At 43.6% G+C, this 144,179-nt stretch overlaps 2 protein-coding genes across 3 annotated transcripts; both read right to left on the minus strand.

The window, feature by feature from the left end:
* Positions 1–4,802: 4,802 nt before the first annotated feature.
* Positions 4,803–114,897, minus strand: KLHL3 (kelch like family member 3). 2 transcript variants are annotated; one of them, XM_060143664.1, is made up of 15 exons: positions 114,891–114,897; positions 103,091–103,210; positions 86,909–87,015; positions 74,855–74,976; positions 65,834–65,996; positions 51,852–51,961; positions 39,725–39,841; positions 35,891–36,040; positions 23,119–23,236; positions 22,509–22,706; positions 20,913–21,014; positions 17,560–17,688; positions 14,107–14,247; positions 11,861–12,004; positions 4,803–6,909 (listed from the first exon to the last, which is right to left on the minus strand). In XM_060143664.1, the coding sequence occupies exons 2-15, from the start codon at positions 103,126–103,128 to the stop codon at positions 6,881–6,883; spliced, it is 1,668 nt and encodes a 555-aa protein (XP_059999647.1). In that variant the 5' UTR covers positions 103,129–103,210; positions 114,891–114,897; the 3' UTR covers positions 4,803–6,880. The 2 variants fall into 2 exon arrangements, with proteins under 2 accessions (XP_059999647.1, XP_059999648.1); XM_060143665.1 differs by lacking the exon at positions 4,803–6,909 and adding an exon at positions 10,144–10,684.
* A 20,958-nt stretch (positions 114,898–135,855) lies between these two features.
* On the minus strand, positions 135,856–137,583 carry HNRNPA0 (heterogeneous nuclear ribonucleoprotein A0). The gene has a single exon (XM_060143667.1). The coding sequence runs from the start codon at positions 137,279–137,281 to the stop codon at positions 136,373–136,375; it is 909 nt and encodes a 302-aa protein (XP_059999650.1). The 5' UTR covers positions 137,282–137,583; the 3' UTR covers positions 135,856–136,372.
* Positions 137,584–144,179: the final 6,596 nt, after the last annotated feature.

Here is a 144,179-nt window from a genome sequence, read left to right on the forward strand (position 1 = left end):
TGCTCCCACGGATACAAGAGCCCTGTTTACAGATGAGGAACAGAAGCCCTGTTTACAGATGAGGAACAGAGCTCCAGAGAGGGGGAGGGGTTCCCTGCAGGCCACACAGCTGTGAACAAGGCCTCCTCCCACCTAAGGCCGGGGGAGGACTCAGACACCTGAGGAGGAGTTGGGCCCTCCATCCACCTGGGAGTTTGGAGCAGCCCTCGAAGCTGGAGTGACCACAGGACAGGAGTCTCAGAAAGACCAGGCCCACCGCAACAGGACCACCTCTCCTCTGTCCACCCCAGAAAGGGTGGTGGCTCTCAAGCTTGCGGTCACTCCCTTTCCTCAGCCCCAGCACAACCTCAGGTTCAGGCAGGCAGACACGGGCCCTAGAGCCTCCGCTGGCCTCCTGGGGGACCCGGCTCTGCCACAGGTGCCCTGGCCTGTCTGCAGCTCCAAGCCCCAGTCCCCAATTCTGCAAACACAGGCGCTGGAGTGGACGATGTCGAGGGTCCCAGCCAGGTGCCCCACCCCCTGGGCCCTGATATAGAGCATTACAGGGAAAGCCACCTGGGCAGAAAGGAATGGCCAGTGGGGGATGCAGACTGCTCATAGAAAACCTCACGAGGCAGGCAGAACAACAGATTTCGTATCAAAATAGACGAGCTAGGTAGGGTCGAAAGACCCTATTTGTAAACTGTAGAAGGATAAGTTGGTAGAAAAACCACCAAATATGATTTCACTCTGAACTTCTGGGTAAGGTAAGGGGAAACCAGGCCAAAGGGTCAAGGAGAGGGAAAGGTGTGTGTGCTCGGACAAGCACTCCTTTGCTCATCTGTCCCTCTCCAGGGCCCTCTCAGCGGGGGTGACAAGGGCCCAAGTGGGTGGGCCCACGGCAGGGTGGCGGCGGAGCAGGTCGCTGACCTGGCGCTGGGCTCTGCCTCACTGCCTGCCCTGGAGGGCCAGACACTGGCAACCTCCTCACTCTAGAATGTGCCCACGAGGTACAGTCCCTCTGGGATCGGGCGTGCCACAGTTCAACAATCAGCCTCGGCAGAAGGATGGGGACTGCATCGTTTCTCAAGGTTATGTATGACGTTGAGCCAGTTAATTAGGCCTTGCGATCCTGCGAATTGGGCACCATCTGCCTCTATGAGGTGTTGTGGGCATTAAAGCACAGGGCCTGGCGCATGGTAAATGCACAATAAACGCTAGCCAGTGTGATGATGGAAACAAGCGCATCCTAAGCCCTCTTCTCAGGCTGATTCTCAAACTCAGTCGTGAGCCAAAAGAGCTAGGAGTTTCCATCTGGGTCTGCTCCGCTGCTCACTTATAACACACCCTCAGACAAACGGATTCACCTCTCTGGGCCTCCTCTGTCCCAGTACGGATGCAATGAATAGTGGTTACTGCTACTATCACCACGGTAACAAATGTGATTATTTGCCAATAGTGTAAGATTGGGACATTGTTGGTCAAACTGGCCTGAAAACTTGGGCTTCAGTATTCTTCTTGAGCCAAGTTTGCACTTCCCAGCAACCCTTAGGGCCTCCCTCTCCTTGGTGCTTCTCAGCATGCCCTGCTCCCTCACTGCTGGAGTGAGGAGGCTAAGGACACAGACTCTGGAGTGCACCCAATATCCTGCAGCACTGCAGCACATAGGCAAGTTGCTTAACCCCTGTGCATCTCGTATCTTCATCTGTAAAACAAAGATAATAATAGTAACTCAGAAGACCATGATAAGGATTAAATGTATTGATATAAGTAAAGCACTTAGAAGAGTGCTGGCACATAGTAAACACTCGATAAATGTTAGCTATTATTATTATTTCATATGTGTTGATATTTTAGAAGTCAGCATATTTAATAGTTGTATATATTTAATAAATGTAATTAATATTTGCATTTTTAATGGTTCAAACATAACAACATATCTATAAAAATCTCTAGGTATTGTAACAAACATTTAAAAATCAATGTTTATTTACAGCCAAATCTCTACCTCCTCCTCCCGTGCCGGTACCATCTCACCCACCTCACGGTGATCACCAGGCAGTTGTCCACACAACCGAACACCCACTGGAGAGACTGGCCTCTCTGGGCCTCACTGAAGATCTTTGTGAGTCTGGCACTGTGTCAGATAATAGAGACCAAAGGAACCCAGACGCTGTCCAGCAGATCCTGAAGAGAAAATCTTTTGAATCTGAAGACATGCAGGAGTTAAGTCTGCCCTTGTCATGTCTGAGACCGAGTAAAGAGACTGGACTACAGAAATGAAATACTGAGAAAGGTTCTCACAGTTCAGCTTTTATTAAAGTTAAAGGAACATAAAGTATGGGAACCTAGAACACAATTCCTGTTAAAAGAATACATGTGAGGAACTGTTTCTTCAGCTAGCACTGTAACTGATGGAGCATGTGACAAGTCTTCTTTTACAAACTCTGTGCTCCCTACCGTCCAAGCAGAGACCACCAGATCAAGGACCCGACCTACGCAGTGTGGTGTACAGGGTGTCAGGGATCAAGTCTGCCTGCCTACGGACAACCACATGGACATGGCACCCACACAGACACACAAATTCAGTGTCTTGAATCTTCTTTCAAAGAAAGTATTTTACACATCACATACGAATTAAACAAGAAGTCCAACAAGGGTCCTTATTGCCACTAAAAAGGGGGGAAAATAATTTGAAATCTCATAACCAAAGGCAAGAACACCGCACTTGGGCACTTTGTTGCTCCAAATGCCACTGTCCCATGCATTACTGCCTTGGCAGATGCTGTAGCTACAAGTCACTGAGCCCCATGATGGAGGCTGCACAGGGGCTCTGAGGTTGTGATTATCCACTACAGAAGAGGCCTCAGGCACTCCCAAATGTCAGAAGCGCTGCCGGCTCTCCTGCTTGGTCAGTAGATACACAGCACAGCTGAATATGAGGGGCTTAGGACTCTAAATAGTGCAAACACTTAAAAAAAAAAAAGCACATTCCAACCTCCTCGCTTCTCCAGGCAAACAGAGAACCTCCAGCTAACTGGATTATGAATTTGCTCAACTTCCCAATTTGATCTGTCAAGGTGCAAATGGGGAGCAAGCGTGGAGGCAATTCAAATGGCACCTGTCCCAATAATAATAAAAATAAAGATTTTTTAAAATGAGACTACTTGGCAGATAAATACACAAAACAGAGCCTGGAGTGTAGACACAGCTCAAGAAACAAGTAAGCTGTAAGTGTAGCATGAACATCTGCAAAGCACGTGCTGATCACATTCTTAGTGGGGAGCATGAGGAATGAGGCCTCTTTTAAAGTTCATCGACAAGATGCTTCCAGAAGGGACATCATCCAGCAGCAAAAGCCTTCAGCCTGAAGCTCCAAAGAATAAGGAGACAGAAAAGAATGAAGACTAGTCAGCTCGATTCAGGAAAACTCCCGGGACCATGCGCTGAAGGGCAGGCCTTTCCCTGGGCTTCTCCATGCCACAGCATGCCAGGCTCCGTGCCAGGCTGTGAGAGATGCCAGGAGATGGGCCAACCAGAGTCCCCCCCTGCCTCACCCTGCCAAAAACAGACTCCAAGAAAAGCAGATCGGCAACACAGATGTGTAAGTGCTGAGTCAGGCTTAATGTTAGTCCCTAAACAATTCAGTAAACACCAGTGATTGTGTTTTTTCAGCAATCTCCCTTGAATGTGGTGTAAGAAAGAAGCTTCCAAGTCAACCTGGAGCTACTGAAGTTTGGGGAGGGTGAGAAACAAAGGGAAGATAGCTACAGGCATGAACGATGTTTGAGAGTGAATGATGCATAGAACATAACATTTCATTATCATGGACAATAAAAAGCAATTCAAATATCGTGAAAAATTACTTTATAAAAATATCTACATTAAAATTTTAGCCTGAAAGCTGTAGCTTCAGTTTTATAAAAAGGCAATCTTTGAAAGGATCTGGCTCAGGAATATACAAACATTATACAACAGATATCAAAGTAAGACAGCTCAAAAAGCATCTTAGGGGATATTGCAACTGGTCTGTCATGAAATAGAATTAAGTATTCTTATTGCATAGCAGAAAATGAGGTCACTTTCATTTGCATAATACTGCAACTTATTAGATGGAGAGATGCCATTGGGTACTTATGAGAAAGAACTTTGGAATTCAGAGTCTGACTTCTCTGTTGTCCAAATCAGAATCCAAGTGGTGTCTAAGCTGCTTCTAACCTTGGGCTGCAATTCCATTTCATCGCTGTGATCAGACTTCAGATATCCCACAGGCAAAGCTGCATTCACAAGCAGGTGTGGCCACCAGAAGAGGGGATGCAGGGGGGTTCACCTACCACATGACCAGCACAGACGTGAAAATAAGTCTGTTGTGCCCACTGTGGAGAGAGAATTGTACCTGGTGATAAAGGGACAGCAGGTTTTGGATGGCATCTGTGGGCAGCTAGAGCAGATTGGCTATTTGGTGATGACGTACCAGTGTTCTAGTCCCCGTGAGAAAGGACACATGAGGATAAAACGAACATGGCCTCAGCAGCACTACCAGCAGGGGCAGTGCTTCCTGGGAAAGGGGACATGAGGTGGGGGTCAATAGCAAAAATCCAAAAGCAGGAAACACAGCTGGCTAGCTCTCAGGGAGGGGATCCTTTCTGGGAAGATGACACACAAACAATAGCCTCCCCCCACATAAGCATGATAAGCCTGGAAGTTCAGCTTCCAGGTGTTGGGGGGGAACTTCACCTTTCGTCTGAAATCAGGAGCTGTGTGATGGCACACATCAGACCCCAATCTCATCCCCCACCCCCACCCCCCCACACACACCCTGAAACAAAGTCCCAAACCTTCCTCGGAGAGGGAGGAAGAACATTTGGAACAGAAAGCGCATTCCATCAGCTTCCGATCCAGAGGCAGGCAGAGCTTTGAGACCACAGTCACCTCCATGCCAGGTAAGAGCAGAACAAACCAGCTAACAGCATGTCTTGATCCCTTTGGAGCTGTTCTTCCAGGTCCACCAAAGCTGGATATTTCAGCCTCTGCCCAAGGTTACTAAAAATTCTGGGTACCTTGGTATTCTCCAAATGTCTCACTGAAATAACATCTGCTCAACATCAGAAGATGTTTCCCCCTCGGGGGAGTTGAGTGGTTCACGCACAATAAATATACAGTAAATACACAAAGTGTCCAACTCACTGGGGAAAGTCCTGGGTTTATAACTTCAGGGCGAAGTGGGGAGAATGACAGTCTCCTATAAAACCTGCTTGGAAGTTGCCCAGTTGTATGAGAAGTCCACCATCAGAGTTCATAAAGCCCCTTGGCTCCCTAAAGGTGGACCTTGACATCAGGAAGGGTCAATTCCAACCCCCAAGTTGTGAGACTCTTCTCCAGACACAAGACTTCCCCTCCTTATGCTGGAAATTCCAATATAAGCAACTTGCTAGTTCAGGAACAGTACAGCTTTAAGGTTCTTTTTTTTTTTTTTTAATGCAAATGACTCCCTGAGCCCTCAAATACCCTCCTCTGGATGCCTGAAGATCTGTCATTAATCATTTTTACCTGTGAATTAGCAAAGCTTTCTTCAAGCTCCTCTCTCAAAATGCAAGTACTCCTGAGAGAGATCACACATTCAGGGCCCACCACCATGTCCTCCCTCATGGGGGAAGCTAGGAGGGGGAAGTTCTGAGGATTGGCGAGAGGGTACAGGCCTGGAATGGGGGAAGAGCACAAGGAAAGGAAGACAAGGATGTGAGACAGACTGGACCGACTGCCGAGGGCCAGGCCCAGGGTGCCAAGTATACACTGCTTTGAATTCATCCATGTCCATGTAAATCACATGTGACCCCATCCAGTGCAGGGACAAACCTATCTTTGGGTTTGGAGGTATGGTGATCTTTTACTTAGCCTCCAAACCAGAACACTTTTGAGAGTAAAACGGGATGCTCTGAAAAATTAAACCTGGATAATAAGTATAAACAGGGACTGTCCTATCCCAGGAAAACCCAGAAGTAGGATCCTCTCTGGGACCACTATGGACAAGGACTGAAGCCTTACCACTTTGTTTTCTTGTGTTTTTGTTTTTCATGTATTTTTTTCCTCCAGTGTGTTACTCAGTGCTTCTCTGAAGAGCTAGTTTTCCCAGATGAAGAGACACGAAATCTCCCAAACCTGGAATCCTTGACCTCAAAGACCAGTAGCCCAGAGACTGGGCAGTTCTGATAAGAAGTTCCAGGAGAAGAGCCCAAGGAAGAGCACCCAGCTGAGGGGCTAGAGAACCTGTGGTCCTAGTTCTAGCACACAGAGGACACGGGGCAGCTTCGAGAACACCCCACTCTTCTGCAGACAATGCCAGTAGTCTAGGCCAGTACATGGGCCTGGTCATTTCTGGACATTCCCGGTATGTCCAACTGCACTTCCAGTAGACAACAGCTCTAGTAGTCTCAAGGTCCCCATGGGGCAAATCCATAAGAGAGGTTTCTGTGATTTGATTTTTAGCATAGCGGAAGGATCAGTAGTATAGAAATGGAGCAGACCATCACCACCCCCCAATTTAGTGAATCACCACGTTCTGCACACACACACACACACACACACACACACACACACACACACACACACACACAGGTTCCAGGTTCTCTGATGTCCCTGTAGAAACACACAAAAGAACGTTCAAAGGTGCAGCCGGAGCTATCAGGAGCCCACTGCTCAGGGCAGAGGACGAAACACCTTGCGGGAGCAGGAGGTGGGTCACTGTCTTCCCACCCTGACGACACTGCCAAGTTGGAGGAGGGTGGTCCCCGCTCCTCTGCAGACTCCGGCAGCGAGTGGCACCCAGCCAGCGTGGTCCCACTGTGCCAAGTCACAGGCAGCACCCCTCCCTTCCTCCACCTCCTGGCAGCGGGAGTTGGGGTCACAAGGGCTTGTGAATCACAGCAACACCTAAGACGAAAGGGGGAGAAAGTTACCATCTTAGCTTCTCCGAACTTATTCAGTTCACAAGGAGTTCATGACCCACAACACCCCAAGCCACAGCCAAGGGAAATGGGCACGATTTGTACCCAAACACTGAAGGGTCCGTGGACTCAGGCTGCCAGCAGCCGGCTGCTTCCCGCTCTAACAGCCACATCTCCACACGACGGTTAAACACAGAGCACAGTCCCTCAACACCACAGGGGAGTGATCTCACACCGACTCACATCATATCGTAGTGACTCCCCTTCCCAACCCCAGCACTCACTGTAATGACACTCGGCACCCGCACTGGAAACCTCACAGCTCTAGATCTGTATCACTTTAAGGGAAGTGATGAGTGATACATGTCTCCTTTTAGAAGACACTGAAATGAAGTAGAAAGAACAATAGACTGACTTCATGGTAGCAAGAACAACTGAATTCCCATCCTACCTCTGCCATCAGTCAAACTGCATTGTGGCTTCAGGCAAGTCCATGTACCTCTTCAGGCTCCATTCCCATATAGTCAATATTTTCTAACTGAAAGACCCCTCCAATGCTAAATTCTATACTTGGATAAACAGTCTAGACATGTCTGTATGTGTTACTGTTTTGGCCAGGTTGAACCATACTCAACAGCTAACTTATGAGCCTAAAATCTTGCTTGTAAGGGGTTACAGTTATGCAGCAGATACTATAGGCTGATTCATCCAACATCCCTTCTACTTGCTGTCCTCTGCTATAGAGACCAGCAAGTTATGAGGTCAGCTTCCCAGACTACCTTGCAGCTGGAGGTGCTATGTGACCCAATCGTGGCCCATGAGATTGTAACTACAAGTCTGCCAGTGCTGCAACTTTGGTTTTCTTCCTCGTCCTGCCTGAAAGAAGCTCACGCAAGGTGCAAGGGGCAGCAGCAGCAGCTATTCATAAAGCTGGCAGAACAGAAGACACAAGAGAAACCTGATTCTTCGATGACACTCTGAGGCACCAGGCCAGCCCTGGGCTCCTTTCTGCCTGGGACAAATACATACATACAAAAAAAGATACTTCCTTATCTAAGCAAGTATCTGCCAGTTTTTCTGGTACCTGCAGCTGAACCAAATTCTAACTTATAGTTAAGGTGTAACTAGGAGCCTTATTTTAACATATTACCACCACTATCAAATCTTCTGGTTGAAAATGAGATTGACAGAACGTTGCTAAAAGAAAGCCCAGGACACTCCAATGGTGACATTCTGCTAAGACATGCATTTCATGTTAATTCCTGGATAAAGCCACAGACATAAAAGATTAGAAGTGGGGAGAACCCAAGTCCTCAGACCCAGATGTGTGCTGCCTGACCTTGAGAACATCTTGCCTGCACCTGAGGCTCCTCTTTCTCAAGGGAGCATGTCTTTAAAAAGCAGGCTCCTGTATTGCTTCTTATATAAACTTTCTCTTCTGATTCTAAAAATAAAATATTCTCATTATGGAAATTTTGGAAAACACAGAAGAACACCAAGAAAAAGAACTTTAATCCCTACATACAAAGAGTCACCGTTAGCTCTTTTGGAATATTTCCTGGCTTTACTAATAATAACCACAATCATTGACTGAGTGGTTTCTACCTGCCAGGCAGGCACTGTGCTAAGCGCTTTCCACGTATTATCACGTTTCATTCTCACTACAGCCCTAAGAGACTTGATATGATTTTATTCTCATTTTACAAATGAGAAAACAGAGGTTCGGTCAGACTGACTACCTTGCCCAGAGTTCCAGGGCTAGTGGCAGAGCTGGGACTCAAATTCAGATGTGACTCCACTATCCATTTCTGTAAGCAGGAGCTACTCTAACCCCCATGACCCAGGACTGCTCGACTGAGTTCACGCGGTACATACATTTTGCATCATCCTTTTCTCAACCAGTCTGTCACAAACATCTTCTCATATTAAAAACACGTCCACTGTATAAATATTCCACAACTTATTTAGCTATTTCCCTCATGTCAGATATTAAGTAATTCTCAGTTTTTTGCTCCAATAAATAACTTTGTCCATAAATCTTTGCATTTTAGGCCATATCCATAGATTCTAAGAAAAGAGATTCACTCAGTCAATGGGTTTGAACACAAATCGCACCTCTGCTCATCTCCTTCCCACCTACTTATGGGGTGGGCAAACAGTAAAGAAATGGACATGAAATATTCAGCACTTACACAAAATTCTAACTACTCACACCTGCACCTTCCCCTCTCATTAAGGCTCAAGTGGAGGCAAGGTGGGATCGCTCACTGGCCTCGCTGCCTCATACAGGAAAATGCCCTGTACTTCCCACTTCAGCTTTGGAGAGAAAATGACAGTGCTAGTTTTTAATAATTAACCATGAGAACAGAATCACTCTAGGACCAAAATGCCTCTAAAATCTTTTCTATTTAATTGAGAAAAATCCTAAATGAGAAAAAAAATTTAAATAAGTTCATTAATTGAAGCCTTGCACAGACAGAATGCGATACAAACCCCTTTGAGCCTGCATGGCATAATCTTCCTTTGCACTGAAATCCAAACAAGATGGAAAACGGAATAAGAGTACCACTGGAGTTATGACGGAGATTATACATGATAATGGTCATAAATACTTAGGATGATGCCTGACACATTGTCCATGCTCAATAAATAAACGTTAGCTCTAATTCTTCCAGTTTCTGGAGAACCAAATACAAGGAGCTGAGTTCTTGGGTTGGCCAAAGAGTTCCTTCAGTTTCTAAGTACAAATAAAAGACACATTTTTCATTTTTACCAAGAACTTTATTAAACAACGTATTCACCGTTTTGTTCCACTACCTTCTGACATTTTTCAGGCAACCGCATAATTCCACCTTCCCAAAACCTTGTATCTTTTGAGCAAAGAACTGCTCCAGGTGCCTTCTACAGTCTTCCAGGGAATTGAATTTTTTTCCATTAAGAGAATTTTGTAAAGACCTAAATAAATGGAAATCCGAAGGTGCAATGTCTGGTGAATATAGTGGATGAATTGGAATTTCCCAGCCAAGCTGTAACAGTTTTTACTTGGTCACCAAAGAAACATGCGGTCTTGCGTTATCCTGATGGAAGATTATGCATTTTGTGTTGACTAATTCCGGACGCTTTTCATCGAGTGCTGCTTTCAGTTGGTCTAATTGGGAGCAGTACTTGTTAGAATTAATTGTTTGGTTTTCCAGAAAGAGCTCATAATAGAGGACTCCCTTCCAATCCCACCATATACACAACATCACCTTCTTTGGATGAAGACCGGCCTTTGGTGTGGTTGGTGGTATTCATTTCGCTTGCCCCATGATCTCTTCCGTTCCACATTATTGTAAGTATCCACTTTTCATAGCCCATCACTATTTGTTTTAAAAACAGAATGTTTTCGTTATGTTTAAGTAGAGAATCGCACGCGGAAATACGGTCAAGAAGGGTTTTTTTTCCCCGCTTAATTTATGTGGAACCCAAACATCAAAGCGATTTACATAACCAAGCTGGTGCAAATGATTTTTAGCGCTTGATTTGGGTATTTTGAGTATGTCAGCTCTCTCCCACGTGATATAACATTGCTTGTTCTCAGTTAATGTCTCGATTTGATTGCTATCAGCTTCAACTCATCTATCCGGCCAGGGAGCATCGTCCAGCGAGAAATCTCCAGCACAAAACTTCGCAAACCACTTTTGACACGTTCGATGAGTCACAGCACCTTCTCCATACACTGCACACATCTTTTTTTGCGTTTCAGTTGTGTTTTTTCCTTTCTTGAAATAATAAAGCATAACATGCCAAAAATGTTGCTTTTTTTCTTCCATTAATATTATAAAATGGCTACACAAAAATTCCCCAGTTTTGATGTTTTTTAAAAACTACACGCTGATATGACAGCTGTCACAATACAATCTAACAAAATTGTTTCAAATGATATTAAAGACAACTAACTGCTACTAGAGCCATCTTATGGGAAAAAACGAATAAACTTTTTGGCCAAACCAATACCTCATAGATATCTATGTTTGCTTGTCTCCCTATAGACCCTCAACCTCAGCCCCACTGGCTCTGATCCTGTCCCCCACACCTCATCAAAACCATCACACACCCCACCAGGAATAAGCCTCTATAGCCACCTCATTCCTCCTTCTTCCCTCCAGCCTCTTGCTTAGAATGCTTTTTCCCCCAACCCTGAGCTAGAGTAGCACAAAAGGCATGGGCTTGGGACTCAGACCTGGGTTTCACTTCTGACCCTGACATTTTTTTAGCCACATGGTCTTGGGCAGATTACTTAAACATTCCAAACCTCCGTTTCATCATCTATAAAATGGAATGGAGTCTCATTCAACCACAGGGTTGTTGAAAAGATAAGAGTGTATGTATACACTGTACCTAACAGACTGCTTTGGGGCCCAGGGAGTGGGCAGCTGGCAAAGGGCAGCTACCTCTATGACTGTGACCCACCCTCAAAGTTTAATCAGGCTCCACCTCTTCCAGGAAGTGTTCCCTGACATGTCATGTCCTAAAGCCTGTGCAGTACATTTCATTTAGAACTTACATGTACATCATCTTGTATTTTTGTAGGTAGGTCTTATCTTTCCGATTTAATTTCTGGAAAGCAAGAACTGTATCTTATTCCACCTAGGGGCCCAGCACAAAACAAATCAGGAAGGGCAATGAAATTTTAAAACCTCTTACAACAATTCAGATCAGGAAGTGGCTCCCTGGAACACTGTGTCAAGAAGAATTCTATGGCTACATTCAGCTTCGCTGGGGAAACGAGTGCTAATTATGGGTATCTGCCGTGGGCGCAGAATGAAGGAGTGGTGACATGTGACAATCATCTGCCATGCCTGAAGGAGGCACTCAGCCCCAAGTTAAGCAAGCTAACCTAGCCCCCACCTGCCCCACCCCACCTGGGCCCCAGGATGGGGGTGGAGCACACTGACCTGCGTAGCTCCGCCCTGTGCTCATGTTGCTTGGCAGCAGCGTCCACTTGTCAGTGACGGGATTGTAGTACTCCACCGAAGCCAGGTTACAGGATCCATCATCCCCTCCAACCACATACAGGAGCCCATTCACTGCACAGACCCCTGGGGATCAAACAGAGGCCAGAGAAGGCATGACAGCAGGAGCAGCAAGGGGATGGACCAGAGACAAGTCTGGATGGCCCTGGAGGCGCTCTTCCTCCCCTTCCTGCTAGAATAACAGACAATTGGCTCCTAGGGTTTAAGTTTGCTCAACGGAGGAACACACAACAGCCACTGGGATCTAAGGATCCCCCTTCCTAACAAGGTCACGTCTCTGACGAGGGAGCTTTCACGACGACATAGCCCCACAGGTGTTCCCTGCCCTTGACCCTAAGAATAGGCAGAGCACTGTAGGTACAGACCCCATTCTACTGCAGCATTGCCCACTGGTGCATGCAGGCCTCCCACGCCCAGTCTGAGCTACGTGTGGAAGGAGACAACTCAGGGGATTTCATGTACACTACTACTCTGCTTGTTAGCTGTTCCCTGATAAACCATTTTATCCACACTGTGGGGCACTAATGGTTGTGTCTGTGATCCCTTTACACAATTGGGGTCTGAATCCACATACAGTTCCCAGGGAAAAGACTTCCTACCCACCCTGATCTCAGAGTGAGCTGGTTTGGAGGCACGGTCTCATGTAGCAGGGACTCAAGAGTAGGAAAATGTAAGTACTGCTCATCAAGATTTAAAAGGCTGTAGTCCAAATACCGTGTATTTTTTCAAAATTAGACTCAGGGATTAACGATGCTCAAAAAGTAGTAATTATCAGTGTTGGTGAACATACTCTCAAATACTGGTGAGTATAAAATGCATCACCTTCCTGGGTGGTGTCAAAAGTACATATACTCCCTCTGATTCAAAAGTTTCACTTCTGGCCTTTTATTCTAAAGAAATAATTTTAAATGTGTGCATTAATTAGCTATAAAGACTATTTATAATAACCAAAGCATTACTTAGAGAAAAGATGGAAATGACCTAAAAGTCCAATAGTAGCTTGGTTATTTAAATTATGTTATAGCCATTGAGAATAATATTATGTAAATATGTTTAGTGTTATAATAAGATATTCATAAAAGATTGTAAAGTGGATTAAAAAAGCAGGTTATAAACCAGTATTACAGTATGATTCCATTTTTGTTATAAAAAATAGAAATATCTATATGTGAATGTGTGTATACACATGCATTTACATCTAAACCTACTTCTTGAATTAGCTGCTTGAAGGTTCTGTAATTCCTCACTCGTGTGTCTCAAGGCCAAATGCCAGGTTATATCACAACAGGCTTAGACAATGAGCAAATTAATAAACTCCCCTCTTTTTCTTGTTTACGCTTTCAACAAGTCAGCTGCAAATGGGTTTAGCAAGCAGGTAATTTGAGTATAAAGGAAATAAGTCTGCCTGAAAGTCACCTGCTTGTATTTCCAGCCTGGGAAATTGGGCTAAGCCAACACTATGATAGAGTAAGAAGGCATAAAGCAAGATATACCAACATAGGACACAACCCATAGGGCAAAGTTCTAAAAGGAAATGGTTTAATAGGGGTGTCAGGCTCCAGGCATAAAAAACCTAAACACTCTAAAGAAAATCATTCCTACAGGAAGGAAAAGGGGAAGGGAAGGGAAAGGAAGGAGAGACAGAAAATACAAAGAAGGGAATAAGGAAAGTGGTCCTATCGGAGAATGGATCACGAATCCTTTCATGGATACCCTTGAAAGGAGGGAAATTGATTTCTGGTGGGAGGTGAGAGGTTCTCATAGCCAGACACTGGCAAGGAAAAGATAGAACCAAGTATGATTGTCTGACACTGTCCACACAGCCCTATGCTTAGCTACCCAACAAAGCCACTGGGCTGGGGGCACAGATGGCAACCAGAGGCTCTTCTGGGTCTGTGTCCATCTATGTGCAGTGAAAGTCATCATCCTTCACTGGGAGGGAAGGAACCCTCTGCATCTAAGAGGGGGCCCTGTGAGGCACCCCATGGCTAGCTTTGTGGGTTCCAAGCTCTCCCCTGCCTAGCAAATGGACACTCCCTACTCAGGGTACAAGCTCAGCCCCAGGCCATGGGAGCCTCTCCCCTCTGCCTCTCTTTTAGAGCTAGTGTTTGCAGGGAGAAAACACCCACAACCTCCCCCGGAAGGAGAGGAGGGAGCAGTCATATTACCTGCATTGCGCCGGCACATGTTCATGTCTGCCACCTGCTTCCAGGTGTTTGTTCCAGGATCGTAAACCTCGACACTCTTCCTCACCAAGGGCCCGTCATGCCCACCTGTGGCATACAGCTGCCCGCTGAGGACCCCAACGCCTGAAAGGCAGAGCACAGAGTCCCAGCCTCAGGCTGGCTGCAGCGACCAGAAACCAGGAGGCCTGGAGTCCAGTCGTGGGCAGCCATCACCGGCAGGGTGACAGGGGGAGTGCTGTTCTGTCTCCCTGGAACTCAGGGTCCTCGTCTATAAAACAAATATAATGACACCTACCTGCCTTATAAAATCAACTTGAAAACCGCCAAATATAAAGCAAACATAACCTCATTTCTATTCAGACACATAAAAATAAATATATATATAATATATATAGGTGTGTGTTTGTGTGTGTGTGTAGTAAAGAGGTGAAATGGAAACTACACAGCAGGTGTGCTGAGATCATTATTGCTGAGGCCTCCCTGCTTGTCTTGAAGCAGAAGCTGTTCTTTCTGCCCCCGTGCTCTCCTCCTTAGATGGCAGAGGGGCACTGAATCACTCACGATGGTGGTAAGCCTGAGCTGAGGGCCAGGACCGCATCATTTACAGGTTTTTACCATAACCTTTTAACATCCTCTAATACAAGTCAAGGAAATAAAATCCAGAAAGCCCGAGTGCCTAAAAAGAGCAGCTGATGTGGTGGCCAGGACACCTGGGTTCTGGACCTGTGTCTCTAACCTGCCCACCAGGTGGTGCTTCCCTTTCGGGGCCTCAGTATTCCAACTGCATAGTGAGGGAGCTGGACTAGATCGGTAGTTCCAGTGGACCACAGACTACTCCACTGCGTGGACAGCTCAATTAGCTGGGGAATTTTTGAAAACACAGATTCCACAACCTCACTCCCAGAGACACTGGTCAGGAATCAGAAAAGGTACCTCAGGTGATTGGAATGTGCAGCCAGGTTTCAGACCCAAGGACTAGATTTCCAGAATATAAACTTCATATGGACAAGAACCATGTTTGTCTTATCATGACTGTTTCCCTGTGCGTGACGGTACGTAGTAGGTTCTCAACAAATACTGTCTGAATGACAAGATGTGTAAAATCCCACCAGCAATTATGCAGGTGTGCAAATGGCTCCTCGCAGTTGCCCTAAACTAACAGCAGATGGTGGTGGTGTATCGACAGTGGCTATCTTACGGACCTGAGTTAAATGAAATTCAGTGTGTTCCCAAGCTGCCTCACCTTCCTCACCTCCATGTGCAGGAGGAACTAACACATGCTGGGACCCAGAAATGGCCTCTTTTCCTCACAGCCATCTGCTAGCACTGCCCACACCCTGCTGAGAAAGCAAGCAGCCTTCCAGGCATTCAGGGGCACCAGTGCCCTTCTGCAGCCTCCTCTGCCAATGCCCACACGGAGCTTTCCTGGACCTAGAGCCACAGGAGCCCCTGCTGCCAGGGTCTCTGGGCCTTTAGCCACCAAAGAACACCTACCAGGACGAGTATGTGGGTTCCCAACTCCAGATGTGAGGCTTCTCCAAATCTTAGGGATGTGAAGCACTAAAGAAAGGCTGCCCTGGGAGCCTGAGGCCAGAGCACTGACAGTGACCTGAGGAAAGAAGCCACCTCCGGGAGAGATACCACCCCTTAAATCAAGGTCACTGTGCCTCGTGAGAGGCTTGAGCGGCCCCAGTGATCTCCGCTCAGCAATAACCCCTGGGCAGCCTGACAGAGACAGAGCAGCAAGGCCTCCAAAGGCAGCTCCGTCCACAAGATGAGCCTGAACTTTCTAAGGTGGGTCTGTGCTTGTGGCTCTGTCCGGAGCTGGCCCTCCACACTTTCTGCTTGAGGCACTCCTAGAAACAGCCACAGACCTCAGTGTGCTGCTCCACTCCTGCTGAGCTGTCCCTGCCTCCTTGGGCTTTGAACACTTTCTTGCACACCTCAAGTCACACACAGGATTTCCAGGAAATACAAAGAAGATTCTACCAGTACCGTAAACCAAAACTACTAAAAGAGCCCTATGATGGCAGGAGAACCAGAGGATCTGTGAATTGAACTGGGCCCTAGGGAACACCTATTGCAACCCATTCATTTCACATCTGAGGAATCAGAGGCCAAGACCACAGGGACATTCGAGCAGACCCAGAACCAAGATCCAGCCCTCCTGACTTCCATGCATTTGCTGCACGTTCAGGAAGGGCCAACCTGTTTGGATCAGCAGAGACGAGCTCCCTAAAAATAGCCTTCCAAACACAAATGTTTCTTAAATGGAATCATACAGCATTTTCTTTTCTAACCAGTGGGCATACAGTGGTTCTTGAAAAATATTAAAATAGCATAATTTTTAAGGAATACTAAGGAAGTGGTCATGTGTTTGGTTGTATAAAATGAGATCACAACACAATCTTCAAAAATACAAAAAGAAAGGTAAAGTAATAACATGGTGGGGAAAAGCTCCCAGTTGTGGCTTCCCTTCCCAGAAGTCACATGGCCTTCCTGCCAGCCAGGTTGGTCATCAGTCACCACTCCCACAGGAACCGGGAGCAGAGAGCCAATGCCCGGCCTCCAGCGCCTCCCTCTGCCCTCCCAGACCCTTTCCTCTGGGCCCCTAGATGATGGGGCAGACAAAGCAGGGAAGAAGGGGCTGTTGCTCCACTTCCTGGAAAATCCCAAAGGACCACACAGCTCCTGGCCTTCCCACAGGAGGCGGAAGTGGGCCCCATGTGGGGATTTATTCTCCTCCCATGCGGGGGAGGGGGCTGAAGTGAAGAAAAGTTGGGGGGAGACATAAGTTTATCTCCAGATATTAACACTAATAGCTTGGCTTTCAGCCCCCAAGACAGAGACAGGCAAGTTTAGCTTTTCCAAGGAAGACTGGGACAGCCATGCTTGTCACACTACTTCAAGAGAATGAGACTCTGATAATCTGGGGTCCAAAAAATCTAACTTCAAAATGTAACAGACCTGAGTAGGAATCCCAACTTTGCCAGTGACTAATGATATGACCTTGGGCTAATTACTCAACCCCTGGTTGACTTACTTTCTAAATCTGTTAAGTGGAGTTATGTCGAGTCTACCCTGCAGGGCTGTGAAGAGGATTAAATAAAATGAGGCAGAGAAAGTGCTTATTAGGACAGCACCTGGCACATAGCAAGCTTCACTTTTCAAGAGATGCAGACACCTCCAAAGAAATGGAAGAGATGACGATGAAGGGAATATGATCTCATCTGTTCTCTACCAAAGGGATCCCCCTGAGAAGGGTTAACTCCTAAGTGCTTGTGTCAGCTGCAAAGATGCAAGTGGGATTATATACACTGAAAGGAGAGAAGAGGGAGGGAAAATAAGGTAGAATGTTAAGCTCTTGGCCTCCAGACCCACCTGTGAGATCAGACACAGCCTGCCCCCTAACCTTGCCCCCCCCACACACCGTACCTGCGCCGCTGCGACGAGTGCTCATGTCTGCCACGTATGTCCACTCATTGGTTGCTGGGTTGTATTGCTCCACGGTGCTCAGGCACTGGCGGGAAGCCCCATCATAACCCCCAACGGCATACAGCTTCCCTGGAACAGACAAAGTGGCTGAGGGTGGTGCTTCAGACTCGCATAGAACTGGAGTGTGGCGGAAACTCCACTTGTAACCCACTGGGGCACCCTCACCTCCATCAGGGTTCAGGACCGCCTCCCCCAGGAAGACCATGACTCCCTCCCCAACCAGGGTAAGCATGCTTCACGACTCTGTCTCCTACTTCCTCTTAAGCCCTGAGTTCCTCCTCAAAGCAGTACTGACTGAACCTCTTTCTCAAAAAGCACACCCCAAACAGCCAGTGCAAAGCGATGGCCTGCTGTCACTGGAGCTCAACATATTCTTCCTAGTGAACTCATTAGATCTTCTCCAGAACAAGGCACCAGAGAGACGGAAAGCTTGAGGGCCCCAGGTGCAGCCAGGCAGGCAGACTTTCTGGGTAAAGGCTCACAACAGCAGACAGAACAAATAAGGAAAAATATTCTCCAACAAGAACCCAAACATTGTCTCCTCCATGTTTTGTACTCTGTCCACAACCCGGGCAGGCAGAACGTGTGAATGGAGTGCTCTGTGTGCACTGTGGGATGGGTTGGCTGGAATTTATCTGCAGACCCCCTTGCAATCTCTGAGCCATGCACAAGACCCCTGAAGCACCATCACCTATTTTAAAAATAAAATACCATAAACGGCTATCAAAGTGCAACAGTTTGTTCTGGGGATGGTGGTGAGGTTGGGCAAGGGGGAAGGAAATTGGTATTTGAATGATCTCAGAGAGAGATTCAAACATTTGGGTTTAACATGTAGTCTTAGAATACAGTGGGAAGGTCTCGTGTGTGTGTGTGGGGTGTGTGTGTGTGTGTGTGTGTGTGTGTGTGTGTGTGTGTGTGTGTGTGTGTGTGTGTGTGTGTGTGTGTGTGTGTGTGTGGGTGTGGGTGTCCTACCTCACCTGGGGTCTCAGTCCTATGGGGACCCTGGAATTATAATAAGAATCTTAAACACTAGCTACAGACTAAATAAACACCACCAGATGCAAATCTACTTAACAGGGTTACTCAATCAAAAGATTTTTTTGGTCACTATGTGCTTTCTTAATGGAGAGGTACCAAGAGTACAACCAAGTATGTGAAAAATCTACAATCATTTTGAGTTAGAAAGAGATTCTCAGGCTCAGAACTATGTTGTACCATCAGGACGTTTGCTGCATCAGATGTAAAATTGAGCCTGGGTTTGTGTTCTGCCCCCACAGCCCTCTCAACCAGCCCTTCTAGAAGAAAAGGACACCTCCTCCTGACTCTGCCCTCGCCTAAGCCGGAGGGCAAAATCCTGACTCAGAGCTCCCCCAGGACCCAGGCTACTCTCGTGGTGTGTGCTGGCTCAGAGGTAACCACCTGCCCAGCCAGCTGTCCATCACTAGGGAGGAGACAGGCCTGGGGCGTGGAGGAGAAGAGAAGCTCCTGAGGGCAACCCCAGGCTCTGTAACACACGACCTCCGCTCTGCAGGGAGCTTCTGCCTAATCTCCCAGCCTCACTGTCCCTCTTCCTACGTAGAGATTCTTCAAGGCAGCCAGTAGCAGATGATCCTGATTTTCTTTCTTTTTTCCCCAGTGTTATTTAGGCTATGTAGCCATGGTAAGGAGACGATGAGAGGGAGGCGGGTTCTGTGCAGACAGCGTGGGGAGCTGTATCTTCAGGGCCACAGGGAAGGAGCCTCCACTTAAGACCCTCCCTGGACATTCTCACCAAAGCTGTCCATTGGACTCTGCTGCCCCAGGGTGACTCCCAGCCGAAAGAGCTTCAGATTCAGGTTGGACAAGATCAGTAAATCCCCAGTCTGTCCTCCGGGTCAACAGGGCGTGCTACCACACAGCACTTCTGCCACACAGAACATGCTCGCAGAAGGCTCTGTCAAGGGGAGTATTTCAGATGAGTACCAGGAAGGTATCTCCCCTAACCCCCATCCACCATTCCAACTCTGCGTCAGCTGAAAAAATACCCACTCAGTGTTTCTCCTTTCAGGGATACGCTATTTTTAACCCCAACTCTATTGTTTGATATTCCTGGCTAAGGAAAAAGGGGGGAAATGGGAAGGTGGCTAGACAAAGCACTTGCATTTGGCAGACAAATCAACTTCTGTTCCAACGAGAGGATGAGATTGCAAGAAACAATTTTATCTCGGTAGGAGGACAAAAATCCTTGCACTCACTAAGATGACTCATTCAGTATGTTAGAACAATATACTTTTAAATTAAAATTTAAACTACATAATACTGGTATGGACCAAGAAATGCAGCGAGAGAAAAGAATCCTTATATTAATGTCTAACTCACCGCACATTACACTCTCCCCGAAGCATGCGTATGTGTTGTGTGTGCACGTGACATAGAAAATGCCTGTATACATGTGTGAATGCACAGATTTCCAGCTAAATTCCCACTTCAGGACAGGCTAATGAATCAGTGTTGTCCTGCAAAGTATAGCATTTTAGTCCAAATAATACTCTATGCTTTAATACGTTGAATTCATACATATTTCTAAAATGTCTCCCATTAGCATTTGCTAATGGTCTGAGTTGGGAGTTAGAAGACCTGGGTTCAAGGAGTGGCTGTGCTATTTACTAGCACAGGGCACATTGATTACCCCTCTGGGACCAGTTTCCCTTTCTGGAGAACAGAGAAAATCTAAGTCCTGCCCATCTCCTTCAGGAGAGTTTTAGGAACAAAATGAGAAATTGGAGATGAAAACCGTTTAAAAACTACAGTGCACTGTCTAAACAGGCCCCAGACCTCACCATTCGCTCCTGTCTCACCGCACACACCTTTCCTGACTAGAGCAGGACCCACCAACCTGTCCTGTAGTGACTAATCAGAACTGGGGAAAGGTGCCCACCTCACTCGGGGCTCTGTTAATAATGCTTAACATGTGAACATGAGGACAAAATTAAACAAACAATTGACTCTCACCCCCTCCACATTATACTCCTGGGTTATATCTTGACTCTGGATTCTCCAACTCGTAATAGAGACAAGTGGCCAAAGCAACAGGCCAGCATCTCCCCTCTAGGCTCCTCCCACGCCCCCCAACCCAGCTCACCCACTTTCTAGCCTTGGGCCAGTAGCTTCACCTTTCTGAGTCTCAATTCTTCTCATCTGCTCATCAGGATACTAGTACCAGACTCAGCAGTAATGGGAGGAATAGTCAGGACACCAGGAGAAGGCCCAGGGGCCAGGGCAGGAACAGGCCACCACCCACTGCCGCTCCTTACCCTCTACGACACCCACACCCACACTGCTCCGCCGTGTGTTCATTGGGGCCACGAAGAACCACTCGTTGGTCTTGTAGCTATAGGCTTCCACTGACGCCAGGCCTGGGAGACAAGAGACTCATGAGGTTTCTATGGCGCCAAGCCTCACGCTGCTGTGCGAACAGTGAGGATGGGGGAACAGTGCAGACCTGGGGGCTGGAAACCTGGGTGTATGACTCAGCACTACCTCTGCCTCACTGTGCAGCCCGTGGCACCTCCCTAAACACAGCTGCACTGTGTCTGCCTGAGGGGACCCCTAAGACCTGACCTAGAGGGTGGGCTGTGAGAGGCCCAGGGGTATAACGTAAACCACAAAACCGACAGAATGGAATAAATACCTGAGGTTGCCTCGCTGAACACCTATTCTATCCCTCTTTTCCCTTGTCTTCCTCTATTTTAGAGGCTGGAAGTCTGAAAACTTACCTTTCCAGAATCCCTTGGAGCTGTGGGTGACCAAGTCAATGCAATCTAAGCAGGATCTCTGAAAGAGCCTTTGCTTTTCTGATAAGCCCCCACCCCCTTCCTGCTTCTTGCTACCTGGAACACAAATGTGTTGGCTGGATGTAACAGCCACCTTGTGACCATGAGGATAAGTCCAAAAGACTCTTCAGGAACTTGGCCCCAGTATCCTTGAGCAACTGGACGAAGGTGGCAACTGCCAACCTCTGAATTTCTTGTTTCATGAACAAAGCAAAAGCTCTCATTTGTTTAAGCCACAGTTTAATCAGGTTTTCTACTGGCAGCCAAAAGCAATGCCTAAAAGAAACAATGCCCCACTATCCTTTGTTCTCTTTATTCCCAGTTCCCACTCACTAGAAGCAGCCTCTGGAGGGGCTACAGATCTTGGCATTAATGAAACAGGCAAAGAGAAGGCTGAAAAAGGTTACCAATTGGTGAAGACACAAATGAAATTTCAGGGAGGTAAAAGATATTGTTTTTCATGTTACTGGGGGCCAAAAGATATCACTTTAGTTTAACAGAGTTGCTGTCAACAGAGACATCCACCTGGAGATAATCTCTCCAAGTCCATGTCCACTAGTAGTTTCTAATGCTTATTTTGGAGCTAGATGAAAGCCAGGAGCAAGGGGACGCTTCTGCAGTGGTACAACCTTGCACAGCTTTGGTGGGGCAGTAGAAAGGGCAATGGGCAAAGACTGTGTGACCTAAGCCACGTCTCTTCACATAGCTGAACCTTAGCTCCCTCATCTGTTCAGAGCAGGGTTCAGACCACTGTTCTGAGACACCATCCAGCTGAGCTTGCTCTAAGCCTCATCTCCAGAATAAATGGGTTAACAGACACTGGAAAGGAGAAAAGGGCCTCTTCTGAGGGTGGGGTCCTTCCTAGAGCCCTAAAAATGACAGCACGTGGGCAGTTACATATTCTGTGTGTAGGAAGGTGTGCCTCTGACACGCAAGCTGGGAGAGGAGGAAGGATGGGTATGTTCTCGGGGCAGTAGCTACAGAGGGACCAGCGGTTGGCCCAAGAAATGGCTGACCAAACCAGGGTTGCATGGAAGGTGTGTCCTAGGCTGGATGGGGACTGAGTCCGGGACCTACCAGTACTGCCATCAAAGCCCCCGACGGCGTAGAGCAGGTCGTTGAGCACAGCTGCTCCCAGTGTGCTCCGGCGCTCCTGCATGCTGGCGATGGACGTCCACTGGTCCTTCACCCCGTCATACACGTCCACTGTCCGCACACGCAGTGAACCATTGAACCCGCCCACAGCGTACACGTGGCCAGCCATGAACACCACACCTGAGGCACAGGAAACCAAGGCATCAAGGTCATCTCAGACAGCTGATGACTCACGTTAATGAGTGACAATGGGGGAACGAGGCAGGCATGTAAATAATTCACCACAGAAGGTGATCTCCAACTTTAGATATTTGGGACTCTCTGGATTTCTTCTCACATTTGCATTTCTAGTTTTGTTTGATTCAAGCAAGTACTTGGATTAGCCTGAAGTCCCTAAGCACATGAGAACTGACCCCAGAAGGTGCAGCTAGAAACTGTGCAGGTGGGGAAGGGAAAGGAAGGGAGTGTGGAATGCACAGATGCTTTTGGAAACAAGGAGCAGGACTGTGGCACCCAGTAGAGACCTGCGGTGGCGGCAGGGATGGGGCGGAGTGGAAAGGCAGCCTGCACACCGGGAGGCAGTGCGGCTCACCTGCTCTGCATCTCCTGGAGGGGAGCTCAGCAATCTGATCCCACCGGTCCTCCTCAAAATCATAGCACTCCACACTGCGGATGGCCTTGGGTGCCTGGCCGCCAACCACGATCATGACCTCCAGAAAGACAAGTGGACATTAGCTGGGTCTCCCCAACATCCAGATTCATGGGTCATCAATCCCTGTTACGTCCACATGCTCACTGCCCAGGGTCCGTGGATGATCTGAGATGCCAGTTTACAGAGCTACGTATGTGAGGGTGCTGCCCCTAATCACCAACAGGTCTGAACATTCAAGAAAAGTCTAACGAGCATCTTCCCACAGAAACACAACCATAAAGTCTACGCTTCCCAAGTGCCCCTGCTCAGGGCTGTGTTGGGGGTATAGCCACTTGGGGCATCTTCTGCAATCTGAGTGTCCTTAAGCATTGGGGGCAAGGGGACTAAATTTTAAATCAAAATAAAATATTCCCATATATATATCAAAATATGCATATATTTTGGAATAGAGTACAGAATTTGGATGCATTTTAAGATAAAATTTATTCAAAAATATTTCTGAATGCATAGATTATAGGGAGCACTTATTCACTGCAGTATGGGAAAAAATTTGTAAAACACCGCTTTGTGGTGGTCACCACAAAAATGCATGTAACTGATGATGTTCTGAAAACACAGTGCTATAGTGTTATTTCCACAAGTAAGGTAGTAGCTACCACTGCCTGTCATCTTGTGAAGTATGTTGTCATTTGTTTGTCACCACAACTCTGCAAGTTAGATATTATCGTCCACATTGACAGGTCAGGAAAGTAAAGCTCAGAGAACATAGGTAAATTGCCCAAGGTCACACAGCTAAGCGCAGCAGAAGAGAGACTGAGAGCCAAGTGCACCTAACACAGGAGTGAATGCAGCCCCACCTCTCTCCTGCTCCAGAGACAGGGTCTATGCCAGGACAGCTCACTACACCGTGTTTTTCAAACTGCAGGTCACATTTCATTGGTGGGTCACTAGATCAATTTAACGGGTTTCAACCAGCATACTTTTTAATAGAACAGCACAGAAAATATAGTACGGATATTATTTCATGAAATATTTGTTCTGGTTATACACACATGTATGTATCTCCTAGAGAGCAATTTAAACATATTTCTTAGCGTAGGATGTAGTATTTTAAAAAACAATGAAAGCCACTGTTCTGCCTGCAGCAACAGAACTTCAGCAGTTCACTGTGGTATCCCCATTGCTGTGACTTTTGTCATGTGTTATTAATAAATAAAAATTAAAGCACCAAAGTTAACAATAGTTTACATATGTCAGTAAGTCTACAAATTCATGGCTGTCGCCACAATGACTTCACTCTCACTCACTCATTCCAAATTGCCTTCTTAAGTGGAGAGAAAGGGATAAAGTCACAGGCAGACAATCAACATAAGTCACAGGATCTTCTCATTATCTGTGGCTTGTCTTATTTACCACAATGGTTCTCAAACTTCAATGTGCATCAGAATCCCCTTGAGGGCTGGCTGAGACACAAATTGCTGGGCCCTACCCCACAGAGTTTCTGATTCAGTAGGTCTGAAGCGGGACTGAAAATATGCATTTCTAACAAGTTCCCAGTTGATGCTGATGCTGCATTTCCAAGAGTCATACTTCGACAACCCCTGTTTTAACCCACAAACATAGAGATTTCCTGATGATGTACCATCAAGCATTTCTGCCGTTATAATTATCACAGTGATCTCTGCTTCCCTGCAAAGCATTTCTGGGGAGAAAAGTGATCATCAAAATCTGTGAGTGCAGCTGAACATTATCCACCATATAGGGAGACAGGTATAGGGCTGACAATCATTGCTCAAGATCAATTATTTATGACCCAAGATTCTAGATTCAGGCTCACCTACTGCCCATGTGGGTGGTCACTGGTCATCAGAGTTAGTCTATAGCGCTTCTGTGACCGAATGTAAGTGACCAATGTTCAAAAACTCAGAATTCCGTTCTGACTTCTGGAACATGCCAAAGGAACCCAGGACACATAGTCCAGACTTAGAGCTGTTGGTGCCTCCATAAATAAATGTTTTGCATTTGACTTTCCTCTGCTCAGAAGGTCCACTGCCCTGTGTCAAGAGCAGCCCTTTTCAGAGAGATGCAGAATTCTACATTCCTTCCCATCTGTAATTCTTTGCTTAGATAGGCATCCATGAACAGTTCAAGGGGGATGTTAATGAACACAGCCTCTTGGCAAACTTCAGACAATGCCCAACTTATTCCTCCAGGGCTGAATGACCCGCATTCAAAAACATACCTAGAACTTGTACTGTCTTTCCGGTTTTGAGTTGGTAAAGTTGAAATGAAGTCAAACCATTACAAGGATTTTCTTTGAAATCTGATTTTGGGGCTAACTGGGAATAAAACTAGTTTTTAGTTTTCTTTCTGCAGTGACATCAAGTACCCAACACCCTCTCCTTGAAACACTCTTCCCCCATCTGATCCCCCCCAACAACTGCTTATCTTTCAGGTCTCAGTTTACATGTCACTTCCTCCAAGAGGACCTCTCTGACCTCCAAAGCTGAGTTACAGGTCCTTCTCTGAGAACACATATGCCCTGGGTTCTCCCACTAAAAGTGCCCCACGTTGTGCTGTAACTGTCCAGTAACCTTGTCTCCCTTCTAGACAGTGAGCCCTGCCAGCGCAGAAAAATGTACCTGCCTCAATCACCAAGATAACCCTAGGGCCCTAGGGTACCAGGTAAAAGTGATGACTCAAATATTTATTTGGAATAAAGAATAAATGAATAGTAAAGACCACATGCAAAGAGTTAAATGAAAAAATACATAGTTACAGGGCTTCCCTGGTGACACAGTGGTTAAAAATCTGCCTGCCAACGCAGGGGACTCGGGTTCAAGCCCTGGTCCAGGAAGATCCCACATGCCGTGAAGCAACTAAGCCCGTGCGCCACAACCACTGAGCCTGCGCTCTAGAGCCCATGAGCCACAACTACTGAACCCACGTGCCACAACTACTGAAGCCCGCGTGCCTAGAGCCCGTGCTCCGCAACAAGAGAAGCCACTGCAATGAGAAGCCTGCACACCTCAACGAAGAGTGGCCCCCACTCGCTGCAACTAGAGAAAGCCCGCACGCAGCAACAAAGACCCAACACAGCCAAAAATAAATTAATTAAATAATTTTTTTAATTAAAAAAAATACACAGTTAAATAAAAAAAAAAAACACACAAGCTAGAATGTCTCTTTCTTGGGTTAAAACATGTTAGATACCAGATTACAATTCTGGGGACAGAATTTGAGGAAAACAAACAAAAAGAGAAAGAGAGCTTTTCCCATCTTTTGACTCAACCACCAGAAGGCTGTTTATTCTTTGCATAAGCTATCAAGACCTCTTCTATAAACAAAAAAGGCAAAGCTTCAGGCGACTTAACCATGTCCCAGAAACCATCTTCCGCCAGGGTAGGGAGGTACATTCATACTGGAGAAAATCCAGCACTCATCTCTGAGAATTTTCATAGTAACACAGAAGCGATATTATAGAAATGCAAAAAATTTAATGTTATAGTAAAACCTGCATAGAAAGACAAAAAAGATACAGAACAAGGTTTTCAAAATAAACTTGCCTTTGAGCTTATAAAACCACTGGTGAGAGACGACTTTTAAAATTCCAAACTTGTACAATAATCTGGGAAGAGCAATTATGAGGTTTCGTGGGGGTAGGACCATTGGTTTCTGAAAATGTAGAGGTAGCTCAAGGCAGAGGGAGGAGTAGGTATACTTTCTCCTTCTCTCGTAGACATGAGAAGTCCAATTTCTATGGCAGGTCTTACAAAAAGCCATCATACAAGGAGCACTACGGTCATCACTGTGTAATTGTACAGCATAAAAAGAATACATTTCCTATCTTGACTACTAACAGATGGTTGTTTCCATAGATACCTGATTTTAGCAACCAATTAGACAAAAACGAGTATTCCCCAAAGTCTACATGTATTACATCTCTGAAACTGTAAACCTCCAGATACTCAAGTCTCTTCTTATCAGGGCAAGAAGAGACTTGAACCATTCTTTCTTGCAAGCCCACATTTGACATTTCCAGAAAAACTCAGGCCCAAAGACTTCAATAGGCATATTTCTTTCTTCCCCTGACACCCCTAAGTCCCACTTTACTAAAGATGTGTAATGTCTTTAATAGAAATTACTGAGTCAAATCAGCTTATTAAATGATCACTATGTTTAACATTTATCCTTCAAGGTAACTCTGAGTAAGAACTACCGGTGGTCATATGGGAATCATAAAATACTAAAGAACTAGTTTCAGGCTAACAATTATGCTAGACCAAACATAACCTCATCACACTCAAGGACAGCAATGTACTTGGGAGCCCTGCAGGGCACCCAGGGTCCTGACCCCAGTCTCAGTCATCACTGTGTTAAAGGCTGCAGACCTCTTGGTGAGTGGAGAGTTCTGGGTGACACAACACTGGTGAGCCAGACTCAACTGTGTGGGACATGGCTAGTGGACCACTCCCAAGGAAAACACTCTCATTTTAGAAAGTCAAATGGCCATTTACTTTAGGGACATTAGTGAGACCATGTAAAGACTACCTGAGTCCTTGGGAAGGAAATTTCACTCCCAGCATAACAAGATGTTTTTTAAAAAAACATTTAACACTGTTTCTTTCACTTGGATGAGTCTGAACTCCACCAGCGTGACTGTGTCAGTGCAGGCATGTTGGTCCCTCCTCACAACATGACAACTGCTCTGTGTCTGAGAGCCATCAGGTAGCAGAGACTAGCCAGGGGGAGGGCAGGAAGTGAACAGCGCAGAGCTTTCCAGCCCATTTGTGCATCAGGACCCTAACCCTAAGTCATTAGACTCGGCACTCAGGGGAGTGGAATGACCCAGGCTCTGCACACCTTGTTCATCAGGCAAGAGTAGAGTGTGTGTCCAAACTCTCTTCCATGACCGGTGAACTGGGCAGAAGGCAGGCCCAGCCAGTCGGTCCCTCGGGCCAGGGCAGGAAGCAAGAGTCTCTCTTACCCTGGTGCGTGGGGCCGCAGGGCTAACACCAAAAATTCATCCGAAGGAGCATGTCGAGGTCGAGGCAGAAGACTTGTCCCAGCAGGTTCTGAGCAACAGGTGCTCCAGGCAAGGACAGACAGCCAAGGTGCATGGACCACGAGAGGTGAAGAAGCAGCAGCACGGGAGCAAGACCCACGGAGGAGAGCAGGAGTGGGAAACGGACTTTGGAGTCAGACACACCTGCGCTTAAATACCAGCCCCCCCCCCCCCGTCACTAACTAGCTGTGTGAATCTGGGCAGGCACTTAACCTTGCCAAGCTCGCTTCCATCACCTAAAATATCAGGATAATAGGATGTTTCTCCCATGGGTGTCAGGAGGCTTAAATGATATAAAGCATTTAGCACAGCGTTCGGTAAACAGCACACACTAAATGTTAACTTCTATTATTAGATCAACACCAGCATCATTACTACCATTTAAAGCAGCTGCTAAAACAGATTCCCAACAAATGGTAGAAAAGGACGCTTATGATCTGTGAACGGGAAAGTGAGCGCCAGTAATTCCAGGGATAATGACGGGGGGTTTTCAGGACCCCAGGGTGTTTCTCAGGGTCTTGCCTGGGTCCATTTAAAGGACCGAGATGCGGGAGGAGCAGTGTCCATCCGTGGGCCTGGCCCAGGTGAGAAGTCATCCTACCCACCCTGCCAACAGCCTTGTTTCCAACACTGTCTTCTGAAGGCAGGACAGACCAACTCAGGAGGAAGCCACCCACTTCCAGCCCAAATGGCTTAATGGCTTTTTGGTGTCATTTTAAAGAGTTGAATAAAGATGTCAACTGCACTGAAATGACAGTGAAAAGTGCCAGATTCAGTACATCTCCAAAGGGTTTATTTGCATCTTCCTGGAACCTCATTTCTCTGCTGCCATCTGCAGCACAAGGTAATGGAGGAGTATCGTGAGTGGCTGGGAGTCAGCCCCTGGTTGTCCATGGCAACCCAGCCTCAGGGAAAGTGCTGGGTGGTGAACGTGTGGGAGCCCAGATGATGCTATTAGCTGTTCTGGCTTGAATATGTCAGTATGATCAATGCATATATGGCACAAGAAAAAAACACCCTTCTTAGCCTCTGCAGCTATCTCAAGGCAGAATCTTGTTTCTTTCAGGGAGGAGGTTTGGCTGGCAAACAGGTTCTCTGCTGAGAATTGCTGAGAACAATGTGCAAATCTCTCTCCACCCCTTTGTTTCCCAAAGTCAGCTCTGTCAGAAAGCCAACTTGGACTGAATTCATGAAAGCACAAGCCAGCTGGCCCTTGGAATTCCTGTGGCCACTCCTCCAAGTAGCCCCATTGTCTCTCAACGTCTCTTCTTCCTCCTTTTATTTGGCCACTTGTATATTTCTACCTTACTTTCTCAGAGGGACTTCTTAAAAGTCCTCAGAGGGTAGGAATCAGGTTTCTTTCTACCCAGTACTCAGCTAAAATGCTTTTGTGAAATGTGGAGGCAAGGTCTGAAGTCAGTCACCCTGGACTTAAATCTCAGCTTAGCTATTTACTAGCTGTGCTTCCAGATACATCGCAAATTCTTTGATATTCCTCCACTCAAGACATGGAACTTAATCACCACCCCCTCCCTTGAGTGTGGGGTAGACTTGCTGACTCGTACCCAGGAAATAAAATACAGCAGATGTGATGGGACATCACTTTGAGAGAAGGTTATTTAAAGACTACAGCTTCTGTCATGGGCGTGCGCTCTCATTCTTTTGCTGTAGAATCACTCACTCTCGGGAAGCCAGCTGCCATGTCATGAGGACACCCGAGCAGCTTATGGAGAGGCCTGTGGGGTGGGGAACTGATACCTACAAGCAACCACAAGCGTAAGCTTAGAATCAGATCCTCCCCAAACAAGCCTGGGGGTGACTGCTGTCCCAACCAGCAGCTCAACTACAACCCCACGAGAGGCCCTGGGCCAGGATGACCCAGCTAAGCCTTTCCAGGATCCCTGCCCATAGAAACTAAGATAACAAACGTTTGCTGTGTCAAGCCACCAAGGTTAGGGTAATCTGAAATGCAGCGAGTAGGTGACATAACCCGAGATCCAACTTCCCCATGTGTAAAAGGGGGATAACGACAATTTTGAAAATCTTATTAGATAATAAATGTAAATCACTCAGCTCAGCGCTTGGCACGTGCTCAGCAATTAGACCTGCTACTATCATTTTTGTGGGGTTAGTATCATGTGATGGTCAAAAGCAAAGACTTTGAGTTGGCCAGACCTATAAAGAACTCTTACAACTCAATAAGTAGAAAATAATTTTTTAAATGGGGAAAGATTTGAACAAAGACTTCACCAAAGAAGACAAACAAATGGCAAATAAGCACATGAAAAGATGCTCAACATCATTAATCATTAGAGAAATGCACATTAAAACCACAGTGAGATACGACCACATACCTACTAGAATGGCCGAATTTTTTTTAAATAGGTAATACAAGGAGTGGTGAGACAGTTGAGTAACAAGAACTCTCATACGTTGCTGATGGGAAAGCACAATGGCACAGTCATCTTGAAAGACAGTTTAGCAACTTCTTAAAAAGTTAAACTTACAGTTACCATTCAGCCCAACAATCCTACTCCCAAGAGAATTTAAAGTATTTACCCAAGAGAAATTAAAATACTTGTCCACACAAAAATCTGTTAGTGAATGTTCAAAGCAGCTTTATTTGTAATAGCCAAAAACTGAACACCCAAATGTCCATCAGCCAGTAGATGGATAAACAAATTACAGTCCATCCATACAATGGAATATTCCTTAGCAATATAAAGGAATTAACTCTTAATACATGAAACAACATGGATGAATCTCAAAAACATGATGCAAAGAGAAATAAGGCAAGATCAAAAGGCTACATATGGCATAATTACAATACATTTATGACATTCTAGAAAAGAGAAGACTGTAAGGACAGAAATCAGATCAGTAGCTGTCAGGAGCTGGGGGTGGGAGAAGGCGCTTGACTACAAAGCAGCACAAGGGAAATTTTTGGAGTGATTAAAATATTCTATATTTTGATGAGAATGGTGGCTATATGACTGCGTGCATTTGTCAAAATTCATCAAACTGCATCCCTTTTTAAAAAGAGCAAATTTTACTGTGAATAAATTATTGTACCTCAATAAATAGGAATTTTTAAAAATATGGGATGTTGATAATGAGGAAAGCTATGCATGTGTGGGGGCAGAAGATATATGGGGAATCTCTGTACCTTCCCCTCAATTTTTAAAAAAATAGTTATTGGGGCTTCCCTGGTGGCGCAGTGGTTGAGAGTCCACCTGTCGATGCAGGGGACACAGGTTCGTGCCCCAGTCTGGGAAGATCCCACATGCTGCGGAGCGGCTAGGCCCGTGAGCCATGGCCGCTGAGCCTGCGCGTCCGGAGCCTGTGCTCCACAACGGGAGAGGCCACAACAGTGAGAGGCCCGTGTACCAGAAAAAAAAAAAAAAATTATTTATTTATTTGGCTGCGCCACATCTTAGTTGCAGCCCACAGGATCTTTGTTGCTGCATGCAGGATCTTCATTGTGGCACAGGAGATCTTTAGTTGCAGCATGCAGGATCTTAGTCCCTGACCAGGGATTGAACCCAGGCTCCCTGCACTGGGAGCGTAGAGTCTTAACCACTGGACCACCAGGGAAGTCCCCCCCTCAATTTTGCTATGAATCTAAAACTGCTCTAGAAATATAAAGTACTAACTTAAAAAAAAAGAAGTAAATGTATTAGAAATGCATCTCAATGAGATGAATGAGATATGATAGAGCTTTAATTAAAGAATATTTTGATGCGAAAGAAAAAAAAGAAAGATGAAGAGAAGGAAGGAAGGGAGGGAGGGAGGGAGGAAGGAAGGAAAAATAGGGAGAGGGAAGTGACAAGAAAGAAAAGAGAAAAGAAAAGGAAGAGAAAGAAAAGAATCTTTTTTTATCTGCCACCAAAACGTGAAAACCTGTCCCTGAAGGCAGTTTGGTACAAGACTTTGGAGTGGAACAGACCTTGTTCAAACCCCAGCTCTGCACTTACTAGCTGTATTACTAGGCAAGTTACTTAACCTCTCTGATTAAACTCTGTAAAGTAAGGATATGACTAGCACTGACCTATTATTATCATGATTTAAAGAGATAAGGCACAGTCCATAATCCTCAAAGTGACAGCTCCCCTCAGCACACCCCACTCCTCAAACCCACAGTGGAGATCTTGTTAATTCAAGTGCCCACACAATGGTGACAGGAGTAGAGGCTGAGAAGCAGCATGGACAATATAACCTTAAATCATTTAAGGATTAAAGCTGGGGGAACAATGAGGCAAAGAGCAGCAACGCCTTTTTTTAAATTCCTTCAACAGATTCAAAGGAAGTCAGTCGCCTGCAGAAGGCCATGTGCTCAGAAACCTAAACATTTTCATTTGGAAAATAAATGGTTCCTAAGGAGTAGAGGCGACAGGGGGACAACTTTGGCCTCCTGAAACAGGGGGTGGACTCTTCTCAATTATAGATTCAATATCTGGGAAGGGACACAAGGTATGTTGCAGAGGTGGGGAGCGGGGGGTGGGGGGAGGGTTGTCTCAAGCATGCTTAGTCCAGGCTCAGATACAAACTTGGCTTTGATTTTCAAAACTGTCTTTTCATGGGTGTGTGCTGTAAAAGCCAGACATGGAGCCTAGAAAAGGAGAGGCCACTGGGTAGGGTCACCACACAAAGAAAATGGGCCAGCTCTGCACCATTTCCTTAGCTCCAGAATACACTCCCCAGGAAAAGACGTCATTAACCTGATATTAGATAGGATGAGAACCTCAGTTTTCAAAGAGAAAAGTCACAGACAAGCAATAAGGCCAGCTGAAAACCCGGGATATAAAAAAACCGCCTGCACACAAAACAACAGTGCACCTTAGAATCAATATTCTCCAGACACAAAGCTGGTAGAAATTTAGATCATAATGAGGGTGATATTCAAGTCCATGGGAGAGAGAGATTATTTAATAAGATAACTTTGAGGCAACAGCCTCATGATCTGCAATACAAATAAACCTGAATTCCTACCCTCACTCTTTACACCAAAACAAATTCTAAGTGCATCAAAGATTCAAACATAAAACAGAAATCATAAAAGTACTTGAAGAAAACACAGAGTATTTTTTTTTTAAATCTCAGAGCAGGGAAAACATTTCTAAGCAAAACCTAAGCTATAAAGCAGAAGATAGATTAATTTGACTACTTATTATTTTTCGGGATTCAAAATGTTACAAACAAGTTTAGAGACAAACTACAAACTAAGAAAAAAATATGTAAAACACATACAAGGGCCTAAACTCTTTAAAAAGAGCATGTAAAAACCATTAATTAAAAAAATACAGTCTAACAGAAAAATGGACAAAGGACATGAACAGGGAATTTCCACACCTCCCAAATATACAAATGCCAATAATCCTTTGAAACCAAGATTAATCTTACTCACAATTAAAGAAATGCAAACCAAAACAAGATGCCATCTTTTAAAGGATATTTGACACATATATGCTTAGATATTTTAAAAAATGGAAATTATTGCAAGGCCCATCAATAGATGACAGTTACATAAATAATAGCACATAAATATAATTAAATGCCATGCACCTATTACAATTTAAATGCTGTTTTTACCCATAGTGATAACATTGAATGCAGTCTGTAGCATCTGGTTGAGTAAGAGAAAAAGATTTCAATCTGTGTAGCAAGAGTCCATTTATCTAAAAGTGTACAGTTTGACCTATTTGTGAATAAGTGCACAGAGATACGTCTGGAAGAAAATTCATCAAAATGATAGCAGTGACTGTCCCCGGGTGGAAGGATTTCAGGTGATTTTTACTTTATTTTGAAATCCTTTTAATAATCTACAATGAGCATACATTTCTATAATCAAAGAAAGCTAAGTTATTTTCATTTTGAAAAAGATGAAGTTTTGATGCAATGTTCCAACAAAACAAAACGCATCAACATGCAATAAGGCAAATGGTCCCAAGGCTGAGACCCATGCCCTGTGGCTGCCCCTCCTACCTGGCACTGTGCAACAGGAGGCAGACAGGTAGGTAAAAATCAGGTTTACAAAGGTGGAGCAGGTACAGGATGGTAAGGGTTCAAGAACAGGTTTGGAGCGGGAGAAAGACTCAATTCAAAACCTGATTCCAGGGGGCTTCCCTGGTAGCACAGCGGGTAAGAATCCGCCTGCCAATGTAAGGGACAGGGGTTCGAGCCCTGGTCTGGGAAGATCCCACATGCCGCGGAGCAACTAAGCCCATGTGCCACAACTACTGAGCCCGCGTGCCACAACTACTGAAGCACGTGCACCTAGAGCCCGTGCTCTGCAACCAGAGAAGCCATCGCAATGAGAAGCTCACGCACCACAACAGAGTAGCCCCCGCTCACCGCAACTAGAGAAAGCCCACGCGCAGCAATGAAGACACAACGCAGCCAAAAATAAATAAATAAATTTATTAAAACAAAACCAAAAAACCCTGGTTCCACCACATTAGCTGTGTTTACTTTGGGCAAGTCAGTTAATCTCTCTGATCCTCAGTTTCCTCCTTCCTGAACTAGGATAACTGCCTGTACTTTCTATACGATATCTTCAGCTCACTGCTTGGCACACAGTAAGTACTCAATAAATGTCAGCTGCTTATATTATTATCTGGGACATTTTAACCTTTGTTCACATTGCAACCACTATGTTCTCCATGATCTGGGGTCACAGAGCAGAGTGGAGAGAAGCAAACCTTGGAAAATCCAAATATCTGGTCTTGGACAACATGCTTCTCTAGCCCCGTGAAACCCTTCCTGGAAGCAGCAGGTGGGAGTAAGGCAGCCAACCGCAAAGAGGAAGAGAAGGACAAGGCAAGGAATCCCTGGGTGCTGCCTAATTGTAGTGGATGAGCCAACACGACTCATTCCTCTCCTCTACCCTTCCTCCTGGGTTGGCTGGGACCTCCCCCTAGACTTCATGTTAGGATCCTGGAAAGACGACTCGAATGCCAAGGTAGAAAGGCCTTGAGAGACCATCTAGTGCAGCATCCTTCATTCTACATGTGAGGAACCTGAGGACCACGGAGGGGAGGGGACTTGCAGGGAACCAGAGAGCCAGTACCCAGCACAGACCTTCCATCATGGTGTCCCCTCCTACGCTCATCCTTCCCTCCCACTGCCTGCCCCCTCACACGCTCTCATTTCCCCCATTCTTTCCCCCACTTCCTTACCTGTAGGACTCCTTAAGGGCCCCTTTCTCCTCTGGCAGCCCTAATTGTCCTTTATGGCTCTGTGATGAGGGGAGAAACCAGACTAGGACTGTTCTGACTCAAAGAATGGCCTAGAAAGAGGACTGCTGTGGCCATCACTAGGTCAAGACCCACCCAGCTACTCCTCTGCTTCCAAAAGAAACAGAGCCCAAACCATGGTGTAAAACAGGAAGGGAAGAAGAAAGAGACCTGAGTTATTCACAATCCTTCCTGGTGACAGTGAAGGTTACCTTGAAACCCTTAGGAAAGGAAGACCCCGGAAGAGAGAGGTACCAGCAGATTCACGAGGAACCAGCAGACTCCATCTCCTAGGTGGTAAATACAACCGAGATGCAGGGCAGCCATGGGTGAGGAGAGACTTGGAGACAGGAGTACAAGGCCATTTTCCCAGATCACAGTTCCAACTCTTGGCAGTGACTGGGCTGGGGCTTACCTTGGGCAGGCTAACTGGAGTCCTGGGCTTCGTCCTTGGGTTTTTAATCAAGAGCCTCTGATCCAGAGGGAGAAGATGATATTTCATGGCCTCGATGAGGAAGTCCTTACAGGTGTTGTTATTCTTTATCAAAGCTTCTTCTTCAACTGTCTAGAGGTAATAACCCATAGGTGATCCTGGTGCAGAACTCGGCCCCATTTCCCAAGCCATCTCCCTGGGCTGAGTCATTCCTGTACTCTCACACTCATTCGTTCCCATACCACACCATCTCAGACCCTAAGACAAAGGTCCACAGAGTTACAGCTTAGTGCCCACCTCCTGCATCTCAAGAGAACAATGGAGTAGGTGATTAAGCTCTGGCATCAAGCAGGCAGGGATACAAATCCCAGCTCTACCACTTAACTCCTCTGATCCTCAGTTTCCTCATCTGTAAGATGTAAGATGGGCATATTAAAGTCCCCCACAACCTCATAGGTTGTGTTTGTTTGTTTGTTTATAGGCTTAACGAGATTATGCAAAACAAAGACAACTGATTGTCCCTAAAGCTTCTTTCCACATGCCTTCTGGTTAGAATGTATTATAATGTTTAAGGCAAATGGCCAGATATTTGAGAGAAGGAGAGGGAGGGAAAGAGGAAAACGGTGGGATGCATCGGCCAACCTTTGGAGGCACTGGGTATAATAAGGTGATATTCAAGAAGAAGAATTCATATTCATTATCTTACAGTGCAAGCCTCAGGGAGAAGTGTCCAGTGCGGCACTCTCCAACAAAGCAGTGGTATCAGAGCAGAAAGAATGTCCTGCACAAAAGTCCCACCAACTGACCTCCACTTGGACTGCATCTAAGCTGGGGCTGTGGCTTCTTCATGCCTTATTCTAGAGCCAAGGACTTAAGCAGGTGCTCAGCAAGTGTGGGCCTAAATATTTCACAAGCAAAGCTAAGGATGAACCATGCTGGTACTCTGACTCTCAAATCTCCACCCTTGGGCACAGGTCAGATTGCTACGTGGCATATCTGTAAGGGGTAGTGTGGTCTTCAGAGGCTACTTCATGTCTTCTTTGCTGGAGTGTTTGGGAGCTGTTGGCAAGGTCAATTCCATTCAGCAGCTAACAGTGATTGAATGTCTCCTGGTTGGGCAGCTCAGTACTGGACCCCGGGGAGAAAATGATGCACAAGACAAGGGTTCTGACCCAGAGGCCCTCAGGTCCAGTCAGAGAATGAGAAGGGCCTCCCCACCTCAATTATCTCAGTCCTTGAGCTGTCATGCACAGGCCTGGCTGAGCCGCTCCTGGGTCCCCCACCTGTAACTAGGAACGGGAATGCGGCCAGGGCCATCACCTGCTGGGTAGTGTTGGAGATGGCAGGAAAAGAAGGATCAGTGAGGGCGCCTCTGTTATCTCTGGACACCTCCTTCCCCACAGACTATCCCCAGGGACACTCCATTTTCTTGGAAGGTTTTTTTTCCCCTCCTACTGAGGGATTGAGGCAGGTAGGGACAAATCATAAACGTTTGGGGTCAGTTAAAAATGAAAAAGGGTGGGAGAGGATCTCTTTAAAAGCTTGGGAAGAAGGAAAAATGCATGAGTAGCTACTTCTCCCAAAGAACTCATTCGGCTTGAATGAAAAGCTCCCTGAGAGGGTTAGTACTTCATGGGTACAGAGTTTCAATCTGGGATGATGAAAAAGTTTTAGAAATGGGTATGGTTGTACAGCACAGTGAATGCAATTAATGCCACTGAACTGTACACTTAAAATGGTTACCATGATGAAGTTTATAGTGTACATATTTTATCACAAGGACAAATTTTTAAATAAGATATGGCATGTTATACACTTGGCACAATATTTGTAAATATTTAATAAAAGCCTAATAAAGGTTAGCTATTAAAAGAAAACAACAACAAAACAACTCCCCCAGAAGTCAGGGTTGGTACAGGTCTTCCCAGAGCTTTCCTTCCTCTCAGCCTCCTCCTCTACCATCAGCTGTCCCCAGTGGTTAGACTAGTTTGACGTTTCAAGGTCAAATGAATGGTTTTTTGGGGGGAGGGGGTTGTTGTTGTTTTTTAACATCTTTATTGGAGAAAATGAGTGTTAATGAAACATCTCCTTCCAGAGGTGTTCTGGAAAAAAAAAAAAAATGTCCCACACAACAGTTCTCATGCACATTGTCTCTGAGCTCCTCCTTCTCCAGATCTAAACCTGACCTTGCTCTAATAACCCAGAAACTATTTCCTAAAGTCTTCATTAAATTTCCATTGTGGGTACCTGACGGAGGTTGTGCGCAGGGGTATCTAAAGCCCCTTTAGCTTTCTCCGGAACCAAAGTCCACAAGCCGCCCTTCCTCCTTGTGAAAGTGAGACTGTGCTGGAGGCCAGGTGTCCGCCTTCACCAGTGGTCAGGCCCCACTCAGGATAGTGGGAGGTTTGGCTCTGACACAGGGAGCTCAGGTGGGTTCGGTGCCTCTGCTGAGGGGGCCTCTCCTACACGAAGGATGTGCGGCCACCAGGTGGCAGTGGTACCATCCAAAGTGTAAAACGCAGGGCATGTATGAAGGCTTGAGAATACACGCCCCGGCCCCTGAGAAGAGGGCTGAGGTTCAGAGATTCAGAGACCATTCCACTGACTCCTGAGGCCTGTGATCAACAGCACCACAAGATGAAGACTTTATAAGTGCTGGTAAGGATACTCTCTCCCGCTACTACCAACGGTCGTGAAGACCATAGAGATATCACTGAACACAGGGTTGTAGGCTTTACATGGTTTATCTCATTCTAACCCCAAACGACCCTATAAGGGTAGGGGCTATTTTCACCAGATGAGAAGACAGAGGCTTAGCAAGGCTGAGGATTCGCCCAGTGTCTTACGGTCAAGAAGTGACGGAGCTCAGCTGCTGGGCTGCTGAACCTACTCTTATCCCGGCTTCACATCTGCCATTCCTCCCAGGGACTTCTTGAGGATGGCTGAGGGCTGGCCTACTGCCTTGGCACTTGTTATTTGTCTATTTAAGTTTTATCCTCTGCCTGCCTGGAAAACATCTAATGCCACTGACACTACAAAGTTAAGTCATGTAAAATATACAAACAGAAGAGAGAGTATTAAATGTGGCGCCTGCTTAGGGAAGGTGGGTGGTCTAGAGCCAGACAGACTTGGATTTGAATCCTAACCCTGCCACTTACTAGCTGGTGACTCCAGATAAATCCCAACCTCCGTAAGCCTCAAAAGCCCACATTCGTAAAAAGGGGATTTTAACCTCTGCTCACAGGGTTGTTACAAGGATTAAATGAGAAAATATGTGGCACCATGTTTTAGAGGAAGCAGACGCAGTATGTATTCCAGGCACTTGCGAAGAGCTGGTTTTTACAGTCCTGAATTGGGCCCCAAGTTGCCTAACACGAAGGCAAGAAGGGAACATAGAAACATGATGGAAATGACCCTTCTTGCTTCAGTTCTGTACAACAAAAACAGCTAATAACTTCTGTTGAACATGTGTCATCCCCAGCTCCATGCTAACACCTGAACCGCATCCTTACAGCTCCTTTGGTCCTCACAACAACACTGCTGGGCTCTAGTATAATTTCCCTTCTAGAGAAAAAGAAACTGAGGCTTAAAGCTAAGAAGTAGAAGAGGAGGAACTAAACCTTAGTGTCTCATTCTCAAACCTATGCTCTTAAACCTTACACTACCATGCCTCACACTGAACCCAGTGGGTTGGTGCCCTCACTCCACAGAAAGGACCCAGGAAACTCACCACTCCATACAACCGGGGTTGCCCACTGCTACTCCTAGGAGGCCTGGGCGAGCAGGGAAGCGCTTGGTTCTTCACATAGCACTCACCTGGACAAGGTAATCCCTCGGTAAGAGAGGGAGACGGACGTGTTCCATCAGCTTTGCCATGTGCTCTAAACGGGTTTCTTTCTCGTAATTGATCCATGAAATCACAGCTTCAAATACCTGTAAGGAAAATCAACATAGGTAACTTTTGCAAAGAGGCATTAACTTTAAACAGCTTTCAAACAACTTCTTCAACCTGAAAAAAGAAAGAAAAGTTACAAGTCATCCACAAAGGTGTTTAGGCTAATGTAAACACCTTTAAATTTAATACTTAAAATAAAACAAAAACACAAAGTCTCTACTATCTGACGTCAGAGAGTGCTCTCTCTCTCTCATACACACACACAGGTACGCTAAGAAAAACCTGCTACCCCAAACACAGCATCATCAAGGTTCATCGCAAAACAAAAATCAATTCCAATAGTTACCTCAGGGTAGAAATACAGAGCAGTAACTGAACCAAATTTTACAAAGACTGTCCAAGAGGACCAGAAGCCCTGGGGGCAATATCATCATCCCCATCACACACCCCCGTCTCTTCATCTATCTCCCATGTTCATTTAATGCAGAATAAAAACAATAAAGATATCCTCTGCAAAAGCTGGCTGTAATGGTGAATGTGACACTGAATGACAGAAAATGGCAAAAATTTCTCCTTGGGTCAAACCTCTCCTTTGAGGAGAGATTTCATTTCTATACAAATCAAAATGGGGCTTCGAAGCAAAAAGGGGAATCTATGGTTTGGATGTTTGCCTTACTCAAGGTTAAGTTCAAATTCAAACTCTGCACCACCATATACACAGAGACACATAAACTTCAGTGTTGGTAAGACAGCGAGGAAACCACCACTGTTAATGGAAACTTAACTAACGCGGCTTAAGAAGGGAAGGAAGAATTTGGCAATATCAATCAAAAATTCAAATGTGCATATCTTTGACCTAGAAATATCAATTCTAGAGCGCTAGTCAACAAAAACATTCACAAAAGTGGTGCAAGAATATGTGTTCCAAGATGTTTGCTGCAGCGTTTTTGTAACAGGATAAAAAAGGAAACAATCCAAAATCCACTAGTGGAGAAATTATTAAACTAGTATCGATAGCATGGGATATTTTCAGCTCTTAAAAAACAATAATAACAATAACAAGTAGTAATAAGACAAAACACTTTCTTGCGCCAGAAAGCAAGAAAGTGCTCAAAGATTAAGGGAGACACGACGAACAGACACAGAGCGAGCTAGATGGCGCTTTTTCATTGCCGACGTCTGGGACAATTTAAACATCAAAAAGAAGAATGAAGAAATCAGTTCTGCACTGACTGGGAAGGGGCCAAAGGAAACTTCTTCTGGTAATGGATATGTTCTTTATCTTGATAGGGCAGGAGCTATGTAAGCATAGGCATTTGTCAAAATGACTCTAATTTTACACTTAATATCTATACATTTCACTGGGTGTAAATCGTACCTCAATTTAAAATACTTTTAGTTAAAAGAAAAGGATAGTAATGAATCATAACCCAAAAAATAAAAAAGGAGTCCATGAGTCCGTAAGGACACTTTAAAAAGTGTGGGAAGGGCTGCTCTTCCCAGAAAAATGTCTTCTAATAAGGTAAAAGGGATGACAGAATAAGAAAAACATTGTTTTGCAACCACCAATGTAATAACTGATTCAGCAAAGATCGTCCATAGATGCTGAAATCATTGGGTGAAAAGTTGTTGGGAAAAAAGATATTCACGGTTCTCAAAGTGTCACCTGACAGATTACTTATTCATTACATGGGGAGAGTGGGGGTGCTTCAAACGGGTATATCTGACAGATACCACCTTTAACAAGTGGTCAAAGTCAGCACCACTAATAAATAGGACAAATTTATATTATTGTATTAGCCAAAAAGTGCTTTTAAGTAAAAATAGAAGACACATTTTTCATTTTCACCAATAACTTCATTGAACAACATATTCACCGTTTTGTTCCACTACCTTCTGACATTTTTCAGGCAGCTTCATAATTGCATCTTCCCAAAACTTTGTATCTTTTTGAGCAAAGAACTGTCCCAGGTGCCTTTCACAGTCTTCCAGGAAATTGAATTTTTTTCCATTAAGAGAATTTTGTAAAGACCTAAATAAATGGAAATCCGAAGGCGCACTGTCTGGTGAATATGTCTGATGAATCAGAACTTGCCAGCCAAGCTGTAACAGTTTCTGCCTTGTCATCAAAGAAACATGTGGTCTTGCGTTATCCTGATGGAAGATTATGCATTTTCTATTGACTGATTCTGGAGGCTTTTCGTTGAATGCTGCTTTCAGTTGGTCTAATTGGGAGCAGTACTTGTGAGAATTAATTGTTTGGTTTTCCGGAAGGAGCTCATAATAGAGGACTCCCTTCCAATCCCACCATATACACAACATCACCTTCTTTGGATGAAGACCGGCCTTTGGTGTGGTTGGTGATGGCTCATTTCGCTTGCCCCACGATCATTTCCATTCCACATTATTGTACAGTATCCACTTTTTATTGCCCATCACAATTTGCTTTAAAAACAGAACATTTTCATTACATTGGAGTGGAGAATCACATGCAGAAATGTGGTCAAGAAGGTTTTTTTCGCTTAATTTATGTGGAACCCAAACATCAAAGCGATGAACACAACCAAGCTCATGCAAATGATTTTCAACACTTGATTTGGGTATTTGAATAAGTCAGCTCTCTCCCACGTAATACAACGTTGATTGTTCTCAATTAATGTCTCAATTTGATCGCTATCAACTTCAACTGGTCTACCCAACCGTGGAGCATCATCCAGTGAGAAATCTCCAGCACAAAACTTCACAAACCACTTTTGACATGTTCGATCAGTCATAGCACCTTCTCCATGCGCTGCACAAACCTTCTTTTTGCGTTTCAGTTGGTTTTTACCTTCCTTGAAATAAGAAAGCATAATATGCTGAAAATGTTGCTTTTCTCCTTCCATCTTCAATATTAAAATGGCTACACAAAAATTCACCAATTTTGATGTCTTCTTTTTTTTAATGCATGCAAATATGACAGCTGTCACAATACAATCTAACAAAATTGTTTCAAATGAAGTTAAAGACAACTAAGTGGGACTTCCCTGGTGGTCCAGTGGTAAAGAATCCGCCTTCCAATGCAGGGAATGTGGGTTCGATCCCTGGTCAGGGAACTAAGATTCCACATGCTGCAGGGCAACTAAGCCTGTGTGTCACAACTACTGAGTTTGTGCGCCTCAACTGGAGAGCCTGCGTGCCTCAAACTACAGAGCCCACATGCTCTGGAGCCCGAACGCTACAACTACAGAGCCCACGCACCTTGGAGCCCGTGTGCCACAACTAAAGAGAGAGAAAAAAAACCCACATGCCACAACTAGAGAGAAGCCCACGCGCCGCAGCAAAGAGCCCACATGCTGCAATGAAAGATCCCGCATGCCTCAACAAACATGCCATGTGCCACAACCAAGACCCGATGCAGCCAAAAATAAATTTTAAAAATAAATAAATAATAAATCTTAAGAAAAACAAAAAACTAAGTGCTACTAGAGCCATCTTATGGAAAAAACCGAACGACCCTTTTGGCCAACCCAATACATTCCTGAATGTGATTTAATGAGAGGGAAACAGCATCCCCTAGGTAGTATTCTTTCTAAAATGTTTAACCCGAATCCTATAGTGAGGAAACAATCAGACAACTCCATGTGTGGGACACTCTACAACACAGGTGTCCTGGATTCTTCGAAACTGTTAGCATTATGAAAACCACTTAAAAAAAAAAAAAAGGCAGGGAGATAGTTCTAGATTAAGGGGATTTAGAGACATGAGAACTAAATGGGAGGCATGATCCTTGTTTGAATCATGGATTAAAAAGAAACAACCATGAAAGACTTTTTCTGAGACTGTTAGGAAATTTGAATGCTGACTAGATATTTCTTTGGTATGATAATGGTTTATGGCTAGAAAAGGGAATTTCCTTGTTCTTAGGAGGTGCAAGCTAAAATACTTACGGGTAAAGTGTCATGATGTCTGCAATTTACTGTCAAATGGTTCAGCAAAATAAAAGATTAAGTAGAGAGAGAGAGAAAGAGAAAGCAAGTGAAGCACAACGTTAACAAATGGTGAATCTAGGTAAAGAGTATATGAATGTTCATTCTTTCCAACTTTAGTATAGGTTTGGAATTTTTCAAAATAAAAAGTGGAAGGGAGAAGAAAAGGACACAACCAAACTGGTGTAAATGATTTTCAGTGCTTGATTTGGATATTTTGAGCTATGTCAGCTATCTCCTGCGTGGTATAACGTTGATTGTTCTCAATTAATTTCTCGATTTGACCTCAATCCTACAACAAAATTTACAATTTCAAAATTCAAAGTTGAAAGCTATATCTCCCGGGGTGGGTAAAAAACCTCCAATTTTTCTCACCCTAACTATATTTTTGTGTGTATTGATATGTTAATAATGCTTTGGCCCTATTTCCTAAACATATACTTAAGTCAGGCTAAGCATACTCAGATTGAACAAGATATCAGGAAGGAATCCGTCAGAAAGGGAAGGGAAGGGAAGAGAGATGAATGGAATGGAACAGAAGGGAAGGAGCAGTATGTATGTATAGTTTGCTACCATTTCTATATAAAATAACCTATATGTGTACAAACATAGACACACACACACACCATGGAAATTCTCCTTGTCTAGTTCATTTTTTTTTAATTATTAACTGTAACAGAGCTATGTGTCTCACCCTTATCACATTATTTTGTAAACAGTTGTGTGTTTCTTCAAGTAGCCCTGAAGATCCCTGAAACAGGGACCTTGTCTTACTTGCTGGCGCATAACACACACTCAAATATGTTTTAATGAATGAATGGACAAATGAGTTCAGAATAAGCATGGAAGCAGGCTGGAACAGACAGCAGGACTGGGGAAGCAGAGGCTGGTATCTTGGTGGGGAGGGCAGAGCCAGGCCACAGACCAAAGGATGCTGGAGACTCCTTGCTTTTGCTGCGTTAGGAGGTGAGCAGCCATGGTTCTGTTCTGCCCTGCACTGTGGTTACCCACACTTCCTTCCACTTCCCTTTACTGGACTGTAACTCTTGCAGGGTGAGAAGTATACCAGCTCTGTCTCTGCACTTCCTGCCGCTGAGCACAATGCCAGGTGACTGGTTGAGAAAGCTTTCATGAAGAATGAACTGCAAGGCCTTGAGTAGGTAGGATTTACCGATCACGCCCTTCCCTGTCAACCAGCTTAGTCTTTGCTATAAAAGCTGCAAAGCAGGCTGAGTCTAATGACGTTGATATTTAACCTTATCTTTATTTTTGGCTTGACTTGTCTAACTGGTTCCACTCAGTTGCACTGTTTACCTACTCAGCTGTGAAAGCCACAGCACTCGGCAGCAACGGTGACCTTCTCAGCAGCTAGAGAAGGCCGCATATTTTCTTCATTTAGACGTCATGCTTGGAAAATAAGCAAATAAACTTCCAACTAGCCTATGTGCCTAAAATCGCTCCCAACGGCCCCTGCCATCAAAGGACTGGCCAAGGCAAAGGGGCAACAGGTAGCAGCAGCAGCAGTTCATGTCCATGCTGTGTCAGGCCCTGAGCCACACTCCCCAGAGACACTGTAACCATGGACTCTCATGACGGCCACTGAGTAGACACTCCTGCCCCTTATTGACTGACTCATCCAAGTCCAGAGGCAGAAAGCAGCAGGGCTGGGCCCACACAAGCCCATCTCCAGGGCTCAGGCTCTTACCCGTTATTCTCAGCAGCTACCCAGCTGGCAAACCTCAGCCAACAGGCCACATGCACCTGTTTTTGTAAATAAAATTTCCCTGGAACACAGCCACACTCACTCATGACAAATCATCTATGGCGGCTTTCACACTTCAACAGCAGAGCTGAACTGAGACTCTGTGGCCCACAAAAGCCTAAAATATTTACTGTCTGGCCCTTTAAAGGAAAACTGTGTCAACCCCTGGTCTGTAAAATCTAAGCAGAGACCCTGTGGCCTCAATCATGAGACAGGGTGATGTCTACTCAGATGAAAATACTTTTCATGGGCCCCACGATGAAATAATTGGCTGCCCACACGGCACGCTTAGGGTTTCACTTTTAGACAAAGAAATAGCATCATTTCCTCACCGCTTCATGTTCCAGAACCAATTTCTTGAGTGCTACGAGGTTGCTATGTGGAAAGGAGATGGAGGAAATTGGATTTCAACGTCCTCGGGTCACACCTCCAACATAAGCACAAGCCTTGGCCAGAAAATACCAGATGAACCTGATCCTTCTACCCCACCCCCTAAGTCACTGAGACAGCCAAGCCAGATGTTCCCGCACACTGAGTAAAGGGGGGAGCCCTTCACTGGCAAGGAGAAAGGTCCAACAGCTCACGGGATCCCAACCAGGGATTCAACCCGGGCCGTGGCAGTGAAAGCCCAGAGTCCTAACCACTAGGCCACCAGGGAACTCCCAACAAGCTCTTGAACAGTAATGAGTAAGGGTCTCCCCATCGGGGTGGGGGTTCATTAATAAAGACCAGGGGCCTGGGTGGCAGACACAGTCAGCTTCAAATCACAGAGCTGTCTATTGTCAATAAGCCTTAGTCTCCTCCTCTCCAAATGGCCTTGAGAGCCGTTGTATGCATTAGAAATGATATGCAAAACAGTATGCTGGGTAAAGGAAGTCAGGCACAAAAGCATGCACACACCAGGATTCCATTTATACAGAGTTCAAAAACTGGCAAAACTGATCTACTGAGAAGTCAGAATAGTAGCTTGGCGTCTCGGGATGGGGGGCAGTGACTGGGAGGAAAGGCCTGGAGCTCTGTTCCTTGATCTGGGTGCTGGCTTTGTGGGTGTTGCACTTTGTACAAAGTTGAACCGTGCACTTTGCATTTGCTCATGTCTCTGAGCTTACTCCAAGCTCACTTACTCCGAGCTTTTTTTCAACGATGTGTGAAATAGTCACAGTGAGCAGCCAAGATAGAGTTTTGGTCCTAGCGTGGTGGTACTCCCGCCCGTCATAGGCACTTACTGAACTGTGCTCTCCAAAGGAGAGCAGTAAGAAGGGTAACACTGACTCAGGGGCCCAGGCCACATCATTGTCTGCAGCTGAGGATTTGGCAACTCGAATGCTGACCTCAGAGTGTGGCAGGGCTGCCAACAGCTCGGCCTAAGCACAGGATGTACTTCTTTGGGCGCTGAATGATGCCTCAGCAGCAAGCACTGAAGCCCAGCCTACCGGCTGAGGAGCTCCTGCCCACACCCCAGACCGACCACCGGTGCTGGCGGGAGAGGCTAGGCATTCAGACAGGAGAGCCTGCAACACTAATGATCCCAGGAGACAAGGTCCAATCCCTTCCAGGAGATAAAATATCAGAATTTGTCCCCTGATGAGAGTTTTAGGAGATAAAAGTACATAAAAATGTGATCATGCAGAGAGAAACTAACCTGTTCTTCTCATTATAACACATACTTGGCACTAATTTAATTTTTTGAAGAAACTCAACCAATTCCTTCCTGACCTGTATCTAACATGTGGCCATTTCCCCGTTAGTTCTTACTCTGAGAAGCCTCAATAGTGTTTCATAAGAAGGCACGGAATTCTTGAGAAGTAGAAAGATATTTACCAGCTAGGAAAGCAAAGATTCCGAAAAGTCCAATAACCAGCAACTCGGTGGCAAAACTGCAGTAGAACGCAGGAGTCATATCTCTTCTCCTTGCAGTGTGTTTGTCCTGGAAGGTTGCTTATCCTGCCCCTGGGTCAATGAGGCTGCCCATGGTGACAGCTGAACTTCGTGTCTCAAAGCGTATGCAAAAAACAGGCTTTCTGCTCACAGGGTTAGCTCTAACCCTGCGACACCTCCCATAGGAAAGAATCGGGTGCCTGGGAGGGGCTTGCTTCTCTGTGTTTTCCCTCTCACTGGGCAGGGGTAAGCAGGGGAGAGGGGAGGAAAGTCCTAACCAAAGAACTAGTGATTTTGTGATTCCTACCACATCCACTTGTCCTCTCTCAAACAACAGGAATTTTAAAACAAAAACCACACGGAGGAAAAACAGGAGAGAAAATGGCAAAGATCCATGCCTCCCTCCGACCTCTAGTTCCCACATTTCTCCTTATTCTCTGGAAAAATATTAAAATTATCCCCATAATATCAGCTGGCTCAGGGCAGAGCCCAGCCCCAGTCTGCCTCTTCACTCCCTCAGGGAACGTCTGCTGAGCACCTCCTAGTGCCTCCCAGGGCTCTGTGTCAGGACTGTGCGTGACACAGAGATGGCTAAGGTACCCTCACAGCCCTCAAGGAGCTTGAGCGTAGTGAAGGGGATGAGTCGTGGGCAAAAGCAAGTGCTCTTGGAGGAAGAACAGCACCTGAGCCCTCAGAGAGGCCCAGATGGTGCTGGGGGTGCTGGCGACCCAGAGACAGCTACCACCTCAGCTCCTGCCTGGCACAGAGCCGCAGGTCACGCCGACCACCCAGACCAATATGGGACCCGGGAAGAGCTTCCCCTTGAGAAAGGCCCCAGTCAATGGTTACATGTATCACCTCATTTCATCCTCAGAAGAGCTCTATAAGATAGATGCTACACTGTCATTACCCGCCTTCACAGATGAGAAAACTGAGACTTAGGTTCTTTTATTCACTCCTTCAACAAATATTTTTTGGTATCTACCATGGACCTGACACCACTCTAGAAGCAAGCATAAGATAGTCAAAATTCCTGACTATACATGGTGTATACATTCTGGTAGGAGATGAATAACTGGCCCAAGATCACTCAGCTTGTTAAAGTAGTGGAGCCAGGATTGAATTCAGTTATTCTGGCCGCAGAACCCATACTTTCAAACTTCCAACAAGCAAGCTGCCTGGGCCCAGCCACAGACACTTAAAGTCATCATAATAGTAAGATACTACATTTCCTCTATTTTAAGATGCATAGTTTTAAGATACATCTGAAACCTGGCTGCATTTTATAATATACATTGAAAGAAACCTGTGGGCTGCTGGTAGAGAAGTAAGTCGTAATATAACTGATACTGTGGTTCAAGTGTAAATTTCGCTGAACACAGGTCATTTGACTGCCGACGCAACTGAATTTTCTGCAAATGTTAACATTAAATCAGTTGGATTTTAACTTAAATGAAGATCCCTGATACTACTTCAAATACACTCAAAATTTTTCACTATATTGCAAGAAAAAGCTATTATGCATGCAAGCGATTATGCCTATCACACGCAATGTAATTAAAGGGAGTAGAAATCACCAAACCTCTTGGAACAGATCACAGAATTTTCAAAGCCTTAAGGGCTAGCGTTCAAATGACAAACAACTAATTGTCAAAAGCTTCCAGCTATTTAACTTCCAGCAATATGTGAGCAATTAAGGGGAAAAAAATATATGGGTTTTGCCAAAGAGAAAATGCAGGCCAAACCCTACTATTCATTAATAAGACTCAAAATTACATAGCTAACCTTAAACATACCAAAGGGTTCAAGATCATGAGTAATATACTTTCTGAAAAGCATCACATAACTCTGAAGTTACACATAACTTCTGAGAACCAAATATGATACACAACATCAATAATGTGAAAAATACCTACACTCCAAACTGATTCTACAGGAAGAGGAACCCATATGTAAGCATATGAATAAATGAAAGTCACTATAGACAAGTTTTAAGAGTGTACATCTATTGTCATGTTTCTTTGTCTCTGGAAAGATGCAATTAACACCATGCTTTGTTTCACCACTACCAATGGCAAATCAATACAATTACCATTATCACTGGTACCTCCAAAGAGAGAACTGTGATCATTACAATGATAGCTGCCATTTATTGAGCACCTATCAAACACCATATTTGATGTTTTTTCACCCATTATCTCTAATCCTTGTGACAACTCTGTAAGGGAGGCACTCTTTTTCAGTTTTACATGTAAGTAAATTATGGTTCAAAGAAACCAGTGACTTCTCAAGGTCATACGGTCAGTAAGCTGAGTGTGGAACCAGTCCTGCCCAAGTCCAAAACCCAAGTGGTTTCCAGGGCACTATACTGCCCCTCCCTACTAACAACCCACCTCCACCCCTGTCCTGGCATAGCACACATAGATAAGCCCTCACCTAAAACTTACTATGATCTCAGGGAAGGATGGGCCAGGATGAATTTAAGATCGAAGGGTCTCCCTCTCAATCCAACACACTAAGTTGATTCAAATCCTGCTACTTATGTGCCTGCTTCCATTTTCTCAAACTACACTTGAGGACATGATCAAGCAGACCCTAAACTGGCCAACAGCCCAACATTCACAGAGCCAAATGACTGGTTCATTCCGTCAAATTGTGCCAATTTGGTAGCACAGTCCAGAGAAGAAAGTACACAAGCTTAGCAAGAAGTGAGGAAAGCCTGTCCATTTCTGAGGCTGGGGCGGGAAGGGGCCTGTGGCCTGGCCAGAAGCATCCTTTCCCCTGGAGGTGCTGTTTCACATCAGCTAATGGAAGCAGAGACCTCCCTAAGCCTACGGGAGAGTCCAGCTTGTGCCAGTCACCTTCTGGGGATCCCCCTGAAGTCTCAGGACAGCCCATAGTTCCAACTGGCAACTGCTTTTCTTCTTGATCAGACTTTTGCAGGACAACAGGCAGGGGCTTGTGAATTTCACACCCATTCTCTGGACATGTACCTTTGGATGCAGTTCTCATCTCCAACATAAAATCCTTCTCAAGGGCTTTTCCTTGAATATTCCCTCAGGAAAGGGCCTCAAGCTTGGATGCTGAGATTGGACTAGGACAATTCAAGAAACTTTTATTGAGTATCTCTGAGGCTGCAGAGGTGAGTAAGGTGTGGTCCCTACCATCAGGGAACCCACAAGTGAGTGGAGGAGGTAAGACCAGCTCAGAACTAACTACAATATAAAGCAGAACAAGGTTAAGTGTTATCCCAGAGGAAAAAGGGATTAATTCCAGATGCACAGTCAATAATCAATTCAGCTAACACTGACTAGGCACCCACTAGGCAGCAGGTACTATACTAGGCATTTTATATACCTTATCCCATTCAATCCCCACAACCACCCTGTGGAACATGTTCTATTACTACCCACACTTCACAAAATGAGGAAGTAGATGGAGAAGCAAAATATCTTGCCCAAGGTCACATAACTGATTTGTAAATACTAGAGATGAGATTTGGACCCCAGTGGCCAACATGGAAGCGTATGTTATTTCCAGTATAGTAGACTGAATCTCCTGGAGTAAAGAAATTCTTCCTGGTAGAAGAAAAATCTGAACTGTTTGGGAATTCAACCAGGTGAAGAGGGAAGTAGAGAATATTCCTAGCATAGGGTCAGAGATGAGGAAGGCTGGGAAGTAGGATAGATCAGCAGTCACAGATCAGCTACAGCAGGGGCAGAAGTTAAGCTTCTAGCACAGAGGAAGAGGTGTGTGGTCAGTGAGTCAGGGGACTGGGGTCAGGAGACCTGGGTTCTAGTCCTGGCTTGGCCACCGAAAAACTGTGTGTGACCTTCAGCAGTTTCTATCCCCTCTCTGGGGCTCGGTTTCCTCATCAGTAAAAATTCCAATTCCCTATCGGAGTAGATGTTCCCCAAAGGTATGCTCTGGCTTAAATGCTCAGTGATACTCACAAGAGGCTGTGTGGGACTATGGTTAAGACCAGGTGACATGCAAACCAGCTGAGTGACCTTGAACAAGCTAATTAAATCCTCTGAGTCTGTTTCCTCGTCTGTAATGTGAGGACAACAGCGATGCCTGCTTCACCTCACAGGCTGAGGTGAAGGCTGAGTGAACTGAAGAACATCAAGCACTTAGCACAGGGCTTGGCAAACTATAAACGCTTAAGAAAGGGAGGCAAAAAAAAAAAAAAAGGGAGGCAGCTTTGCCGCCATCATCATCGTCATCATCACCATTACTCCTTCTTTAAAGGGTCCATAAAGTGAATGTAGCAGTCGTGGGCCAGAAAGCCTCTTTTTTTTTAAAAAAAAAAAAAAAAGGACAAAAAAATAAGATCTTTTTTTTTATTTGAAAAAGAGAAAAGGTCTCATTGAACCACAAGTCCTTCCCATGACCACCTCACGAGAGAGGCTCCTGTTTCAAAGAAGGGCCATGTCATACCTTCTCTTCTGAAGAAACGGTCAGCTTGTCACTGGATATCAAGCTGCACACCTGGTCCAGACTTAGGCTAAGAAATTCTTCCCCCAGCATCACCTCTGGAAAGTGCTGCTCTGTTCCAAAAAAAGCAGAAGTTCAGAAAACAAAGTTATAACACACTCCTGCCCTTCCATGAACCAAGGCCATGACAATCTGTGGGATTCAGAGCAGAGTCCTGGGAGCTCTGGGGGAGGCAGGAGGCAGAGAGAAAGGCAGACATCCTGGCTGGAGGGAAACCAGCCTCTTAATTCAGCAGCAAAGGCATCCCCCTGTGTGACCCTCTGTCCTGAACATCATCACAGAGGAAAATGGGGCAGAGAGATGCGAGGTTATATTTTTTCCATGCTCCATGAGATTAATAATGGTGTTGCAGAGAAGCCTCACAGGGGCCTGCCTACTTAATTGAGCTCATTTCCCCTCAAGGCACAGGCTGGCAGAGTTGCAGACGGTGCCACCTGCAGCTCAGCCAAACAAAAGTGGGTCAGAACTGCTGTGTGGCTCAAAGTCTCTGAGGGTTCTGGTAGGAAGTCAACATTAGAAGGCTGGCAGAAGGGTTCATCCCATCTTGCCCAAGTCAAGCCTGCTATAGTGAGAATCTGGTTCACAAGGAGGCTCAACTAAGCTTTTGTCCAGGTGTGGCACCAACACGGCTGGCACCACCACCACTGGGAACAGTCCACAGCGGCTGAGCCTATAGAGGCCATAAGATGGAGGGGAGTTCGGGGACAACTAGAACAAGATAAAACTCACAGGCCCGAGGACCACACAAGGGAAATGCCAAGGACAATTCCTACCCTGACATTCGCCCAGGCCGCCATCCTGCTATTACAGAGGCATTTGCCAGTGAAAGAGCATGCACTTCAGAAAGAAGGACCTAGATTCAAGTCCCGGCTTTGTCATTTATGAGTTGTGTCTTTGAGCCAATGGCATCTCTTCCCTGGGTCTCATTATCCCCATCTGTACAATGGAGGTAAAAACCACGTCTCGTCTCACTCCCTCCCATGCTCTGATGAGAGAGGAATTGAGAACGTGTTTTGCAAGTTCCTTCAAAGTGAACCAGCCCAATGGCTGACAATTCCTGGTGTAGCAGACTCTGGAGGTCACAGCGTCCTTTGTCATTTGCCCCATACCTTGCTCCTTCCTCGGTTCTCACAACCCTGCACCATCACTCCAGGAGCATCTGTGCTCCTTGCCCTCCAGGCCTCTCCCCTTCCTTCTGTGGTGGCCCCGCTCTGCCCTGAGAGCTTCTTGGATAATTCCAGAAGCTCCCCACCCCCCACTTGGCCTGGCTGGCTCCTGGAGTGAGATTCTGAGTCCCTCCATGCCTGGGAGGCTGCTGAAACATCAACTCTGCTGCAGCTGCACAATGAAAAGGAAAATCAGAGCATGCCAATCACACTCATCAACTTCTTAAAAACCAAACAAATGAAGAACTTAAGGTTTAAATAATTTTCTTGCAAAAATCATTTTTAACTTTTTATGTTGTAAGAATTTCAGATCCAAAGAATTCCCGTATGCCTTTCATCCAGATTCCCTAAATGTTAATACTTTACTCTCAATGACTGAGTTATAAACAATCTTTTCCATCTTTCACTGGACAAAGAGGGCTCCCCACTTTCTCCCCACCAGCTTAATGATATAACTGAAGCCACTATTAAAGCTCACCCATCCTGAGGCTCAGGGATGCTTGTACAAGACAAGACAAATTTAAAAGTCAGATCTTTTACAAACGGAAGCAGCTGTCAAAACGTAAGAAGCTGGTCTTACTTCTCTATATGTCAACAGAAAAAAGCCTTTAGTTAAAGCATAGATTTTAAGTATGACATTCAAAACACCTCCCTAACTATGGGAATATTTAAGACTAGATAGTTATTTTTAAAGTGTCCATTCCTAAAGATTTTTAAATAAAAGCAAGTAAACAATCTTCTTTGGACAATGGGAATTCATTCTTGGCCTGGAGGCTTGGAAAGTAACAGGATTCTCCCTATACACTCTTTCTAGCCCAAGAAGTCTTTGGACCAGAGTCTCCCAATGTGTTGGCAACACCCAGGAAACAGCAGAGAGAAAACTGACAAAGTATAGGACAGGGAGGCTCTGTGGACCAGCCTCGGCTGAGCTCAGCAGGTGAGTCAGGCAAACCAGTGTCTACATCCCTGTGGCCCAGAGCCATACCTGGTCTTCCCACCTTTATCTTTGGTTGACTGAAAAACCTAACATTTGGAGGAGTGAAAAGAACAGGAGGAGGTGAGAAAGTAAAATTCTGAGCTGTAAGGAATTCTTCCTCAGAGCTCAGAAAGCCAAAAGTAGATGAGCTTGGGTTTTGAAAAGGAGGAAAATAGAAGTGCAGTGATGTGTACCCTAGGTGACTTGGTGAACAAACCAGAAGTCCTCAAAGATAAACCAAGGCAGGAAGTAGTCAGCCCCCCACACCTCCCCATCTCTCACACTCTGGGGCATTGCAGGATGTGAATCTGGGTCCCTTCTCTCTGAAGTCAGCTGCTTATTTGCCCATCAGGAACCTCCCACTGAAAACCTTCAGAAATCCTCCCAGGAAGGAGCATCTGGTGGGGAGGAGGCAACAAGGGAGGTATTGGGCAGGAGCTTCTCACCCAGGGCTGGCACCCCGAGATCCAGATTTGCGAGGCATGAACAGGGGGACACAAAGAAGGGGCCCAGACAAAAACTCCTTCCCTTCCCCCTTTGGTCTGAGGACACAGGGCCCAGAGTCTGGGGACCAGAGCCCCCTTTCTGTTAGCAACACTCAAGACACAACAGGACAGAAAAAAAAAGAACAGGATGCTCTGGCTAACTCAGTTTCCTGGGAGACAGGAGCTCCCCAGAAGACTTTGTACTCAAGTCAGCGCTCTTCCCAGCCTCTTCCTGGAAAGAACCCACTATGCTACCAGAAGATACCGCCCTGAGAATCAGCTTCTACCTTTAACACTTGTTTGTTTGGAGCTTTTTTAAAATTTGTTTTGCTTTGCTGTGAATGTGTTAAGGGAGAATGTAGTGACAAACTGGGGCTAACAATCAGAAGACCTGGGTTCAAGTCCCAGCTCCACCTCTTACAGTCACTTCTTTCCAGGCTTTGGCTTCCTGAATCATGAAATGGGGTGGTAATGCCTGACCTCAGTCTCCAGGTTGTTTTGAAGTTCAAAAATGATACTATGTATTAGCCCATTTTGAGATCTATAAGAAACTCTTTAGAAATGAAGGAGGAATATTATGCGCCCATGTTCCTGAGTCACGAAGTCCAGTTCTGTGGGCAGGACTGCTCTCCAACAGAGAAGCGTTTCTGCAGCATCAGAGTCATCCTTTGAGACTGCAGGTCCTGCAGGCAAGGCTGTGGACCTCAAAGGTCTTAAGAGACCCACTTTATTCCACTGAGTTCCACAAACTTTCTAGTGATATAAGTTACTCAATTTCTTCAGATGAGAATACTGAAGGCTTCAGTATTCTCATCTATTAAATAGAGAGAATAATAGCACCTATCTCATAGAGGTGTTATGGGCATTAGATAAGCAAATATATGTAACTCACATTTCCTGAGACCATTGTAAGTGCTCAATAACTGTTCATACATGATGTGCCAAATACAGTGTTTCTTCAAAAATGAAGAAAGCAGAGCCGATGCCTACAAGGAGGCCACTGGCTTACAAAAGGGTAAAACAAGGCACCAGCAACTTCAACCCAAAGTCCACAGGGCCATGACTGGGAGAGGCACTCCAAGTTAAATAAAAGCAGGCAAATTCAGAGCATGACTAGAGAACAGCAATAGCTCAGTCTAGCTAGAGGGTAGGCTGTGTCTTCATTCATCTAACAAATATGTATAGAGCATCCTGTGCCAGGCTCCCAGAGATGCAGGAGAGACAGGCAAGGCTCAATCTTGGGGGATGGGTGAAATATGCAGGGGTGTAGTATCTTTCAACCATGGGCTAGCCCCTTGAAGGGGGACTCTCCAAAATAAACTCTAACTTTTCTTGTCTTTTTGCTTTTTTTTCCTTTAGGGAGGAGTGTAAACAGGAAAAAAAAAAAGTCAATTAATTAACCATTCTGACTGAGAGTCCCAATTAACCAGGCTTCACTATAAGTAGCAAACACTGTTTAGGATCCAAGTTTTGGAATGGAAATAGTGAGTTAAGTTATTAGGTATTTAATTTTTCTCTTCATTTGACTAAGTTTTTGCTTATGGAATATAAAGGGAAAACATGATTTAAGAGATTATAATAATAACAAAAAATCATAACATTAAGAGAAAATGCAGAATACAAATTTATAGATACTGTTTGGTCACAAATATGTAAGTCTAGAATTTCAGGATTTAAAGATAGCTCTTTATTTCCCCTCTGTACTCAAATAAAAAGTATTATTATAAATATTTTAAAAATCCAAGTTTTGGAAACACTGCTTTGGGAAAGATCTCCAGGGTTCTCCCTACTTGCTGCAAATAATAATAAAGCCTTCCTTCTCCAAAAAAAAAAAAAATCCAAGTTTTGATTAACGAAACATTAATGGATCTGTTCCTGTCCATTTGGATGAGAAATTTTGGAGAAGGGGAGGGGCACCAGACAACTGCAAATCCTTTCCCTGGCAAGCAACACATGCATATCTTCCCAATGTTGAAAGGAAGAGGAAATTGGGTGGCACATTCCTAGGAAAGGGGGCATATTTGGGTCTTTTCAAGGAAGCAGGCCTGGAGAAAGTTAATGGCTTTTCCTAAAAACAGCTAACACTGTACTAGGTATTTTACATATATTATGTCACTTATATCTTCCAAAAGCCCAGCTGAAGTGAATATCAATATCTCCATTTTACAGATGGAGAAATGGAGGCTTGGAAAGCCTAAGTTATGAGCTTAGTATCATACGGCAGTAAAGTGGTAGAGCCAGGTTTTGAAATTAAGGCTATCTGAATATAATAACAAACATTCTGATAAGTATTATAGTCCTCAAGATAATAAAAACTTGTCCTGAGCAGGCCATTTTGGTAAAATTCAATATAGACATCAGAGCACCCTAAGAATCCCTCTTAGGGATACTGCAGAGAGAGAAAGAAACAGGAATCTAAAGATATTTCTTTAAAAAAAAATCTTAGAGTAGTAGTGTCCTAAACATTTTGGCATCAGACCTGGATTCAAATCTCAGACCCAACCCTTGGATTGAAATCTTTCTCTAATCCACCTGTCTTCCAGGCTAGATGCCGTGATATTCTTCTGTGTTCCCAAAGCCACCCAAATAGGAAATTAAAATGTTCATACTGCTAGTCAACCTGTCTTACCACCTGAGGTCTTCCTCTCATACTGGGACTATGAGTCCCATGAGGGCAGGGTCTGTCTCATTTGAGTCTGTCTGTGTGAATGTGAATCCTCAGTGTCCAGGACAATGTCTGCAGATATTGAGCTCTTCCTTGTCCATTCTTCAGGACTGCCTAGGGCTCAGGCAACCTCTCAAGCAAGTCCCAAGTCTATTTCTCCCTCTTGATGGGATGAAATAAACCTAAGCCTTTGATCAGGTTCAACTAAGCTACAAGCCCAGACAATAACCCATCTATGACTTCTTTGACCTGCAGAGACGAAATGAACCCAGTTATTCCAGGGCCAGTGGCCCCAGCATAAAAGGTATGAGTGCCTCTGAATGGAACCACTGATCATGCCCCAGGAATGAATGGCTGACACAGGTGGACACACAAACAGAATCAAAACATTTTAACAGGGTAAAAAAAGAAAACAGCTGATTTAAATTTCTCTCTCCATTATCCTATTTTGGGAGGGCAGAGGTAAGCTTTCTTGAATCAATATTTGGCTTTCAAGGCCCACAGTTTCCTTGCTCCAGGGAGAAGACTCAGCTCCCACAGAGAAGTAACACAGATCTACCTTGACCTCTTCCCACAAGGGGTCACGACCACCAGCCCTCAGACTCTAAATTTCACTGACTCCACTCTCCCAGGGATGGTGGGATACAAGCTCTCTTTCCACGTCGACCTAATTCCAGAAGTATATATGTTGTACCTCCCCTTTCTCTCTATCACACACACACAGAGCAAAGGGCTATATCAAAACTACCCAGTTATCAGTGCTACTGATTCAACAACAAAGTTCCCCGTTCTCCAGAGTATGGAAGGAACAGGGAAGTTTCCTAAAATCCCAACAAGGAGAACAACTAACAACAAAAAATACCTGCGTCTGCACTAATACTTTACTTGCCACCTTCAAGGTAGAAGCAGAGGTAGGAGTGAGGCAACTGCCACGGACAGAGAGGCTGAACTGGCCTGGGAAGATGTGAAAATAAACAGTGGGCTCAGAGCACAGGCCCTGGAGACAGCCTCATCATGAATCTTGGCATTGCCACTCACAAACTATGTGATCTGGAGCAAGTTACTAAACTTCTCTGGGGTTTCCATTTCTTCATCTATAAGTTGGGAAAGTAATAACTACTTCTGATAGTTATGTGGCCTCTTATGGTGATGAAGTGTGTAGCACCATGCCTGGCACCTTGCAAGTGTTCAGAAATGGTAGAAACTCCCACCATGATCATCACCACCATTATTACTTTATGATGCCAAGTTGGAAGCAGCAATTTCACAAGATGACCCTCAGTGAGTCAGAGGTTCGTGTGTTTTAAAATGCTTTGTCAAAGTTTTTTGCTGCCCTTAGTTTAATTACTTCATTCCATGGTCTCAAATGACTCCATCAATCGAAAAAAAAGGCCATTTCTCTCCACAAACACGTGAAATTCGATGGCTTTTCCATCCCATGGCTGGAGGGTTTCAGCTCAGCTTTGGCAGACTGATGTGAACAAAATGTCCAAAGAATTTTAATTGCCATTTCATTAACAGGGTCCCATTAATATCCCTCCCAACCAGCTCTGCTGATGGTCCAGTGCATGGCCATCCAATTACCAAACAACAAAGTCCCCATAAACCTGGGCCCAAGCCTCTGAAGTTAAATATTAAGCAGTCCCTGGAAACAATAACAGTGAGATATAAGAAGTCGCAGGATACAAAATTAATACACAGAAATCTCCTGCATTCTTATACACTAACAACAAAAGATCAGAAAGACAAATTAAGGAAACAATTCCATTTACCACTGCAACAAAAAGACTAAAATACCTAGGAATAAACCTACCTAGGGAGACAAAAGACCTGTATGCAGAAAACTATAAGATACTGATGAAAGAAATCAGAGATGACACAAACAGATGGTGAGATATGCCATGTTCTTGGATTGGAAGAATCAATACTGTGAAAATGACTATACCACCCAAAGCAATTTACAGATTCAAATGCAATCCCTATCAAATTACCAATGGCATTTTTCACAGAACTAGAACAAAAAATTTTACAATTTGTATGGAAACACAGAAGACTCCGAATAGCCAAAGCAATCTTGAGAAAGGAAAACAGAGCTGGAAGAATCAGGCTCCCTGACTTCAGACTATACTACAAAGCTACAGTAATCAAGACAATATGGTACTGGCACAAAAACAAAAATATAGATCAATGGAACAGGATAGAAAGTCCAGAGATAAACCCACACACATATGGTCGCCTAATTTATGACAAAGGAGGCCAGAATATACAATGGAGCAAAGACAGCCTCTTCAATAAGTGGTGCTGGGAAAACTGAGTAGCTACATGTAAAAGAATGAAATTAGAACACTCCCTAACACCACACACAAAAATAAACTCAAAATGGATTAAAGACCTAAATGGAAGGCCAGACACTATAAAACTCTTAGAGGAAAACACAGGCAGAACACTCTTTGACATAAATTGCAGCAAGATCTTTTTTGACCCACCTCCTAGACTAATGAGAATAAAAACAAACAAACGGGAGCTAATTAAACTTAAAAGCTTTTGCACAGCAAAGGAAACCATAAACAAGATGAAAAGACAACCTTCAGAATGGGAGAAAATATTTGCAAACGAAGCAAGTGACAAAGGATTAATCTCCAAAAATATACAAACAGCTTATGCAGTTCAATATCAAAAAAACAAGCAACCCAATCAAAAAATGGGCATAAGATCCAAATAGACATTTCTCCAAAAAAGACATACAGATGGCCAAGAGGCACATGAAAAGATGCTCAACATCACTAATTATTAGAGAAATGCAAATCAAAACTATAATGAGGGGCTTCCCTGATGGCGCAGTGGTTGAGAGTCCCCCGCCGATGCAGGGGACACGGGTTCGTGCCCCGGTCTGGGAGGATCCCACATGCCGGGGAGCGGCTGGGCCCATGAGCCATGGCCGCTGAGCCTGCGCGTCTGGAGCCTGTGCTCCACAACGGGAGAGGCCACAACAGTGAGAGGCCCGCGTACCGCACAAAAAAAAAAAAAAGCTACAATGAGATATCACCTCACACTGGTCAGAATGGCCATCATCACAAAATCTACAAACAATAAATGCTAGAGTGTGGAGAAAATGCTAGAGTGTGGAGAAAAAGGAACCTTCTTTCACTGTTGGTGGGAATGTAAATTGATACAGCCATTGTGGCAAACAGTATGGAGCTTCCTTAAAAAGCTAAAAATAGAATTATCATACAACCCGGCAATCCCACAACTGGGCATATACCCAGAGAAAACCATAATTCAAAAAGACACATGCAAAAAAAAAAAAAAAAAAAAAAAAAAAAAAAGACACATGCACCCCAGTGTTCATTGCAGTACTATTTATAATAGCCAGGACATGGAAACAACCTAAATGTCCATCGACAGATGTGGTACATATATATACAATGGAATATCACACAGCCATAGAAAGGAACGAAATTGGGTCATTTGTAGAGACGTGGATGGACCTAGAGACTGTCATACAGAGTGAAGTCAGTCAGAAAGAGAAAAACAAATATCGTATATTAATGCATACTTGGAATCTGAAAAAATTGGTATAGATAATCTTATTTACAAAGCAGAAATAGAGACACAGATGTAGAGAACAAACATATGGATACCAAGGGGGAGGGGGTGGGATGAATTGGGAGATTGGAATTGACATATATACACTATTGATACTATGTATAAAATAGACAACTAATGAGAACCTGCTGTATAGCACAGGGACCTCTACTCAATGCTCTGTGGTGACCTAAGTGGGAAGGAAGTCCAAAAAAGAGGGGATATGTGTATACATATAGCTGATTCACTTTGCTGTACAGTAGAAACTAACACAACATTGTAAAGCAACTATACTCCCATAAAAAATTTTTTAAAAAGAAAAAGAAACAGGCTGTGCAAAACACTAGGGTCCTTTTCCCAGTTACCCAGGAGAACTATGATACCATCAGCTGGGGGCAAGGGTCTGAGCAGTCAGCTTCTAACTATGGGACTCACCCTCCCCCAGCCCAGAATAATATATATCACAGCAAAAATCTGGGGGCATAACCCTGAAGGGGAAACTGGACCCAGAGGAAGCAGAAGAGACTGCCACAGCAGGAAGAAAAAGGCCCATTCCAAACAGGAAATCAAATAGGGTGGAAAGAGGTCGTGCTCCAGCCTGGCAGAGGCATGCTGTGTCCACCTTCGCCAGGGGTATGAAGACTTATCAGAAGGCCATCGTCGACCTTAAAAGTAGTTCCTCTTTTAGACAGCAATTTGGCAGTATCTTTTTTTAATGCTCACTCTCTTCAGCTACTTTATGCTGCTAAGATGGTACCCTACAGGTACAAGCTCACTATTACTTACAAAGCAGCAAGTTTACTCCAAAATATTACATAAAGTAATTCTTGTTAAAGCATTAGCAAGTAAAAGAAAAAAACTGGTAACATTAATGTTCATCAAGAGAGGACTACTTAAATAAATTGTAGTTCATTACAGTTCATCCCTATGATGCAGTAGACAACAAGAGTAAGATGTAGCCATACACAAGGGTCTGCCAAGAACTCCAAGATATTGTACTAAGTAAAAAAAAAAAATTTTTTATGTATAATGAGTACAGAAGGCTTCTATTTGTGTAAGTTAAAAAGCGTAATATATACATATTTTGTAGGGATACCCAAGAGAGTGCCCTGCTCCCTTAAGAGGGCCTGGGAGAAGATCAGCTGAGCATTTTATACCTTGTGTCCTGTTTGAAACTTTTATCATGGGTACAAGTTGCTTTTATTGAATACATTCTCTAAAGTTTTAAAATAATGGTATAGAAATATGTCTGCTGACACGGAAAGTTGTTCAGAATATACTGCTAAGATTTTTTTTAGGCTGGAAAACATACACGTGGAATGAAAAAGACTGGGAAAGCTATATACCAGGGCGCTGCCCGTGACTCCCACTGGGTAGGATTGTGGCGCTTTTCCTGCCCTTTCTGCCTGTCGGCTGCTTCTGTAATAATCACAGGTGGTTTTGTATTAAGATAGCAATAACAATAGCAATAATAACAAAAAGAAAGCTCATCTTAGAGAAGGAAGAGGAACAGAATTGAGGCACAGCTTGGGGCTATGGACAGGTGAAGGCAGAGGCCAGCTGGCCAGAGACTAGGGAAGAGGGGGAGGCAGGACATACCCAGCTGTGTATCTGCATACAGAGAAACCACAATCAGAAGCTCTGGAAATAGTCCTCCTCCCCCAAAGTGCAAGCAGTCTGCAGCAGGGGCAGTGGTGGTGACCGAGGAGTCCCATCTCTCCACCAGGTCCCAGCTCTGAGGCTCTCTTACTACAGATGGCGTGAGTGGCAGGGAGGCTCCAGAGCACGGCCCTGGGTGGCACCTACTTCTGCAGGGGGCTCACCTCCCTGTCCCCCTGACCCCGAAACCATCCTGGAAACGAGGCAGGATGAACTACCCCCATCAGAGAGAGAAGAAAACAGGCCTAGGGCCACTCAGCTGCAAAGTGTTGGCTGGTGTGACCCCTGGTTCTGATCTGGAGGGTCTCCTCGTAGTCTGTGGGCTAAAATACCTCCTAACTCGAGGCATCGGGCCAGGGAAGCCTGGGACCGCAGGGGCTGACGCTGCCCCTTGTGTGCGACTCTGGCCGGTACCCACACCCCCACAGTTAAAAGGGGACGAGGTGGCTGCTCTGTCTCAGCAGGCAGCAATGGCAGAGCCGCCAGGTTCCATCTCAAGTCAATCGGTGCAAGATCAAAGACACAAAGCAGGCCCACAGCAGTGGGTGGGTGCAAGGGAGTGAGCACAGATAATCATTTTTTATTTCCTTCTCTAAGCACTGCACCGTGTGAAGTCTTACCTTCACACTGCTTCTTCTGTCTCCTCATCACGGTCTCATCAACCTCTGCGTTACCACACTACCTTAAAAATATGATTTTTATTTTCCCTGCTGCGCGCAGCTGACAGCTGCAAAGAAAACTATCCAGGAGCTGGTCCCAGGCTCCACAGAAGGCCTGAACGACAGGCAGAAGGCTCTCAGCCCTAAGTCACGCTGATCGAGACAGGGAAAGGAGGAGGACTCATGCGTGCAGTGAGGGGGCTGCCTCCACGTGCTCCTGGGAGGCAGCCTCCCAAGGGGGAGGAGAAGATATCCACGTCTCACTTCTCCACCCCAAGATGACTAAACACCCCACATCTAGCAGAGACAGCTGGCCGTCTGTCTACACTACTTGGTTGTTGGGATTTGGTAATTGCATGGCACAGACTTCAAGGCTCACACTTCCGATGGAAAATGCCAGCTCTAGCCACCAACACTCCACAATTACTGATTCACGGAGCCACCCTACGTCCAAACTGGGCCTGGAAGCCACAGAATGTAGCAGTTAAAAACATGGCTCTGGAGTAAACACTGTCTGGGTTTGAATCCTGTCTGTCTCTTCCAAATGACCTCAACAAATTACTTCACTCCTCTGTGCCTTAGTTTCCTCACCTGTTGTATGCATTAAATGCACATAAAATGCTTAGCCTAGGATGTGACCCAAAGTAGAGCTCAGTAAATGCTAGCTAAAAGTAATTCACCAGGACACTGCCTACACACACCCACAATGCTGCAGAACCCCATCACCACGCCCAGATCAGGACCTAGGAGCACCAAGACCACGATATGTTCCCAACTGCATCCTCCCCACTCTCCCACAGGTGAGTCTCACCATGAGACGGTGAAAAGGGCAAAGGGAGAAAACACAGATTTTGAAAGTAGGGGAGAGCCAAGCCAGAAGAACCTGGGAGCCTTTGTTAAAAGTGGGGTTCGGTACACGGCCCAAACCTCAGACGACCTTGTAAGCCAACTACAAAAGGATGTGATACCTGCTCTGTGCATGCAAGCACATGCACTCTATAGAAGGAGAGGGCTGGGGAAGGGAGACCAGGAAGAGACACAGAGATCTTCTGGCGTCTAAGCACTGTCCCTTTGCCACTGCACCAGCAGATGTCCACAAGCTGACCTGGGCTTTGGCCAAGCTCTCAGCTCCTGCTGAAGCAAAGTCTGAACACATCCCTCAAGAAAGTGGCTGGACTAGAGAGGGCTGGACTAGCGATGGCTCCCTGAGAACAGAAAGGAAGTGGGGTACAACACTGGGAAAGGCAGACACAGGAGGGACAGCAGAGAAACAGGAGAGTCAAAGATTAGGGCCAGGAAGAGTCAGAGGAATTCAGAATTGGGGTGACTGGGGAACGTCCTTCACAAAAATCATCATCACTGACATCATCCTAACAACTGGTCCCATTTGTGTCCTCAGAAACAGACCTCAGGAAGAAATGAGAGTCTGTGTAGGCTCCTGGGGTCTGGGGCTTGATGAGAGCAAAAAAGGATGCTGAAAAACAGAAGAAATGCTTGTTGACTTGTGGATCAAGGGGCTAACACAGCACAGGGAGCCGGCAGGTGGGCAGCCAGCAGGTCCTCAGTTAACTTCCAGACATTAGCTGGACATGAGACACAGAACAGACAGCAGCTATGCTGGCGTTTGTTTGGGCAGGGGGAAGAATGAGAGGCTTTACTGCAAGGGAAGGAGGTGGCCGTGACTGAATCTATTGATTCATATGACCAGATCTGTTTCCTAGGTCACTCATGACCTTCGTCCTCAAGTTGAAATAAATACCAATGAAGACTTCTTTCCAGCTAAACATGGTGGGCTGAACATTCATGTTCATCACTACTCCCTCTGAAAACCCCATTAAAATAGCAGGATGACAAGCTCTAGCAGGGAGAATGTCTCCAAGAAAAATAAAATGGACTCAACAGATTATCTGATATACTGAGAAGACTGTTCAGTGTATCTGTCTTACAAGAGTTAGAAGTTGTAGCAGTCACTGTGTAAAAGAAAAAGCATTTTATTAACTGCCTTACTGAATAAAAAGTTTTCTGATAAAAAACTAATTATAACTTATCTCAGCTGTAGAAATGATGTTAGAAGAATAAAGAGAGGGGAACAGTGTATGTATATGAGGGGGACGTCTATGAAAGCACAATTATTCTCCTGTGAGAAGTCAACAGATAACATCTAAAACTAGTAAGTCCAAAAATAGTGGTACAAACGTTTTATTTAGGTAAATAGAGGTAAATATCAGACAAAGCAGCTTTTAGCTAAATCAGCACATGTATTTTAATTCTTTTAGAATTGCAAGTGAGTGGTTCTAGAGAGCAAGACTTCATGTGGAAAAGCAGAGCAGGAGACTCTTATCATTATAAGCCTTGCAATAGTATTTGACTTTTCCAAATCGTGGTCATAGAACACATTGGTCAAAATAGAAATTTTCCTAAATGACAAAGATTTATTTCAAGACCTAGCCCAAATTACTCTTCCCCCACGAAGTCTTCTCAGATCTCCTTCCTCTTCTCTCGTGAAAATCACCGTCTGCACCATTCACCCGACAATTAATCACATTCCACTTGGCAATGAGCTGAACTCTTCTATTGTTAATTATCTTTCCACCTGTGTCTTGTCTCCCTGACTAAATTATAACTTGTTCATAGCAGAGCGCACTTCTCATCATCTTTGAGGAGTCCACCACAGACCAGGTTATTAAATCCACAAGTTCAGAGAGGTACAGCCACCCCGCTCCCCATTACCTGCATAAGCGTTGGCCTGCTGCAGGAGGTCGGTACAGGTGTGCACATCTGCAAACGCGCGGATACCCAGGCAATTGGTGGGATGCAACTGAGACTGCAGGAAGTCACAGCAGTTCTGGCGAACATCCATGAGCTGCAGCAAGCTGGCTGCTGGGAGCAGCACCTGGAAGAGAAGGTGACATTCTGACTTGCAGGATCCCACTGCCAGGGTCTCATCTCCCCAAAGCAGTGTTCTAATCAGACCACACCCAAGCTCAAGGTCTTTGCACAGCTCTCCACTACCTGCCCAAGTAAGTCCAAACTTCTCGGCCTGGACTTTGAGGCAAGCCCAGCCTTAGTCCCCACTACTCTCCACTTCATGGACCCTAAGCCCAACAGATTCTCTGTCTCCCTACAGACCAGCAGTGCCTCCCAGTGGCTAATGTGTATATGAATTCCCCTTGGGATCTTACTAACATGCAGATTCTGACTCAGTAGGTTTAGGGTGGGGCCCAAGAGCCTCCATTTTGAATGAGTACCCAGGCTATGCTTGCAGCTGCTGGTCCATGAACCACACTTTGAGTAACAAGACCCTTATAGGCTGAGTGTTTATATGTTGAAGCCCTAACCCCAAAAGTTTATATGTTGAAGCCCTAACCCCAAATTTGGGCGGTATTTGGAGATAGGTTAAAGGAGGTCAGAAGGGTGGGGCCCTAATCCATCAGGGCTGGTGCCCTTATAAGAAGAGAAACAGATACCAGAGTTCTCTCTCTCTCTCTCTCTCTCTCTGTCTACCATGCAAGGACACAAGGAGAAGGTGGCCTTCTGCAAGCTAGTAAGAAAGCCCTCACCAGAAACTCAATCAGCTGGAACCTTGATCTTGTACTTCTAACTTCTAACACTGTGAGAAAATTAGTTTCTGTTGTGTAAGCCATCCACTCTGTGGTATTTTGTTACAGCAGCCCAAGCTAAGACAAACTGGTCCTCCTACCTGGAGAATCACCTGGAGAATTTTAAAAATACTGATGCCTGGGTCTCACCCCCAAAGATTCAACTTAATAGGAATGGGGTGTAGCCTGGACAGTGAGATATTGCTAAAGTTCCCCAGGTGCTTCTAATATATAGCCAAGTTTAGAACCACTGCCCTACAGCCTTTAGCTACTGTCTTCACTCAAAGGTCTTTATTGACTTGTTCACAAGCTCATTCACCATTTAATTACTGAGCACCTGTGGGCCTGCCTTTGTGATTCAGTGGTAGGTAAGCAAGAGAAATCAGACCCCTGATCTTACAGAGTTTATCATCTACTGGAACAAGAGCATCATCCCCAAATCCACTGGGACTCAAACAGATACACTCTACTCTCCCATCCAACAGATAAATAATAAAGAACATTTCTGAGTACATTCTCAGCAAAAGGAGAGCTAAGTTTCCTTTTAAAAGGCCATGAGACACATGAGTATTTATACTGTATCCTGGAAGACAGAAATAGTTCCTGCTCAGGTGTGTGTGCATGTGTTTTTCCTAAAAGCCAGGGAAGACTAGCTTGAACAGGCCAGATGGGCGCTCAGACTGTCAACCCTGGTCAAGCTCCCTAGGACTTTGCCACAGCTACCAAAGCCTGCCCTCGGATCAAAAACCATGATCATTGTCAGAGTCCTTCTTGACACCAGCTCTGCTACCCCTCCCTCCCGACCCTGTGGGAGGGGTAGATGTTTTGAGAGTGACTTAACAAAAAGAAATTCAGAAAAAAAAATATCAGAGCAGAACAGTTTGGCTTGAGACTGCATCGCTCAGGGACCCCCAGCATCCATTTCACCCCAAAACAACCCCCGTGTCCTGGGCCTTTGCTCTCAGCTGCCCCCCTGACTCTCAGGGAGAGTGTCTAGGCCAGCCAGACTCCAGGTATTCCCAACCACACGGGCTTGCCCAGGAAGACAAGGGCTGCAGATGCATTTGATTTCTTGATTCAGGGCAGTACAAACTTTTTTTTTTTTTTTTTTGAGTGATTTAAATTCTGGAGGCTGACGGTCTTCCAAAACAGCTCTGAGCCTCATCTCTAACCCTCCTCACCTCCATGGGCTAAGGCCAAAATCTCTGCCCCACTTCCCATTCTTGGGCCTTGTCACACCACTAGGGTAACCAGCCATCCAGGTTTGCCCCGGACTGAAGAGTTTGCCAGGACACAGGACTTTCAGTGCAAAAACTGGGGCAGTTAGCCACCCTTCCTCATTCCTGCCCACACACAGATGCCACCAAGAGCCTCCACTAACAGTGGTCCTGCTCCCAAGCTTAAAAGCCTGCTCTCAAAGGGAAGCTCTTCCTACCTGCAGGCTTAAACCTCTCCCTCACGATAGCCAAAGTCTAGAAAACATCTCCTCTCTCCTTCCTCTGCCCTCTCTCTTCCACTACCCTATGTCCCCAGCAATACAACAGTAAATTACCATCCTGTCCTTGGTATTTTCTGAACCACTGATTCATTCCAGAGAAGGAAAAAGATAAGATCACCCGTTCTGGAGACTTTGAGACCGTAAGTGAACATAGCCAGGCTCCAAATCTGACCACCTGAGCTCCATCCCCACTAGACAGCCACGTCCCCACGGAGCAGCCATAAACTGGGAAACTCAATTAACCTGTGAGCTTGCTCAGCCTAGCCAAACAGATTCCAGGACCAGATTAGTCTCTCCCTGAGAGTTAAGTGGAGAACCATTAACCATTCTTGCTGAATACATACCAGGAATGGAAAGTCGTGTTCTAAACCCCCAAATGACCTCCATGACACCCGCCCTGACCAGCACCAGCTATAAACCCTAGAGTTAGGGCCATAGGTTGACCAACCATCCTGGTTTGCTCAAACTTTGCCAGTTTTAGCACTCAAAGTCCTGTGTCCCAGGAGAGCCCTCAATCCTGGGCAAACTGGGCTGGTTGTTCACCCCAGAGACCAGAAACTTGTATCCAGTTACACTAAGAAACGCTGGTGGAGAGCAGTAATCCAGTGCTGTCCAGCATACACCCTACTTCGGGCGTGGCAAGCTCCCAAGGGTCAGGTGTGATTAGAGGCCGCAATGGACAGCAGCCCTTTAGGTCCGCAGAGGAGGAATTTCTGAGAGTCCAATCCACCCCCAGATTGCATACCCGCCAAGCCAAGATGCGATCACGCCAGGGACACACGCCTCCTCCGCCTCCCTGTCCTCTTCTCCCCCACAAAGACAGCCGCAGTTTGGGGCTTAATTTTTCAAGCTCATGACAACCATCCAAAGAAATGAAATAATAAATACTTTCTGAACACATTCCTTAGATTATACTTTCAGTTTTTAGAACCTCCCTGGATAGAGCTACCCACACAGCTTTCAACTTTCCTACTGTTCACAAAACCCACTTCGCAGACAAAAATGATCAGGCTTTCCACCTCTCCATACACCCTCCTCCCATCCTCTTTGGGTCCACTTCTGCCCGAAAGCATTCCCAAGGTGACTTCCCAAAATGAGCGGGGCTGGTGGTTTCTCTAATTGCCCCTTCCCTCCTTTCTCTTTGATCTTATGCTGCGATCCACTTGCTTCATACAGGAAGGCATGAAGAAAAGCAAAGGGATTCAGAATGCTGAGGAGGGTTTAGAGGCTGGAGGATGTATCACTGCTCAAATGCTGAGTCTCAGGGATAAACAGGGGTCTGGTCCAGTAGGGCTCTGGGGGCTGCACACAAGGCGAGTCAACACAAATCCCCAGAGGCTACAAAAGAAAAGAGAGTGAAAAACGTCCAGGAGGTGGTCTTTGCTTCCCTCTCCCACAACAAGGGCTAAAAGAGGATTTCCTCTTCTCTTATCTTGCCTGCAACTCGACTCCCTCAAGCGGCAGCAGTAACAAGATTAGGAACAAGAGGCCAAACTCAGGTCCTCAGCTTGGAAGCAAGACTGTCCTGGTGGAATCACTAGGGCCGTGCTGCTTGGCCCCTGGAAGAAGATTGAGACCTGAGAAGGAGCAGTTGGCTGGAATCGCTGCAGGAAGAGAAGACGACCCTGGGTTAAAAGCTTTCAGCTTGGCTCTCGCCGTCTCAGCATTTTGGTGCTGGGAAAACAGGCCCTGGAATGACCCATAGCAGAGAGTTTACAGGTTCCCCTCCAGCTTGCAAATGGCTTCCCTCCATTTTTCACATGCAGGCGCTGTTTTGTTTTTTTTCCTCTCCCTCGGATAACATGAAAACACAGCAGAGGATATCCCGTCACAGAGTTTAGTTTCCTTTAACAAAAACAAAAGGAAATGCCCTGCCTCAAAATGCACCTACTCCTGGAATTTCAGAGAGGCAGGGCCATGCACAGAGGGAGGGTACCAGCCAGATGGCCAGGTGGCAAGGCTGCCCAGGGCCTCTGCCCACACCACACAGCAGGGGGTCTGCCTCTGCCAGCACCAGGCATGAGGCCTGGCACAGAAATAGTGCTAAATAAAAATCTACTGAGAGAAAGAAGGGAGAGGGAGAGAGAGAGAGAGAGAGAGAGAGAGAGGTGTACAGATAGATGAACAGGAGAGCTAGCAAAAAGTACTGTGATTAAATGTGTCACTTAGAATAATTTTTTTATTGAAGTATAGTGTCACTTAGAATATTGACTTCTCCACTTACCAGCCATGTGACTAAAGGCAAATAACCTCTCTGTACCTCTGACTCCTCAATAGTAAAATGAAAATAATAGTACTGCCTTAAAGGCTTGTTGTTGGGCTCAAATGAGATAATACATTTAAAGCAGCTAACCCAGTGTTTGGTGCATAGGAATTCGTCAGTTAAACTGGTTTTTATTATTATTAATTATTACGAGCTGAAGTCAAGATTCTGATCATTCATTTAACGAGAAACTCGAGTTGACCACATCAACAGGGCATAGTGAGCTGGAGAGAGCTGGATTCAAACCCCAACTCCACCCCTGACTACCTGTGTGACCGTGGGTACTACCCACTCAACCCCTTGGAGCATCAGTTCCTTCAACTGTAAGAGAAGAATCATAGTAGAACCTTCTAGTGATGGTTACGATAATTAAATGAAATAATGCATGTGAAATAATCAACACATGCTTGTCTTAGAATGAATATCAATAAGTAACAGTTATGACTTGTTACCTCCACCATAGAAGGGCAGCTCAGACTCTCCAAGGTATGTGTGGCTGGGAAGAGATTTAGGGCATCATCTCCCAGTCACTTAACCAAGCCCCAAGTCTCTGACCCTTGTTTCCCCAGGTGCCTCCTTGCTCACCGCCTCAGTGCACCAAATCCTCAACACACACTGTCCTCACAGACAGCTTGTGAGCAACTCTCAGCAGGTACATCACAGCATAAGAAGCAACCACATTTTGATATAAACTTTCTCTTCTCAACTTTTTTTGTTTTGTTTTCCCCCAAGGTCACCCCTGACCAAACCATAGTTTAAAGTGAGGGATAAAAAGGAAAATAGTTCATATATCTGACTGATTCCAAATAATGCAGTTTCCTGAAGGTTCCACATTGTGCTTCTCAGGGGAGCCCCTGAACATGCAGCCCCCTCCCTACTCCCACATACAAATGAATGCAACAGGCCCCTCCAGGGGCTCACACGCCAGCAGGGACACAGACAGGTGGAAGAGGAGGCAGGCCTGACCTCCCAGACCTTCCTTCAAGACCCAGCACACAAAACACTTCCTCAGTGAGGCCTGCCCTGACCATCCTCATCAAGGGGGTGATGACCATTGCCTGCTTCCTGGGTACCTCCATCCTGGCCCCTACCACACTGGAGGGCATGCATTTGCCTGGCCACCTGTCTCCACCTTCAGACTATGTGCTCCTTGATGAAAAAGCTTCTGTGTTCACAGTGCTCTCTGTGCCCATATTGTCTGTTGGCACAGGGTGGCACTCCTCTAAGTGATTTACCTATAGTAATTCATTTAACCTTCATGCCAACCCTATGAGGTTAAGTACTATTATTATGCCCATAATACAGACAAGAATACTGAGGCACAGAGAGGTTAAGGACCTCCTTGGGGTCACACAGCTAGAAAATGGTGGAGTCAAGGTTTGAAGGCAGTCTAACTCATGGCCACCCAACAGAATGGGTACTATTATGATTCCTGTTTTACAGATGAGAAAACTGATCCTTGAGGCAGCATGTCAGGGATGGTATCAGAGAAGCTCTAGTAGAAAGGAAGCAGAACAAACCAGAGGCTGGCAGAGTAAGAGTCTTCTCTGATCAGAGGTCACTGAGTCCCATGCCCTCACTTTACAGTCAGGAGACTGACCCCCTGCAGTGGGAAAAGGCAAGAATAAGAGTACTGTGTGAATGAACGTCAAAGCTGAGGCCTGGACCCAGGTCTCCATTCAGACTTGATTCCTGCCTCATCTTTAGTTCTGCATGCCCTCTGAACCTGCACGTCTTCACGCTGGCTCCCTCCCCACGACGCTACAAAGTAGTTTTTAAAAGTAATGGTGACGCCATTTTCTCCAGAGTCCTCGGATTACGCTATCTGTTGCTACCTGCCTCAAGGTAACTGGTGCTGTAGAGACCACCACTGGGTTAGACCAAAGTTGCAAAGATAAATACCCAGCCAGGCAAAAAGGATCCAGAATGGAACATCTTCTAACTACCTAAGCTTTTAAACACTTTGTACTTTACAGGGAAAAAAAGCTTATTAAATAAACACATGTAGAAAAGGGAGAAAAAAACTGGTTCCAATTATACAATTCTACAATCTCCCCTAAACAGTGTTTTAAGTTTGTTTGGTTTTGTTTTGTTTTAGTGACCTAAAACAACAAACAAATTTATTTTCTTACATCTGGAAGTCGGAAGTCCCAAATGGGTTTCACCAGGCTAAAATCAAGGTGTCAGCAGAGGTGAGCTCCTTCTGGAGGTTCTGAGGGAGAATACGTTTCCTTGCCCTTCAGGCTTCTAAAGGCACCCACATTCCTTGGCTCATGGCCTCCCTATCTTCAAGGCCAGAAACATCAAACTGAATCCTTGCCAGGTCACATCGCTCTAGTTCTCTCATTCCACCTCCCTCTTCGATTTAAACACCCCTAGCTATTACCCTGAGCCCACCTGGATAATCCAAGCTAATCTCCCATCACATGTTCAGCTGATTAGCAACATTAATTCCATCTGCAATATTAATTCCTCTGACATTCACCCTAACATATTCACAAAATTCCAGGGGTTAGAACACGAACATCTTTGGGGGCTACTATTCTGCCTACCACACTGTATGATTAATAAGTTACTGATATACCCTAATGCGAGATTTTTAAAAATTATTTATACCCCTGCATATTTTTAGGTTGACATCTAGCATTATTCATTAGAGTTGAAAGGATGTAATTTCTGGCATTTTGTGAATCTCAATATTTATATCAGTCTCAAAAGTAGCTAAATGAATTTAAATGTCATGGTGATTTGAAATCACTATCACCCATTAAAAAAATTTTTTTCCATACATGCCCTATACATATTTTATACTAAATTACTTTGCACTTACTGTTACTGCCCAAAAGTCATTCAGCTGTTTAAATTCCGCTGCTAGACCTAGTATGTAACCATGACCTCGCCCACTCTGCTCTGGATGGGAAAGACCAGAAATAATGGAATGGCTATGCATTTTACTGTGTATAAAATAAACCTCAATTTTAAAAGGGCAGGGGAGGATTATACCAGATCACTGTAGAAACTGTGCCACCCAAAAGTCTGTCTAGGGGCCAGAGACAAAAGCAGTCTGTATCTTGGGGCAGGCTCTGCAGGCCCAAATGCAGGGTGCCTCAGACCCTCAGTCTGCCTGTGCCCTGACACCCCCAGCAGAGTACCCTTCACCACACCAAGCTAACTTCCATTCATCCTGCAGTCCTCAGCTCAAATCTTATCTTCTGAAAGAGCCCTTCCTAGATTCCCTCCTTCATCCAAATTGTTCCTTTCCTTCAAAGGACTTATCACAATTTGTGCATAAACATTACTTGTGTGCTTATTTGGTGAGTGTCCATCTTCACCCCTAGACCACAAATTCCATGAAAGCAGGCAATGGAATGACCTCTGCTCACTGGTACAAACACAGCGCCCAATAAAGTGTCTGGCATGTAAGAGGCACTCAAACATCTGAGCCAAATGGAATCAATACACGATTATCAATTCGGCCTCCCAAATACCTCAATCCTAGAAGAGGGGATGGTGTTCTGGATAAGGGAAATAGGCATTTTGGTCATCAGAGAGGTATCGGCCTATTCACCTAAATAAGGTGAAATTTTGCTTTAAAAAAAAAAAGAAGGAAGAAAAAACCTCCATATCCCACACAATTTCCATTACTTTAATTAAACAGTAAAATCCTTAATGACAAGAAATAGTGTATCCTGCGTCTGTGTTTGGCCTGGTGACTCATAGCGTTCCAGCGTGGGCCACACCCTCAACCATCTTCCCTTCTGAAGCATGACGCTGATGTCTCACGTCCCCACAGTAAAGATCCACACCTTTGGGTGAAGCAGTGTCTTCACTGGCTCCTATTTCAAGGCTCCAGATGGCTTGGGATGAGGGCAGGGCGGCGAAAGGAGGAAAAGGCACAGACAACATGTCTCAGAGCAACATGCCCCTACTGACACTCAAGCCTGGTGCTTGGCACCTCCACAGGCTCAGAGGCATTTCGCTGACGAACAGTTAGACAAGAAAAGCTTTTAACAGCCTCACAAGCCAATACTCAAAATCCCTGAGATGAGATAATGACTGAGGAGAAGAGGGGTCACCCAGGCTTCTAATTCTTCCTTTACCAACACTTTAAACCAGCATGAGTTAAAGACTTTCTGCTCTGGAGCCCACGCTCATTCAGAGGGATTTTGGCCTAGTGGTTAAGAACGTGGGTCCCATGGTCAGGCAGGCAGGAGTCTGACGGTCGTTCACCCTGGCCATGTGACCCAGGGCAAGTCACCTACTCTCTCTGGAGCTTCAGTTTCCTCTCCAGTTACCAACTGAGTTGTTGTGAGGGTTAAATGAAATGATGATGTAAAACAGTGGGCCCTGAATATACAATACACTGAGCTATTCGTTGGAGCTGAATTTACCTGGACGTTCTCTTCAGTCACCTCAATCTCGGCCGTATAGATGTAGTCAATCAGCTTACTCAGGGTCTGCCCATCCACATCCTTGATTTCTATCTTCTTGGCTTTACTCTCAGACATGTCACCTACAGTTCAAAACAAAAACAAAATGGACATGAACTTGGTGCCTAGGGTGTGCTTAACTTTCACATGGCCTCCTGTCCTGTCTTGGCAACATAAAAGCACTGTCTGTGCTCCCGGAGGCAGCAGAAGGGCTCAGGCACAGAGGAAGATAGACCAGCTGACATCAAGGTCACAACAACTCTGGGTCTGTGATCATCCACAAACCCAATTTCAAGCATTCCCCACTCTATCTGTTGCCCATTTCCACTCTGAAGGCAAATCTATATGTGATAAAGCATTCAACCAAGTTACTGCAAACTTGTACACAGGGGCCAGGGAAAGTGAACGAGATATGCACCTGTCCTCAAGAAGGAGCACCTGTTCTAGTAGGGCAGATATATAAAAATATATGAGATGATAAGAGCTTAATAGAGGTATATGCAAAGTACCAGTAGAACAACAATTTCTTAAAAAAACAACTATTGAGTGCTAACTATGGCCAAGCACTGTGCTAAGCACTTTAAACTGTTGCCTATTTTAATCAACAACCTATGAGTGTTATTATAATATCATCCCCATATTACAGATGAAGAAACTGAGGCACAGGAGTGTAGGTAATTCATTTTGCCTACAGTCATACATCTAGGAAGGGGCCAGGCTGGGACTGAAAGCAGGGAGTCTGACTCTAGAGCCCCACACTTGTAATCACTATGGTGTATTGAATCCCAAGAATGCAGATGATAGAGCAACAAACCCTGTCTGGGGAATCCAGGAAGGCATCCTAATAGGAGGTCACATTTGAGCTGGGTATTCCACATGCAGCAGAGGTGAGGAAGGATGAGCTGGATGCAGGAATCATCAGTGCAAAGATAGAGAAGTGCCAAAAGTATAAATGTGGGGAACAGTGAGAGGGCAGCACGGCTGGTACGTGGGGTGACAGTGAGAGGAAGGAGGCTGGAGAGGTAGATAGGGGCCAGGACTTGCAGAGCCCAGCACACCATGCAAATGAGTTTGCACTTTATCCTAAGAGTAGCACCACTGAAAGGTTTTAAACAAGGGAATGACATCAACAGATGGGTGTCTTTGAATGAAATTTTGGATGTACTGGTGGAAGCTGGATCAGAGGCAGGGAGAACAGATGGGAGGCCCTGACAATAATCCAAAAAAGAGAAGACAGAGGCCTGTGAACTAGGGCAGCAGTGGCATCACATGTGCAGTCCCGAGGCCCCTGACTTCAGCCTGCCCTCTCTATACAGTGCACAGCTCTATCTAGAACCAGGCTCCTTCAACAAGGGCTGCTGATTTCAGAAGGAAAAGACAGGTAAGACATGTGTCTTTGTAGACTGAAATGAAGGGCAACATGACTACTAGAAACAGGGATTCAGAAGTCGTTATGTGAGTGTGAAAACTGAGCCTGGGCGGTTGTTTTCTCTCTGTGGAATCTGTGCACTGGAGCCAAGAAAATAAAGTACAGCACAGCATGTGGGCTGCAGATGCCCACCTCCAAGCTGCATGGACTGCACATGATTCCTCCACCAATCCCCAGTTCCCACCCTGACACAGTTCTAGATATGAATGACTCTGAACAGGGAGGAAAGGTGGGGGCGGGGGACCTATTCCAGACGTTGCCGGCTCCCACTGCTGCCAGATCAGGTAGCCCAGAGACCCCCAGTTGGTTCTCTCTGACTGTAGTAGAAGCCAGTGAAAAGTCTTCAGCACAAAGAGCCCTGACAGGACGAAGAGGCAAAGAGGAAACAGGAAAAGACGGTGGGTTTCTCCTCTGCCTATAAAACAGGCTCTCACAATCTCTTTCTTGAATTTACTCTAAGACAAACAAGAACATACACGCGGGTTTCCCTGGTGGCGCAGTGGTTGAGAGTCCACCTGCCGATGCAGGGGACACGGGTTCGTACCCCGGTCCAGGAAGATCCCACATGGGGTGGAGCGGCTAGGCCCGTGAGCCTTGTCCGCTGAGCCTGCGCGTCCGGAGCCTGTGCTCCTCTCACAACAGTGAGAGGCCCGTGTACCGCAAAAAAGAAGAAAAAAAAAAAAGAACATATACGCAAGGAAATCAGAAGTTAAATTCATCTCTCCAAACAGCTACTAAGACATTCACAAATAAAGGTCCAGTTGGTAATTATATTGCAAAAGATCATCAAAGATAGCCAATTCTTAGTTTAAGAACTTGGACCTTAGAGGGACTTCCCTGGTGGTGCAGTGGTTAAGAATCTGCCTGCCAACACAGGGGACGCAGGCTCGAGCCCTGATCCGGGAAGATGCCCCGTGCTGCAGGGCAACTAAGCCCGTGCACCTTAGCTACTGAGCCTGCGCTCTAGAGCCCGTGCTCCTCTACAAGAGAAGTCACTGCAATGAAAAGCCCGTGCATGGCAACCAAGAGTAGCCCCCGCTCACCGCAACTAGAGAAAGCCCACGCGCAGCAACGAAGACCCAACACCCAAAAAATAAATAAATATATAAATAAATTTAATAATAAAAAAAAACTTGGACCTTAGAAAAACGAGCAACCAGCAACCTGACTGCAAGAACCAAGAGACTCAGAAGCCCTTAGTGAGTGTGAAATCAGAGCCTGGACTGATTGCTTTCTCTCTATGGAATTAGAGCTTGGGAGTCAGCTTAGGGTTTTGTAACTTGGGGGTAAACAAATGGAAACTCCTGAAATTGCATGAAAACATTTGTATATGTGGGCAAAAGTTTGATTTTCTGAGAGGATGAACAAATCATTTTCATCAGTCTCAAATGTCCAAAAAACATTAAAACACAGTTTTCTAGATGGTGGGACTTTGGGAGATTTTTTTCTTGCTTCTTTATGTGAATCAAAAGTTTCTAATTTCTACATTAAGTACTTAAAACTCCAACAAGCAAGGAAAAAATGGAAAAAAAAAAAGAAAACCTAGGGCCTCAGAGACATGTATTTTCTGAGAAATTTACCTTATAGGAAATTGGAGACCTATATAAATCATAAGGACTCATAAAATGCAATTTAATATCTCTATGAACCAGTAGAAATCACTGCACCAAACTAAGACATCAGCATCAGTTTAAACAAACCCTGAAAGTGGCAGTAATAATAGTTGCTACTACATGCAGGCCCTCAGGGTTTACACACATTATTTCATTTAGTCCTTGCAATGACCCCAGGAGGTACTAGATATTACTTCCATTTTACAAATTATAGAACTGGCATATCAAGAGGCACTTGCACACAGCTAGTAAGAGGCAGGGCTTGGATCTGAACCGTGGCCTAACTCTAGATCTCATGTCATTTCTAATAAATCCCTCTATAATTTAAACCTGACCCTAACTAATGGCTTTGATAAAAGTATTCCCAAACAAAGCCTATGTCCAAATTCTGAGCCAACTTATACTTATTACACAGTAAGCAAGAACAAAGAGAGATGGGATCTTGTCCTCAACACCTAACAGAGTGCGTGACATATAACAAGCACTGAAAAAATATTTGTTGGTCCAAGGAAAGAAAGAAGGAAGAGAGGCTTTCTTTTGACATCTCATAAATCCACAGACTCTGATAATTCTAAAGAGGGAGAAATCATCAAAGGCTTGGTCATTCTTACTCCTTCACTCACCTCCGCTACTTTGACAAATATTTCTAGAGAACAGAACATAAGCCCAATAAGTCCTTCTCTATTCAAGGTCAACCCAAGAGAACTGTTCTGCTGGTTTTTCTCAAGAGGCCCAGCCCAGCCACTTCAGACTCTGAACTTTCAGAAAAGAGGAAATGCAGATGGCCAACACGCACATGAAAAGATGTTCAACATCACTATTCATCAGTGAAATGCAAATCAAAACCACAATGAGGTATCATCTCACACCTGTCAGGATGGCTATCATCAAAAAGAACACAAATAACAAATGCTGGTGAGAATGTGGAGAAAAGGGAACCCTCCTACCACTGTTGGTGGGAATGTAAATTGGTGCAGCCACTGTGGAAAACAGTATGGAGGTTTCTCAAAAAATTAAAAATAGAACTACCTTATGACCCAGGAATTCCATTCCTTGGTATATATAAAAAAAAAAAAAAAAAAAACCCAAAACACTAATTTGAAAAGATACATGCAACCCAATGTTCACAGCAACATTATTTACAATTGCCAAGATATGGAAGCAACCAAACTGTCAATCAACAGATGAGTGGATAAAGAAGATGTGGTTTATATACACAATGGAATACTACTCAGCCATTAAAAAGAATGAAATTTTGCCATTTGCAGCAACATGGATGGACTTGGAGGGTATTATACTAAGCAAAATAAGTCAGACAAAGACAAATTCTGTTTGACATCACTTATATGTGAAATCTAAAACATACAACAAATTAGTGAATACAACAAAAAAGAAGCAGACTCACAGATACAGAGAACAAACTAGTGGTTACTACTGGGGAGAAGGAAGTGGGAAGGGGCAATATAGGGTAGGAGATGAAGAGGTACAAACTATTAGGTATAAAATAAGCTACAAGGATATATTGTACAACACAGGGAATACAGTCAATATTTTATTTATTTATGTATTTATTTATTTTGGCTGTATTGGATCTTTGTTGCTGCGCGTGGGCTTTCTCTAGTTGCAACAAGCAGGGGCTACTTTCGGTGTGGTGTGCGGGCTTCTCATTGCAGTGGCTTCTCTTGTTGCAGAGCACGGGCTCTAGGCATGTGGGCTTCAGTAGTTGTAGCATGCGGGCTCTTGAGCACAGGCTCAGTGGTTGTGGCGCACGGGCTTAGTTGCTCCGTAGCATGTGGGATCTTCCCAGACCAGGGCTCGAACCCATGTCCCCTGCACTGGCAGGTGTATGCTTAACCACTGCGCCACCAGGGAAGCCCAGTCAATATTTTATAATAACTATAAATGGAGTATAACCTTTAAAAATTGTGAATCACTATATTGTACACCTGTAACTTATATAATATTGTACAGCAACTATACTTGAATTAAAGAAAGAAAAAAAAGAAAATATCTGTTTGTTGCACATCTTTTGTCCTCTGTTAACAACATATCCTGTTCTTCCAGATAGATCATGATCTACTCAAGGGCAGATATTTGTTCATTCATTCACTCAACAAACATGTATCAAACAGTCCCCATGGGCAAGGCCCAGAGGACACAGTGGTGAACAAGTCATGTTCCCTGCCCTCATGGAGCCCACTCTAGTAGAAAGAGGGATAAGTAAACCAACAATTACAAAGTATGTTAAATGCTAGAAAAGGAGGTTCAGCTTAAAAGGTTCTTAAGCAGGGAAGCCTATACCCTGAATTGTATGCAAAATGATGAGTACACAGGAGCACACATTTACTATTTTTTGTGGAAAGAATCCATTGTTTTCATCAGACTGATTCGTAATGGTTAAGAACCACTGATCTAACATGAGATCTGGAGGAGTCATGGTTGTTCAGAAGAGCAGTGAGTATGAGGGAAGAATATTCCAGGCAGATAGAATAGTGTATATAAAGGTCCAGAGGTAAGAAAGAACATGACCTATTCTGGGACCATAAGAAGTTGAGTCTGGCAGAAGCACAGCATGAAAAGGGAGGAAGGGGGAGAGGAGCTGGAGATACAAGCAGGGTCTGGACCACTTGAAGGCCTTGTGGGCCATGCTGAGAAGTTTATACTTCATTCTAAGGGCAATGGGGAGACCTGGACAGACTTTAAGCAAGTAAGGGATACATTAGATTTTTTCTTTTGGAAAGATCACTAAAGCTACAGCATAGAAAATGGGTTTGGGGTGAGGGAACAAAATAGGAGGGAGGTTGACCAATTAGAAGGCTGCTGCAGTAAATTAGGTGAAAGATGATGGCAGCCTGGATTAAGGGTCTGTGTCTTGAACTTCTTTAAATCCTCAGGCTCTACTTTAAAACCTTGCACGTAGAAGTCTCCAAGAACCATAAAGAGCCCAGGAAAGCAAGTCATGGTTCTCGACGTAGCAAGCACACCACATGCACAACAGAGCTCTTTTTAGGTGGAAGATTGCCCAAGGGGGAACAGGAGGGAGGAGGTGCATCTTGAGGAGCCAGGAGGGAAAACCTTTCACCATCACAGAAGACTTAGGAAGGCTATGAAATCACTGGCTCATCCTCTAGATCACAGTATAAACCCAACCCTATTATTCAGCCAAAGAAGCCTCAAGAGTGAGAAAGGAATGGTAGAGTGGCTGCGAAGTCTTTCTGAAGGACCAGACATAGACCACCAACCACCCCTACAAAGCTGTATGGCAAAGGGAAGAAAAAGTGCATTCAGGAAGCCTTGTGTTATGGAACTCTTCCTCACTCCTCAGCTGAATCCTTACTGTTTTAATTTAATTTCATGATCTGGGTAAAAAGAAAACAGAAGGTCCTTATCCTTTGCACAGTGAGCCTGCATGGGTGTTAAGGTGGTTATTAAACTCTCTTACCACAAACCTTCATCTGTCTAAGTCCTAATATCTGGGTTGCCAACTCATTTGGCTAAAGCTGAGACCTATGTCACATGTTAACATCACATGAGAAAAAGAAACACCCTGTCACGTTCCTGAATCCCAGCTAAACCTCCTGCAGGTGAGCAGCCTATGCCATTTAACTGCAAAAGGCTGACCTCTGTCTCCTGTAAAGTAAGGACATTCCCGGCCCTGCCTTTAAGCCAAGGCTATGTGAGAGTCAAAGGAGATAATGAGAGTCTGAGAACTGTGGCAGCAGGATTCAGCAGAGCTGCAATGATGGATATCACCCCAGCACCCAACCTCCCTGGAATCTTGTCCTTCCTCCACTTGGAAAGGTCTTTCTGCTCAGCTAGAGGCACATGGAGCACCAAGTCAGGAAGGAAATGCCTTCCTGATATGAAACAGAGATGTTTCATATCAACCCTAACCACCATCAGGGCAGCTGGTATCAGAGCCACCCCACACATCCACATGAGCTCTGTAAACTATGATGTGCTCTACACATAATAAGAGTAAACTTTATTAAGTACCTATTCTGTATTGGGTGCCTTATTTCCCTTACCTGTATCTGTTCCCTGGTTATTGTTATTATTGTTTTATTGTTGTTATTCCAGTCTCATAAACAAGCAAACAGGATCATAGAGGTTAAGTGAATTCCCTACAAACCGATCAGGTGCTGGAGTCAGGTCACGATGGCTCCAAAGCCCTTTCCAAGACACCACACCATCTCCCAATGCAAGGTGGCATTACCACCCCTGTGTTTAATCCTTAGCAAAGAGGCCTCTGCATCAATAACTCCAAACCTCCTCTATGAACATTCATAAAACATTTCTTACCAGTGATCCTCCCCAGTGATGATCTAAATTTCAAGGCTAAGCTACTCCAAGTCCAGACAAGTCTACCCCAGATCATCTTGGTCAAATCAGTTGCACCTTAATGGGTGCTGGTGGGTGTCTGAATAGCGATCTCTTTTCCTAGACACTACAAAGGCCTATGTTGAACTACATCCAAATCAATTCCTGAAAAACTCACCATTTCCTTAGAGGCAAAACCCTCAGAAACCAGACCCTATCTACTCCGACTAATCTCTCAAGGCCCTCTTCATACAAAGAAAGGATTCTACTCCCTAGTGCTCCCTCCCTCCCTGCCCCATTGCCTTGGATTAAGTCTTGCTAAACTGCATGTTATGCAAAGATCTTCAAAAACATCAATACATCATACAAACACTCAGAACACAGACATAGGCCAGGGCCTGGCAGAGTCAGGCATAAAGAAAGGGTGAAACAATGGTTCTATAGGATGAGTGCATGCCTGGAGGTAAGAGGGCCAGGCCCTAATTTTTCTGCTTGGGGCTAGTTGGTGCTCACATTCCAAGCCCCTTGCCTCTTACCTCCAGCACATTCCTGACTCTCCTCCCTATTTCTGTTCACCATATATTCGAAGACACCAGTTGAATATCAGCCTACATCGAATAAAAACTGGACAGTAACTTTTCTTTAAAAAAACAAAGCTGGGGCTTCCCTGGTAGTCCAGTGGGTAAGACTCTGCACTCCCAATGCAAGGGGCCCGGGTTCAATCCCTAGTCGGGGAACTAGATGCCGCATGCGTGCCACAACTAAGAGTTCACATGCCGCAGCTAAGAGTCCGCATGCTGCAACTAAGAAGTTCCCATGTCACAACTAAAAGTCTGCATGCCACAACTAAAAGATCCATATGCCACAACGAAGATCCCACGTGCCAAAACGAAGACCCAGTGGAGCCTAAATAAATAGAAAAATAAAAACAAATAAAAAATTAAAAAACAAAGCCAATTTAATCAGCCGCTGCATGTAGCACAACAGAGCCAGAAGATGGGACAGCTCACTCCCAGGGCTTCTTTTGGGATGGAGTTCAAATGTCTTTTAGCCATGGTGATGAGCCTAAGACACTTAGTCCACATATTCTTTGGAACTTGGTTCTTTTAACACCATAAAATGGGATTGTTTTCAAAGTTTTGGATGACATGAAGGGATCCATATGGAGTACAAACACTATAGTACACAGAACACATAGAAAAGGGCATGATAAAAAGAGGGAAAAAAAACTGACTGGGCTATTTTGGGGAAATTATCTTCCCCTGGGACGGAGGTGCTAGATGGGGGGATGGGATCAGGGGGAATTTTAAGTATTCCATACTCACAGAGAAAAGGAGGACAAGACCAGCCCTTCTGGCCTCTCCAATCACACTATGCTGAAGGAGTGGAGAGCAACTCAGGTGACTGCCCATCCCAGACCTTCTCACAGGTTGGCTGCCTTTGGACACTCTTCTGTGGGCACTCAGACCTCAGTTTCACACTTATTACAAGTTATTCTGGGAAGGATATGGTCAAGGAGTGGAGCTGGTATTTGGAACCATCACAGGACATTTGGGCAACATGAACTCAGAGGACAAAAAAATAAAAACACTTTAAGCCTCAGTAAAAGATCTTAATCATACCACTCAAGTCAGAAGAAAGTCACATGTATTTCCTTTTCTTTGGGGCCTTAAACATGCTGATAGAAATGGACTCAACGAGAGTCAGCTGGGCCTTTTCATTACTAGTTTTATGCATTTTGAAGCTGAACCTGATAATTAGAACAAAATTTTGCAATGTTACTTTTTTTTTGGTACCTGTTTACCAAGGTTTAAGCAAAACCAAGGGGCCTCAGAAAATACACGAATCTGATGTACTGCCGATGGAAGCATAAGCTGGTACAACTGTTCTAAGTGTTGTGGAACTGAGGCACGTGTCTCACAAGAATTCAAAATGTGCACACACTTTAACCAAATATTTTTTATTCTAGGGATCTAAGGAAATGATCAGGAATGCAAGTAAAGACTAAGTTGCAAGGATGCCCATTTTAGCATTATTTACAATAGCAAAATATTAGAACTATAATTTCCAACCAATAAGGAAATGGATTTTCAATTCGGATACATATGATGGAATCTTATGAGGCCATTAAAATAATGATGTAGATGTGATTTCATTGCCATGAAAATATATTGACAATATAGCGCTAAGTTCAATTAAGCAAATTTTCATTGAGCACCTACCGTACGTAAGATCACGCTAGGCAGCAGGGACATAGCAGTGAATTTAAAAGGTACAGTTTTTACCCTCATAAAGTTTATGACTGACCAGGCAAATCAGACAGTGAGGAAGTAATGAGATAATTAGTAATAGTAAAAAGAAGCATAAGCTATCACAAGAGTAAATGTATTACATGTATTATTTTTGCTTGCCCACATTTCCTAATTTTTATTCTGCAATGAACATATGTGAATAGTGTTTGGATGAGTAGATGGATAGGTAGGTGGGTGGGTGGATGGATGCACAGACAGACAGATGATGGATGAATGGATGGAAGGAAGAATGGAAGAATGCATGGTAACCAGATTCAGTGGAAAGCTTGGGCTAGGCAACATATTAGACTGCTTTCTTCTCTTGATTCCCTCTTCCCTTCAATTACTAGAATCCAAGACCTGATCCAGAAGCACCTTTTCTCTCCCTTTTTAAAATCACCTTGTTTTGCTAGGCACTTCCACTACCCCCAGAGGCAAGTTCATGAGCAAAAAGTGGAGCCAACAGTACAATTTATTATAATTCCAAATAGACTCCTCTCTCAACACTGGACTTTCCAAACCACACAAACAGAGAAGAATGACTGGCAGAACTATTTACTGAAGTTGCAGCTAAATAACTATTGTAGACAAGATAAATTATTTTAAAAGAAAGAGACGGATGAAGGACAAGGACAAAAAAAGAAATAAAAACCTTACTACTAGAGTTTGAGGCTACTCCAAAGAGAATGTGGCTCAAAATTTCCAGGTAGTGAAATTAGCTGGTTTTCCAGGCTGCACTGTGGAATTCCTGGCCCAAGGCTCAAAGTGAGGTAAGTGTGGCTTGGTCCACTTAGCAAAAGCACTGCTCCAAGTTGAGGCCAGGTCCTTCACATGATGAGCCAAGGGGGACATACATGTGAGGAATTCTCCAAACGCCAAGTGCTAAGTACTCCCCACCCCACCAAGAACCACTCCTGCCCAGCACAGGCTTTGTACTATATTAGGAAAAGGGCAAGAGCCTATTCAGCAAAGATGTGCCTGCACTCACCCATCCTTAGCAACACCACATTCATTCATTTAACCTTCACTTATTCAGTCTCCTAAACATCAGGCCCTGGGGTGGGTGCTAAGGATTCAACAGTGACAAGACATAAGACATAATCCGCAAGCACCCAAAGCTCACGATCAAGGGTAGGAGACATTTTGTTCATTAAAATAATATTTTAGTCCTATTATGTACCAGGTACTCAGGGTACAGAAACAAACAAATCTAACAAGATCCCTGTCTTCATGGAACTGATACTCCAGTAAGGAGACACAGGTAAAAATATATATAAACAACCAACCAATGTGATTTTCAGATAGTGATAAATGTTATAAAAAAATAGAATCAAGTTATGGAATAGAAAGAGATCTAGTGGGGAACTACGGCTCAGGTGGTCAGAGAGGAGGCAACATTTGATACAGGGTGAGAAGCAGCAGGTACATGAGACCCCAGAGCATGACCACCTCAAACCCCAGGAAACAGATGAGCATTTAGAGTGATAATGACCACACTCAGAGGAAGCACAGGGTACAGATGAGTGTGTGGAAGAGACACCTGACCTCATCCAGCTGGCTTTCAGTCAGCAGTGATGGATACAGCACTGCCTGCACCTGGCTCAGGGGAGGTGCTGTGAGGTACTGCAGATAAGAAGCTCAGCCCATGCCTTTCAGGGAATTCAGTCTTAGAAATAATACACGTGCAATAGTTGGACAAGGCTATTTGGCATGTTCAGGAAACAGGGACTCCCTGGAAAGTTGGCAAAGGTACTGAAACTGAATGCAGATGGTGAATATACCTCTGTCTTACTCTCCCCACCCCAAGCCCCACCATCACTTCTGCCAACTCTACCGCATTCCTATAAAGGTTAGAGGAGACTCAAGGTCCCTGCCTGGAAAGAACAGCTAAGGAATAATAAGACGTGGGCCAGCTAGGCCAGCCAGCCCTGGGCCAGGCATCCAGAAGCCAAGTTCCACTCATTCACCGTGTGACCTCAGGCAAGTCCCTTCCTTTCTCTCAGCCTCAGGATCCCCCATCTGCAAAATGACAGCTCAGAAGCCTGGGGATGAAGCCAAGAGTCTACATGTCTAACCAGCTCCCTGACATGATTATGATGCATGACAAAGTCTGAGAATTCATAGACTATATGATGCTACAGAGTTAACTGCAATAGGGCTGCATGCTTGACTCGCCTGGCTGAGGGCCTGTCACGGTGCTTTGCATCTCCATGGTGCAAAGCAAAGAATCTGGCACACAGGAGCTCCTCAGGGTGGGCGTCACAGCCTTCTTTCCTCCCCCCTCTCATGCCACCACCCTCAATATTCTCCCAGTGGGGCTGCAGCCCCACAACCATGGGTTATTGTTTGCCCCTCACCATACCTGTGAACATCGCACAGAAGTAGGGGCTGCAGGCTGCCAGGACCACACGGTGGGCTTCTATCTCAACATCTTCTGCCACAATTACCACGTCACACAATAGCTGTTTGCTGCAAGACACCAGTGGGAGAAAGGATGGGTCACAGCACCAATTCCCACCCCCAGCCACACAAGGGTATTTTTTCTCCCCCACCCTCCACATTCCATACTATCACCACGGTTGTCATACAGACCTACCATATCTTAAGTTAGGCAGGGAGATGGACTCATCAACTTTTCCAAGTCCCTAATAAGCCCCACATTCAGGCTTTCCTAAGGCACTCGACTCTGTAGAGATCTAACTACTGTGTAGCTGCAAATTCAGGGCTCCTTCATTTGTCTTCACATCTCTGCTCCGCAACTCCACAGGCTATGACTGAGAAAGGGGGACAGCAGTTCAAGGAGCAGTGGGAAAAGCTCTGGGCTGTTAGCTGAGTAACTGAATGAATGCCAAGGAGCATGAGCATGCCACTGAGGTGTGCCACCAGCTAGACCAGGTATTAACTCTTCCCCAAGGCGTCCACTGCCTGTGAAACACTGGTAAGAGGCCAGCCAGATCTGGAGGACTCAAGTATGTTTCTTCCCACCCAGGTTTAACACTAACATCAAAAAGACTCTGCCGGGGCTTCCCTGGTGGCGCAGTGGTTGAGAGTCTGCCTGCGGATGCAGGGGACATGGGTTCGTGCCCCGGTCCGGGAGGATCCCATGTGCCATGGAGCGGCTAGGCCCGTGAGCCATGGCAGCTGAGCCTGCGCGTCCAGAGTCTGTGCTCCGCGACAGAAGAGGCCACAACAGTGAGATGCCCGCTTACCGCAAAAAAAAAAAAAAAAAAAGACTCCGCCGGTACACACAGTGCTCCCTAAAGATCCTGGGCAAACTCCAATTACTGCAATTATTAAGAAAACTGTAACTACATTTTTACTTGTTTGTCACCCCCATACACTATGAACTTTTAAAAGGACTTGTTTACTGTTATATCCTAGACACCCGGTTGCATGCATAGCACACAGTAGGCCCCAAACTTTCACTAAATAAATAAAGGAATGAAATTTTAAATAGGATCAATCCACACTCAGAAACAGAATGAATATTTGACTACTTTGAAGACTGAAAGGGTACGACAAGCCCTATCAATCCAAGAATTTTTCCTCTACCAGCCTTTCAAGTTCTTATCCTGGCTATTATCAATACAATAGTCAACATTTTATGAGTTACATGTGCCAGGCACTGTTCTAAGCACCTTTTTTAATACATATTATTTCATTTAACCCTCTCTACAACCCTATGAAGTATGACTACTGTTATGCCCCATATTACTAAAAAAGGAAACTGAGGCCCAGAGAAGTAACTTTCCCAAGGTCATACAGAAAGGGAGCAGTGGATTCAGGATTTGAATATAAGCAGCTGAACCCAAGAACCCATGCTCTTAACTCCTATAGTATCCTGGTCACCACTAGTCCTTGCTTTAGATTGAAGCACTAGACGTGGGAGGGAAGACAGGGAGGATAAACACATTTCAACTGTGATCCACTGGTAGTGGTTACTTAGCGCACTATACTGGATTGAGAAGTCTGAGGTCATAACTGGGTTCCACGTGACAGTGATGAGATAAATATAATGAGTATGTCATGGTTAATAGATGGAAGAGAAGCTACATATTTGCTCTCCCTGGTATAGCATATTAAACCATTGCCAACTATTCAGACATTAGTCCAGGTTCACTTTTCAGAGAAATAGAGTCATACAGCCTGGGAAGGCTAGAACCACAAATGCCCTTAGAGATCATCCTATGTATGAAACTCAGAGAGGTGGCCCAAAGCCACAGAAGCCTTTAGTCTTGAATCTAGTTCTGACTCCAGGTACAGTATCATAATGCCTCATGATTGGTTGACACTTAGAATGGGAAAAAACAGTAGCTAGGTTATCTCCAATGGGGAAAGGTGACCAGGAAAGGTTCAGCATATAGAATAAGGTACCAGTGAGGGGGCTTCTGGGAAGGGTGAGACCCCTGAGCACCAAGAGGCAAAACCTGAGGGTGGGACCTCATCCTGCAGTGAACAGCACACCTTACACACGAACTTTATCAGAATAAACCAGCTCAACTGGGAACAGAACTGGCTCTGCCCCAACAGGCTACAAGAACATGGACAAATTGACCCCATCAGTTTTCTCATCTTTCTTAGCTGCCTTGGGACCTATACCGTGGGGACCAAATGAGATTGCAGATGCCACTTGAGAATAGGCTTGTTTAAATATGATTAAAATATATTGTAAAAATGTATTCCCAACAGTATATAGACTCCGCTTGGACATTTTCATTTCTATTAAAGATTCTGGGGAGAAAACAGAGTTATCACTGCTATTTAAAAGTACAAGTAATTTTTTTTGGTAACCAGTATTTTAATAAGGAAAGTGTTGACACAGATGGGTCAGAAATGCTGAGCAAATTTTCAGTGCCAGGTGATGGGCAAGCAAATGTCAAAGTAGGATATCTTACACAAACCCAGAAGAGCTGATAATTCTTGAACAAATGGGAAGGAGACCAGAAGGAATGAGGAGTAAAGATGGAGAATCCAGTCAAGCAAATAAAAGAGAGCAGCTCTGATAGGTGGGAAGTGTATCTCAAGGCCAGAGAAACTCTAACCTGGGAGAGTGACCAAGAAAAACTTGCCACAAAGTCAGGGTAGGCTTTCCCAGGTGGTGGGAAAGCCTGTCTACACACTGGAGACATCTCAGTCTCCACTATGCAGGGAAAAGGGAAGAGGCAGCTCTACAAGCACTGCATGGCTCACAAGCACTTCTAATTCCAATTACCAGAGATCCTGTCAGATCCTTTTTTCTGAAGTATCAGACACTACTCCAAAGGACAGTCTTGAGGAGAGAAAAGTAGGGCTATACACACTGTGATTTGTAGGAAATAGAGTAGAGCTGTTAGGAAGGAGCTCAGGCCCTGGAATCAAACTGACCAGGGTTCATGTCCCCTGAGTATCATAGAACTGACATGTGTTGTAAACAAGATAATGAATAGCACTAATAGTAAACATTCAGTAAATATTTATTTCTTTTCTTCCTTTTTTCCACAAAATACTTCAATCAAGATTAGAGTAAGTTTTGGACATGGTAAATTTGAGCTGCCTTTTGGACATCTAAGTGGGGCTGTCAAGTAGGCAAGTGGATACCAGGGTCTGGAGTTCAGAGGTGGGAAATAGCTAAGAAGTTGGGGGAAAGGGGAAGAACCAACAAAAGAGATGAGAAAACAGCCAGTGGGATAGGAGGAAAACCAAAAGGGTGTGATGTCCAAGAAGCCAAGTAAAGACAGGGCTGCAAAAAGGAAGGAATGATCAATTGTACCAAATACTGCTGATAAGTAAGATAACATTAGGGTGGCTAGCCAGGGCAATTAGGCAAGGAAATGAAATAAAGGGCATCCAAATTGGAAAGAAAGAAATAAAACTATCTCTATTCACAAGTGACATGATCTTGTACATATAAAATCCCAAGGAATCCACTAAAAAACTACTAAAATAAATAAATGAGTATAAGGAGGTTGCAGAATACAAGATCAATATACAAAAAATCAACTGTGTTTCTGTACACTTGCGGTGAACAATCCAAAAATGATATTTTTAAAATCCCATTTACAATAGCATCAAAAAGAATAAAGTACTTTAGGAATAAATTTAACAAAAAAATTCAAAACCTACACCCTAAAACTATAAAACACAGTTGAAGTAAATTAAAGACTTAAATAAGTGCAAAGACCTCCAGTGTTCATGAATTGGAAGATTAATACTGTTAAGATGGCAATTCTCCCCCAAAATGGTCTACAGATTCAATACAATTTCTATCAAACTCCCAGCTGGCTTCTTTGCAGAAAGTGACAAGCTGAGCCTAAAATTCAAATGTAAATGCAAGGGACCTAGAATGGCCAAAACAATCTTGAAAAAGAACAGAGTTGAAGAACTCAGGTTTCCCAATTTCAAAACAATACAAAGCTAAAGACAGTGTAGTAACAGCACAAGGATAGATACATAGATCAACAGAATAGAATGGAGAGTTTAAAATAAACCATCACATTCACAGTTAATTGATTTCTGAAAAGGATGCTAAGACCATTCAACCGGGAGAGAATAATCTTTTCAACAAATGCTGCTAGGATAACTGGATATCCACATGCAAAAGAATGAAGTTGGACCCCTACCTCACACCATACACAAAAATTAACTCAAAATGGATCAAAGACCTAAATGTAAGAGCTAAAACTATAAAACTCTTAGAAGAGACATTGGGGTAAATCTTCATGACTTTGGATTAGGCAGTGGTTTGTTAGATAGGACACCAAAAGCACAAACAAAAAAAAAAGATACATTAGACATCAAAGTTTACAACTTTTGTGCTTCAGGACATCAGGAAAATGAGAAGAAAACCTACATAATGAAAGAAGAACTTTGTAAATCATATGTCTGATAAGAAGCTTGTATCTAGAATACATAAAAACTTTACAACTCAATAATAAGTAGACATATAACCCAATTTAAAATAGGCAAAGTATCTTAATAGACATTCTCCAAATAAGATACAGAAATGGCCAATGATCACATGAAAAGGTGCTCAACATCATTAGTCATCAGAGAAACGTAAATCAAAACCACAATGAGATAACTCCTCACACATACTAGGATGGTTATAATCAAAAACACAGAAAATAACAAGTGTTGATGAGGATATGGAGAAATTGGGAGCTTCATACACTGCTGATAGAAATGTAAAGTGGTACAGCTGCTGTGGAAAACAATCTGACGGTTCCTCAAAAGGTTAAACACAGAGTTGTTATTTGACCCAGGAATCCCACTCCCAAGAGAAATAAAACATACATCCACACAAAAACTTGTACCTGAATGTTCACAGCAGCATTATTCATAATAGCCAAATGGCCTCAAATCTGTATATCCATACAATGAAATATTATTCAGCAATAAAAAGGAATGAAATACTGAGACGTGCTACAGCATGAATGAACCTTGAAAACATTATGCTAAGTAAAAACTGTTAGTCACAAAAGACACATTATATGATTCCAAAATAGGCAAATCATAAAGACAGAAAGATTAGAGGTTGTCTAGTACTGGGAGGTGAGTGAATAGGGATAACAGGGGGATTACTGCTAAAGTATACAGGGTGATGAAAATATTCTAAAATTGATTGATGGTTGCCCAATTCTGTGAATATAATAAAAGCCATTAAATTGTACACTTTAAATGGGTGAATTGTATGGTATATGAATTATATCTTGACGAAGCTGTTACCAAGAAAAGAAAAACAGCATATACATCTGCAAAAAATGAAAATTCTAAATCGAAAAGATATATGCACCCCAATGTTCATAGCAGCAGTATTCACAATAGCCAAGACATGGAAGCAACCCAAGTGTCCAGATGATTGGCTTAAGAAGATGTGATACACACACACACACACACACACACACACACACACACACACAAAATGGAATACTGCCCAGCAATAAAAAAGAATGAAAAATCTCCATTTGCAGCAACATGGATGGACCTAGAGAACACTATGCTTAGTGAAATAAGTCAGACAGAGAAAGACAAATACTATATCACTTACATATGAAATCTAAAAAATAATACAAATGAATGTATATACAAAACAGAAACAGACTCACAGACACAGAAAACAAATTTATGGTTACCAAAGGGGAGGGGGGAGGGGCAAATCAGGAGTATGGTATTAAAAGATATAAACTACTATACATAAAAGAGATAAGCAACAAAGATTTACTGTACAGCACAGGAAATTATACTCAATATCCTGTAGTAACCTATAATGGAATATAATCTGAAAAAAAAATGAATCAGTATGCTGTACACTTGAAGCTAACACAATATTGTAAATCAACTATGCTTCAATTTTAAAAAGTTATACTAAAAGCAAGAAGGAATAAAAATTTTAAAGGCTAAAAAAAAATGATACACTTCAAAAGAAAAGAAAAACAAAAAGCAGTGTGCTAAAATGGCTCGTTACTAGTAATAAAGCCATACTGGAAAACAATCTAAAAAAAAAGATGAAGCAGAGAACTTTTTGCAATGGAGAAATGAGAGATTCAAACTGTAAAGATAAGATAGAAGATTGTCGCTCCTTTTCAGGCCTGATGAGGGGGTGCTATTCCAACAAGGACCACGTGCCCACTTGCTGGTTGGCTGGTAAGTCAGGAGACAAAGAGCCATTAGGGCTCTGCTGCCCAGAAGCAGCTGTTGGTCTGACCAGAGCAGAGCGAGGAAGTGCAAAAGTAGGAGGAAAGCTGGTTGGTTACCATGTCAGCAGCCCATTTTCTACAATGCAAGTATAAAGAACAGGAAACACGTGAATTGTGTGATTCATAAATTGCAAAGAACATGTGTGCTTGAACTAAAATAGCTTAAAATTGAGGGAGGGGAATGTGAAAATAATGCAAGAAATAACCCTAGGTCCCTGGAATATCAGGTAACATTTCATGAGCCTGACCCCTGAATGGCAAGGTGCTTCACCCCGGCCTTCATCAAAACAAAGTATGCCTCTCTCCAGTTCCCATTAAACTCACCCAAATCAATAAAGTGTCTATTCAGGCCCCCTTTCTCTCCCTGCCTCCCCCATTCCACGCTAGTTTTTTAAGTTAGCCATTTAAATACCTTAGAATTTGATATAGTCTTTGAACACCACTAGAATGCAAGCAAGATTGAGGGCAAGACTTTGTCTCACCTACTGCCATATGCCTGAAGCAAAAAATTGCCATCAGGGGACTTCCCTGGTGGTCCAGTGGTAAAGAATCCGCCTTGCTATGCAGGGGACACAGGGTCGATCCCCAGTCGGGGAACTAGGATCCCACATGCCGCAGGGCAACTAGGCCTGCATGTCAGAACTACTGAGCTCGCGCGCCTCAACTAGAGCCAACGTTCCACAAACTACAGAGCCCAGGCCTCCTGGAGCCTGCGTGCCACAACTAGAGAAGAGAAAACCTGCACACCACGACTAGAGGGAAGCCCACGCACCACAACCGCAACAAAAGATCCCGCGTGCCGCAACTAAGATCCGACGCAGCCAAAAATAAATTAAATAAATAAATAAAGACATCTTTTTAAAAAAATCACCATCATAATAACAGCTGACACAGAATGTTCACTATGTTGCAAGGACTCATAAAATATCTAAGGAATAGCTATTATTATTATTATGCAACATGCTGTTTAAATTAGCAATTCTACTTCCAGGAATTAATTCTATAGAAATAATTGTAAATATGCACAAGTACTTAACAACAGTAATATATGTGCTATCACTGTTCTAAGCACTTAACTTATTAATCCTCTTAACAAGCCAGCAAGACTGGAACTATTATTAGCCCCATTTTATGGTTGACAAAAGTGAGGTTGGGGATATTAAGGAACTTGCCCAGGTTCACAGCTAGTCAGCACTGGAGCCAAGATTTGAAACCAGGCTGCCTGGCTCCAGAGTCTATGCTTGTGACCACTGTGCTATCCTGCTCCACACATAACCACTGCAGGTATTATTTATTTGAGGGATTGGAAAACCTAGACACCCAACAACAGGGAAGTGTTTTAAAAAAAACAAAAATAGAATATCATTCATCCACTTAAAATGAAGTTGTAGGACAGTAACACAAAAAATTTGTTCAACATAATGTTAAGAATAAAAATCTGGTTGAACACATACACTACTATATATAAGACAGATAAACAAGGACCTACTGTATAGCACAGGGCACTCTACCTAATATTCTGTGATAACCTATATGAGAAAAGAATCTAAAAAGAATGAGTATATGTATATGTATAACTGAATCACTTCGCTGTACACGTGAAACTAACACAACATTGTAAATCAACTGTACTCCAATAAAATTAAAATATTTTTTAAATAAATAAAATAAAAATCACCCATAGGAAAAAAAATCTGGTTGAGACATATATATTAAAGAAAAAAAAGATCTCCTAAGGGTTAACAATGGTTAGCACTGTGACTTTTTGCTCACCTGTATTTTCTAAATGTTCTATAATATATTCTTTTTACAAAAAATTTACAAAATTTACAAATTTTTAAAGAAAAATTTAAAGGTTTTAATTTAAAAACGAAAGGGAAATCCATGCCTAAACCTGAACTAAAATTTTCCCAACCAAAACATAAACAGATTGTGGTCCATTTGAAAAAATCAAAATCAATTTGAAAAAATCAAAAGGAAGAACAAGACTGTGATGGTTAATATTATATGTCAACTTAACCAGGCTAAGTGATGCCCAGATAGCTGATAAAATATTATTTGTGGGTGTGTCTGCAAAGGTTTCTCTAGAGATTAGCCTTTGAACTGGTAGACTGAGAAAAGAAGATCTCTTTCACCAGTGTAGGTGGGCATCATCCAATCCACAGAGGGCTTGAATAGAACAAAAAGGTGGAGGAAGGGTGAATTCTCTCTTTCTCTTCTTGAGCTATACTGGCCATCTTCTCCTGCCCTCAGACATCGAAGCTGTTGGTTCTTGGGCCTTTGGACCGCAAGACATACTCCACTGGCTCTTGTTTCTCAGGCCTTCAGATTTGGACTGAATTATACCACTGGCTCTCCTGGTTCTCCAACTTGTAGACAGTGGATTGTGGCAATTCTCATCCTCCACAATCATGTGAGTTAAACTCCTATAATAAATCTCCTCTTACATATCTGTGTCTATATATCTGGTTTTCCAGAGAAACAGAAGCAATAATATATATAAATAATATAATAATAATAGATATATAAATAGATATATTATTGGTTCTGTTTCTCTGAAAAACCCTGACTCATACAAAGATGATTCACTTAAATTTCAGCAAAGGACAAGTGTTTTCCAAAATAAGTTTCACAGAACACTCGGTCTATCCATAACAACAACCACCAAAGAGGATTCAAAAACCATGTGGGAAACCCTCAGTTAGACAAGTTTATTGTATGACTTCTCAGAGATTTTAATATGCGTATATATATTATGAATCTCAGGGGGTGGGTATAGCAGTTTTATATAACATTTTTCAAACTCATTTTGTTACAGATCTCTTTTTTCCCCACAGAGCATCTTGAGGAAATGTTCCTCAGAACAGCCTTGGCAAACGCTGACTTATACAAAAGAGAAGCAGCAGGACTGTTGGAGGAGGTTAAATCCAAGTTGATGCTTTTGAGGAAAGATGCAAAAATGTGGTAACTTGCAAAAGAAGGAACAGACATAACAGGATTTTTTTTAGGTATTTAAGAAAAAGAAAAAATGCTAATAATATAAAGTGAGGGTTCGGGGAATTCTGTGTGCATGTCTATTTCCTGAGCTCTACCTTTAAGCAGTTACTACAGTTGGCTAAAGCAGGCAGTCTTTTCCCCCCAGTTTTATTGAGCTATAATTGACATATAACATTGTGTAAGTTTAAAGCGTATAATGTGATGATTTGACATATATTGTGAAATAATTACCACAATAAGGTAATACATCTATCATCTCACATAGTTACCATTTATTTTTTGTGGTGAGAACATTTAAGATCTACTCTCTTAGCAACTTTCAAGTATGCAATACAGTACTGCTAACTATAGTCACCACATTGTACATTAGATCCCCAGAACTTATTCCTCTTAAAACTGGAGGTTTGTACCCTCTGACCAACATCTCCCATTTCCCACAACCCCCAGTCCCTGACAACCACTAACCTATTCTCTTTCTGTGAGTTCGGCTTTTTTAGATTTCACATATAAATGAGATCATACAGTCTTTGTCTTTCTCTGTCTGACTTACTTCACTGAATACAATGCCCTCGAGGTTCATCCATGTTGTTGCAAATGACAGGATTTCCTCTTTTTATGGCTGAATAATATTCCAGTGTGTATATATACCACATCTTCTTTATCCATTCATCCACTGACCAACAGTTAGGTTGTGTTCATGTCTTGGCTACTGTGAATAATGCTGCAATGAACATGGGAGTGCAAATATCTCTTCGAGATGGTGATTTCATTTCCTTCAGATATATGCCCAGACGTGTGACTGCTACATTGTATAGCAGATCAATTTTTTTTAATTCGTTTATTTAATTTTTGGCTGCACTGTATCTTCACTGCTGCATGCGGATTTTCTCTAGTTGCTGAGAGCGGGGGCTACTCTTTGTTGTGGTGTGCAGGCTTCTCACTGCGGTGGCTTCTCTTGTTGCAGAGCATGGGCTCTAGGCGCACGGGCTTCAGTAGTTGTGGCGCACAGGCTTCAGTAGTTGTGGCTCACAGGCTCTAGAGCGCAGGCTCAGTAGTTGTGGTACACGGGCTCAGTTGCTCCGCGGCATGTGGGATCTTCCCAGACCAGGGCTCAAACCCATGTCCCCTGCAGTAGCAGGCAGATTCTTAACCACTGCGCCACCAGGGAAGCCCACAGATCAATTTTTAATTTTTTGAGGAATCTCCATATTGTTTTCCATAGTGGCTGTGCCAATTTACATTCCTACCAATAGCACACAAGTGTTCCCTTTTCTCCACAGCCTCACAAGCACTTGTTATCTCTTGTGTGTTTGCTTTGTTTTGTTTTGTTTTGTTTTGCGGTACGTGGGCCTCTCCTGTTGCGGAGCACAGGCTCCAGACGCGCAGGCTCAGCGGCCATGGCTCATGGGCCTAGCCGCTCTGCGGCATGTGGGATCTTCCTGGACCGGGGCACGAACCCACGTCCCCTGCATCGGCAGGCAGACTCTCAACCACTGCGCCACGAGGGAAGTCCTCTTGTGTGTTTTTTATTTGTCTGTTTTTGTTTGTTTGTTTGATAATAGCCATTCTAACAGGTGTGTGATACCTTATTGTGATTTTGATTTGAATTTCCCTGATGATTAGTGATGTTGATCCCCATTCCATGCACCTGTTGGCCATTTGGGTATCTTCTTTGCAAAAATGTTTATTGAGGTCCTTTGTCCATTTTTAATCATTTTTTTCTACTGAGTTCTAAGCACTCCTTGTATGTTTTGGATATTAACCCTTCATAAGATTTATGGTTTGCCAGTATTTTCTCCCTTTCATAGGTTGCCTTTTCATTTTGTTGATGATTTCCTTTGCTGTGAAGGAGCTTTTCAGTTTGATGAAGTCCCACTTGTTTATTTTTTTCCCCTGTTTTCTTCCAGGAGTTTTATGGTTTCAGGTCTTAACATTTAGGTCTTTAATCCATTTTGAGTTAATTTTTGTGAGTGGTGTAAGATAGGAGTCCAATGTCATTCTTTCACATGTGGATGTCCAGTTATCCTAACACCATTGGATGAAAGACTATCCTTTCCCCATTAAGTATTCTTGGCTCCTCTGTCAAATAGTAGTTGACCATATACATGTGGGTTTATTTCTGGACTCTCAATTCTGTTCCACTGGTCTACATGTCTATACCATACTGTTCTGATTACCATAGTTTTGTCATATACAGTTGACCCTTGAACAACATGGGGGTTAGGGGAGCAAACTCCTCCTTCCCCACGCAGTCGAAAATCCACATATAACTTTTCCATATCCACAATTCCACATCCAGGATTCAACCAACCACAGATAGTGTAGTACAATAGCAGTTAATGAAAAAAATCCAGGTAAGTGGACCCTTGCAGTTCAAACCCATGTTGTTCAAGGGCCAATTGTAGTTTGAAATCAGAGAGTGTGATGTCTCCAAACTTTGCTCTTCTTTTACAAGATTGCTTTGGCTGTTTAGGTTCTTTTGTGGTTCCATACAAATTTTAGGATTGTTTCTTCTATTTCTGTGAAAACTGCCATTGGAATTTTGATAGGGATTGCACTGAATCTACAGATGGCTTTGGGGAGTATGGACATTTTAACAATATTAATTCTCTCAATCCATGAGTATGGGATATCTTTCCATTTATCTGTGTCTCTTCTTCAATTTCTTTCATCAATGTCTTATGGTTTTCAGTGTACAGATCTTTCACCTTCTTGGTTAAATTTATTCCTAATATTTTATTGCTTTGACACTATTGTAAATGAGATTGCTTTATTTCTTTTTCAGATAGTTTGTTACTGTATAGAAATGAAACTGACTTTTGTATGTTGATTTTGTATCCTGCAACTTTACCAAATTTGTTTTTAAGTTCTAACAGCTTTTTGGTGGAGTGTTTTAGGGTTTTTTATATATAGGATCATGTTATCTGCAAACAGAGATGATTTTACTTCTTCTTTTCTAATTTGGATGGCTTTTATTTCTTTTTCTTGCCTAACTGCTCTGGCGAGAACTTCCAGTACTATGTTCAAAAAGAAGTGAAAGTGGGCACCCTTGTCTTTTTCCTGACCTCAGAGAAAAAAGCTTTCAAACTTTCACCATTATGATGTTAGCTGTGGGTTTGTCATACAGGGCTTTTAACATGTTGAGGTATGATCCTTCTATACCCAATTTGTTGGGAGTCTTTTATTATGAAAGGATGTTGAATTTTGTCAAACAGCTTTTCTGCATCTATTGAAAGGATCTTATGATTTTTATCCTTCATTCTATGAATGTGGTGTATCACATTTATTGATTTCATTATCTTGAACCACCCTTGCATCCCAGAGATAAATCTCACTTGATCATGGTATATGATCCTTTTATCAGATCATACTTTACCAGATCATACATATACTGTTTGCTAGAATTTTGTTGAGAATTTTTGCATCAATATTTATCAGGGATATTGGCCTACAGTTTTCTTTTCTTATAGTGTCCTTAGCTGGCTTTGGTATCAGGGTAATGCTGGTAATGAGTTTGGGATTATTCCCTCCTCCTCAAGTTTTGGGAAGAGTATGAGAAGGACTAGTGTTAATTATTCTTTGAAAGTTTGGTAGAATTCACCAGTGAAACCATCTGGTCATGCTTTTCTTTGTTGAGAGATTTTTGATTACCAATCCAATCTCCTTAATCATTACTGGTTTGTTCAGATTTTCTACTTCTTGATCCAGTCTTCATAGTTTATATGTTTCGAGGAATTTATCCATTTCTTCTAGGTTATCCAATTTGTTGGTATATAATTCTTCATAGTGGCCTCTTGTAATGATTTGTCTTTCTGTGATAACAGTTGTAACGTCTCCTTTTTCATTTATAATTGTGAGTCCTCTCTCTTTTTATCTTGGTTAGTTTAGCTAAAGATTTGTCAATTTTGTTTATCTTTTCAAAGAAACAGCTCTTAGTTTCATTGATTTTTTTCCTATTGTCTTTCTAGTCTCTATTTCATTTTATCTAATCTTTATTATTTCTTTCCTTCTGCTAAATTTGAGCTTAGATTGAACTTCTTTTTCTAATTCCTCGAGGTGTAAAGTTAGGTTGTTTATTTGGAGACCTGAAGTCTTAAATCAGACAAAGGACACAAGCCATACTCAAGGGAACTAAATGAGGAACTTCAACAGTGTCTAGGGAACACAACACAAATTCTTTAGTGACAAAAGAGAATTAGGATTGAACGTTAGCACTGCCCACTGCCTAAAACAACTATGGATGGAGCTTCTAGGAAATCTGGCAGGAAGCCTAATAAAAATTGATCAGTAAGGCTTCCCTGGTTGCACAGTGGTTAAGAATCTGCCTGCCAATGCAGGGGACATGGGTTCGAGCCCTGGTCCGGGAAGATCCCACATGCCGCACAGCAACTAAGCTCATGCACCACAACTACTGAGCCTGTGCTCTAGAGCCTGTGCTCCACAACAAGAGAAGCCACCGCAAGGAGAAGCCCGTGCACCACAACGAAGAGCAACTTGCCGCAACTAGAGAAAGCCTGTGCACAGCAAAGAAGACCCAACGCAGCCAAAAATAAAATAAATTAATTAAAAATTTTTTGATCAGTAGGGCATAAGACAAATCTAATTTAACTTGGTTTTTAATGCCAAAGACTAGGCCTTGCAGAAAGGAGAAATGAGTAAATGAATATAGAATTTTTGTTTACAAGTAGTTTAAGCCCCTACCCAAAACACACACCTTCAGCTATATGTGCTTTTGCTCATGCCATTTTCTCTGGCTGGAAGACTTCCCCCTAACCTTACCACTTTTCATTTCTCTAACTCTTACTTGTTCTTCAGAATTTAGCTCAAGCACCTTCCCCTTTAGGAAGTGTCCTCCAAAGTTGTGGTTTGACATGCTTGCTTTCACGACATCCTTAAAGAAACTAACAATTATTGCATACCTACCATCTGGCAGGCACCTGATGCAGTTTTCCTTCATAACACCTATTTGCACTGTAGAAAGACCATTTTTATCGACTTACTATCATTTTTTACCTTGTACCCTCACCCACGCATCCCAGAGCCTAGCCAGTATGTCTGGGCATCTTTGGTGGATAACTCAAAGCTCCTATGAAGTACAAGGTGCTAGAGATTAAAATGATTCAGAAGTTGCCCCTGCCCTCAGGGAGCGCATGAACTACAAAGAGGATATAAACAGTTACAACTCACAATAGGATGAAATATGCGGTAAATAATGGCATGGGCACAACAGAAACATGAAAAGATGCTCAACATCACTAATTATTAGAGAACTGCAAATCAAAACTACAATGAGGCATCACCTCACACCAGTCAGAACGGCCATGATCAAAAAGTCTACAAACAATAAATGCTGGAGAGGGTGTGGAGAAAAGGGAACCCTCTTGCACTGTTGGTGGGAATGTAAATTGGTGCAGCCACTATGGAGAACAGTATGAAATTTCCTTAAAAAAATAAAAACAGAGCTACCATATGATCCAGCAATCCCATTCCTGGGCATATATCTGGAAAAGATGAAAACTCTAATTCAAAAAGATACACGCACCCCAATGTTCATTGCAGCACTATTTACAATAGCCAAGATATGGAAGCAACCTAAATGTCCATTGACAGATGAAGGGATAAAGAAGATATGGTATATATATACCATATATATATGATGTAGATATATATATACACCATCATTTTTTACATATATATATATAAATATATATATAACGGAATACTACTCAACCATAAAAAAGAATGAAATAATGCCATTTACAGCAACATAGATGGACCTAAAGATTATCATACTAAGTGAAGTAAGTCAGACAGAGAAAGATAAATATCACATGATATCACTTATATGTGGACTCTAAACTAATGATCCACATGAACTTATTTACAAAAGAGAAATAGACTCACAGACATAGAAAACAAACTTATGTCTACCAAAGGGCAAAGGGTGGGGGAGAGACAAATTAGGAGTTTGGGATTAACAGATACATACTACTATATATAAAATAGATAAACAAGATTTACTATACAGCACATGGAACTATATTCAGTATCTTGTAATAATCTATAATGGAAAAGAATCTGAAAAAGAATATATATATATAACTGAATCACTTTGCTGTACACCTGAAACTATCACAACATTGTAAATCAATAATTTATTGTATTTCAATAAAAAAGATAACAAATAATGCCATGGGCAAAGGAAGCTTCTGAGCTCTCTGATAAAGAAGAGATTGTATGCACAGCCTTCGTACAGAAAAACATGTTCAGTGCCCTGAGCCTGTCTTGCAAAAATGCTCAGCAAACATGCACATTGGTCTTACAAATAGCCTGCATACCGCTCACTGTTTAGCTCAGTGAGGATGAGTGCTTCTGCATTTCATTTCTCTCTTTATAGAGTTAAACTGCATTTTAGAAGCTAGGTATTCTTCCATTCATGTGGTTGTCTTGACAAAGACAAAAGTTCAGACCAAAGCATGAGAGAGGGAGGCCCAAATAAAATGCCTGGCATCCACAATCTTTAATCTGCAATTGTGTGTAGGTGTTGCAATCATTCTATTACTGGCCTTCATGCAGCTGGTTCAGTTGGAAATCAAGTTTATGAACAGAACTGCTGTAACCAAAATGGATTTTTTTCCCCAGTGATTAAGCACTGAAACAATAGGTGTTAAATAAATACAAAGGAAAGAGAGAAATTTGAGGAAGCCATTCTGTCTCTATCAGAGTTTGAAAGGGAAAGCCAAGTGACAAGTGTGGGTGAGGAAGAGTCAGACTTCACTAGTTGGTGGTGTTCTGACCTCTGTTCTCAGTCCCTGATGATGTGCACCCAGCAAGTTCCTTCCAAAAGGGCACGAGCAAAATAGGAAAAGTACCTCCGCAGTTCATTCATAACCTTGAACGCCTTCCCCATGTGGGCAGGGTTGACAGTAATCGTCCTCTGGTTCTTTTCGTCATCCCCAGCCTGTACTGGGGGCTGGGAGCTCAGCTTGATGCTGTGAACAGGAAGGGAGTGGGAAGGGAAAGAGAGGATCACATGTTGGTAAACTCGTTCATCCAACTGCCACAAACCCATGCATTTGCCCACCCACCAGGGGCATCTCTGTCAGCCTGTTCTCTTCACCACAGACCCAGCAGGGAAGGAAATCACTGGGTCAGGAATTTCTTCAGGATCTTCCAGTGCAAAATGCACCCCTCAGAAAATGTACCCCTCAGATCCGAGCTCAGCTTCTTCCATCAAGCACAGGTGTAACTTTGTGGGAGGTCCTTATCCTCCATCTCTCCATCCCTAAAAGCGTAGGGGGTGAGGAGAGATTAAGCACTATACCACTCACTTCACAGGGATGTTGGTTCATTCAACGAACATTTAAAGGAGTTTACTATGTGCCAAGCACTGTATTTAAATTCAAGAGAAACACAACAATAAGGAAATCACAGACCTTGCTTTCACAAAGCTTAGAGTTCAGTGACAGAGAAAGCCAGGAAAACATTTCTCAGAAGCACAAAGGATAGGCAACTATCCCAGTGCTGGCAGGTTAAGGAAAAACTTACTAGAAGCTGAGGAAAAACAGAAGTCTTAAGGAAGAGCAGAAATTAGCCAGGTAAAAAGGACGATGGGAAACAGCAGAGGAAACAATATGAACAAAGACCCAGAGAAAAGGAGTCAAGTATGTTCAAAGCACTGGAAGTTCAGTAAAACTAAAGAAGAGTATCAAGAGAAAAGCCTAGAAGACTGATCAGTCTTTTAAGTGTCATAAACAAAGCTAAGGAGTTTGGATTTCATTCTAAAACAATGAGAAGCCGTCAGAGTTTTAAACAAAGAAGTGGAGCAGGAAATAGGTGAACACATTTGTGCTTTAGAAAGATCACATTGGCTACAGCGTGGAGAACAGTGGCACAAGAGTGAAAGCTTTGGCGAAACCATAATCCCATAGAAAGACAAGGGATTGTAATTGTTATATAAAGACTAGCTATGTGGCCTAAATGAGCAGGTGGTGACTAGCAAGAGCCACCCATAATCTCAAAGCCCTCTATACCAAAGACAAAACACTCAAATTCCTATGGGATGCCAGCCAGATGCCCAACCACTCCTGAGCAACAAGTCTCAACTTGATGGTGGGGTGGGAAAGAAGAATCCAAAAAATGAGCAAGGAAAGGACCTTCTCCCCAAACTGGTAAAACTATTCAGCTCCAAGTCAAGTCCAGGACATTGCAGTTAGGTCTCTTTGGACCAGGTTAAGCTCTGCTTTGCTAGTAGAAAAACAGAACCTTCTCCACTTGTGTGGATTTGGGGACCCACAGTTCACTCCAACTCTAAGACACTGAGAGTAGCTTCCTTTGCCTTCCCCTAGTGGGCCTCCGTTGATGCTACCACCTAGTCTTGCAAACTGGCTCAAGATAGGCGTTGCTACGGTTAAGAAAAAGTTCCGGAGACCTGAGAGTCTCTCTCAATTTCACACTGGGATTGGTAACCACTGGAACATTCCAATATAACCAGCATGCCAGACCCACAGCTTGTCTGACCAGGACAGATGCCTCTTCTGGCTTCCTTCCCACTTTCACTTCAGCATGAAAATGTAAGCTACAGACCTCTGAACTTGGGGACTGCCTGCATTCAGGGTGCAAAGAAGTTAGCTAAGCACAGTATGATAAATATCAAGACAGATGATTAGAATCATGTGTTTAAAAAGGTGAAAAAAAATCTCAAAACAGAGAATGTTATCAAGGAAGGGGAGAACCCAGTAAAGATAAAAAACTTCATATTAAAAATCCCACAAGTTGGGCTTCCCTGGTGGCGCAGTGGTTGAGAGTCGACCTGCCGATGCGGGGGACACGGGTTCGTGCCCTGGTCCGGGAAGATCCCGCATGCCGCGGAGCGGCTGGGCCCGTGAGCCATGGCCGCTGGGCCTGCGCGTCCGGAGCCTGTGCTCCGCAACGGGAAAGGCCACAACAGTGAGAGGCCCGTGTACCGCAAAAAAAAAAAAAAAAAAAAAATCCCACAAGTATAATTTCTTTTGTAGTTAGTGTCCTTCCCTACTCCATACCAGACAGATATAAATTTCTATTTTATACCAAAGGTTTAACATTTTTGCTTTTGATATTTAAGCCCTTATTTTATCTGATGTTGATTTTTATGTCACTATATTAAATAATGGATCTAATTTTTTCCTGTAAGTTCCATTTATTGAATACTTCTTTCTCCCACTCACCTGTTACGCCACCTTTAGTCATATATCACAGAATGTTGAACATAAAGTGTGTTAATGAATATTCCTGTCATCTTCCTGCTTTTAAAAAAGATGTTTGTAGTGTTTCCTCACTGTGTGTTAATTTTAGGATTTCTGCAGATGGCCTTTATCAAATTAAGAAAACTCCCTTGTGTTTTATTTTTTAATCATAAAGTTAAACTGAATTTTATCAAATGTTTTTGTGAATCTAATGAGATGATCATACGTATTTTTCCCTTTAATCTTTCAATGTCGTATATGACATATATTTTCTAATACTACACTATACTTGCATTCCTGGAGTAAATTTAGAAACTGTAAAACACTGCACAAATATTCATTACAAATGTTGTCTTCAAACTGTAGAGAGACTTAAAAGACAGGAAGAGAAAACATAATCTGGTACTGATCAGGAACAACTGAAGGTTTCTGACAGAGAACTAATAAGATTAGAGCTCATAAAAGCCCAGGGGACAGAAATTATTAGTTCTATTTTACATAAATGGAAGAGATGTAGACCAAACAGAGCCATTTTGGAAGCACTGACAACCACCTCCACTGTGACTAGTAACTGGGAAGCTTGCTCTCCCTTGTTGTGTTGGACTTTGCACTTTCCAGACTTCCAGAATGGTCCAGTGAGTTAAGTTTCGCCTCCTCTATGAAGCCCTTTGAATACTTCAGTCCTAAGTGATCTCTGCCTTCCCTAAACCACTGCAGTATTTCTGGCCTGTAACTCAGTTGGCACATAGGACACTGACCTGTGTTTGAGTACCTTTTCATAGCACATATTTAGCCACCCAGCCCCCTCATGCTAGATTCGACATTCCTGGTGAGCAAGGACTGTGTGTCCAAGGACTCTCATACGGCCCAGCCTTCCCAGCATAGGGCCATGCCCACAGCAGGTCTTCATTACATCGTTCTCATCAATGAACTCTGATCTGAAGACCTCTCACTGTCCCCACAGTGGTAGAGAGCAGAGCAGAAAGGGATGGTCTGCCCCAACCACTGCCCCCAACCCAACAATTTAAAAAAATGAAAGTAGAGCTGGTCTTCAGAGTTAAACTACAAATCAATACACACAAACTATTAATTATAGAAGTTATACATAAAAATACATAAACTCTAAACATCAGGCCCTCTTCATGGTACGCCACCTCCCACAGCCTTTTCTCCCACCCTCCCCTCTCCTCTAAAGTCCAGAGCCATATATCCAGTGTCTGAATCAACTCCGCTACTTAGATATTCACAGTAACTTATACTCAACTTATGCTCCCCACCCTCCCTCAAGCCTACTCTTCTATCTATATTCTCGATCCCAGAGGTATAACCAACTACCCACTCACCTATCCAAGAAACTGGGATATCATCCTTGATATCTTCTTCCCTCCCTCTCTCTCTCTCACTTCACATATAACCACAAGTCCCATCGGTCCTAGGTCCTTTACTCTCTCTCCACCCCATTCCCTTCTCACGGTCACTGCTACCACGACTTCAGTCCAGGCCATCAAGATCTCTCACCTGGGCTACTACAGTAACTTCCTCACAGACTCCAGAATGATCTTTACAGAATGTCATTGTGCGCATGGCACGTTCTATGTGAAACATCTCACTGGTTCCTCACTGCATCCAGAATAAGCCTCAGAGACCCATCCTGGCCCTGCATAATCTCATCGTTGTCCTGAAGACTTCTTGTTACTGAGGTACTAAAATACTCACAATTGCCTTAATAAACCAGGCTCTTTTGCCCTATCCCCACCCACTGTCCCCTATGTCTAGCTCATTCCCACCAGCACTTCAGACTTCTTGCTGAAGGCCTTCTCTATCATCCTCCACTACCCTGGACTAACTTCCCCTCTTCTGTGTTCCCGCAGTACTCTGTACTTCCCTCTGTATTATACTGTAGTGACCTCTTACTTCTCTGTCTCCTCTTACTTCTTCTCTCCCCCACAGAGTGTGTGCTGGTAAATGTGTAACAGCTGGTTACAAAGAAGGGAGCCCTGATTTGTAACATTTGCCAATTTCCTTGGTGTAAATACCTCCACCATGGCAGATTTCAAGCCACCAATGGGATCTCACTGAACACATGGAGTTGGGAAGAGATGTGCATTATACCACCATATAGTACTTCCACTACACAAGTATAATAGACATAATCTAAAGGGCATAGATATTAGCAAAATAATTAGAAAGTGATGAGTCTGTACTACATTTGTTTTTAATATAATTTATTAGTAAGTTACATAATTTAATTTTTAATAAGGGCTGTATTTAATAACTGATTCACAAAATTCTTAAAAATTTAGCAAGCAGCTCCGGCAAGTAGGTGAGTGCTGGCTCTTGCACACCACTGCCCACCCTAGATTTTGAGCTCCATGAGAACCAGGATCGTGCCTTATTTACCTCTATAGTCTTAGCCTCTGGCACATGACATGTGCTCAATAAATGATTACTGAGTAACTGAATGGATGGATAAGTAAATGAGGTATAACGGTCAATTATTCCATCTTTCCTCACATCCCCTCATTAAAGTAATTATAGCTTTATCCCTCTCAACTTCCCCCACCCTCCTCCCCATAGGAGGTACTGGGGGGAGGGGAGGGGCATCCTTAGCCAGTCTAGTCCCCTGCATTGGTGATACAGTATCAGGAGGATGTGGAGGCGGGTGGAGAAGAGAAAGCCAGACTCAACTAGAGTAGAAGGAAGAAAGCAAGAAGGGTTGCCGCTTACTGTGTCAGTTCTCAGGCTCTTTCCATCACTAAGGAAAATCCAGGCAATAATGGAAAGGAAAGGACAGTAGAAGGCATGTCAGCAAAGCAGGAGACATAAAAACCGCTGAGCATCCAATTGTGCAGAAGTGTTTGGGGGATGTGCCAAACGAGGAGCTCCAGAGCGTCCAGGGTGTGAGAGAATGGGGAGGAGAGGAAATGGGAGTCTAAGAAACGCTGCTGAGGGTTAAAGAGTGCATCCCCACTACAAGTCTTCAAGAGATGCAAATAAAGTTCAGGCAGCGTGGGCCACACACACAGAGCCCAAGCACGTTATGGTTAGGCTATAGATGAGACACAACAAAGAGAGTCAAAGTCACCTAAAGAGGGCAGCACAACTCTGAGTCGGAGTTAAGACTATGCCAAATGCATTAAAATCCCTCAACAAAAATGTCCTTTAGAAAGGGAAATTGAAAAAAAAGAATCAGACTGAGAAAGCCCTTGGTCCAGCTCATCCAACACTATCTATGAAAGATACGATTTAATCATCAGACAATCATTTGGTTCAGCCTCAGGTCAGATCCCTGTTGTGGAACCTGAAACCTATAAACACTCAAATGCCCTAACTCAGTCCCCAGCTCGCAATGGAGGAGCCTCTTGATCAAGTTGGCCTCCCCCATGATTCTCCTTCAGGAAGCAAGAAAGTGGTAGCAGGCTCTCAGGAACATTGTGCCAGTAATACTGTTCATCACAAATTAATAAAGTGACACTCCGACTGCTGTACCTCAGTCATGATGAGTTCATCAGCATGACTCCACTTCTCCAAGTCTGGGCAGCAAAGGAAACTGACAAGAGAGGATTTCAGAACCTACCAGGCTCTGGGCAAACTGCAGATCTAGCTTATTTCTCAATCCTAAAGTTCAAGGCCAAAATGACCAAATTTAGATGTCTGCATCTGGATGAATGAAGGACCTGGCACTTGAAGACACCCAGGCTGCAGGATTCAGGGTGTGATGGTGCAGTCCTGTCATCAAGAAACACCCCCTACACACAGGCTGCTATAGAGCTCCATATTCTCCTGCACTTTCACAGTGCCACCTCAGTTCACAGCATCAGCTGATTCCCTGCAACAGGACACATGGACACAGAGAAGCTACGTATCAGTAAGCTACAGCTCCTGGGTAACAGTAACAGTTAACATTTACTGAAAGCTTACTTTACCTCTACTATCTCATTTTATCTTCAGAACAACCCTATGAGGTATTATCTCCCGAGGCACTGAGATAAAACTTGTCCAAAAGTCCCACATAACTACTAAGTAGAGAACTGACACTCAAAACCAGGTCTGACTCCAGGGTCTATGCTCTTAATAGCAATGTCCACTGACTTGGGATAATGTCCACAGCCCATCGGCCAATGGGAGCTCAATCCTTATGATCCACTCTCTGAGGTTCTTCATGGTATGGCCAAACCAGGCTAAATGAAAAAGACTGAATCTCCTAGGACCTGTGACATAGCACTGTTTCACTCCACTGATTGTGGGGAACTGCATTACGTACGGGAGTTGATGTCATTAATTATACGGAACTTAGAATTTCCACACAAGCCCGTCATGATGCATCAAAGCTGGCCAGCAGCTGCTGCCATTCTTACAATGTGCTCCTTCATAAACAAGCTCAAGAACAGGTATGTTACTAATCACATTCCTAAGAGTCCAATTCACAGATAGCTTCCTTCAAAACCAAGGGGGAAATCTCTTAAGCGGGCTGCATAAAAAATGTAAAACATAAGAGAAACACTTGAGTTCGGACAGATAGAATGAGACAAGGAGAGAGAAAGGCTAAAAGAAAACGCAGTCTCATTATGTGGCATTTTTGGAAGCTAAGCTTCTATTTGGTTTGACTAGGAGAGCTGAGCTCTTCCATGTGTGTGGTTTTGATAGAGGCTACAATAGACTTTCACAAGTTAAAAAGAAAAGTCCAGGAAAGTTGGGCCGAGAGTCTGAAAATCCTTTTAAATTATAAAAAGTTACAGATTTCTAACTTGACAACCATTGAACTTATTTGATAGGGAAAAAAATATCTAAGAACAAAACATGTTCAAGTTATTTTTTACATAGTACATTAATGCTTTTTTAAGTCTAACCTAGTTTTAGGGTTTATCCAGAATTTGAAAAAATTTAGGTCATTCTACAATGGCAAATTTCATCAAATAAAACACTTGCTTTAGAAAACTTACCCCAAAATGTTCTTGTCAGGATGTGTCTTAACAATCTAAAACGTAGTAAGAAGGAGAAGCCTAAAAACCCAAATCTGGGTGTGGGGAAATCAAGAGGTTTCTTTCAACTGACTTTGTTTTCTTGCAGTTGAAAACCTTGCTTCACCAAAAGGTATTTCCAAAATGGAAAATTTGGTTCCATTTATCATGGTTGAAATGCACATATGCTTCAGGCAGCAGTGATGCCGAATAATTTCTATGGAAGTTTCCACCCATGCCTTCTAGGGGTGGGAGAGGGCTGACAGGAAAAGAGAAAGGCTAGGACACTGAACATTTGCTCTTCCCTAGGTCTTGCCAGTGTTACACCTGGCACTGCAAAACTCAGCGTTTGGAGAGTATTGGCTGTGTATGTCATGTTCTTTCAAAAAATATGCTCTATCTATTCCTGATCAAGAATGGAAAGATAAATTCTTGGAGTTCCAGGAGCAGGCTCTCCTCCATAAGGACGAGCCATTCTCCCTCTGAGGACTGCTCACACAAGTTCACAGCACACTGCTGGGCGCACCATGCCCCTCACAATCACGGGCATCCCGATGCTTCTGATGAAGAAAACCACCACAATTTTAAGAAAAATGGACAACCAACTTCCCCTTTTTGTGATGTTTCTTCCAAAAGTTGTGGTTCTCTGCAATTCTTGTGGATATGCCACAGACTTTGCCTGTAAATTTTTGTAACTGTGGTAAAATATATGTAACTTGAAATTTACCATTTTAACCATTTTTAAGAGTGTAATTCAGAGGCTTTAAGTACATTTATGTTCTTGTGCAACCATGCATTTCCAGAACTTTTTCATTTCCCCAAGTTGAAACTCCATGCCTATTAAGCAGTAATTCCCCATTTTTCTCTCTCCCCAGCCCCTGGCAACCACCATTCTACTTTCTGCCTCTATGAATTTGACCATTCTAGGTACCTCATATAAGTTGGGAATTTATTGTAATCCATCCACAAGGCTGATTTCCAGAAATTAAGTCCCAGTAGCCAGAGCTACTGTCATTTTCAATGTCTATCTGCTCTATACACACACACACACAATTTATCACTGTAGTGGCTGAGAGCTGGAGACCCTTTTCCTATGCAAAACAGAAGACAAAGTCATCTTCCTCTGACTGATCAAGGCAAAATGATTCTTCACAGAGGGAGATGGGAAACTTGGCATCAGAAGGTCCTGTAGAGAGCTAGAGCGCTTAGGGGATACTGCAAAGGTGAGTGTAAATTCACAGTTTCTTCTTAAGATTTTGGCCTGAACAAAGGAGTATCCAGTTCATGGTTCCAAACCACTAAAGCATCCAGATGCCTCAGGGTGTCTATAAAAAGGAGGACAAAGGTAGGTGCTGGTGAATCCTACAAGAGGAAGTGCCACGCCCTGTGTGGTATCTTACTGTGAGGAGACAAGTTTAGGTGGATGGGAGATGATGACCTGATAAGATCTCTCTAATTTTCTCATGGGAACGGTCCCACAAAATCTTCTTTGGATTATAAATATAGGAAGGCCCTAAAATAAGCCCTGGGTACTATCCAAGCACAAACCATGGAGTACAACAGGGCAATAGATGAACACCAACAATAACAGCAACTACCATTTACTGAGTGCTCACGCTGTGCCTGAAAAACTTACTAAATTGCCTCCTTTGATCTTCACAACAACTCTATGAGATATGGAAACGGTCCCTCTACACTGAAAAGAAAAATTAATTCTGAAAAAATGTGACACACTCAAGGTCAAGGTCATACAGTTTATGAAATAGGTTTACTGCAAGCTCTGTGTTACCCCAAAGCCCATGATTTTCGTACCCTTATGACAAAGGAAGAAAATTGTTCATCAGAAATCTCTAGGCTGAACATTTTTAATGCTTAAAAACAGCCCCAATTAAGCTTCAGCGGGTTCAGTGTGGAAGAACCAGACTCAGGATCCCTCCAGTCCCCAGAGGTCTGACATGTGATCCTAGGCCAGTCACTCAGCTTCTCTGGCCCAGAGTTTCCCAGGGAACTTGTGAAACAAGGCTACTTCCCCCTCTTCTGCCCCCACCTCAAAGCATTCCATGGGGTCAATTACCCGTGCTGAGATAATAAGGCTGATATTCAAGGATGAACCTATTGGCCAAAGGTTTCAATCACCTCTCTCATGAGCTTCCTTTTTAGTTATCAGAGCTTCCCACAAAAGTTATCAGCTAATCAGCAAATAATTATCTAATGCCTACTATGTGTGCAGCCACACAGTAGTTAATGTGGAGTATTCAGAGCTATAGGCAGCATCCTTGCCCTTGAGGACCTATCTCCCAGTTTGGGGACTTATAGGAAACAAAAGCACAGAAACATCTTGTGGGTGGGCCTATTATTCAGTACCCAACTATGGAATTGGAATTAGGAGGAACATCTGCCAGAACCAGAGAAGCTTAGGTTTCCAAGACAAAGTGGAATTTTAAAACAGCCTTGATAGATGAATAACTTTTGGAAAAGTAGAAGCAAAAGGCATTCCAGGCAAAAACAAACTCTGGAAGCTAAGGATCTGAGACTGGATGGAGTACTGTACAGGATGGGTGATCACAAAAGAGACCCACAGATATCTTGGTAGCAGTATGGGTGAGCACGGGAATGGAGACTGGAGCCAGATTTCACAAGACTTGAATGCCTGGCAGGGTAAGCTGGTCTTGGAGTGGGAACAAAAGGTAGTGAGCTTGGTGACCTGGTGAACACTGGAAGCTGCAAGGTTTAGATTTCTCTGCCTTTGATAGGAAAAACTAAAAGAACATGTGTGAAAACTAGGTGTTGTAATGCCAAAGACATCAGCTATCCCAGTTGAGAGGCACCAGAGTGTTGAAGAACAAGAGAGCTCCTGGGGGCGAGGACTCATTACATTTCTGAACACAAAACTGAGAACACAATAAGTACCCCAAAATGCTTGGGAAGCAGTACTTTGATCTGCTGCTGCTAGTTTGAAATGGACCTTTCAGCCCCAATATGTAAGCAAATCAAGAATCTCTAAACCTCCATTCACATCACTGCTGCCTTCTGTTGGCTACCAGACCAATAAGAGAAGGTGGGGACACTGTGCCCCTCTGTCCCAAGGAAGCAGGCTTTCAGATGCTCTGTCGGCCAGTGGCCACACAGAGTCCAACACTAAGCTCCTGTTGCAAAGGGCACTCAAGGAGAGGCTGTACCAGCACCACACTCAGTCTAAAATGTCCCAATCTCTTCCTGGGAGTCACATCAAGAAACACAATCCCTGGGGGCCTCTTCAGACAAGAGGACACCAAACAATCATGCCAGTTCTAATGGGGTCTAGAGATGTTTAATGACATCATTCTGCCCCATGAGATGGGGCAAGATTTGGGACAATCCATGCAAAAGAAAGTGTACTGAGGTGCTCTCCAGTGTTGACTTAGTGGAACCTGTTATCATTTAACCAGCTGGTTACCATCTGAATCAAACTGGCAACTCAGAGCAGCAGCCCTCCCTCCTCGGCTGTCCACTGCCATGGCCTGACCGCTCTTGCAGTCTTCTCACCTCAAGGAAAATGGCAAGCCTTGTTCTCTACCAGCCGCAGACCCACAGAATGAAGAGGGGACGTTTTAGCACACAGAGGAATGACCCGCCCCTGCACCACACTGAGCAACTTCACGATGAAAGAATCAGATCCTCAGATAACAGCTTAAAATTTATTAAAATGCATGTGCCTGCCAGGAAACAATCCCTCTCTAGTTAGATCCAGCTCAACAGAAATACTTAAATTTCCATCTGTTAACTTCTATTTCATAAAGAAACCCCTGATGGAAGGAGCAAGAGTTTCTCTAAAGAATATAACTTCCAGTATAATTTGTAAACTTTTCAATGCAAATGGAAGTCAGTTCAGAGCAAGTGTCACCTGAATGGATTTCTCTCCTTCTCACTTGAACTTGTGTGTGTATACAGGTACACACACACATACACACACACACACACACACACACACACACAGTAAGGAAAGACATCAGCTTGGCATGCGTGTTGACAACTTGAGCACTTCAGAGTGAAAATGCAAGCACTCTATGTCAGGCCAGACCTGCTATGATACCAAAAACCCCCCACCCAAGAAAAACCACCCCGGGAAAGCAGCCAGGAAAGGGAAACGCCTCCTTGAAACAGCCTGATTCAGCCCATGCTGAAACTATTCCCGAACACCAGCCAGGAAGTCCCGTCTTTCAGGGTGCTCCGCTGCCCAGCAAACCCAGACCCGCCTCTGTGGAAGCCACATCTCTGGGGAAAGGGGCTTTCCTGCTCTGACTCTGCTGCCCGCTGGGATCCATCAGTGACCAGGTCTTCCAACCCTGTCTAACCAATGCCAGCGCAAAGCTGGTGGCTGCACCGCGAGCGCACACAAACACACACACACACACACACACACACACACACACACACACACACACGTACACACTCAGGCGCGCGCACGCACGCGCGTGCGTGCACGCACACACTTATACATAACATACCTTTCACCGTCCATTGTGTGAGGCCCAGCCAGGGTGGCAGCCGCTGAGCTGTGCATGCACTGGAGGATCCTAGCCCTGTTCTCGTTTCTCCCAGCCAACCAGCGGGAGATCTGATCAGCAACAGTGATTCAGCATGGCTGCAAATGAAGCCTCCTCCCCTCTTGATCCTCCTTCCTCTGACTTACTCGCGGCAGCTTCTACCGCAGAAGCAGCAGCAGCAGAAAATGTCTTACCCAGAGCTCCCTGCAGCCCTTTCAGCTGCTAAAAGCAGCAACCCACTTGCTCCCCCTCCCCCACAGGCTTGCTGCTCCTTCGTCTCCTAGGAACAGCGCAGCGCCAGCAACCCAAGTACAGTGCCACCTTTCCAGCCGCTTCCACATCTGCCCAGGCATCCCCAGCCCAGGCGACTAGCCCACCCCAGTGCCTCCTGCCTCCTCTGCCTAGACTGAAAAGACTCAGGCAGTTCCTCACTAGCCCAAGAAATACGGGCCCCCACCTCCTCCCCTGCCCCCACAGACTACGAGTTCGTCAGCCTGGTCAGATTGCTGGAATGAGGAGGCCCCGCTGTGGCTTACAGTGGACTTTATCCACCTGGGGAAATTGACTTGTAGGTCACATCTCATTTTCCAATTCCTCCTCCCAAAATCTACAGCAGCTCTGAGAGCCTGACAGATGGAGAGAAGTTAGGGCAAAAGAGCCTGACAGAACTGAGAAGAACGCAGAGAGAAATTAGAAAAAGGGAACTGAAACAAATACTATTTTACTACAAGAGGCTAAACTGCAGTAAAACCACCACAATGGTACCACGTACATTTATTTCCCCAGGCCATACCAAAAGACCACAAGTTCTACAGCACAGCCCTAAAGTACCTTCTTAAAGTCTGTCGTGTTGAAATTTAACTTAAGCTGTGGCTCCAACCAGTAAGTCTCCCACTGAATCCCTATCTGCACCCACAGATCTCTCGCACCCTGTAATCTCTAGTTGCTGAGCCTCAATTTTGACCCACCTAATGCAAACACATAATCCTGGGGCACGCTGGAGGCCAGTCTGTACCTCATAGCCACAGTCAAGGGACATAGAGGAAATGGGAATGGCAATCAGCCACTGGTGTTTGGTTAGCCACAAAAATGGGTTAAGAAGCTTCCTTGATGCCTCAGAAAAATCATACATTAGCATCTATATTCTGGGAATTCTCTGGGTCACATCTGTGCTTTTCAGGACCCGTACTGCCACTAGCTGGTTGAGCGACTTTCAGTAAGTCTTTTCTCCACTCTGGACCTCAGCCCCTCATCCATAACATAGGGTCAGACTCTAGAGTCCCTTTTGGCTCTAAAATCACATGATGCTAAAAATGTCTTGAATGTTCCATTTTTCTCCACATTAGAGTAATCTGTAAGATTGTTTAAGAAGAAATTTTTACTGGACTCCAATGTTTTGAGAGGGCTTCAGGGAGGATAACGTGATGTATGTGAAAGTATGTGGGATGCTTAGTAAACCTATTATAGTTATAATTTTGACCTGATAAATGTCTTCACTGCCAGAAGGCCCTGAAACCAGGGAGGGAGGCTGGACACTGAGGTAACAGAAACTAAGAGTAACTTAAACTTTATACAGCCTCCTGAACTCAAAGTGGCTAATGTGTTACTCTTAAAAATAACCCCCCGCCCTTGACACCGCAATGTTCTCTTAGATGAGGCCATTAGGCCACTACCCAAACTCATTCTTTCTCAAGTGAGAAGAGGCTCGGGTGATTTTATTTACAACCTACAGCCCTGTATCACAACTTCTTCCTTTCACAACAATACCCCTCCTATCTTTCTCCCTCTGCCCTTTCCTCTTCTAATCAGCTTTGTGGCGCTGCTCCAGATATTTCCTCTTGAGGTGAATCACAGGGACCAGAAGCTGAACATCACAAATAAGGAAACTGAATCCCAGAATCCGTGCCAGAGTGCAGACATCCACCAGGAAGACGAGTGGGTGATTCATAAAAGGGACATGAGAATGAGTCTCTCACAACTTCATACCCTCTTTCACAACTTCACCATATAGGAAAGGACGGGGGGAGACTCCCCTGGTGTCCAGTGGTAAAGAATCCGCCTTCCAATGCAGGGGATGCGGGTTCAATCCCTAGTCAGGGAACTAAGATCCCACGTGCTGCAGGGCAACTAAGCCCACATGCCACAACTACTGAGCTTGCACGCCTCAACGAGAGAGCCCACGTGCCCTGGAGCCTGCGCGCCACAGCTAGAGAGAGAAAACCCTCACACCACAACTAGAGAGAAGACTGTGCACCACAACTAGAGAGACAACCAAGCAGACCATGGGCTATAAGGAAAAAAGATCCCACATGCCTCAATAAAGACCCCATGTGCGACAACTAAGACCCGACGCAGCCAATAAATAAATAAATAAAACAAATTTTTTTAAAATAAATAAGTAAATAATCCTGTTTATTAAAAAAAAAAAGGGGAGAACTGTCACATCTAACAAACCAGAGAGAAAATTTTTAAAGATCAGAAAATACTGAAAGGCTGAGCATATTCAGGTTTTAACATACAACTATTGAGAGCCAGTATAAAATTTTTACACAATTTCCTTTGCAACCTACTTTTGCCAAGCTAACCAACATCACTACAACGTATGTGTTGAAACCATAGTGCTACCACCTGCTCACTTTATTCCCCATTCTATCCATGAGAAGTAAGCTGAACAGAGACTACCTAGAGAAAGACATTGAGAAAAGAAAGGCAAAACCAGGGTCAGAGCTGAACCAAGAATCAAAGCCTCCAGACTCCTGGCACAAAGTTGCCACCTAAATCTTCTCTACTATCAGAACTACACTTTACACTTTCTACATTATTATCCAAGTGTTCTCTGGGCCACAGCCTGAACCTGCTTGCTCTAGGCTAACTTTCCTAACTGGACTTCAGATTAAGGAGAGTCACTATTGGATTCTTGCAGTAGAGGAAAGTCAGAGGAACCAAAGTAATCTCTGCCTGGAGGAAGAGGTCCCATCCTTGAATTCCCAGATGTAGTGTCTCATCTCCTTGCTAGCCCTCCTCCCCATACCCAAAGCTTCTCCCACAGCTTACCAATAGTACCCACCTCTCCATCCCAGAGCAATCTACCCAGCCATGTACACCAACTTTGTTCAGCATCCTCCAGCTCTATGTGGCTGAGGAAGAAGCCATGTGAGGAGAAAAAACTTTTAAGTGGGTTTGGTGTAGAGAGTTCTCTTCTCCACACCCCATCTCTCTACAAGGAGCCTGTACAGCACAGCTTATCTGGAGGTAGCAAGGCCCATCATTCTTCCTTCTAAGTGTCTTTTTCTTCTTTTCTTGCTTTTATCCTGCTTCTCCAGAGCCTCAGTTCCTCACATGTGCAGGCACCATAACACATACAGTAGCCCCACACCTGCATCAGAACCATCTGCCCAGTGGGTTAAAATTGTAGGCATCAAAGGATCAAAAGATGCAAGGAAACTTTTCAGGGTTATGGAAGTGTTCCATATCTTGACTGTGATGATACTTACACAATTGTATACAACTACTACATTTTATCAAACTAGACACTTAAGTGGGTGAATTTTATTTTATGCAAATTATACCTCAATAAATCTGGGAGAAAGAAAATACTACAGTACCAGGCTCTACCACACACCTACAGAATTGGGGCCCAAGGCACAGGAATTTTAGTGAACTTCATAGGTGACTCTAATACACAGGTAAATGGAAAGACCACAAAGAAAAGAGCTCAGACCAATAGAATCAGACAGACCAGGGTCTGAATATACTTACCAGAAACATGACCCTTAGCAATGTACTTTACAAGTCTCAATTTCCTCATCTGTAAAAAGAAGATAATAATAGTACCTACCTTGCAGTGTTGTTAGGTTTCAAGACTATAAAGCACTTAGCAGAGAGCCTGGCCCGTAATAGGCACTGAGTAACCATTAGCAGCTATTATTTGCATTGCCTATGCCAATGCTACCAAACTATAGCTCTGTGAGTCCCTAGTTTTGAGGTCAAGAAGAAAGTCAACCAGGGTAACTTGTGCCAGGAAGCCCAGCCCTGGGCCTCTCCTAGAGCCATTCAGTGGTCACTATTACCAACAGGCCACCAAGAGCCAGGCAAGACCAAAGCTAAATCAAGACCCACCCACACCTGTATCACCAAAAGTTTCCCTCAGATTCTGGACCACTTGATGAGAGTAGACTCCCCCTGTAGCTGCTTAGCATGCCCCCAGCACAGGAAGCCAGGCAGAAAATGAAAAGGAATTTGAGGTCCAAAAAAGTCAAAAGGTAAAGAGAACAGCATATTATCCAGAGAGATGCTTGGCTTCCCTCAGGACTCCTCCCGTGAAGTAGAAGAACCCATGCCCTGAACATATTCAAGACAATAATTACCCGTGGCACCTGTGTTGCACTTTAAAGCTCACAAAGTTCTTCATGTCCCTCATCTCCTTGGACTTAAGATAACATCCCCTGAATAGTAATAACAGCTCCCATCCCTTAACATTTTACTCTGGGCCAGACTCTGTACTCAAGACTATACATATACCCCTCTCATTTAATCCTCACAACAACCCTGTGAGAAGGGACTATTATCCCTGTTTTAAATGTGAGGTGTACAGAAATGAAACAGATTTTTGTATATTGACTTTTTATCTTGCAACTTCACCGAATTTTATTAGTTGTGACAATTTTTTGAGAGAGTCTTTAGAGTTTTCTATATATAATATCATGTCATCTGCAAATAATGATAGTTTTAATTCTTCCTTTCCAATTTGGATGCTTTTTACTTTTTTCTTGCCTAATTGCTTTGGCTAGGACTTCCAATACTATGTTGAATAAAAGTGGTGAGAGTGGGCATCCTTGTCTCATTCCTGATCTTAGAGGAAAAACTTCCAGCTTTTCACCTTTGAATATGAAAATATATGGCCTTTATTATATTGAGGTACGTTCTCTCTATACCCACTCTGTTAAAAGTTATTATCATAAATGGATGCTGAATTTTGTCAAATGCTTTTTCTGCTTCTATTGAAATGATCATATGATTTTTATCCTTCGTGTTGTTAATGTGGTGTTCCACAATGATTGATTTGAAGATGTTGAACCATCCTTGCAATCCTGGAATAAATCCCACTTGATTATGGTGCATGATCCTTTAAATATATTGCTGCATTCAATGTGTTATTATTTTGTTGAGAATTTTTACATCTATGTTCATTAGGAATATTGGCCCATAATATTTTTCTTGTGGTGTCCTTGTCTGGTTTTGGTAATAGGTTAATGCTGGCCTCCTAAAATGAGTTTAGTAGAGTTCCCTCCTCTGTTAGAATTAATAAATTCAGTAAAGTTGCAGGATACAAAATCAGTACACAAAACTCTATTGCATTTCTATACACTAATAACGAAGTATCAGAAAGAGAAATATGGAAAAATACCACATTTACAGTTGCATCCAAAAAAACCCAAAATATCTAGGAATGAATTTAACCAAGGAGGTGAAAGACCTGTATATTGAAAACTACAAGACATTAATGAAAGAAATTGGAGAAGACACAAATGAATGGAAAGATATTCCATGCTCGTAGATTGGAAGAATCAATATTGTTAAAATGTTCATACTACCCAAAGAAATCCACAGATTTTATGCACTCTCTATCAAAATTTCAATGGCATTTTTTACAGAAATAGAACAAATTATCCTAATATTTGAAATAGAACAAATTATCCTAAAATTTGTATGGAACTACAAAAAATCCCCAAATATCCAAAGCTATCTTGAGAAGAAAGAACAAAGCCAAGCCATCACATTCCTTGATTTCAAACTATATTACAAAGCTATACTAATTAAAACAGTATGGGGCTTCCCTGGTGGCACAGTGGTTGAGAGTCCACCTGCCGATGCAGGGGACACGGGGATCGTGCCCCAGTCTGGGAAGATCCCACATGCCACGGAGCGGCTGGGCCCGTGAGCCATGGCCACTGACCCTAAGCATCCAGAGCCTGTGCTCCGCAACGGGAGAGGCCACAACAGTGACAGGCCCGCGTACCGAAAAAAAAAAAAAAGATGGGCAGAACATATGAATAGATGTTTTTCAAAAGAAAACATACAGATGACCAACAGGCACATGAAAAGATGCTCAACATCATGGAAATCATGCATCATCGTGAAAACGCAAATCAAAGCCACAATGAGATACCACCTCACACCAATCAGAAAGGCTATATCAAAAAGATAAGAATGGTACTGATGAACCTAGTTGCAGGGCAGGAATAAAGAGGTAGACATAGAAAATGGACTTGAGGACATGGGGTGGGAGGGTGAAGGGTGAAGTGAGAGTAGCATCGACATATATACACTACCAAGTGTAAAATAGTTGGCTGGTGGGAAGCAGCAGCATAGCACAGGAAGATCGGCTCAGTGCTTTGCGATGACCTAGAGGGGTGGGATAGGGAGGGTGGGAGGGAGGCTCAACAGGGAGGGGATATGGGGACATGTGTATGCATATGGCTGATTTGCTTTGTTGTGTAACATCAACTAATACAGTATTGTGAAGCAATTATACAATAAAGATCTATTAAAAATTTTTTTTAAAAGATAAGAAGCAAGTGTTGGTGAGGAGATGGAAAAAAGGGAACACTTGTACACTGATGGTGGGAATTTAAACTGGTGCAGCCAATATGGAAAACAGTATGGAGGTTTATCAAAAAATTAAAAATGGAACTACCACATGATCCAGTAATTCCACTTCTGGGTATATATCTGAAGAAAACGAGGGATTTCCCTGGTGGTGCAGTGGTTAAGAATCCGCCTGCCAATGCAGGGACACGGGTTCGAACCCTGGTCTGGGAAGATCCCACATGCCGCAGAGCAACTAAGCCCATGTGCCACAACTACTGAGACTGCGCTCTACACCCCACGAGCCACAACTACTGAGCCCACGTGTCACAACCACTGAAGCCCGCACGCCTAGAGCCCATGCTCCACAACAAGAGAAGCCACCGCATGAGAAGCATACACACCTCAACGAAGAGTAGCCCTTGCTCGCTGCAACCAGAGAAAGCCCGCGCAGCAACGAAGACCCAGTGCAACCAAAAATAAATTGATTCTTTAAAAAAAAAAAAAAAAAACGAAAACACTAACTCAAAAAGATGTATGTACCCCCATGATCATTGCAGCATTATTTACAACAGCCCAGATATGGAAACAACTTAAGTGTCCATCTATGGATGAATGGACAAAGATGATACACACACACACACACACACATATATACACACCCAGAGCGATATTATATAGCCATAAAGAACATTAAAATGCTGCCATTTGTGACAACATGGATGGACATCGAGGGCATTATGCTAAGTGTAATAAGTTAGAGAAAGACAAATACTGTATGATCTCTCATATGTGGAATCTAGAAAATTTTTTTAATTAAAAAAAAATCTCACAGATACAGAAAAGAGATTGGGGGCTTCCCTGGTGGTGCAGTGGTTGAGAGTCCGCCTGCCGATGCAGGGGACACGGGTTCATGCCCCGGTCCGGGAAGATCCCACATGCCGCGGAGCGGCTGGGCCCGTGAGCCATGGCCACTGAGCCTGAGCGTCCGGAGCCTGTGCTCCACAACGGGAGAGGCCACAACAGTGAGAGGCCCGCGTACCGCAAAAAAAAAAAAAAAAAAAAAAAAAGAGATTGGTGGTTGCTAGAGGTAGGGGGTTGGGGGAGGGAGAAATGGGTGAAGGGGGTCAAAAGGTAAAAAGAAAAATGTTTTTCTTTTCAAAAGTAATGCAGTAAATATAAGCTCGACTGGAACATAAATAAACAAATAAATGTGAGGAAACTGAGGTTCTGAGACTTATAAGGACTTGACCACAGCCCTATAGGTTTGAGCCCAGGTCTCCCTGACCTCAGAGACCATTACTAACTACTGTGCTTGGCAGGCACTACCCCTATCTTACTACCTTCATTCTAGAGAAAAGCCAGCTGAGGCTGAGAGAGAGAAAGCAACTGGCTCAAGATCACTCAGTGAGTTGGTGGCCAAGTGGGGCGTGGGACCAAATCCTCAGATGCCTGGCCTAATGCCCTCTCCACCTCACCTGAAGATGGGGAACAAGAGCATTTGAACCCCTAAAGATATTAACACAAGCTGGCATCCAAGGCTCCCAACACCTACTATTATAAAGTCCTTAACGCTGGATTCCTCTGGTCCCTTAGCTTACCAAGCAGGCCTAGCCAAAGATTGCTCTTGAGGAAAGCTGGAGGCACATCACTGGACCCCGGGTGAGTCAAAGAAAAGCCAGACCAACTATAGCAGCAAGCAGGGTGCTTCACACAGGCCAGCACATCGCAAACACTTGTCTTTCCGGGTCCCCCTAAGAATTCCATCCTCTCTCTAATCTTCAACCTGCAACTGGTGCCCTCTGCTGGTAAATATGTGCATATCTTTATGAGAAAAGCAAAACCTAATGACTACATCAATGGCTTAGGCAAGGTTCAAAAATCTGCTTCCTTCAAGAATAAGTATTAATTCCTACTTACAACTTTTTCATAGGTACTTGCAACTTTAAATTGACTGCATCGGTCCTCTATCTGCTGCCCCTGTCTCATCTCTCTAGTCCTTTCCATTCTGGTTACAAAGAAAGCTGAGCTGTTTTTTACATGAAGAGGTAAAATACAGATGAGACATAGCCCCAAAGTCAAGAATACAGGGATGCGTATATGGGTGAGGTCAGGTCTGCCCATCTAGCAGGTACAGAGAACTGAGGCAGGCACATGGTTAAAGTAATGTAAAACCCATGAGAAAGTATGCTCAGACATTCTGGTCACTCTCTGCCTTCATACGACTGCATGCTTATAATTCAGTCTCCCTGAATATCTTACTCTGTCTATGTGATGGGTTGTACCAGGAAGCTGCCACATAAATTCTACAAGAATAGAATGCCAGAGAGCTTACAAACTGATTGGGGAAACTGCACATGGACACATATAAATAATGGTAGAAAACAAGAGACTCAAGCGAAATGAAGAAAAGGTACTACGGGAACTCAGTGGAGTAAGAGACAGCTTCCAGTTTGAGGAAGGAGGGAGTAGGACACAGGAGTAGATATAAAGTTGTGAATTTAGTAAATAATTCCATGGGGCTTTAAAAAGAGTATTCGTAAGTGTAAATAGTTTCAACTGGATAATTTCAATTTCTCATGATTTCACTTAAAATTTTTAAAAATAATTTAAAAGGGTTAATTGTTTAATCTCACTACTTTAATACACTGACATACTATATTACACTAAATACATATTATTATTGCATATTTTATTATAATTTTTATTGTGGTAGAATATACATAAAATTTACCATGTCAACCTTTTTTTTTTTTGCCAACAAGATTATTTTTTTTGCAGGCATTTTTTATTTTTTTAATTAATTTTTATTGGAGTATAGTTGCTTACATCAACATTTTTAAGGGCACAATTCAGTGGCATTAAGTACAATCGCAATGTTATGCAACCATTACCACTATCCATCTCCAGAACTTCATCATCCCCAAAGAAACTCTGTACCCAGTGAACAGTAACTTTCCATTCCCTCCTTCCCCAAGCCCCAGGTAACCTCTATTTTACTGTCTCTATGAATTTGCCTATTCTAGATCCCTCAGATAAGTGCAGTCATACTTGTCCTTTTGTTTCTGGCTTATTTCACTTAGCATAATGTTTTCAAGGTTCATCCATGTTGTAGCATGTATCAGAATTTCATTCCTTTTTATGGCCGAATAATATTTCACTGTATGTAGATAAGACATTTTGTTTATCCATTCACCTGTTGATGGCCAATGGATTTTTAATATCCCACATTTTCACAGAGCACAATTTAGTAAACATTTCCCTAATGTTTGACACACTTACATCAGTTTCCAATCTCTTGCTATAGATGTTATAATGACCATTTTTGTGCAATGACTTTTTCTTTCACTGAATTGTTTTCTTAGGTTAAATTCCTAGTATTGGAGGGCTAGAGAAAAGATATGGATACTTCAGTGGTTCCTACCAAATAAATCCATATTTACCCTCCTCACTCATCATCTTTTCCAGCCTGATGGAGAAGTTACTGTCTGCAATTTCAGTTACAAAAGTACAAAACTGTGATTAAACTCAACTGAAGACAAGCAAACAAACAGTTCCACCAAATGAAAATAAAAGCTTTCAAGCTCATGAACATATGGATCCAGAGATTTGAAGGGAACTGGTTGTGACTCTGAAGTCAGCAATAAATAGAAATTCAGAAGAGCTATGTCAAATGGGCATTTTTGCCACAATCTCCCTTCTGTGACCCACGTTTCATATTCTCCATACCAAAATCTTACTTCATGATGAGAACAGAATAACTTCCTTCCAAGGGGAGTAATACAAAGCAGTTAAATCAGACCATCTTGTTACACATTTCATTGCAGTGTATACAGGCAAAGTGTGATCCTTCTAACACACTGACATACCTACACCTGTTGTCAGATGCTGTTGCTTCTAGTAGCTGTACTTCCTACCTCCCTAAGGAATTATTTATGGTGCCTATGTCAACAACTGCCTTCACTAAGATTACTTTAAAGATCTTTACAAGGCAGTCCTTTTTATAAACTTGCTTACAAAGGATTTACATGGTGGCGGTGAGTCTCCACATGCTCAAAACTGCTAGAAGCTGCAATAATGAAAAGACCTAGAGCTTTTGGAAAAAACGAAAGGAATTAACAAAGCAGAAAGTGCTCAAAAGAGCTCTCCACTAGACACAGAGCTGACTGACCTACGTGATAGGTTTTCCAAAACTGCAACTTCTACCCGCAACCTGATGTTTTCCACTTTACTTGGTTACACACACACACACACACCAAAAAAAAAAAAAAAGTTAGCTGTTTCAGGGGTTCCCAAGTACAACACCAGGTTCAGAGATGAAATAAAAAGAACTCACAGAACTCAGTACTGCTAAGTCTTACACTCACAGATAAAGTTTACTACAGACACACAGTGAAGATACACAGTAGGATCATTTGGAGAAAAGACACAGACAGTCTGGAGGAACCCAAGTGCAGGCCTCTTTATGGTCTCTCTGACCATGAGGGGTCACACAGAATACACTTGTGTGTCATGTTTCTGTCCAAGGACTAAGTCCTCCCAAGTTTTATAGGTACCCGCTGCCTAGCACCTATCAAAACTCTAGAGTCCCAGAAGGAAGGCGGTATTTAGCATAAATCATACTGCTTGCACAGTCTAGACACTGTGAACCACCTTCACCAGTTAGGGAACAGTGGGAACACTCCCTAAATCCAAGTGCCCAGGCAAGGGCCAATCTTGCAAGTAGTTCCTTCTAAAGACAGCACATCACAATTAAAGCTTCATTTCAGCCAAAAAGAATAACCTCTCTCTCAAAAAAGCAGATGCCTATAATAGAATTAAAGAGACTGTGGGTCTTTTTACACCTTAATCCAAATTGTTCTGATTGCTTTTCTCATAAACCCTCATCGAAACCAACCATAACAACTAAAGGAATAGAAATTTTGTTCTAAGAAAATCAGAGAGAATCTTTTAAAATTCAAGGCAGATCATGATCCTCCTCTGCTCAAAACCGTGAAATGGTTCACCAATCATGTGGTAAAAGCCAAAATCCTTACAACAGTTTACAAAGCCCTTTCTTTTGTGATCAGCTACTCCTTTGCTTCTCTTCCCTCAACTCCAGCCACCCTGACCAACTTGCTCTTCCTCAAAAAGTCCAGGCACAATCCTGCCTCAGGGCTTTTGCTCTTCCTAAGCCTCTCCCTGGAATGCTGTTCCCCTAAATATCTACACTGCTCACTCCCACATTTCCTTCAAGTCTCTGTTCAAATGCCACTTTCTCAGAGAGAACTACCCATACCACCCCATTTTAAATTGCACTACCTTCACAAACATCCTGCCCTGCAGCACTCCCAGCTCCTTAGCCTAATTTTTCTATACCACACATCATTTTCTAAATGCCATATAATTTATTATGCTTCATTATCTGTCTCCCCCCCCCCCACTAAAATATAAGCTCTACTGAGGGCAAGGATTTTTGTCTCTTGTTCACTGCTGCATTTCCAGCTGAATCACGAAGGAGAGAAGTCATACATTTAACCTGACATAGTAGGAGACAGGGAGACACTGAATTTCAAACAATGTGGGAAAACTCATGACCGGTGGGGAGAGTAACTTAGTGCAAATAGCTAGATCTTCAAGTTTGGTGGTGCCTGAGAGATCAAGTCACTAGAAAACGTGGAAGGGATTAAATTTTTTTTCACTGAGAGGATGACAACAGACGGCACATTCAAACAGGGTTATTAAAGAGTTTTAATAAAAGGAACTATTTACAAGGATGTGGGCACAGTTAAGGAAAACCAACAAGGTTTGGTGAACCGTCTTGGGGCTAGAAAAAGGGAGCCTGAAGTAGCAATAGGATGGAGTGATTACCAGAAGCCAGAAAAGACCCAGAGCTGTAAGGGAGGGCCACTGGAGCAGACCTGTAGCCCCCGTTAACCTGTTTGCTGAGTATGTGTACTTGGGAGACAGGGGGAACAAATATCTTGACCTCGCCTTTCTGTCACTCTCCAGAGCTCCTGTTGGTTTCTCCCACTGTCCAAACTCAACATGAAGCCAAAGAAGAGACTATACAGTTCTTTAAGAATCAACCTTCCAAGAACACAAAGCGAGAAATAGAAAGGTATGGAGTGAATCAGGAAGGGCAAAAAGAGAATATGCAGCAGAGATAACCATTTTGTAAAGCTATCTGCAAAACACACAATGCTTCAATGTGTTTACCAGCATCTTCAACTTGCTATGTTCAAACCTTCCTTCTAAATCTCCTCTTCCCATTTTCGGTGACATCACCATCCTCCTACTCACACAGTAATTCTGATTCAACTACTCCCTCTTCCTTATTCCCCCCCATATCCGATCATTTGCCAATTATACTTTCACAACTTCCCTCAAATTCCCTTTCACTCTATTGCCAGTACTACTTCTTTGTTCATGCTCTCATTTTCTTACCTGGTTAACATCAGCTGTCTTAAAGGCCTTACCGCCTGAAACATCACTCAAATGCCATCTATTATACTCAGTGTCATTGATTAATCTTTCTAAATTACAGTTCTACTACCACTATTGTTTCTCAAAAACCTTTAGTGACTTCCACCGACCGCCAGATAGACTACTCAAAGACCTCAGTAATATGGTCCCAACTTTTCCCAATTTATTTCCCACAACTCTCCTTTACCCTTAATACAAATTAGCCACTTGTATTTGGAAGCTTCAATTGTAAAGGAAGTTTTGTGCAGACTATGGCCATTGGAATCAGACTTGGATTCAACTCCCAGCTCAATCATTTCACCAGCTGGGTGGCCTTGGGAAAGTTTCTTAACCTTTCTGAGATGAGCTTCAGCTACCTTACCTGTGAAGCAGAAGGTTACTGAATGGATCCAGTGAGAACATTTGCAAATGTACTTAGTACAATGTTTAGCACAGAGTAGGCATGCCAGTATCTCTGCCTATTTGTCCCTCTACCTGAAATTACCTCTTTCTCCCCTCACCTTCTCTATGTGGCCAATTTTTTAAGTGAAATACCCCATCTTCCTCAATGCTTTTCTTGATCTTTCTTCCTACCTGGAAGTCACTCTCAACACATTATTTATATCTTTCTTATAATAACAAATAAACACACACAGCTAACACGGTTCATACCTCTCCTACTAGAGGTGAAGCAGCAGAGGTATAGAGGGTTCCCACATCCAAGCTCACCCAGCAAATCAAGAGAAAGGCCTAGGTTAAAAACAAACCTCAGATACTGAGTGCTCTACGGACTACATACACATGTCACTACTTTTTTTAAGACAGTTATTCATTCACCTCGTTAACTGTGCAAATACCTTGTGGTTGAGGTGGGGGTGAAAAAAGGTACACCTTCTGCCTGTCACATCCCTTATCAGAAGTATAATATTAAAATTACTATATACCAGAGATGACATTATGCCCTTTACATGTATTCTTTCACTGAATTCCTTCAACAACTCTGTGAGACAGGTATTAATAGTAGTCTCTCCTTTTTAAAGACAAGGAAACTGAGGTTCAGGCCAATTAGCTCAAGATCATGGAACAAGGTGACCGGGTCAAGAAAAGAACCTGTTCTACCTGATACCAAAATGTATGTCCTTAAGGACTATGAAATACTAAATCAGATGCCTACTGAGGCAAATTACATTTGCAACATAAGCATCAGAGAAAAAAATATACCTTTCATATGGTATCCAAATAACAAGTAACCAATAAACGAGTGAGACAATTTTAATCAGAGGATATATACTAAATGACAATGGGACTAACTCCAATTTGTTTGTATGGTGTGAACAATCTGAGATGATGCCACGATGCTGAAAAAGATGCAAGATTTCAAAAGAAACAGAATTCCCAACAGAATGCAAGTTACATGAAGACAGGAACGGTGTTAGTCTTACAGCTGTCTATCTCCAGATCCTAGATGTGTTTTGCACAAAGAAGGTAATCAATACCTAATGAAACTGACAGTAAACACTGGGAAATAAGCATACTGTCCAAATGGTACAAGTTCACATCAGATAATTTTAGAACAGGAGACCATGACGCAAACCCATTACAGGTAGAATTTTTATTTTTTTAAGCAAACCTTACAAAGTGGTAAAAGAATCAAAGGGGCCAAAGAAAATCTGCCTGAGTAGAGAATGGAGCACAGAACTGGGAAAAAAAAAAAAAAAAAAAGGAATCTTCTTGAATCCTTTTTTCCTCTCTGAAGATTCAAATCATTCAGCTCCAGGTGCACGTTTAAAAAGTATATGGAATAGGTCAGTACATAAGAGACTCAACTGCCCTTTTTAGCCTTCCTATTATGGGATTCCTTTCTCAAAAGCAGCTTTCTGATATCTTTTTTATGATAAATGTTTTATCTGGTAGCATTTAACTTCTCATTTAGGAAGAATCTGAAGCTCACCCACAAGTAGGCTCCAAATGTCAAAGACTAATTTTCCCAAACCAGTTGCGTGCCTCTCTTGAAAATGAGCAATAAGTCATATTTCCCAACGAGATACTTCCACAAATTATATTTAGGAAGAGGCTATATTTAAGCACCAAGAACATTCAGGATGTGCTAAGCTCAAATTCAATTTGAAGCTAATAATTCATGCCCACTTATTATTCTTCAGACTAACCTTGCCTCCCCACAAATTATAAAACTTAATTTTTAAAACAAAATTTACAGTACATATTAAGCTTTCAATCATAGCAAATTACGTTTTATCAGAACTGTTTACTGCAAAAGTTACTAACAAAACTGTATTTTAAAATCAATAAGTCAAAATATAGGGAAGACATATTAAAGGAAGAAAATGGAGAAAGAATAGTGAGAATACTGTTAACTATGGCTTAATAAAGGGGGTCTCCAAACTATGAATTACACTCCTTACGGAAATATTCATTAATATATAGTGATCATCACTTCCCATTTAAGATCTCAACTGATTTGTGTTTCTATCACTGAATATGTCCCATCTTCCTTAAGCTGATTCTATTAATGCTTAGCAAAAATCGTGTCATAAAATAATGCAAAATAAAAATGGATGATGTGCTCCTAAAGTCTTCGTGGTCCAGCAATCTAAGAAAAAACTGTAAGGAGCCCAATACATCGTGCTCTGTGTTTTGGCATAAGTTGTGGAACACCCTTTGCCAACTCATCTACCTAGTCCTAATGTCAAGACTAGTCCAAATGTTAACATTTTTCTTGACCCACAAAAAGTCATCACTACTGCTCATACCTATCTCTGACTAAAATGTTCATACTCTATCGTGATTATTTAAATTCCCCCTACTCAAACAAAACCTATGGGTACCTTGTGAGCATGGGCTGATCCTCTTTGGTACATTGCAAATTGCAACACAAGCCCTGCAAAAGTAGTTTTAAATTATAATCAGAGGAAATATGGAAACATGCTAATCAATAAATTATAGTGCCTCTCTACTATAGAATACCAGTTATATGAGACAGAGCTATATGTACAGATATGGGTGTCTTTGAAGTTAATATATATATGTATGTATACACAAAATGACTCAATTCTTGTTCCTAAAAAAAGATAAATGTACCTCCCTGCAAATAAAAAGAACTAGAAGTAGACAAACTGTTAACATAGGTTATCTACAGGTACTGGGAGAAAACAGGAAGGAACAATACAATGGTCTTCATAGGCCATTAACTGTTCTATCATGTATAATATAGCTTTGAAGTTTTTCAGTAAAATCTTTTAGTTGAATATACCCTAAGGCTTTAACAATGCTGCCAATGAGCATGTATCCTTCCCTGAATATACATGAGAACTAAAAAATACATACCAGAGAACTGCTGCATTCTCATTATCTAGCGCATTTAACTCTAAGGTAGCCATCTCATCAACTAAGTGTATATGTGATGAGCAAGAACATGATGTGAAACAAGAACAATCACTGCATTATGTGTAACAGCAAGAGAAGGAAGAAGCCTCACGTCCATCAACAGCTATGGTACAGCCATGCTATGGAACATTATACAGGCATTAAAAAGGATGAGGAAGGTCTATCTGCCCTGATATAATGTCAATGATATACATACAAACTGCAAAACTATATAATCCTACTTTTAAAAACTAATGTATTTGTTTTCGTTTTTTTGCGATACGCAGGCCTCTCACTGTTGTGGCCTCTCCCGTTGCGGAGCACAGGCTCCGGACGTGCAGGCTCAGCAGCCATGGCTCAGGGGCCCAGTCGCTCCAAGGAATGTGGAATCTTCCCTGACCCAGGCACGAACCCGTGTCCCCTGCATCAGCAGGCAGACTCTCAACCACTGCACCACCAGGGAATGGCCATCATAAAAAAATCTAGAAACAATAAATGCTGGAGAGGGTGTGGAGAAAACACTCTTGCACTGCTGGTGGGAATGTGAATTGGTATAGCCACTATGGAGAACAGTATGGAGGTTCCTTAAAAAACTACAAATAGAACTACCATATGACCCAGCAATCCCACTACTGGGTACATACCCTGAAAAAACCGTAATTCAGAAAGAGTCATGTACCAAAATGTTCGTTGCAGCTCTATTTACAATAGCCCGGAGATGGAAACAACCTAAGTGTCCATCATCATATGAATGGATAAAGAAGATGTGGCACACATACACAATGGAATATTACTCAGCCATAAAAAGAAACGAAATTGAGCTATTTGTAATGAGGTGGATAGACCGAGAGTCTGTCATACAGAGTGAAGTTAAGTCAGAAAGAGAAAGACAAATACCGTATGCTAACACATATATATGGAATTTTAGAAAAAAAAGTCATGCATGAAGAACCTAGGGGTAAGATAGGAATAAAGACACAGACCTACTAGAGAATGGACTTGAGGATATGGGGAGGGGGAAGGGTAAGCTGTGACAAAGCGAGAGAGAGAGGCATGGACATATATACACTACCAAACGTAAGGTAGATAAAGGTACATAGTGGGAAGCAGCCGCATAGCACAGGGAGATCAGCTCAGTGCTTTGTGACCGCCTGGAGGGGTGGGAAAGGGAGGGTGGGAGGGAGATGCAAGAGGGAAGAAATATGGGGACATATGTATAAATGATTCACTTTGTTATAAAGCAGAAACTAACACACCATTGTAAAGCAATTATACTCCAATAAAGATGTATTAAAAAAAAACTAATGTTTTTTTTTAAAAAAGATCTAGCTGAACATATGCCTATTAACAAGGATTATCCTTCAGAAGAGTTTGCTCATATTGGCAGGGTTTTTACTCATTCTTTGTTTAGTTTGGTTTACAAGCAGTTATTTAAGTATTTAATTCTAATTTTTGAAAATACACCAGCCTCAAGAAGATTCAGTTACATTTGTTTCTTCTATTTCCTAGTAATACTGGTATTTTCTGTGACTTGAAGTACAATCCAAATATGCAGTATTATACTTTTTAAAATAACACAGAAGGGACTTTTTATTGGAAAAAAATTTACAATTTATGTTCACTTTTAATAGAAAGCATTAGACAAAGGCACAGCAATGTAATCTGCAATAAGACACTAAGGAAAAGGCATTGTCTTACACTGGTTTAGAGGCAATCTTTGTTGCCCTGCTTCAGAAAAAAATAAAGCCTTCTAAAACAGGGAAAAGAAATAATTTTTCCCAGTGACCAAAATCTTAACACTGACTCAGTAAGTTGGTTAAAATGGAAGAGACTTACCTCTTCTAAGTGCAAATACTGTCTTTTGGGGAATAATCCTTACATTACCCAGATGCAATTTTGCTTAAATCAATTCAACATCCAAATGCCCACTTTCAATCAGCAGAGATAAGTTTAAAATGCAAATTCTTGAATTTGAGAAAATTAAGCACACTTGGAAGATACATAAGCCTACAAATCAAATAACTGACACTGCCATTTCTGGTCTTGAGGGAAATAATCATAAATAGCAAATTCTTAAGTATCCTCAATCCTTTAACCTTGCTTAAAAACAAAAATTCATTGTGAAGGTTTAAATATGAAATCTGTGTTCTAAATCACTGTTACAGGAGGAAACAATCAGTATATCATCCTGTTTCGTTATCACTATGAACGTTAACCATTTGCAAGCTTTTTAATATCTGAAATTACTATCAATCTTTTAAACGACTTCCAACTAATGACTACCATTGACTTTATACTAAAAACACTGTAAATGCAAAGTTCTTCACGATAGGGAGACAAAAAAAAGGTTCATTTTTATTTTTCTAATCTTTCAAATTAAATTCAAGCATAGCACAAAAATTATATTCAATACTGATTAGGTTCTGTGCCACCTCCTCCCATGAAGTCTTAATTAAATTTGAAGTAGTAATGGTCAGACAGTTCTTACAGGTGAAAGAAATCAAAACATAAGAATAAATAAGTCCCACATGCCAAAAATGCTTGCATAAAATTGACAAGAGGAATTCTGGGAAGACGAAATACCACTACTTTTACCTTCACTAAATACCAATCCAGAGTATAAATTTGTAAAGGTATATACATGACAATGAAATGGTAATATACCATGAACAGAATGCTGTCATTTTTCTAATTAAGAGAAAATCCTTTAACATAATTTTTTTTACAAGTCACTACGTTGGAAATACAAAATGACAGTAACCTTATTACACTATGAAAACCCTCCAAGAGGTGGACTATTCCAATTGAACCAGAAGAAACAGATCTTCCCCTTAAAACTGAGTAAAATACAAGCAGAGTAATAATTATGATAAAAAATTTACACATATCATTTTCTATATCTTAGAGGACCCCCCCAAAAAAGCTGAACCAAATCACATGAAGAAAGGCAGTATGATGCATTTTACTGAGAGTAAAAAACAGAAATTTAAGCAAATTGTAAAACCATGTGAGTGCAAAATTTGACTATGTTGCTTATTTATTCAATAGGCAAAAAACATCTACCCCATTTGTTGCAGAGGTACTTAAGTATTTGTACCAAGTATCAGCTACCCTTTGTCAAAGTGACTAAGCAGCCTTAAGCAGCCTAGCAATCTTGACCGTTCTTCCTGTCTCCTGAAAGCAGAACCCTAGCAATTAGAAAAAAAAAAACTTTTGGCAAGAATTAAATCTTAATATACAGCAAGAAGAATTAAGAGGAAAAGGGTCAATATATTTTTTTACTTTAAAGCCCAGTAATCTCCCTTCAGAAAGCTTAATACAGCTAGCTTTGGGCTTTCAACCACAAAACTCCAGTCAAATATTTTACCATAACATTAAATCAAAATGTAGGTACTGGATTAATAGGTACTCTGAACCCACCCACCAGGTTATACATACTCTCACTCAATCATGTAAAGGATTGAATTCTTTATTTGTGATATCCATAAACGTTGCTATTCTATATGTCTATCCAGGAAGGCAATTTTCTCTGGTATCACTGTTCTGTTTTGCTTTTTATAAACAACAACTTGAATTCTATTGCATGAAAGGGCTACAAATATACATTTGTTAACCAAGCAGAAAACACAGATATTTTGCTTTACAACTTGCACCTAAGATACCAGTACATGAAGCTGGTTCATTAGTCGCCATAGCAATATGGGGCCACTGCCCAAGCTATGCATAGCAGTTTACATTTTCAAATCTCATGTAGAAAGGGCAATTGTGATATTGACTGTTAACTACATTCCTGTAAATCCCATCTTAGTTACAAGTAAATGTATAACCAAAGTCTGCACAGATTTTTGATGGCAAAACTTCTAAATCTGACGCAACTGTCCTAACAAGTTTTTAAACGAATTGTTTTGCAGATATACTGCCATTCTGCCAGTAGATGGTGCCACAAAGGTTGGGGGAAGGATTTCCATAAGGACAACAGTTCAGCTAGAGGGGGAAAAGAAAAACGTCTATACCTGCTCTGAAAATACAAAAACGCTTTTAGTTTGAGGATAAAATATAACCCTTATTTGTAACCATTCATTACAGACAAACCAGTAAGAGGGATGAAACTAGTCCATCTGAAATTTTTTTAAACAATTCATATGAATGAAAACACATGCTTAATACAAACTATTTTCTTTAGAACTACACGGTACATACTTTGAGGTAAATTCTCATAGAAAGAAGTGACCATGTCAAGATGATAAGCAAATTACTTCGTACAAGAGATGGATGCAAAGAAACTAAAGATTTTAAAAAGCCACATCCACCACTTCAAAAGTTTTACCTGTAAGGGATAAAATTCAACACATCACTACCAGGGCAACAGCCAAGAAGAAGGAAAAAAAAAAAACCCACAGGACCTTTTAAAAGTTTCTCGAAGTACACATCAAGAATTAACAAGAAAATTTTTCAACTAACATCCCTTAAAACGGTACGGAATGGATCCTAGAAAAAAATGTTAGACATGTACGGTCAAACACAATGATTTATTAAAAATAAAACGTAAAAATGATTTTTGTACATATGCTTCCAAATTTCGGGCATGGGATCCAAGGAGATTTCATAGAAAACGCTGTAGCCAGATATCAAGTCCTTACAACAAAGTAAACTAACCCGCCCAACCCCCGCCCAGGTTTTGCTACAGAATCAGCAAGTTCACTCCCTCCCCCCAAAAAAAACACAAATTAAAACAAGACATCTTGCTAGTATAAAAACGACCAAGGTCCAAGTAATAATAAAAAAATAGAGTCCATCAATGACTGTAACACAAAAATGTGTATGTGGGGCCAAGTCCATCTTCAGAGGGAGACAAGGGAGGTGGCAGGCAAACAGGGCAACACCCCCAAGGGTGAACAGCCTAAGAAGTGGCTTCCCCAAGGGCAAAACGGGGAAGGCGGTGGGAGGGGAAAGGACTTAGGAGTCGACCCTAGTTGGGTGGTTGAAAACAGCTACCCCTATAGCCACTCCCAGGCATTAAAAAAATTTTAGAAGGAGCTGCCTCCATACCCACCCCCACCGCCATAGCCACCTCTGTAAGGTCCACTGTTACTGCGACCTCCCCAGCTGCTGCCTCCTCCACCGCCGCCGCCACCGCTCTTCATGGGCCCATAGGACGACTGGTGCTGGCTGTAGCTACCGAAGCCGCCGAAGCCGTTACCGTAGTCGCTTCCACCGTAGGACGAACCGCCTCCGCCGCCTCCGTAGGCGTTGTAGCCACCGCCGCCGCCGTAACCACCGTAGCTGTTGTAGCCGCCGCCGCCCTTAGACAGGCCGTTCTGGTCACGACCACCGCCCCGACCCCGACCGCCCCGGCCGCCCCGGGAGGAGCGGGAGCCGCCTCCGCCCCCACCGGAGTGGATATCCTCCTTGGGGACAGCCTTCTTCACCTCCACGCGATGGCCCTGGATCGGATGGAACTTGACCACCGCGGCCTTGTCTGCCGCGTCGTGATTCTGAAAATACACGAAGCCGAAACCACGCTTCTTGCCAGACTGCTTGTCGGCAATAATCTCGGCCTTTTCCACGGTGCCAAACTGCGAGAAGTGCTCTATCAGGTCGCCCTCGGCCACGTCTCCCTTAAGGCCCCCGACAAAGAGCTTCTTCACCTTGGCGTGGGCACCGGGCCGCGCCGAATCCTCCCGGGACACCGCCCGCTTCAGCTCCACCGTGTTGCCGTCCACGGCATGGGGCGAGGCGGCCATGGCGGCATCGGCCTCCTCCACATTGGAGTAGGTCACGAAGCCGAAGCAACGGGAGCGCTTGGTCTGGGGGTTCACCACCACCACGCAGTCCGTCAGGGTCCCAAAGGCCTCAAAGTGGCCGCGCAGGCCCGACTCACTCGTCTGCACGTTGAGGCCGCCGATGAACAGCTTACACAGCTGGGAATTCTCCATCTCCACGGCCCGGGCCTTCCCCCCGCCCTGCGAGCTCCGAGGTTTCGCCGTCGCCGTTATCGTTAGCTAAAGCTTCTTCACAGCTTGGGCCCAGCCGTCGCTGGAGCCGCCCCCGCCGGTCACCGACGGGGAAGGGAAGAAGGGAAGGGAAGGGAAAGAGGAAGAGAGGAAGGGGAAGGGAAGGGGAAAGGTGCCGGCTAGAGGGCGATCCGAGGAGAGTTGAAGGCAAGCGAGGACGCCGCTACCGCCACCTCCGCTCCCTTATCTGGGCACCACACAAAGAGGCCGCTGAACGCGCGCGCACCCTCGCCGAGGCGTGCGTCACCGCGGACGTACGACAGCCCAGGGCTGCCCGCCAATCCCCGCCTCGCTCTCATTAGTCCCGCCTACCGCGCTGCCGCGCCGCTCTAGGTCACGGACTCCCCGCCCTCCGCGGTCTATTCAAGCCCTCGGCCTGCGCTGCTCCCACCACCGCCTCTACCGCCCCGTTTTCAACCCCAGGACCCTCAGTTCACCCTGACTAGGGACTCTCCCTGCCCTTAGCGAACCTTTGCGATTCATTTGCCCCCAGCCCCGCGGCTGTTCCCGGTGATTTTCCCCCTCCCCTAGCCGTGTCCCCTCGCCAAACTCCGCAGTGGCGTTCGCGCCAGCCCCTTGAGAGACGTGTCAGCTCAGCCAATCACGGCGATCCGCTCGCACCCACTTCCGTTTGCGGCAGCTGCTGGACGGGCGCGCTCCCCGGTGCGCGCTGGCCCCGGCGCCCCTAGCGTGCAGAGCTCGCTTGCCACCCCCACGCCTCCTCCCGCCCTGGGCTGGCCGCGGGGTGGGAAATGGGGGAGGGGTCGAACAGGGGACGCGCTGGGGGACGTTCCCAACGGCTGCGGCCTGGGGCGCCACGCGCGGGCTTTTTGAAAACTTGACTGTTGGGGTTGGGGGTCCGGATTTATTTGCCGTGTTTCGCCCGGGCCGCTACACCTGGCGTCCTCGCCCCTCCCGTCCGCACAAAGATGGAGGGAAGAGGCCTAGTCGGGGAAGGCAGTTATTAACCGTTTATAGTGGGCCAGAGCGGCGATTAGACTAAAACGCGGGCACGTGGCCCTGCGCAAAAGAGAGCCCGAGGCCATGTGAACGACAGCAGCGCGCCTCCAGACTTTCCGACCAAGGCGTGGCGCGAAACCCCCGCCACCCCTAGGCCGTCCGTGAAGCCCTCCGGCGACACTCCTCTCAGCCTCCCTTCACGCATTCAGACAGAGGACATTTTCATATTACCCCAGTGTACACATATATTTTTCTTTTTTCTTTTTCGCTGTACGCGGGCCTCTCACTGTTGCGGCCCCTCCCGCTGCGGAGCACAGGCTCCGGACGCGCAGGCTCAGCGGCCATGGCTCACGGGCCCAGCCGCTCCGCGGCATGTGGGATCTTCCCGGACCGGGGCACGAACCCGTGTCCCCCGCATCGGCAGGCGGACTCTCAACCACTGCACCACCAAGGAAGCCCTGTACACATATTTTTATATGTTTACGTTATCTGTGCGAGCTTCCTTCCCAACTAAAACGTTAGGTTTGGGGTTTTTTTTTTTTTGCGGTACGCGGGTCTCTCACTGTTGTGGCCTCTCCCGTTGCGGAGCACAGGCTCCAGACGCGCAGGCTCAGCGGCCATGGCTCACGGGCCCAGCCGCTCCGCGGCATGTGGGATCTTCCCGGATCGGGGCAAGAACCCGTGTCCCCTGCATCGGCAGGCGGACTCTCAACCACTGCGCCACCAGGGAAGCCCAAACGTTAGGTTTTTAAAGGAGTTTCCAATCGGACTGGGAGCCGAGGGAGTTAAACACATGAACACTGTATGTTAAGTATTACGCACCCCTGAGAACTGCCTTACGGACCCAGATGGGAATGCAAGAAAGTTACAGTGGCTTCCATTTATTGAACCTTTTGTGTGCCAAGCAAGATACAAGGAGTGCGACACGGTGTAAGACATGTGACCGAAAGCCCAAAAACCGTGTGGTAAATTAGAAGAGGAATTCCTCACTGTATCCTGGAATGGAATGTATTCAGAAATGATTAAAGAGGTAGAAGTTGCACTGAATCGCAGAGTCAAAGGCTAGATAAGATTTCTATAGGGAGTTTATCTGAACAAAATCTGGAGGAAATTTATAAGCTCCCAGGGACAAAGAGTAGACCAGTTTGACTGGATCAGGAGGTTTTTGACATTAAAAAGTAAAATAAGGGTCTTGGTATTATGGAATGTTTTGAAATTTAGATTAAGGAGTATGAATATTATTTCAGAGGCATACAGATAGGCTTCAAAATTTGGGGACAATCTATAGTCTGGCTCTAACACCTACTAACCATGTGACCATCAAGTTGTGTGACTTCAGACAGGTCACCTAACCTTTTTAAAATTAAATTATAAGTTTTATTATCTGAAAATCAGAACATAAAACACCTACCCACTGTGGTAAAAATTAAATGAGATTCTGCATGTAAACGCAGAGCACAGTGCCTGGCACATAGTAAGTGCTCAATTTATCCAATAAATACTATACCGAATGCTGGGAACAGGGCAGTAAACAATAGACAAAAATCTCTGCCCTCATGGAACTTATATTCTTGTGGGGGAGAAGCAGACAATAAATAAGAATGGTATACAGCATGTTTGATAGTGATAAGTGCCATTGAAAAAATTAAAAGAGAAGGACAATAGGAAACTACTACCTTGTCATTACAAAACACAATTCAGGTATGTCAGGATTTGCTAACCAACTGATAAAGAATGAGGACAATAAAAGCATTCCAGTGTTTGAAATCTGGAAGCCAAAAACTGCAGCATAATAGTGTAAGGCCAACTGGCCCGAGGCAGGGGAACACAATCAGATTCACAGGTTGCATCAGACCGAAACTCTCCGGACCACCCAGTTCCAGGAACTGACCTGGGGACTTTGCACCCGGCCCAGCCTTCCCGCCTTTCGAGGGGCGGGACTAACGGTCCCCCAGGATACCCGAAAAGACCACCAAATAAGGAATACCCTGCGCCCTCCCAGATTCATCACACCCCTTTCCCTTCTTCCCCTATAAAATCTTGCCCAACCCTCGCCCGGGAGCGCTCCCCAAAAAAGCTCACTTGAAGCTTTCCTGTTTCGCGGTGCCGTTTGTTAAGATCCGACCTTACAAATAGAACTAGAAAAATCTCACAAAAGAAACTATTTTGGAGGAAGTGGGGGAGATGATGAACATTGTTGTTAATGTTTAAGGTGATACTGGGATATTCATGGGGCACTGTTTTCTGGGATGCCCAAGACTATAGCTCAGATGAGAGATTAGACCTGAAGGAATTCAGAGTCATCCAAATAAATGTAAAATAGTAAAAGGTGAATTTCTGAAAGAGAATAAAACCATAACTTATTTTTCCATCTAAACTGTAAATTCTAAAGTAACAGTTTTTTCCTACATTGTTTTGAAATAATCCTCCATACCACCTTATTGAGGACCCATTGTTGGTTTAATTTCTATTGACTAGGAAAGCTTCAAAGAAATGTATGTCTAGTATAAGCCTTACATATAGAAGGAGGGTAGGGATGGTGGGAGACAACACAAGCATGTTTGAGAGACATTTAGAAAACCAGGATAAATGCAAGGTAATTGGGATGTTAGATTCTTTTCAGAGATTAGATTGGTAAAGGTAGGGACAGTGAATAAGCAGTGTTATATAAACACTTAAATGATGCTGTCGCTTTCCTACCCCTCAGATCATTCAGGAGAAAAACATTTTTTTTTCTACTTTACCTTTTAGATCATTGCCTGAGTATGGTTCTTGGCTTTACCTTGCTTACAGGTATGTCAGCCTTCCAAAACAAAAAAGTTTAAAAATATAACTGAAATTTAGACAACCTTTGTTTTCCATCCCTCCTACAAATGTGATTACAAAAACCTAACTGAATATGGTGTTTAAACAACTCATAGAAATGCACAATAAAAAGGGTATATTTGGGCTTCCCTGGTGGCGCAGTGGTTGAGAGTCCGCCTGCCGATGCAGGGGACATGGGTTCGTGCCCTGGTCCGGGAAGATCCCACATGCCGCAGAGCGGCTGGGCCCCTGAGCCATGGCCGCTGAGCCTGCGCGTCCGGAGCCTGTTGCTCCGCAACGGGAGAAGCCACAACAGTGAGAGGCCCGCGTACCGCAAAAAAAAAAAAAAAAAAAAGGCATATTTTACTGTACCTAAATATACCCAGAAAAAGAACAAGAGAACTAGAGAAAAGGAAAAAGAATGAGCTGAAGAAGAGGGGGGAAACTATGGCCAGCTATATTTTCAGAAAGCAGCAACTCTGCTTTTTTTTTTTAAGTCAACTTTTTATTATATCCAAGAGTTTCTTTTTGCAGTTAAAAGTTCTGTTGTAGCCTGAACTGTGTCCCCACCCTCCCCTCTATATTCATATTTTGAAGCCCTAGCCCCCAGTACTTCTGAGTGTAACTATAATTGAAGATAAGGTATTTAAAGAGGTGATTAATTTAAAATGAGGCTCTTAGGATGGAGCCCTAATCCATATGGTTAGTGTCCTTATAAGAAAAAGAAGAGACACCAGGGGCATATGTGCACAGAGCAATGACCATGTGAAGAGGCAGCGAGAGGGTGGTCATCTGCAAGCCAGGGAGAAAGATCTCAGAAGAACTCAACCCTGCTGGCACCTTGATCTTGGACCTCCAGCCTCCAAAAGTTGGAGAAAAAATTTCTGTTGTTTAAACCACATATTCTTTGGTATTTTGTTATGGCAGCCCTAGCAAACCAATACATGTTCCATTTTTATTTACTCAAGGTACTATCCAAAAGGGCAGTCTGCCATTTGTGATGAGGTACAGTCTTTCTAATGGACTCTTTAGCAACTCACATCAACAGCCTTAAAATCTGACCCATTCTTCTGAACCAGTAATGATACTTCTGGAAATTTATCCTAAGGAAATAATTGAGGATCTGTGTAAGAGTTCAGCTACAACATCTCAATACTGTTTAAACTAGAAAAAAAAAAAGGAAACTATCTAAATGCCTCCAAATAGCTAACTAATTAAACAAATAAGGAAATAATTAAGTAAATAGTTCAGGTAAGAATATTATGAAGCAGTTAAATTGATACTATATAGGAAAAAAAATGACTGGTACTTGGGTATGAATCTTACACCATTATGATGATGTGTGAAAGGTCACATTACTTATTTTACCAAATCAAATTAAGTCTAACTTTAAACCACATACTTGACAGAATGGCAATAATGTCAACATGTCATTATTGGGGCTCCTCTCATCTTTTTCCACTCAAAGGCACTCGCCTCTCTCCCCGTCCCCTCTTGGGCAATCTAAGAGCAATACCCTTGATAAAATGCTTTTTGTTTAAAAAAAAGAAAGGTGTGGGGGACAATGAGGACTGAACTTAAAAGACTCTCCTAAGGCAAAAACATACACAGACATATTCAATCTGTGTATATATTAACTGTATCTTGTTCCAGTGCCTATGTATTTTCTTGCCTCAGGTGCAAAATCTAGGCTTTTAGAAGGAATTTGTATTTGTTTCCTCCACATGGGAGGGGATGTCAAAGGAGGAGGGCTTAGAAAAAGACAGTTTCCCAAGTCTAGGACAAATGACCACATAAAAGGTACAAACTTCCAATTATAAGTCCTGGGGATATCATGTACAGCACAGTGACTATAGTTAACAGTACTACATTGTATATTTGAAAGTTGCTAAGAGAGTAGATCTGAAAAGTTCTTATCTCAAGAAAAAAACTATATGAAGTGAAGGATGTTAACTACACTTATTGTGGTGATCATTTTTGCAGTATATACATATTGCAAATCATTAAGATGTACAGCTAAAACTAATACAATATTTTCTATCAATTATACCTCAGTTTTTAACATTAATTTTGAAACAAAAGACATGACCAGAAGCTTCTGGGTTTTTGTCCATGGGAGGAAACAGTGGCCCAGCCAGTGTACAGCCCATCATTCTACTTTACCCTCCCCTGCTACACACACACACACACACACACACACACACACACACAGAGAGAGAGAGAGAGAGAGAGAGAGAGAGAGAGAGAGATAACAGTGCAGGCTGAACACTATCTTGAAAGCAAGGGATATCACCTTAGTCTTGGGACCAGATCCACATCTGTAGCCCCAAATCAACCTGGAATTCTTACATGTAAAACTCCAATAATAATGGATATTTAATTGCCAACCACTTGGGTGGGAGGTTGGGGAAGATTACCAGAATTAAAGGATGTTATGGACTGAGTGTGTCCCCCCCAAATTCATATGTTGAGGCCTAATCCCCAATGTGCTGGTATTTGGAGGTAGGGACTTTGGGAGGTAAGTCCTGAGAGTGGAGCCCTCATGAATGGGATTAGTGCCCTTACAAAGAGAACCAAAGAGCTTTCTAGCTCTCCTTCCATCATGTGAGGACACAGCAAGAAGACAGCCACTTATGAACTGGGAAGCAGGCCCTCACCAGATACTCAATCTGCCAGCACCTTGATCTTAGATTTCCCAGCCTCCAGAAATATGAGAAATAAATTTTGGTTGTTTATAAGTCACCAAGTCTATGGTATTTTTGTTATCTCAGCCCAAACAGACTAAAACAGAGGACTTAACAAATTGACATTTCTCAGGCTACCTCTTCCCTAAAAAACACACACCTAAGTACAAACATATCCACAGACTCACACACAGAATATGAGCCTTCTAAATTAAAAGTATTTAGAACATTCTATTTTCATTTATTCATCATTCCACTTCATTCATTCATAGGCTAAATGCTGTGAATAAAAGTCCCCTCCAGGAGCTCAACAGTCTTGGAAAAGAGGGAAAATCAACAACAGTAATATGCTGAGAAGACAGACAGATGTT

This window comes from Lagenorhynchus albirostris, chromosome 3 (assembly GCF_949774975.1).
Source record: "Lagenorhynchus albirostris chromosome 3, mLagAlb1.1, whole genome shotgun sequence".
In the NCBI taxonomy this organism is placed as follows: Eukaryota; Metazoa; Chordata; class Mammalia; order Artiodactyla; family Delphinidae; genus Lagenorhynchus; species Lagenorhynchus albirostris.

Excerpts from the sequence above, each read along its gene's own strand:
- HNRNPA0 (XM_060143667.1), bottom strand. The coding sequence starts at position 137,281 with ATGGAGAATTCCCAGCTGTGTAAGCTGTTCATCGGCGGCCTCAACGTG.
- KLHL3 (XM_060143664.1), bottom strand. The coding sequence starts at position 103,128 with ATGGGGAAGGCGTTCAAGGTTATGAATGAACTGCGGAG. Across the intron at positions 87,016-103,090 it reads GTTATGAATGAACTGCGGAG|CAAACAGCTATTGTGTGACG; the intron begins GTACTTTTCCTA and ends GGTGTCTTGCAG. Across the intron at positions 6,910-11,860 it reads CACAGGGCGGAGCTACGCAG|GTGTTGCTGTGATTCACAAG; the intron begins GTCAGTGTGCTC and ends CTTTCGTCTTAG.